The following is a 144,179-nucleotide window of genomic DNA, read 5'->3' on the forward strand; positions in this document are numbered from 1 at the left end:
TTTGAGATGTTTATAAATATCTTACTTGTCACCATGCGCTATATTTTTTGAGAAAAATGCAAAAATAGGCACAAAATTGGGCAGGGGTGTAGTACCCCCTTAACCATGTTAACGTTTACAACAACAAAATGGTTAACATCATTTGATGTAATTATGAGCAGCTAAGACCCTATATGGACCGTTATGTGTACACGAGAAAAAGACACTAGTCTCATGTGATAGGGTATAGGTGTTGACTTTGAAAATAGTGCCTTTTTACGGACCAAAATGGGTAAAAAATTACGCAATTTCAGAAAAATCAAAACAATGAAAGTGATAGGAGACATGTGCAAGTGTTATTTTGTTTATTTTTCATACACTGTCAGTAAGTTTATGGGTAAAATTTAACCAAAATGTGTAAAACAATCATCTAATTTGGGTAAAATAATATTCTCTAAACCGTTAAATAATGTGTATTAAAAAAAATCTATAAAAAATAACCTGATGGATAAAGCAACATATACTGCATTAAATGTGAGAGGTGTAAGAGATAAAACGAAAAGGCAAGCCGTTTTTAAATGGATAAGTAACCAAAAAGCAAACAACTGTTTCTTGTCCGAAACATATACCAACATATAGTTGATAATGTTAATACGGATTGCACCGGTTTCAGTTACCAATCTTATGGAATTAAATATGCTAAGGGCGCAAGTCGTGGCGTCTCTATCCTAGTGAAAAACAATATACCGTTCACATTAATTTCTATACAACATAATGAGTGAAGATGGAAGAAAACTAATGTTTAATTGTGACATAGGTGGTACTAAATTTTCACTGATTTCAATATATGCACCATAATGCACGGGGCACTAACATTGTATATTTGTGCGCTTTTCACACACTTGTTGGAGAAGTAATTTTGAAGCCAGTCGTGAGTTGCCACCCTCCCCAATCGGCTACGCTCAAACAGCTCTCATCCCACCCACCTTGACAACTAACGCCCACTGGTACGCCAGTGGGTTCTTGACTACATCTTGTTAATTATTAATATTTATTTATAATTATTTTACAAGAAACCAAATACTTAACAATTTCTTCAAAATTTAAATTGAATTTCAAAATTCAATATTCCCAGCAAAATGTTTCTTCGCGCCTCATCGATTCCAGTTAGAATCATACAAAGTAGGGTAATATGGTGTACCATCGTTGACATGTAATCAGCAATATGGTTTGCTTCTGTGATCACCATTATCAGTGAATCAGCGCAACTATAATAGATTCCGTATTACATTGTAGCGTCAATGGCAAACTGTTAAAGACATTGGACCTCGACCATTATCTGAAAAATGTAACGTAATTAAGTAGTATTGATCTTTCCTAACTGCATGGTGTGGAGTACAATTGATAATAATACCTGCATATAAATAATGGTTACTCCAAACGAATATGGAACGTGTTATAGTCGATTCTAATAATTATATTAATCGCTACACTGTTAAAACAGTTGTTGCTTACAGTATGAAAGTAGCGAATGTTATAAGTTACAAAACGTCACATTTCAACGTTTGAAGGGGTGGGTGTAATATAGTCCTAACCCTCCCCCTTTTTTCGGTGCACTTTCAGTTGTGTAACTCTTTAAGCAAAACTTGCTAGTTCCACCATAGGTGAACATCACTATGTACTTTTTACACCACTATTTCAGTTGTGTGATTCTTGTACTTTGTTAAACCACTTTTTACAGTGTATCGATTAATTAAAATTTGAAAAATGACGGTGATCACAGGAGCGATACTTATTCCATAGCAACTAATGCATGTTGATGTCACCATGGTTACCTACAAACGATGGCTTAATTAGACGCCATATTGGCGTATGTCATATGTCATATTCATTTGGGTTTCAACTGCGATTGCGATAAGTGAGTGGGAAAATTGTTGCTGAACCAAGAACGGACCATGCATTGCGGAAATATATTGCCACGGAGTGGCCATCACGTTTGAGGCGGATGTAGCCCATCGTGGAATAAACGTTTTTGCTTTAAAACAGAAGGTCTTAGCAGGTCCAAAACAGAACCAAAACGACCACTATAAGAAAAGCCATACGCACGATGCTGGACAATTGACATTTGGTGAACATTGTTTTACACCATTTTACTTTAAACATAATGTGTACCCTGTAGCATGACCAAAACAGACGCCAAAGCAGATATTAATCAAATCCATACGTCAGGGGTTTGGCTGAGGGGGGGGGTCTCCTGGTAAAGTTGCACAATTTAGGAAAAAATGAAGGCCAAATTAGGTGCACTATTTTTACACTACTTTGGTATAACTAAAACAGAATAATATTTCTAAAAAACATACGCAGATTTACCGGTGGTGGATGCTCCTCTGATAAAAGAAGCATGAAAGCTTCCTGAAGCGTCACATGCAGAACTTTGTTGGTTTCTCCCAGCTTTTATGTGTACACAGATAAGGGTGGATCAGGCCCGGGGATCAGGATGGTGATAAACTAAATTTAGGTAATCATTAACACTTCAACAAGTTGGCTTACATGCGGTTCCTAAGCCTGTAAGTGAAAACGGGAAGATTCTACACAGAAACAATAATATTATTATATATTTTTTGAGGAGACAAAAGCATATATTGGTGGCGTCGTAATATTTGTATTAAACAATGTCTGGGGTGGCGTAAGTGCTAAGGGTTGTGTTCGTGACCGTATTACAATATTTTTATATTGATGATGTGATCGAGTTAAATCAGCTTTCAAGTTCATTACTTAAAGGTATTTTAGAGCTTTCTTCCTTCTTTCAATCTGTCTCTTTTTTATTCTTTCTTTTTCATTAATGAGGAAATAAAGCAAAACTAATCGAAGTTTATTTTCTTTCTTAGTTTCTTTCTTTCTTTCTTTTCCAGAATTTCAACAATTCCAAGATTTTGATGCAGCACTGGCTTCAGACCCAAACATTCAACTCTGACAACCTTTCTCGGGGTGTCCTTATTTTTCAAAACATATTGATGTTTGTGCCGTGTTTTTAGGCCTCAAAAAGGCGTTTGATAGGTCCGTCCGGCGGTAGAGCAGCCTGGGGGCACTTCAATATGAAATGGATATAGGTGTAGGGCTGGCACTTTCGCACTAAGGGCATTCAGTGAGAGCAAAATGTAAAAAATATGGGGTCATTGGGTGAGAGGATGATTTTTGGCATTCGGTGAGAGCAAAATGTAAAAAATATGGGGTCATTGGGTGAGAACATGACTTTTTTTTAAACGGAATCTTTGGGTGAGCGCCGAAAAAGCGCCAGAGAAACCTCGAAAATTGAGTATCTAGTTCTAAATGGCTTCAAATTTCCTTGTTTTTTTTTTTTTTTTTTTTTTCAAAATGAGTAGCAAAATCCATGATAAATGAAAGTTGCTGTTCAAATTGGATTTGTAAGGGTCTTTGGGTGACAGATCAAATGTGTCCATCCATATCAAAACGATGCACTTGTCGGCTGCTACATGTGTCTCGTTTCACATAATAGCTAGGAATAAATACCAGACTCATCTCATGTGGAAGTCACTTCAAATTATCCCCAAGTGACATGGTTATGGAATGTTCTCTGTATTAATAAGCCATGTGACTTGGGAATGATTTGAAGTGAACTCCACTTGAGATGAGTCTGGTATTTATTCCTAGCTATTATGTGAAATTTTATCAATTTTGGATTTAAAAAAGCAAGCAAATTTATCAGCAAGTTCGGCAGCAGATTCATGGATTGGAAGACATTTACCAGATCTGTTTAGAAGGCCGTTAACTGTACTGAAAAGATCTTTACTATTCGCATTGGTCAGTTTGGAATTGAAGAACTTTGTTTTAGACTGCAAAATAAGATCACTGACATGGTGCTCACAACCAGACTTGCGCCATTTGCGCTCTGATCTCCTGCGCACCCGCTTAGCTTTCCTTATTTCTTCATTGTACCAGGGAAGCCTAGAGCGAGCAGCAACAAGTTTTGTTGAAAGAGGAGCATATTTATCAAGCAGGTTAGTACATATTTCGGAAAAACTAGATACAATATTATTAACATTATCAGAGTGAGGTAATTTTGAAAGACTACTGGCAAGATCACCAGCAAACACTTGATTGTCAAAATCACGGAAATTACGCAAGGTACGGTAAGTTTTGGGAAGATCAGGTTTGATATAATCAAGCTTACACGTAACAATAAAGTGGTCAGACATTGGAGGAATTTTAACATCCCAATCAACAATAATATTGACGTCATTGACTCTAGATATTATAAGATCTAATGTGTTACCCAGCTTGTGGGTAGGTTTGGTCATATGTTGATTAAAACCATCAGTACAGAGATAATTCATAAATTTACAAACCTTTGTGTAGATTATTGCGATAGTGAGTGGAAAAATTGAAATAAAACCTTAAATAAAACTCTGGCAACTGAGTGCCGCGAATTTTCTTGCTGAGCCAAGATTGGACCATGAAATGCGGAAATATATTGCTGCGTAGTGGCCAACAGGTTGCGTTTGCTCGACGCGCTGAATTTTAGGGGATGTTATTAAATATATCATTAAATATAAACGCTTTTGCTTTCAACAAAAGGTTTAGCATGTCCAAAACAGAAACAAAACGACAACTATAATAAAAGCCAAACGGCGTTGGAGTTGGACAATTTAGGAAACTGAAGGCCCAATTGAAGACATTTGGTGAACATTTATTTTTGCTTTAAACATAATGTGTAGTAGCATGACCAAAACAGAAGCCAAAGCAGACATTTTTTTTAAATCCATACGCCAGGGGTTGGCTAAGGGGGTGCTCCCTGGTAAGTTGCACAATTTAGGAAAAGGCGCAATTAGGTGCACTATTTTACACTACTTTGCTATACTGAAGAAAATAATTGGTGTCACAGCGACACCTTCTAGGAGTCAACTGTAAATGACACTGACAAAGGTGTTGTTTTGACTTTAAACTTGGTGTAATCGACAATAATGATATGTTATACTTTACGGTGACACCGTAAGTGTCCGACCAACACCTTTCGGTGATCATAGTGACTAACGCCAAAACCGGTATAAGATTAATTGAAATGACTCATAGGGTGTCAAAAAGTGGCGGGAAAAGCGCACAGTATTTTGAGGTGTCAAAGTATTCTGACACCAGTTTGAGCGTCTGACAACATATTAACGCAAGCGCCTTTGCACAAGCAGAAGTGTCTCGACATTCTTGTCGCCATTTTGTCCATGCTATCGAGCCCGGTAAGTACCAAACTGATACACTTCCAGACATTTGTGATAATAATCATGATAACATTAGCGTAACTTATGTAAGCTTTGATTACTTTTGCGTCGACTGAATAAAGAAGTAAATTACAAGTTCACTGTCAGAGACTTGGAATTTTGTGGATTTTGAACTGCTGTGTTGGTAAGCTTACTCACTGGTTGAATGATTAATGAAAAAAAAAATCATGAAATGATGCAATGGATGTATCGGGTGATTTTGGATTAGTTATCGTATATCATGATTATTATCAAAAAATGTCCTGAAATCTTGCAGTTACGTACATACAGACTCGACAGCATGGACACAATTTCCCAAGATAAGCCCCAATTAGGGTGTAAATATATCTCAATATGACACATTATAGAGCCAATTTAACACCCTGTTTTGGGTGTAATGACCTTTTTTGAAAACGGGTCCCCAGGTGGCCACCCTAGGTGTCAAAATGAACATGTCAATTTCTTACACCCATATAAAAGAGTCAATTTGACACATTTAGGTGGCCACCTGAGGACCCATTTTTTGACACTAGTTTTGGTGTGAAAATGACACCAAATATTTTTCAGTGTATAAAATATCGTTACGGTAGTTAGCATGACCAAAACAGAATAATATATTTAGAAACCTACACAGGAGTTATCTGAGGGAGTGGTCCTCTTACTCCTCTGACGAAAGAAGCATGAAACGTCACCTGTCAGAACGTTTTTGGTTTTTCCCAGCTTTCCAATGTACACATAAGGCTCACAGACGACGATGGTGGTAAACAACGTAATTAACACTTCAATTTTTAAGTTGGCTTACACGCAGAGGGAGGGTGGCGACACACATCAATGAAGGATGGAGACTGTTGGATGATGAGGCCAAAAAGTTAAAAAAAGGTTTGTTTGTCCATAGAGGCTTATGAAACAGTTGGGTCGGTAGGTCGGACTTTTTTTTTTACAGATATTGCACTTGAAACTGACAATTTGAAGACTGGTAAATAAGTCAAAACACACAGCACTTTACTGGTTTAAGGTGGCTGTGTACTCTCAGACATGCATGTAGTAAAAGTGCAATAACTTTGTAATTATTCGCGCAAGACATATAAAAGTATACATTTTATAAAGGCAAGACATCAATAAATCTTAATATAAATACAGATTTGGGGTAAAAACAACAATTATGAAGAAAATCACAAAAAGTGAGTTTTTGGCAATATTTGTTAGGTACATCATAACAAAAAACACTCTTTCCAAAATATTTTATTTTTTTTTAGCTCAATCTTGAGGCTCCATTCCAAAAACGTTTTTTTTATTTTTTTGATATTGGTCTTAGTTTTTGAGATATTGACCATATAAGGCATCAAAATGACTTTTTAAAATTCACAAACGCCTATTTGCACAAAATGATGCCTAAAATCGGAAATAGACCAAAATATAAAAAAATGAGAAAACCGTTTCTTGAGTCGATCATGCTTTTTACGATGATCATATTTGCTTACCTATTGATGCTGTATTTATTGAGTTATCGTGTACCTAAATCGTCATTTTACCGAGAAAATGAACATTGAAATAATGGCCGTTGAAGTTTAAAGTGGTCACATTTTGCCCTTTCATCGAATCTCACAGGAGAATGCGGCAGTTTTCGTTTTTCTACCTTATATTACGTGAACATCGGGTAAATCCAAAGCCCGTTGAGAAGTTTGAACGAAATCCATTCATAACTTGATATTCAAATCGAGGAGAGAACTTGAAAAACCCACATTTTATCAGCTAAAACGGAGCCATTTGACCACTTGAAATTAGTGTTTCCAAAGGAAGCGCCACGCATGCAGATAAGCGTCGCGTATGCGTAGCGTATCTGTGCGTTAACAAATTGCGCGATACGCAGCGCGATGCGTTGTTGCGCGAGTGTACCTCGCTGATACAACAAAGATTTTCTCTCTTTTAAAATTGCAAACACGAATGAAATAGTGAAATAAAATCCATAAAATAGCGCAGTTGGAGTTTATAAATCTGGATTTTCTTTCCTTGTATTTATAAAAAACATAACTAAGTAACAAATATCAAAAAATCTCAATTTTGTTGAATTTTCAGTGTAGTAATTGTAGTCCTTGCCCCTACAATAATACATCTTACTTGTCACCAATGTGCTAAAAGTTTTGAGAACAATGCAAAAACCGTCACAAAATTGACCAGGGGTTGCCGTGAGTTGTTGAATTTTCAGTGTAGTAGTTGTAGTCCTTGCCCCTACAATAATACATCTTTAATACTTGTCACCAATGTGCTAAAAGTTTTGAGAACAATGCAAAAACAGGCCAGGGGTGTAGTACCCCCGTAAGGTCTTAAAAGACCAGAGTTTGGTCCAATTATATAGCTGTAAACATCTCAAAAACAAACTAACCCCCTTAAATAATGGTCATTATTCAAATATGGGTGATATTACTGATTACAAATCCTTGGAAGCAGAATTTATTTCTGCACATTTTGAAACCTAATTTGTAGCAATTGTCTAAATATTGACGTCACAGCGTACATTTAAATGAATGTAACCCAAGATTTGAAAGTTGCAGTAAATTCTATTGATTTGTATTCAGTATAATGGAAGGAAATCTATGTAATGGTATCTGAGTGTTTTTGTCTTGTTGTAAGTACCGGTGTTTATTGTTTTATGAGCTATCGTATCAAGGTGTCACAATGCGCAGAAATAAATTCTGCTTCCCACGCATTTTACAGATTTGTAATACAATAGCCCGTTTTTGAACAATGACAATCAAACTTAACCAAAATTACTACACTGAAAATTCAACAACTCACGGCAAGTAGTTATTGATTTATTGATCAAATATTGGTTTTCCCTCATTAACAGAAATGTTCTTAACATGTTTTTTACAAAACGTTTTAATACCATTTAAATGTCGGGTTATATAAAGGTAATGAATACATTTTAAAAACGTTATTGAAAATATTTTGGGCAAACATTTTTGCAAAATATTTTTCAACCCCAAAATAACATTCTGTTCAGAATGATTTGTACGAAGTTTTCAAAATGTTTTTGGAATGTTATTAAAACGTTTTTATACCATTTATATAACCCGACATTTAAATGTTTTCTGTAAAACATTTGTATTTGCTGTGCTGTAAATTACCAACAAATGTTTTAAATGTTATGAAAACGTTTTATACCATTATTGTACCCTTTATATAACTCGACATTTAAATGTTTTCTGACAACCTTTTATAATCTTTTGCGAATGATGTCGAAAACTTTTGTGTTTGCTGGGGTGTAGTACCCCTTAAAAGAAAAAAAGAGTGGTCCATTGTGACCGTTATTCAACTGTCTGATATTTCTTGACAATTAATGATTTCCGTTTTCCCAATTTTCTTTTTGTCACATTTATTTATTTATTTATTTATTTATTTATTTATTTATTTATTTATTTATTTATTTATTTATTTATTTATTTATTTATTTATTTATTTATTTAATTATTTTTATTTATTGATTGGTTTATTGATTGATTGATTGATTGCACTCACTGGCATATTATATTGCACATACGATACATAATAAGCACGGTCTGGTCCATGGGGGGGGGGGGGCAAAGGCGGCAAATTTGAAACTGAGAAAAAGGCAAAAATATGGAGTAAAAAACCATTAATTACATCGGAAAATACACATCACAAAACCTCATAACTTTAGAACCAGATATGATAGACCTTTGGTGTTTTCAGTATATGATAGCCTAATGTTACTACAGGGTAATAATTATAGTAACTCAATTTTCAAAAATGCCTCCTTTGGCCCCATGGAGTAGATTGTGTCACCATTAAACTTTTTTTAAATATCATAAAAGGAACAAATTTTGTTTTAAAGTCCAGTGAATGGATGTAACGAACAGGTACTATGCACCTCTCAGACCGCCCCACCAAATCCAAAAAGACGGGAAGAGAAAAATAAATCAGATGTGGAAAAATGCAGGTTAAAGCCATATTATAACATTTGCTGAAGAGAATGCCCTCAAAAAATTTTTAAATTCTGGTTTTTACACGATTGTAATGTACTTTAGTCAATAAAGATACTCTGGAAAAATCAAGACTTTAGGTGCTGTAGTTTTGTCAAAATCCGAGATTTTGAATAAAACGATGGAACCGGCGTTTTATTATTATGATGGAAATATTAGTCGAACACGTATGCACAGTACGAACACGGCGTTCGGGATACACATACACAAACACCCGAGGATCGTACCGTATTACAACCGCGGGAGTAACATGCATGGGCGCTAGTAGTAAATTCCAATTTTCTATGCTTTACCTCACTTGTTCGGCTCAAAATTAAAAGGGGACATATCTGACAGTAAAAGCTAACATTTTATGCAAAATAAATACTTATCTATTTTTACAGGAATGTTATAATATGGCTTTAAGTTAAAATTGCCTGCAATTTAAACAATTACAAATGTCATTGTTCCATTATATAGTTTGATCAGCTCGTAATCAGCAAGCCTTATAACATCGCGGATTAATATCAATATATTTTATTTCAAGATTTGTCCTGTGACATCTCCCCAGAAGTATCACGAATTATTATTTCTGGTCCTATACTTTGTCTATTTCATTTAACACGGTCAACATAGACCAGACAGGTCAACTATATTACTCTTAACTTAGGTCTACTTTTCGACGTAGTGATAAAAGCCTAAAAAATCCCGCCGATTACGAACTGATCAAACTAAAGTGGCGTAAATGGTTGGTTAAATTTCAGCCATTGTTTAAGAGTTAAAAGCACCAACGATTTGTTTTAATTCACTGTACTTGGGACTGGTGGGGGAAAAGACACACGACAGAGATGTAAGCCACGCAAAAACTCCTTTGAAATGCATGAAAAGGCACCAACGTTAATATGGAATGATTGCCATTTGAAGTTCATAAACCTTTGAATAGGATGGATTACTTTCATATAAAAGTTTGATTTACCTATAACACTATTGAATACAATGCTCAAATAATCAGCAACTGGTCACGTCACCTGGCAACAACCTAAAGTTTGCACCCCTACTGTATCTTGAATAACAAAGCGAACATTTTTTATTGATGCCTCTACCCACTCTGGCACCGAACCCATTTTACTCTCCATTCCAGAAAAATACAGCATTAATATTTTGGGATTAAAATATATTATCATGTTTAGCCAAACGAAACATAGCTAAATCCTAATCCTTTAGTTAGTTCTAACTAACAATAAAACTCACATTTTAATATGTTGGTCAGTTTTTAAAAAATAAGGGCCAAAAAACATGCGTTTTTAGGGTGTTATTCGTATGCTGCGACAATCAAGCCCAAAGACTTGTATTGAAACTAATTTCAGGTTATGCATTCAAATTTGTGCAAAACACGTTTTCTAATACCTTTAATAACCATTCATCAAAATTAACATCAAATATGAAAAAATTATGAGCAAATTCATGGCCTATACTTCAAAATTTGAAAGCTTTATAGGCAAGTGCCATTTTTTAATTTAATGACCGAAATTGTAAAATGTCAAGCCAAAATGCATTTTTTTTCTCATTTCCCCTCAAATTGCATAATATTAAAATTAGACTTTTATTGCCAGTTAGAACTAAAAGATAAAAATTTAGCTATATTTCATTTGGCAAAACAAGGTAATATTTGTAATCCGAAAAAAAATGTGCTGCATTTTTCTGGAATTGGGGAGTAAGTTATTGCACACTAAATCATCATCATCAGTGTTCCCAAATCCAAAATCCGTTGGACCACAACAGAGAACTAGAGCAACTGGAACCATCCCTATGTCGAAGTCACACACAAAAGAAACAAGAAACGCAATGGTTATCGTCTACAAACACAGCAATACCATGTTTTGCCATTTTGCATTTTGGCCCAATGCCAATAACGGTGCAAGTTCCTTTAATGTCCGATGTCCTTTTTGACAGAAGAGCTATTTTGAAGGCAAGTAGTCTCCGAATCTGGATAATACCAATGCATGGATTATGTTAAGTGGTATAACTCTGACCCACAAAAACCAGATACTGACCACATTCGTTACCATAACATACTCCGCCCTCAGCACACACATATTCATCGTCCACAGAAGTTGTTTAAATCAATGAAAGCACTTAACTTTTTTGTAGCGTACACGCCTATTGGGATATTCATGTTCAAATCCATACACCACCTACGGAAGACATGACCTTAATCTCCCACTCAAGGGGTGTATATTTCCAATGGAATCATTCATTCAGGTAACCCCATTTGAAATTCACACTCCCTGTGTGGACGATTAAGATCATGTCTTCCATAGAGGGTGTATGGATTTTAACTGGAATAGCACATTACGGTAGTTCCTTATACTTAAAGGGGCAGTGAGAGATTTCGCAGGAAAATTGAATGAGAACATTTCACTTTATATTGATAAAAGGGATCCAGAGAAACCTACCGCAGTGGTAATTTCAAGAAAAAAACAGTAAATAGTAAAATAAACGACATTTTATGAGCGTTTAGTTTAGCGTGCCTAGATCTTGAGTTTTGCACTCGCGTTGCATTATGGGATTGAGCCAAGGCAATTCGGTAACGATTTGACAGCTGTGGTGACAACTCGCGATACGTAAACAATTGACCGTCGATCGGGCACATGGACATGTGTACAAACTATGTAAACAGCAAATTACGCCGTACTAATTATATTCATTTTCTTTTGAAAAGATAAATGATTTCATGTCAATATATCCCGGCAATATATTGTCCACTATCGTGTTTAATTTCCCACTATAAAATTCAAATAAGAACAGCTTATACATGAAGATCCATGCACGTACATGTAAAGGAAGTATTCCAGTAAGCTTAAATAATAATAATAATAATAATAATAAACCATGCTTATATAGCGCTTTACACCAAAGTCCCTAAGCGCTTAACACAAATTATACATAGACAAAAACATAACAAATAAACATTAGTATGCAATTTTAAATAAATAAGTTTTCAGAGATGTTTTAAACTGATTAACAGTCTGAGAGTTTTTAACATGTAATGGTAAACTGTTCCAAAGTTCAGAGGCAGCAATAGAAAATGAGCGATGACCATACTGAGTAGAAAATGATGAGCTAGTTAGACGAAATTGTGTTGACGATCGAAGACTACGTGGAGGCGTGTAATGCTGTATGAGTTCTTGAAGATAGACAGGTGCAAGACCATTAATACATTTATAAGTGAGGAGGAGAACTTTGTATATAATGCGGTATTTCACAGGTAGCCAATGTAAATCATGAAGGATTGGAGTAATGTGATCACGTTTCTTAGTAAGCGAAATTAATCTGGCAGCCGAGTTTTGAATTCGTTGGAGTTTGGAGATCTGTGAGTCTGGTAAACCGTAAAGAAGACTATTGCATTGGTCAAGGCGACATGTAATAAAAGCGTGAACAAGCATTTCAGTACAATTTTATCAAGATATTTTCTGATCTGGCCAATTTTATACAGAGCAAAAGATGCTGAGCGACAAATGTTATTAACAAAAGAATCCATTCTCAGATCATTCTGGACAATTACACCAAGATTGCGAGCATTATTTACAGGTTGGATAAATGAGTCACAAATTTGAACAGGTGGTAAAGGTGAATTATGTCTAAAACGAGATGTGATATGGATTACTTCCGTTTTGTCCTCATTTAGTTTTAAATCGTTCATGTTTGACCAGGTTTTAATGTCGTTTATACATCTTTCAAGCTTTGGAAGAAGATATGAACGTTCACATTCATCAAGCACAATATATATTTGAGTGTCATCGGCATAAATCATTTTACTGAAGCCATGAGCATTAATAACATCCTCCAGAGGGGCTGTGTACATGGTAAATGATAGTGGTCCAATCACAGATCCTTGTGGAACACCCTCCTTTGGCACATGAGCTTTAGAAATAGTGTTATTGATAGAAACAAATTGTGAGCGGTTTTTGAAGTATGATGAAAACCAGTTTAATACAGATCCAGTAATACCATATCTCTGGGTTAGGCGGTCAATAAAAATATCATGGTTGATAGTGTCAAATGCAGCAGAGTAATCAAGAAGTATTAAAACAGCTTCCTTTCCTTTGTCTACTGCCAACAACAAGTCATTATATACACGAAGTAGCGCTGTCTCAATACTGTGATCAGATCTATAGGCCGACTGCATTTTACCGCGAAGATTTTGTGAAGTGAGATACTTATGTATTTGTGAAGAACATGCACGTTCAATAGTTTTAGCGAGAAATTTGAGATTGGCCACAGGACGATAATTTTTCAGAGTTTCACAGTCTAAGCTTGGTTTTTGATGAGTGGTGTGATGAGTGCAGATTTTAAAACATCAGGAAATTTACCTTGCTGGAATGATAAGTTGATGATTTTTGTGATGATAGGAACAAGCTCATTTATACATTTTTTAAGGAGCCATGTTGGTATTGGATCCAGCGTGCATGAAGAAGATGGTGATTTCATGATGATATCCTTTACCGATTCCTCAGACACCATGGCTAATTCAGAAAGTGTTTTATGTATACAATTTCCCTCAGTGCATGACGATTACGTGTAATCAGTGGCAGACCCAGGATTTTTTTCGGGAGGGGGACTTGGGGGAAGTGAATTTCAGGGGGGATCAACCAATTTTTGTAGCAAAAATGGGGGGGCAAGAGAAATACCCCTTGCCCCCCCCAGTCCCAAATTTACAAAAAGTCAGCATCAATAAAATTTCGACCCCCTTATTTCGACAACAATTTTATGACCCAAACACCCCCTCCCCACCACCACAGTCCACCACCAATACACCTTAACCCCGGCAGGCTAAAATTGTATTGAAATCTGTCTTTTTGAATAACATAAATACACTATCTGTGGACATCTTGTGACTTCCTACATTTTGGTCATCAAAAATTTTATGACCCCTTATTTTTCTTTGTCCGGAAATTTATGACCACCCCCCGTATATTTCGGACCCCTTCCGAAGAAAGTGACAGCTCCCTAATGCGGGGTCATACGATATCAGAAAACCCTAGAGAAAATCCAATCAGGATCATAGTAACACATTGACCCTTTATGCAAACCACAGATACTGTATTCAAACCCACATCCTAACCCTAACCAATAAACACAATCAAAAGCCAGAAGTGTAAACTAAGTCAGAATTTTGTTTCAACTTATACAAATTGCATTTGCGGGTTAAACAATTTCACAAAGCACAAACACCTAGAAACACAAGTGCATACCCACACACAAAAGTATCCATAAATCACTTGCAAATATAATTTTCTAAAATTCTGACATGCTTTTTACAATATTCTGACTTTTGCTTTTTACATTTACGCTTCAACCACTTGTGATATCAAGTGACTTGAAATGACTTGACTTGCCCTGAATTGTTGGTGACTTGTTATAACTGGGGTCTGGGGTGGACTCAACATTCATACTGGTATTCAGTGCTTGGGTAAGCTTTTTGAACTCAAAAATGTCATCAGGGTGCTGCCAGTTCTTAGGAGGGGTCCCAAATAAGTGGAGGATCATGATAGGTTTGGCATAGGCTACTAAAGGGGTCAAATTGTTTTCCACTAAATGTGTGGAACATGGAGGGTTTTTTCTTACAATTGAAATTGAAAAATGAAAAAGATTGTAAATGAGGTATCATCATGGCTCTCCAACCTATCCAATGCTTAAAAACCTTGTTTACTTTCAAATTTCAGGGACAGGGTTCGGTCCCTTCTAACTGACAGTGCCCATATAACTTTATATTTGCTGATATGGATAAGGGGGGTGTGGTCATAAATATTATCAACTTCACTTTAGATACATGTAGGTGACAAAAAACAATGCAATCTGGTCACTGATAGCCCCCCCCATTCCTTTCCAAAGAAAATAGCCCCACAGGCCCTTCACTGCATGCACACTATAATATCCCCATATTATATAGCCAGTCAGTCAATGCCTACAACTACATGTAAGACACAGGGCATGTGTATGCCAAAAATAATTTCTCTCTTGGACCACTCACAGAGTGAATGGGCCATGTACTGTATGAACACTATGTGTTGATGATCCAGGATCAAACCACTGGTACAGCTACAAACATATAAGAACATGGAAAGTGGACACAGTATTGAAGAAATTGAAGTCTTTTATGGAAATAAATTTAATTACTCTTTTATTTTATTCTGCTCCTTTTCTTTTAATATATAACATTGTAAATTACAATAATTATACAAAAACACCTCACTTTTCCCAGAACATGGGTATAGTATTATAGTATAGTATAGTATAGTATAGTATAGTATACAAATATTAACTGTCTATGAGTGTGATGGTCGAAATATAATCACGAGGTGAAAGATGGATTGTTCCATTCCACGAGCCGGAACGGCTAGTGGAATGGAACAATACATCTTTCACCGAGTGATTATATTTCAACCATTACACGAATTTAAGACAGTTAATATTTGTTTTATATCACTCATGCATAAATTATATTACTAAAATACTATTTAAGGTAGGAAATACATTTTTTCATCAACATAACACCATGTTTTGCCGTGATATACTTCACATTTTGGGGTCCTCCCCACAATTAAATCCAAGAGTCAGCGCACGGGTTGGCGCAGGTGCACTACAGCGGAGCACTATGATAGTAAAGACTATCACACGGAGAGGGTGATGGTAAAAATGATAAATGGTAATCAACCAATGAACTGTCTAGAATTTATGTATGAGTGGTATAATATAGTATAGTATAGTATAGTATAGTATAGTATAGTATAGTATAGTATAGTATAGTATAGTATAGTAAAGTCCCATGTTTGAGTAAAGTTCCACCCCTAGTTTTTTGACAAATTCCACAAATTGTCCAAAAATTGGATTTTATTTTTGGATTTGGAGTGTCCCTGGACCAAAGAGCTAAATGCTAGGATCAGCCATGGTGGACTTTTCGAAATATTAAAAAAGGTACATTTTGTGTTTTCAATATGCAAAGTTATAATTGGCACTTCAAAATGCATTGGATTTGTATCCATTTTGAAATATGTCAATAGACTAATGACATGAATAGGCCTACAAATAATAACTAATGTTAAACTTTTCATAATTTAAAACTTTATGCTTATGAACACTGCTCACGGGTTCCCGCCCAAGATTACATTACCCGGGCAGGAAATTCCCTGCCCAGGTACCCGAAATTTCAACAAAAAATTATTTTTCCAGTATTGGAGTGTGTCCCTGGACCTAGAGCTAAATGCTGGGATCATTCATGGTTGTTGTGGTTTTTTTTATGCAAAGTGATATTTATGTTCATATTATACCGGTACTCGATTTCAATATATATATACAAATTCAATGCATTTTGAAATCATTAAGGGGGTACTACACCCCTGTGGTAAATTTGTGACTATTTTTGCTTTTTCTCAAAAATTTATAACACACTGGTAAAAAAAGTTATGTATAATATAGGGGCAATGAATCCAGTTCCTACACTGGAATTTCAGTGACACAAGACAAGCGGTTCGTTATTTAGGATAAGAAATGAGGTACCGCTGGGATGTACCTCGTATCCGATCATATATACTGAACCACTTGTCTTGAGTCAATTAAATTTCAGTGTAGTAATTGGATTCCTTGCCCTAATAATATACATAACTTTTGTTACCAGTGTGTTATTATTTTTGAAAAAATGCAAAAATGATCACAATTTACCACAGGGGTGTAGTATCTTAATAGAGTATGAACAATGGAACATGAATACAAATTATCAATTTGTATATTAAAAACATAAACCTTTTTTTTTTGTAAGTCGACCATGAATGATCCTAGCATTTATAAAAAATAGCTCTACGTGTAGGTCCAAAGAAAACCGAAAAAGGAATAAAATATTTGTTAAAAAATTTTGGGTACCATATTACCAGCCCGAAAAATGAGTCGGGGTACCCGGGCACAAATTTATTACCTGAAAATCCATGGCTTAAGGTGGTACTACACCCCTAGATAAATTTGTGACTATTTTTCTCAAAAAATAATAACACACTGACACTGGTAACAACATTTATGTACATTATAGGGGCAAGGAATCCAGTTACTACACTGGAATAATTATTTCAGTGACTCTAGACAAACGGTACGTTATTTATGATAAGAAAAGAGGTACCGCTAGAATGTACCTAATTTCTTAATGTAAATGAACCACTTGTCTTGAATCACTGAAATTTCAATGAAGTAATTGGATTCCTTGCCCCTATGATATAGGCCCTACATAACTTTTGTTACCAATGCATAGCTATTTTTTGATACCAATGCATAGCTATTTTTTGAGAAAAATGCAAAATTAGTCACAAAATTTATCAGGGGTGTGTAGTACCACCTTAATGAACACCATTTACTACTTGTTGTATGTAGTACATGATCAACTACATAACAATACGATGACATTTCATCAACTTTGAATGTCAGTCAAAGGTCTCATATCAGGTGTCACATCCCGGGGTCACATCGCAAAAAGAGCTATCGATCATGCGATGGCATTTCTTCTTGAATTGAGTCCCTGCTGGCATGGCTGGCAGCTGCCATCAAGTCATTTCCAGTTTATCGCCATCCCATGCCATGGAAGCTAGAGTTAGACTCGAGTAAATCATTCTCGAATGCTCCGTTGATTTTCCATGATGTTCCCCCCTTTTCATGTTTTTATCATGTACATTTGCACCCCATTCATGCATTTGCTCCTATTTGCCCAGCATGTGAAGTAATGCTTTGATCACTACTAATTCATGTGCAATACCGGTAGTTATAGCACTGACTAGTCTAGTATTGATGTACTTCACCATTAGACTCATCAGAATGTTTATCGCGTCCTCACTTACACAGGATCGGCTACATACATACATGGTACTAGTAGTTGATGTTGCAAATAATGAAATTGCAATGCATATTGAACATGCATCCAGTTGCTGAACAGAGAGAAGAAGTGCATGCTGTCGAATTCTGCACTCGTGCGTAGGTACCGGTATATTCGTCTCAGACTGAACACAGTACATACATCGTTTTCCAACTTCAGTTGGTTCCTGAGGATGACTAAACTGAAGCGCAAGCAAACTGACCCTTGAAGCTAAAGAAACGAATAGTTACATATCGTCCTGGGTGTATCGCACCATGTACAACAACACTGTTTCACTTGCTCGCCAAATCATCATCATGCATCTGCCAACATCAACATCAACAACGTAACGTAAATGTTATGGCTCATTCCCATGATGCAATGCACGCATTAACAAAAATCAACGGGAATTTTATGTATAGATCTATACTTTTATTAGAAAATCATGAAATTTTACCCGAAAGACGCCGAATTTCGCTTAACTATTTCAGATTAAGATTTGTATATGTATAACCATTACGTATATGTAAAAAACCAGACTTTGAGCTAGTTTGACCGAAATTGAGGGCGTTCTGTGCGCGATATCTCTCAATGCCCCTTTAACATCATAGTCCAAAATCCAACTTTGCATAGGATCGTGTTGATGAAAAGCAGCTACAAAGGACATCATTCCTGATCGTATATCGGTCACTATAGGGGGCAAGGTTGAGAACACCACATTCACTTGATCAACTATCACAACCTCTACTTGATAATGCTTATAACGGCAGTCACGTGATGTCTCTATAACCAACCCAAAATGCGTTCTGCGTTCATATATGAACAAACAATCATTTAACCGCGTTGAAGTAACTCTGAGCAAGAAATCCAATCCAAGAAATCTCCAACAATTCATTTAGCCAGCTCTCTATTATGTTGTACCAATGTATTTGAATAGGAATAATTCTTCTTTTAATGCAAAATAAGTTACTTGTCGCAAGTGGTAAGAGTTTCCGCAGATAAATATTTTTTCCGTATGTAGATATTTTTGAAATTACGTTTTGATGATATTGTGAAGAAATTAAGATTGCATAATATCCAATAAATTTGCTTTACACACATTTCTATCGAAATTGCAGCCAAGAATAATATTCAAATTCAAAATGACTAACATGAATAACGAGGTCCCCGCCTGGGGTCAGGGGTGAGGCTCGAGGTTACACTCACATTGATACGCATTGGTCACGTGTCCAGAAAATTTTTCCGTGAAAATTTACCCATTAATGTTGACTGATTTGACGCCATATTAGGAGCGAATCTAGGAGAAGACCGCGTGTTTTTTTCTAAATCTGGGAAGAAGGGGTCAGGAAATTGGGTCTCTGATATCTCTACTGTGACCCCACCCTCCATTGGAAATGAAAGAATCACAATTTTTCTAGAATGTAAATTAAGCGGTGATAAAAATGGACGATTTTCGTGAAAATGTGCTTAGCTTGGAAATCATAAATTTACCAACTTCTGCATATAAAAATATGGATACATGTACGTAACTAATTTCTCCTATGAATACTTACTAGATAATATGTACAAATTTATGTGATTTTTGGGTAAAATTAGGCCTTTTTGTTTTTTATAGACTGGTCAGCAGTCTGGATTGTTTCAAATAATATTATGGATGAGCACAAATTAAAGTATTGTGCTTTTACTTTTATAATAATAGAGACACCGTATTTCATTTTTACATATTTCCTAATAATTATGTTCGTTTTCCAAAAATGATTTTTTTTAATACAAAGCAGTTCAAGGGGAAGAAGATGTTAGCAAGTTTTACCCATATGATGTCTGTCGTATCTCTGATGTGACATCACCCTCCCATGTCAATGAAACAATTACGGTGTTTTTAGAATGTAAAAATACTATGACGTACACGGGCGGTCAATAAGTTCGTAGAACAAGGTACTTGAAAAAGTACTAGCCACATTATCTCATTCTTGAACATGGTCATTGGATACCTTAATGCACCCGTCGCAATTTTTCTTGAAACCTCCTATATCAACAAAATGGAAGTCTTAAGATTGCCCCATGAGCCACTCTTCAGTGAATGCTCACTAGCATTGGAACCTGGTGTTATGAAGGCCTAAAATTCTACAATAAGTTTCACTAAATGGAGCTTGTGCCTGGACCACAATATGGTTGTTTTAGTTAACTGCCCCCCCTGTCGTGACTGACAACATTCAAAGTGCTTTATAAAATGAAGATTTGATTGCGATATCCACCAAAAGTCTAATTCTTACCTACAAATACTGAAATGTTACTTACGAATACAGCATAATACATGACATGTGTAATGAAGTGTCCCTACCAATGGAAATTAATTGTCAAAAACTTTAAGCGGTACCCCCGGACAATATTAGTACCAATATACGGATTCATTCAACACTTATTTATTATGTAAATTTGCTGTTTAACTACTTGTATATCAAAATGAAGTGTTCAAAATCTTGCTAAAAGCATCAAAAAATGTTTGATCTAAGGTAACAGCACTTATTAATTTGGACGTACCATCTGAAAGAGATCTAAAAACTACCATTTTATTCATTCATTATCATAATAGCAAAATTTGAACCTCTAAACTCAATATAGAAATTGTTTTAAAAATCGCTCATGTTACCTACGAATACCCGGGTTTCTTCACCTATCATTTTATAAAGCATTAGGTGTATTCGTATAATTCCTAATATTCCTGAAAACAGATATCCCACTTGTTCTTATACAATATGTACATTTATTCATACTCATTTGATAAATAAAATACAGAAACTGACCTAAACTTACTTCATTTTCAAAAAAAAACTAGCATACATTGACTGAGATCATATTGATCGCGTTATAAAAATAAAAACAAATATTTTCTGGTTGATCTAGCATTTTCCTGACACCCCGTGGTCTACATTACACGAAAAAAGTATTAATGGGAATATTCCATTTGTTTTAGGTTGATTAATATTGCGATAGTGAAAGCATCCTAGTGGTATTCGTAGGTAACATTGGGTTTTGATGTCACATTTACTATCACACGTCCTGGATTTATTTTTCAAGATTAGTGATGGCACTTTTGGTTCCTATAAGGCCAACATGCCATCAATCAATGGGCAAAAGGAAACAATTGTGGAGACATTTTTATTTTGGACTTTTATTTTTGGCCAGTGGACACTTTTGGTTGGATTCAACCATATAACTATGTTTGATGAGAAGTACGTATTCAGTTCACCACACACGGGTGAATGGGATATAGGCCTATCCTCTAACCTTTTCTAATGGTGAGATAAAAAAAATGGCAGCGAGAACAATTCCGGTAAAGTTCACACATAGGCGCCGATCATCACCATAAATATATTGTAACCAAGGTTGGTGACACGTTTATACTACAACATATCACTCATTTATTATTGAGAGAGACACGGACTTAAAAGAAAATACCCGGCCTCTTTTAACATCACATCTCATCACCATTATTTGCTGTTAGAAAATTACCACAGTTCTTACCTTTTCTCCCACTGAGCTGTTATTTTTCATTATTTGTCGCCTATTTATTGTTATATAATAATAATCATCAATGAATTTCTCGATATTTTATGATTTATGATATATTTATTTATAGCCAAACTATGTATATAAAACACAGCCAAACTATGTGTATAACCCCCCCCGGTCTTCCTATGACGCTACGCCACTGACTGTAATGCTAATGTATTGCATATGCTAAGGAAGCCTGATTTTATTTTGGAAATAGCTGAGTAGAAGGGTTTTCAGTGATATATTTTTGTGTAAAAGCTGAAACATCCAATGTATAAAAGAATTATGAATATTAACTGCACATCATATATTCGTGATACTCAATCGTGGTACAGTTGATGTCGTTTAGGAGACAGAGTATTTTATTTTCAATTTATATACGCCACAATATTTGTATGAATTTAGAAAAAAATTAAGACAAAAAAATGATGAAAAGCTATGTACAAATTACATTAGAACCCGCAAAAGATTACTGTTTCGTTTTCATGGTAGTCTAACCTAAGACTAACCTAATTTTCTGAAATAAACTTGTGGGTCTAATGTTTTTTTTTATATATAAATGGTAATACCAAGAACGTCTATACAAGAAATATGATAGGCTCATTATATTGACCTGTATAGCACGTGCAGCCCGGGCGTGCATCGAACCCAGCGAAGTCAAAATCGATATAGTAGAGAGCTTGCGAAATGGAGTTACTTTAACTTTAACTTTAACGTCTAGAGGATTATAGAGGATTATGTATTCAAAACCACTCTGCCATTAAAGCCGCTTGAAGTTAAAGTTAACGCCAGAATCTATAGTGTGCCGTAAATTATGATGAAAATACGTCATAATTAAAACAATGGTTTGCATATTTCCTCATAGACTACATAATTACCACTTATGTATTATCTAGTTAATAGACCAATTATTGGAAATCTAATTTGGTTTGGGTAAAAAGCATGCCACATGATGCTAAAAATTACTGATTGAATTAGATCAAAATAAATTTTGTTCCAAACGTCACACTTGATATATACATTTGTGTGTGCTCATGACGTACGCCAAATCAGCTTGCGGAACCAAGTTTTTGGCTTGACTTCAACGCTAAGGGGATTAAGTTCAGTAAAATGGACTGATTTTACGGGACCCAGCAGTGTAGTGAACTTCTGCGAATTGCAGCTACTGTGAACATTTTTTTACAACGTTGCGTGTCTTATAATACACCTCTATATAACCAAATGTTTGTACTGTTCAGGTATTTTATTTAATTATTATTTTATTCATTTAGGCCTACATTATGTAGGCCTACCCCAATTCAGCAGAAAGCTGGTCTAACATGTGCCACGCTATTATACGCATATTATAGGCCTATGGGTATTGTATGTCAACCAAATTATTCATTGTGAAAAGAGGAGGCCTATTTGTTACAAAAAATAAGAATGTCAGAAAAGGAGCATCCAGAAATATGTTGGTTGAAATTCAAAATTCTGGGAGTTTTTAAAGAACAAAATGAGGATCATTCGGGGAGATATATTTAATTCGATCAGAATGCAAAGAGGAGTCCTTGCCCTCCTAAAAGAAAACTCCTGGCAACGCCACTGGGGAGTGGGAAAGTGAGGATAGATGAATAGATGGAGGGAGGGATGATATGGAGAGGTGGTGATGGTGGGGGGGGCTAGGAAGAGCAAACCGATACACTGGGCTTGTGTCCTGATGGAAATATAAAATTGACAAAGCTGACGTTTACTGGAATAATAATTGAGCTTTTATTATAATAATCCGGGACAATAATACAGGCATATCACAAGAATATTTAATTGAAACATGTTTAGAAGTATAATATTAGCGTATAGCTCATAACATAGGCCTAATTCCCATTGCATTGGTCATCGCCAAGAGATGTAATCCATGTTTATTCAAACCATGGAAGTAAGAGACATGGAAGCTGGTCGATCCAACACCTATTGAATTATTTACGTAACATTCTATAGCGGGTCCGTATCAAGGTATTGTGATAACAATGTAATCAGCGTGTCTTTAATGTGGATCATACTTGCCGCCTTTATTGCCAGTTCGTTTTGTTACAGGTTTATTATTATGAGCAAAAATCGTGTTTTTTCTTGATTATGTTTCAAGTATGTTGTTTATATTCGGAAAAAAGTGACAGGGATGTTAGATGTGTAATCCATAATTACAGAAATCCAATCAAAATATCGAGTTCAACCCTTTACTTACAGATTTTCTTAAATTTCAAAATAATTGGAAATCATGCATTTACTTCTAAACCGCTAATTAGCCGTAAAATTTGATATGCGCACTTGGCACATGCGTTACATTATAAAATGAATCCCGCATCTATTTGTGTGCCGGGGCTGCCCGAAATTGCTGTTGACCAGAATGTTCCAGGGTCGGGTATTATTTTTACATTCTGCGTAAAATAAATTGTATTTCATTTCATCTTCTGTTTTAAAACTGCTATCTGAGAGTCTTAGCATATATGGTCAATTCCAGCCAAAGCGGGACAAAATTCTCTCTGGGGGCCATTTTAAAAATGTTTTCCTTTTCAATTCTAGACTTATCAAATGAGACGATTATATCTAGTGAATCATCAGGTGGAAGTGCCATCGGATTGAAAAATAACTTTTCTTGCTAGACCAAATTAAGTGTTAAATGCGCATATATGCATGTTACCCACGAATTCAAGCCTTTTTCACCTGTTGTACGCCATAAAATTTCACTTTCTTTAATATCTTTCAATATTTTATGTGTGACTCATATACACTAGAAATCGGTGAAGACTTTGAACGTAAAATAGAATTTTATTACATATATCTACAAAGAAATATTTTGGTTATTACAAATGTTAACAAAGAACCAGGTGTACAGTTAAGATTATGTCAATTCTTCGAACTCTTTCCAAAGTGGCTGTCATTTAACATTACTGTATTATTTTGAAAGATTAGAATAAATGCTTCATAGAAATATAAAGTTAGATTTTGTATCTCGTCGCAGGATGAGGATCTCGGATGGATTCGTGGGTAACAGCGTCTGAAAAATAGCAATTCCTATTAATTTTTTTTAAGAAAAATATAATTACTTTTCCGTATGTCAATAATTCAGGCTGCAATGGCACTAAAATGAATTTTAATCAAAATACAAACTACGTGGAATATTTAGAATTGATCATTATGGCATTTTGGGTATAAAAATTTGGAGAATAATGAAGTTGCCAAATTCAAATAGACAGAGCAAACAATTTTATATTATTATTTTAGTAAAATCATTCCATATTTTCATGCAGCAATATTCTATTAACTCGTGTTTGACAGTTCCTGTGAACTAAAACACTATCAATACATTGTTAACTATAATTTAAGTAGGGATTCGTGGGTAACCAAAATGTTCGTGGGTAACACATATTTGAAGGAATGTATTGGTAAACGGCAAAATAGAAAATATTACAGAAGGTTGGAAACCATCATGCGGTTATTCCTCCATTGTGTTTCAATGATTCCCGTTTCTCTAACCAATTGCATTTACCCAAAAAATGGTAATTTAGGATAATCAATCAAAACTTCATGATACAGCTTCAGTATACCTTCAAGAGGACGCTATTAAACAGGACTGTTTTGGAACCTATTTCGCATGTTTTCAAAATGTTAAGATGCATAAGAAACATATAATTTACAAGTAAATCCTTGGATTCGTGGGTAACGCCGAATTCGTGGGTAAAGCTATAAGTACTATAGTACCGTTTGGGGTTTGCGTTTCTTAGGTGCATAAACTGTAAGTACTGTAAAAATTATCGCATACCCATGGCTTGAATATGTGCTGATTTAAACTTAAAATAAACAATCTCCTTGTTTTTCAAGGTCAGCATCTATTCGGGATTCGTGGGTATCAAAAGTTTAAACCGTCGTAGATTCTTTTTTAAAGCGGTGAACGTATTTGTACGATTTACAATTTTAAGCGCTTGTCAAACTAAATTCAGTGTCCAAAGTCATTAAATGTTAATTTAAGTTATGGCAATTATATTTGCTGGACTCGTGGGTAACAGTTGATACGTGAGTAACGTCAAATTTGATTTTATGGAATTTTATGGGTAAAATGTATTTGCATAAAATAATCACTTGGACCTCAGAATTATAGAACAAAACTTCGTTTCATGATATAGTCATTTATGGCATATTCACTTAACATTTTTCAGAACGATCATTTTATTTTTGATACGCGGGTAACAAAATTATTAGCCAAATTGACTTAATGGCCTCTAGAGTCCACAAACTTTGGTGGAATTCAATCGTTTTACATATGATGAGAGATCATGCAAACGTCTTTCTAACGGTAATAATTTCATTTTGATTGAAGGACATTCAATGACATATATGGTGCTTTATCTTTGAATTCGTGGGTAACGCCAATTCATTTAAGCCAGCATAACTTGTCCCCTGGTATGACTTGCTAGTAAAGGCCTATATGCTCAAAGAGACCACATTGGACGTGACATGATATCAATAACGTGATTTCCTTTATTAATGACATTTTAAAGTGGAAAGTTAACATAGAGAGAATTTTGTCCCGCTTTCGCTGGAATTGACCATATATACATTTAATCGGTAGGTTTTCACATAATTACATACCTTTAATAAAATTGTATAAATTAAACTGATAGCATTCTGATCATTACGTAGGGATTTTATAAAATCTGTTTGTGTTCATAAAACTAGTCATGTACTGCGGTAATATAACACAGCCCATTGTCAGGACTTAGTACACGACTTCGTACTGCTATTGATTTTTAAGCGGGAACTTTGATTTTAGACATGGTACACGTTGACCATGCGTTGACTCAATTGTTCCCCTTCCACCCGTCCTTCTTTTGTCCAGTATCGCGGCAAGTATGATACTCACTTTGATGTAGTATTTGACCAGCTTCCATGTCTCTTACTTCCATGTTCAAACTAAGCGCCTATTGTAATAAGTGTTACCAGCAAACCACTTCAGCAAACAAAAGGGAGAAATTTGATGCAGTCGCTTTTACATACCCTTCTTTTGATCACCCATTGATACACTTCCCCTAGTTTAAACAACAAGACGCTGTTGGTACAGAAACCAATCTGACGTTCGCGTTGAAGTGAAGTTGAGCAAGAAATCGAATCGATATTTTTGAAGTTGCCGTTAAAGTTCCAGTAACTTCATTCCGCAAGCTCTCTAATCAGTACCACACCACTCCACGCCATACATAAATTCTGCCAGTCACATTTCCCCAATATGAATTTTTTTTAAAGTAAAATTTTAATTTTAATTTTACTTCATTAAAGTTTGGCGGAGGCGGGGTTCGAACTCACGGCGGCGGACTGCTTTGGACACACTATGAATCCAACGCCTTAGACCACTCGTCCACTTGTCTTGTTGGAGTTCATTTGAAACTTATTTGAAGATATAATCGCAACTTCAACATAGGCCTACCACGTGACAAGCAAAGGCAGAAAACGTACCATATTTTGGAATTTTATTTCAAATAAAAACATTTATGTGTATTATTAGCGCTCAATTGTTGTTAACTGCGTGTTTTATACAAAAAATCCAACGATAAGCATGATAACTGGGCGTCTATATGGACAATACATTATATCGATTTTGACACGTGCTTGTGTCTCAGTACATTTCCATGGTCAGTAAAATACTATAGAGAAAAACCTACCATTTTCTTGTATACACGTTCGATGTTTTGATCAAGTATGTGAATATTCGACATTAGACCCACAATTTTTTTTTCAGGAAATAAAAGATTAGATTACCATAAAAACGAAACAGTAATCTTTTGCCGGGTCTAATGTTATTTATACATAGATTTTTAAACGTTTTTTCTATCCTTATTCTTGCTCAATTAAAAAAATATTTTGGCGTATATAAAATTGAAATAAAATTCTATGCCTCATAAACGGCATCAAATGTGCCACAATTGGGTATCACGAATCATTATATATGATGTGCAGTTAATATTAATATTTTCTTTTATACAGAGGATGCTTCAGTTTTGACAGGAAAACTATTTTCTTGAAAACCCTCTCACTCGGTTATTTTAAAAAGGTAACCACGCTTCCCTAGAATGTGCAATAAATTAGCATTAAAATTTTGCTTATTCTAACAGCAAGCGTTTCTAGAATGTATTATGGCGAAATGTGGTGTAAATCAGTACGACGGCAACTTCGTGACCTCTTTTGTTCGATAGAAATTTTTTACGGGTTGGTGAACACGGGTTACGTAACTAAATGTTGAAAATTTGGCCGGCAAACATGTTTTAGCGAAATAGCTCCAGAAATGGGAGACACGAGTCGTTTTTTTTTAAATTGCGTACCATGATCACGGATAAGATACCAAACATTTGTGCAAAGAACAAAAAACGAGTAAAAGTTGAATAATATTGAAAATAAAGAAGCTTGAACATGTCCAAAGTGGCCGGGAAAATGAGAAAAATTGCATGTCACGATCACAAAATGGTTATATCTACAACAGTGATTAAACGCCGGTGGTATGCTTTTCTCTAATGATAGATATTAACTAACGTTAGCTTGTATTAAATTTTCAGCGAAAATGATTGGTGGAATAATCGAGTCGTAGGTTGGAAAGTTACTCTCAAAACAGCCTCGTGTCGCAATCTTGCGTGACCCGTTAGTGACAAGTGTCACTATAGTAAAATAACAGCCGGCCTTGTCATTATATCGAATAATAATCGTCAGAATCGTCCAGTTGACTCCAGTGATATTTATTTATTCAAGCAAAATACTGCATTGACTTACAAAATATTGAAGTCAATATAAAAAGTAATATCACCTCATTTGACTGAACTTAAAAGCAGTTTTAAAAATATTATTGTTGATCGAGTCCCTGAATGAGAAATAAGATTGCAAAAGATACGAGTATGGTACAGCAGGTTGTGATGGTCTAGTGGTTGACGCCGTGGTTTGAAGTGCGAGCGGTTGAAGGTTCGAATCCTACAGCATTTCGCTTTTTTTCTCTCTTGTTCTGTTAGGCCTATGGTGTATGTGTGTAGGCCCGTCAGTATTATGATCATTTGAAAATATTTATATGCAACACGCTTGCAATGTTTTTCTTTATGTGTAGGCCTACATATTAAAAAATGAGATAGCGTCAGCCATAATTTACGAATTTCAAACCTGATATTTTGGAATAATATTATTTGTAATTTTTACACCGTTCTTACACCCTACCCAGACATACACATAATTGGAATCAGCGTTTCGTTATCTAGAGTAACTTTAATTATCTTCAATAGAACACCATACGGCGGTCAAGATAAAAAAAAATGCTTTCTATCATTTTACCTCATTATTTCTGCTTCAAATGATCAGAAACCCTTCCTGAAAGTGTTTACTAATATCATAAATATTTAAAAAAAAAAAAAAACCGCTATGGTAGGCTTCGAACTTCCAACCTCACGCACTTCAGGCACGGCCGTAGCCACTAGACCATCACAACCTGCTACCTTATTCTCGTACCTTTTGCAATGTTATTTCTAATTCAGTGTCTCGTTCAACAATAATCTTTTATAAACTGTTTGTAAGTTCAGTCAAATGGCTTGAAATTCCGTTTTATATTGACTTCGATATTTTGTAAGACAGGGCAGTATTTTGTATGAATAAATAAATATCACTGTAGTCAACTGGACGATCCTGACAATTATTAATCGATTATGGACAAGGCCGGCTGTTAATTTTCCTGCTGACACTGGTCACTAATGGTCACGCACGATTGCGAGGAGAAGCCGTTTTGAAAGCAACTTTCCAACCTACGACTCGATTATTCCACCAATCATTTTCGCTGAAAATTTAATACAAGCTCAAGTTAGTTAATATCTATCATTACAGAAAAGCATACAACCGGCGTTGGCTCATAGTTGCAGATACAGGGTGTCCCAGAAAAAATTACCGAGCGAATAAAATTGAACGTAAGTCGAGAAATACACATTAGAAATAAAAAATTAAAAATGTAGCGCAAAGCTTAGTTTATTATGCATCACATACGAAAATTTTATTTGACTCGGTTGACTGGTTGTGAAGAAATGAACGATTACATAATGCGTGCATCAATTCAGTTCATTCCAAGTTTGATCATTAGGCGATTTGTTCATACTCGCTCACCGCTTTGTGTATCTCATTAAATTTAGATGAATAACAGTTTGTCCGAGAAATTTTCTGCAATTGGAAGCTTCCCAACCTTAATTCTTTGTTGCGCAAGTATGTTATATTTTAACTTTCCAAAGAACATTTGAGTCAAGAATAACAATGATCAAGTGCTTACAGCTTTACGTGTGATTTTTGACACCATGCAACATTAAAGTTTTAAAAGATTTAAACTTTGCATTACAATTTCTTGGAAATATCCCAAAAACATTAATGTGTGTGAGAAATTTTTAAAGCCAGCTGGAATTCTTTATGCATATTTGTTTCAACATTAACGAAAAAATATATTTACAAGACAGTACCGAGTATCATCTTACATGCAAGCTTTCATTTTCAATATCGTGCAGGTTTTCAAATTTGAACAAAACCTCATTAAATGTTTTGCAAGAAAAAGATTGTTTGAAGAAAAGAACGAAAAGGATTTCACAGAACAAAATATGAAGCCCATTGACAGTTAACTAGTATCGTGTGCATTGTGTTGAACGATCTTTCTTTCAAACTTGGAATGAAGTGAATTGATGCATGCGTTATGTAATCGCTCATTTCTTCGCGATCAGTCAACCGATTCCAGTAAAATTGGCGTATAAGATGCAGAATTAGATGAGCTACACGCTGATGTTTAGATTTGTGGATTCTGATGTTTATTTCTCGACTTACGTCCAAATTCATTCGCCCGGTAATTTTTTCTGGGACACCCTGTATAACCATTTTGGTGATCGTGACATGCATTTTTTCTCATTTTTTAGGCTACTTCGGTAACAATAAACATTTATTTTCTCCACAATAATTGGACTTCTACACGTTACTGTTTGCCGTATACTCATGTTTCATATCTTATCTATGGGCTCAATATGGAAATGAAGGGAGAAACGACTCGTGTATTCCATTTTTTTGATGTTTTCTGAAAAACTGTATTTGCCACCTGATTTTCAACATTACGTTACGTAACAGCAGAGGTCACGCCGGTAAAAATTACCGAAAGTGAGCTAAGTTGCTGTCGTACTGTAATGTATTGTGCATGTATAGAGGCCCATGTATTGTCGTATTTCTGAATGTAGAAACACGCAATTATCACCAATTTAGCGTGATAATACACATTAATGTATTTAAGTTGATACAATTCCAAAATATGGTCGTTTTCTGCTGTTGCTTGTCATGATAATGTTAATTCTATACCCGGTATGTTGGAGGTGCGATACGTTCAAACTTTAAGATGGATACTAATAAGTTAGGTGGCGGACTGGTCTCGGGCGTTGGAAGTATACTGTAGCAATGATAGCAGCTAGCTGCGGCGTGAGTTCGAGGCCCACATCTGCCAATCTAATTTTTTTTTAAATTTCATACATGTAATAGGGGTTCAGAGTAGGGATACCACAGACACAATATTAGTTCAATTTGCTGACCTCCTTCTTCCCGGGTCCGCATGGTCTTCTCCAAGGCAAATCAAAATGTGCCTGGAACTTTAGCTTCATTGAAATAGGTATTAGTATAGTAGCGTTTTATTTATGCACGAGGTGTGACTGGAGTTGGATCAGATAGCCTATAATATACGGGATTATTATTAAACCAAGATCTCAAACGTCTAATACTGTATTTTACTCGGTGAAAAATGACTAATTAGAAAATCCATTTTCCTTAACTATTGCATGTTTGTCTGTAAACTACCTCATTAGTCGGGCTCTCATTCACGCGCGGATGGGAAAAAGTGTTCACTTTATGTTTGATACGGTTTCTAGACTGAAATGTTGCGTAGAACATGCTCCCGTAGTCCACTTTAATTAAAAATGTGCCCAAAGTGCTTTTTCCGGGGGTGCCCCTACAATGGGGGTCAAAATTACTAAAAATGTATTCTAAGACCAATTCTGGTGATTTTGGTGTCTAAATATATGTTTATGGACATGAGAAAGTCATTTAGACAGTTTACGAAATCCAAAATGGCTTCCTTATGTTCCAAAATTCAAAATGGCGGCCAAAATGGTGAATTTTAGCCAAACTTATTTGAACGGCTTTATCAGGCCGATGGTGGTGATTTGAGTGTCTATGAACATGACTGTGGACATGAAAAAGTTATTTACATAGTTTATCAAAATCCAAAATGGCTGCCTTATACAAAAAAAATCAAAATGGCCGCCAAAATGCCGAAAATTATTCTGATTTGAACGGCACTCTCGGCCCGATGGTCGTAATTTGGCTGTAGGTATATGTTTGTGGACATGAAACAGTCATTTATATTGCTTATAAAAATCCAAAATGGCTGCCCTATGCCCAAAAATTCAAAATGGCGGTCAAAATGTCGAATATTAGTCTATATCATTTGAACGGCATTCTCAGGCCGCTGGTGGTGATTTTGTTGTCCAGTTATATGTTTGGGGACATGACAAAGTCATTCAGCTAGTTTACAAAATCCAAAAATGTTGCCCTATGGTTCAAAATTCCAAATGGCGGCTAAAATAGTGAATTTTAGTAAAAATTACTTGAAAGATATTCTTAGGCTGATGGTAGCGATATTGGTGTCTAGGCATATGTTTGTGACATATAGGCCCCTATAGTGTACATGACCAAGTCATTTAGATAGTTGATGAAATCTAGAATGGCTGCCCTATGCTAAAAAATCAAATGGTGGCCAAAATTGCAAATTTTATATTGATTTTATCTAATTATCATATAGACACCCCAGCTCTTGGGACTTAAATTATGTTTTAAATCTAAAGTCGCCGTGTTACAATATAATCACTTATAAATGGAACATAGATGCCCAAAATATTCAAAATGGCGTCATTAAACTAAATGTTAATACTAACTAACACTATAAGGATCACATTTATGATTTAAAAAGGTAGTCCAAAGACCATTGAAAATGTTGTATATCCCGTAAAATGTATACTAGTTCTATCTCTAAACCTGGGCACTTGAAGACCTTGGGTGTGCTCCAATTATGACGTCATAGCGATATTATGACTGAGGAATGTGGACCTTTTTGGAATCACTGGAAAGAGTATACCTATAGCTATACTTTGGTACCAAATATAACGGCATATGACGTTTGTAATTGAAAATTAGGGGGGGAGGGGGTTGCAACACCCCACCCCTTTGTAATCCGTGTTACAAAATATGGCTCAGTTATAGTTGTAGGGTTAAACTTACACACGTTTCCACTTTTGATCTGTTATGAGTGAAATTAATGTGCTAAAAGTGGCAACTATTGTTTATCATCTATCCTTGTTCAATGGATACTCGCCTTTATCAGAAGGATATCAGGTCTTGGTCAATATTATTACCAAACAAGCGAATGTGATGGCTTTCTTACAGCTTCTAACAAATCCAGCTTTCGCAGTTACCTACTGACTCCAAGGAGCAGTCGCTATATACCATCATGGTGATAGCGGCATGAGAAAGAAACGCCTAAAAGTTCACTCCATAGCAAAGGCTCCTTGACCATGCAGAAAATCCACGAAATGTCATATCCTGCGAGTAATATTCGTCGCAAATGGCATTGTTAACTGCTTTTATGATTTGTATAAACAGACATATCCTCTCAACTACGGCTGGTTGCTTGAAAACGGCATCCCTGGACTCATTTTAACTCATAACAAATCAAAAGTGGAAACATGTGTACGTTTAACACTAGAACTGGGAACCTGGGAACCAAGGGAGAACAGTGCCAGTGCATTGATTGGTCACCCCAGGTTAAATAAATGCCCCTAATTTTCAATTATATTTGGTACCAATGTATATATAGCTATGGGTCTTTGTCTATCCAGTGATATCAGAAAAAGGGGTACAAACATTCCCCACATAATATCGCTATGACGTCATAATGTGAGCACATCCTTGCAAAATTGAATATAAGAATGCACAACCCACCCAAGTCCATACTTTGGCCAAATTGAGTTAAGCATGGAAAATTGTTGCTTATACATAGGCCTATCATGTGTATAAAAGTTGAACCCAAATCAACCCTCTACGTGGGTCTATTATCATGTGAAATCCAAAATGGCCTATACCCGGCATGTATGATACACATTTGTTTTTTAGTGTTCTCAAAATCACTTTCGATGGACTTGGGTGGGTTTTGTATTCATGTATTCAATTCTGGTTATTTACAAAAGTATAGGCAAAATTGATCTTCTTCCAAAAATTCTACGAACATGCGATTTTCACCGAATTGTCTCATAAATATAAAGGAAAATGACTATTTCAACCTAACTAACAAGTGAAAAGTCAATATATCTTGGAATAATTTTACAAGAGTGAAATGAAACTGTATTTACTGTAAACCTATGGTGGGCTTCCCCCCCCTCTATGATCAATCATCTTTGATGGTCGGACATACCCAGGGTAAGGTGCTGGGGTAAAAATTGTATCACTTAAAAGAGCGTACATGATGGATCTACGATTAGTTTAAGTCGTTTGGGCGTGAAGACGCGTGCTTTTTTTATGGCGGATGGAAAACCTTAGGGGTGGTACAACCTCCTACGTAGTTCTAGGTTTAATCACTTTCCTTAATTGCGTTATAATGATTATTATGTTTCTTATTATGGCCGATCTTCAAATACCCCAGTTTGAAGATAGAAATCGCTTACCTTTTACTGGATATACAACAGTTGGCCACCTTTTTAAATCATAATAGATCAATGGACATCAAATGTTATTATTTGGTTAATGGCGCCATTTTGAATAATTTGGGCATCTATGTACCAATTACAAGTGATTATATTGTGACACGGCGACCTTAGAATTAAAACAAAAATTAAGTCCCAAGAGCTGGGGTGTCTATATGATAATTATGTGAAATCAATATAAAATTTGCAATTTTGACCACCACTTGAATTTTTTAGCATAGGGCAGCCATTTAAGATTTCATCATCTAAATGACTTGGTCATGTACACTATAGGGGCCTATATGTCAGAAACATATACCTAGACACCAATATCGCTACCATCGGCCTAAGAATATCTTTCAAGTAATTTTACTAAAATTCACTATTTTAGCCGCCATTTTGAATTCTGGACCATAGGGCAACTTTTTGGATTTTGTAAACTAGCTGAATGACTTTGTCATGTCCCCTAATATATAACTGGACACCAAAATCACCACCATCGGCCTGAGAATGGCGTTCAAATGATATAGACTAATATTCGACATTTTGACCGCCATTTTGAATTTTTATAAGCAACATAAATGACTGTTTCATGTCCGCAAACATATACCTACACCCAAATCACGACCATCGGGCCGAGAGCCCCGTTCAAATAAGTTAGAATAATTTTCGGCATTTTGGCGGCCATTTTGAATTTTTTTTGTATAAGGCAGCCATTTTGGATTTTGATAAACTATGTAAATAACTTTTTCATGTCCACATACATATTCATAGACAAGCCGGTCAAATAAGTTTGGCTAAAATTCACGATTTTGGCCGCCATTTTGAATTTTGGAACATAAGGAAGCCATTTTGGATTTCGTAAACTGTCTAAATGACTTTCTCATGTCCATAAACATATATTTAAACACCAAAATCACCACCATTGGCCTTAGAATACATTTTTAGTAATTTTGACCCCATTGTAGGGGCACCCCCCGGAAAAAGCACTTTGGGCACATTTTTAATTAAAGTGGACTACGGGAGCGTGTTCTACGCATAATTTCAGTCTAGAAACCGTATCAAACATAAAGTGAACACTATTTCCCATCCGCGCGTGAATGAGAGCCCGACTACATAACTCAACCCTACAAAAAGTGTTGAAATTCATAGTATTATGATATAAAATAAAATACTTAACCAATTTATTTAAGTTTGTTTGTGGCACACCACAGGCAGTTCCCAATAAAATATAAACTACCTTTGACAATACCAGGTAACTATGCTATCGTACAAATAATTATAAATTACAGCGGTATCGGCGTACAGTTGCTATGTCATTAACCATAGCAACGAATTGGTTATCGCTTCGCTTCAGATCACCGACTTATCGGTTCTAAAAGATTAATAACTGCCGTTATAACAGTGCTGTTTAATATTTTGTATATGAAACTAGCGCAATGCTTTGTTCTGTCTAAAGTTGAGAGTGCCGTCAGTGCGTTTACGCGGTTCGAAAACTGCCGCTGCGACATCCAACATTCAGACAATTCACCAGTGACAATCGCCTGTGTTATGATCAAGTAGCTGTTGTGCTAATCTCGTGCGTTTTATATGCATAGTTTGGCTATAAATTAATATATCATAATCATAAACTATCGAGAAATTCATTGATGATTATTATTATATAACAATAAATAGGCGACAAATAATGAAAAATAACAGCTCAGTGGGAGAAAAGGTAAGAACTGTGGTAATTTTCTAACAGCAAATAATGGTGATGAGATGTGATGTTAAAAGAGGCCGTGTCTCTCTCAATAATAAATGAGTGATATGTTGTAGTAACGTGTCGCCCGTCCCTGCCAATCGAAACAAAAATCAAGCTGTTTCAGACAACGTGTGTTACTGTCTTTCTGTACGGGTGCGAGTCATGGGTAATTACCAAGGACATGGAAAACAAGATCAATGCATTTGCAACATCTTGCTACGGTCATGTTAAACATCAAGCGTGTGGATCGGATTCCAAACGAAACCATCTACAACCTGACCAACACCACTCCACTGGTTGCCAGAGTCAAGATTCATCAACTCAAATTTCTCGGCCATATACTGCGTCTTGAAGATGGCGAGCCTGTGAAAGAATATGCGCTTTATATTCCACCACATGGGAAGAGGAAACCGGGACGGCCGCGCACACTGTACTTACAATATGTCCAGCACCTCCTGGGAGATACTGAAGGGATGCTGCAGCCAAACAAAATTGTTTTGCTTGCCCAAGATCGCATTAGTTGGGGAAAGCTTGTAGTCGCCTGCTCCGCAGCCGACTGATGATGATGATGATGAACGTGTCACCAACCTTGGTTACAAAATGTGTGTACTTTACCGGAATTCAGTATCGAAGTTACGTAATGTTACTATGTCAACGGGATCACGCGCTTGAGTTATGAACCACGATCGAAACAATCACCACACAAAGTATATGGCACTTGAAGGCATATCAAAATAGCGTGATCCGGTAACCAAGAGAATTACGTAACCACTTCGATGCTGAATTGTTCTCGCTGCCATTTTTTTTTATCTCACCATTAGAAAAGGTTAGAGGATAGGCCTATATCCCATTCACCCGTGTGTGGTGAACTGAATACGTACTTCTCATCAAACATAGTTATATGGTTGAATCCAACCAAAAGTGTCCACGGGCCAAAAATAAAAGTCCAAAATAAAAATGTCTAAAAATTGGAGGAAACTGAATGTGACAATTCTATTTTTAGTCTTAAAATGCTTAAAATGTTTTCATATGGTGACATTGTTTTAGATTTTTCTAAACAGAATCATGTGAAGTCTGCAGAAGTGTTTCTAAATACAAAACAATTCATATTTAGCTCTCTTAGTAAAATACAAAACAGAAATACTGAATACAAGACTACCTTGTGATAAACCATGATGAACAAAATTACAATATAAATGTAGGTCCATTATGTAGGCCTATTGTGTATGCATTTTTAATTATATCATTATATTGTTTTTATATATTAATAAAAAGTATGCCTAAAAGCCCTCAATGTTGTGAGTATTAGTTGGCTACTGTGATAATAGCTGATAACTAACATAAATCACAAGAGTTTATAAAGGAGTAAGTTAATAATTTCTAATAAATTGGATCACAGTTTACATTCACAAATAATTAATCTAGAAACACTACACTGCAAGTGCCCAAGAATTTTAGCCATAGGATGTAGTTCTAGTAGGCCTAGCTAGTAGCGGGGGCAGATATGGTCTTTTATGATCTTCAATTTCATGCTATACTGCGTGAACTGCAACTGCCTTATAAATACTGAAGTATTCACTAAATCAAACCAGGAGTTTATTCAATTACAATCGCAAAACGATTGTACTGTTTTTGGACAGTTCTTCTTTCTTTCTTCTGTCAAACTTGTAATGAGCCATCGTAGCCATATGCTATAGGCCAATGTAACCATATTTGGTCACAAGGACCAATGGGTGGGGCACAAATGTTACATGACCAACTCGGGGTCAAAGGTCATCCAAAGCTCATTATGGCCAAAATGTGATTTTCACTCAAAATGCTTCTTCTTCCACAAATTACATAACACAATGACGTCACGTGAATACCTGCATCGGCTTTAGCTAATGTCTAAAAGTTGAACAAAGAATTGAGGTCAAAGGTCATTAAGGGGTAAAATCTTATAATTGCATTATCTCAACATCCGTAAGGGGTATGGGGCTCAAACTCGGTGACAACAAATCTCATGACCAGGGAACATTTTACAGGGTCAGGGCAAAGGTCATGCAGAGGTCAAATTTTAAAAATGCATTTTCTGTACATCTGTAAGGGGTACGGGACTCAAACTCTGTGACAACAAACTTAATGACTAGGGGACTATTTTGGAACACTTTGCAGGGGTAAGGTCAAAGGTTATCTATATCTGGGGTCAAATCTTATCATTTCTTTTTCTGGACATCTGTAAGGGGTATGGGGCAACAGTGACAACAAACCTCATGACCAGAGGAACATTTTGCACGGGTCAGGTCAAAGGTCATGCAGGAAACTGAATATATTTAATAAGAAAGAGTGAACAGTTTAAGGGCTGGGGTATGAACGTTTGGACAGTATTTATTTTGGGACATTAGAGCACATCAGACATATCGAATTGCATTCTGAATGCGAAGAATGTCATTCTGATATCAAATAATTTTGATTTTTTGAAATTCGCAATTTAATACACATTTTATGGCAAATCATTAAAAAATGATATTTTTGATATTTAACAGTTACTGTACTTGAAGTAAACGTTATAAATCTGATGATTTATACTTAAAGTGTATGTAGGTGGGATGAAAAGCCGATGATCAATTGAAAATTTTGACCTTTCGTATTGAAGATATGGATTTTTTTTCCCAAAACACCAAAGCAAATTAAGTCTTTTGGGAAAAAAATCCGTATCTTCCATATGAAAGGTCAAAATTTTCAATTGACCGTCGGCTGTTCCTCCCAGCTGCATACACTTTAAGAATATATCATTCGATTTATATAATTTACTTCGAGGACTGTTATATCAAAAATGTGAAAAATATCAAATTTTTATAATTTGTCATAAAATTTGTATGATATTGTGATTTTAAAAATGAAAATTATTTGATATCAGAAAGACATGCTTCGTATTCAGAATGCAATTCGATAGGTCTGAGGTGCTCTCATGTCCCACAAAAATACTGTCGAAACGCAATAAACGCTCATTTTGGATCCCTTAACCAACCCAAAGTGTTACAATTAAACATGACAACAAATAAACACAAATCCCGACCGGCACACAACCCAACTTGAAAAAAAAGCAAGGGAATGTGCCGGCATGGGAATCGAACCCACGACCTTCCGAACTCTAGACGGACGCCTTATCCATTAGGCTACCAGCTCCCACTGATAAACGGTGGTTAAAGCCGGGTCTAATGTTATAGCAGTCATGGTATACAATACACACACACACAAGTATTACGCAAGTACGCATGTGCAAGAAATCATCATTGATGCTTAATCGTTTCCCCAGTATAATTATAAGTAAAGTAGGTAATGGGGATACGCATCCTGCACAACAACAAATAAACACAATGGGGAACGATTGCTCGCTACAAGAGGAAACTGAATATATTTAATAAGAAAGAGTAAACAGTTTAACCAACCTAAAGTGTTACAATTAAACATGACAACAAATAAACACAAATCCCGACCGGCACACAACCCAACTTGAAAAAAAAAGCAAGGGAATGTGCCGGCATGGGAATCGAACCCACGACCTTCCGAACTCTAGACGGACGCCTTATCCATTAGGCTACCAGCTCCCACTGATAAACGGTGGTTAAAGCTGGGTCTAATGTTATAGCAGTCATTGTATACAATACACACACACAAGTATTACGCAAGTACGCATGTGCAGGAGATCATTATTGATGCTTAATCGTTTCCCCAGTATAATTATAAGTAAAGTAGGTAATGGGGATACGCATCAATAATGACTGATGACTCAATATTTTTATGCATTTATCATGTTTAATCTTGTTACATTTAATGTTCGTGGTTTGCGAAACCAGAAAAAACGCAAGACCATTTTGCACTGGTTGAACACCAAACAATGCGATGTCTGTTTTCTACAGGAAGTCTATTGCTGTCAAAATGATATTGATACCTGGGAAAAAGAATACAATGAGTACCTTGTATACTGCCCCCCATGACAAAAGGAAGTATGGGACAAGAGAGACTTTTTGAGTTATAAGGCAAAATGTGTTTTTGTGACAGCCTTCGAAAGTGTTGGGATGTTTACCAAAAGTGTTATATTAGTTTTATAGATAATTATATGCATAATTAGAAACATTTGGATTTTGTATAAGTTTCATCACATTTTGCGTAAAATGTCCCATACTTCCTTTTGTGGTGGTTTTTTCTGGTTGCACATCACACATTGACCACAGCATAAGGAAGTACATATACAATTTTAAGTTTTTTCAAGGGAAGTTTTAATTAAAGTTATGCTGAAATTTTTAAATGTTGCTTATAACTTGCTTTATACATACAATGCATAAATTATGACCACATTTTAAAACTTCTTGACATGAAATGTAAATTTGTAAGAGTTTCGTTCTTGTTTCACGCCATATGTTGAATGCACTAAGAAATAGAAATAGAGTTCATGTTTCCTTATTCCTTAAATTTATGACAGAAATGTTGAATATATTCTTGACAGTGTAAACATATATAGCAAGATACCAATAACACTAATATTACAAGTGAAATATATTTCACCAGTTACCATGGTAACAAGTAATGTTTACAAAACATCCAAATTATTTGGCCATACAACGTGTTATGTAGTTATTTAAAAATTCTAACAGGCCATTTATAACAAACTTTGTATCACATGATAAATATGGAAACAAGTCAAGTAAAAATGTGTATGCCGACTAATAATTTTGGGTGCTAATGTTTCCATAGCAACCATATGAGACAGACTTATGATTATCAGGAAACATTCCAAGGAATTCAAAACAGTTTGTCAATTTCAGTAGGTTCATTGTAACTTAGTTCCTTGCGTTATATTACTGAAAATAAAATAGTGAACATTCTCAGTCATCCAGTCGTTAAAATCACAAAGTTTTGAATTAAATCAAATACTGGAACTTACATTTTTTGCAACTTGCTACGTTGCGTCTGAAACCATCAGACTTCATCAGGCAACTGACCCGCTGGGCTGGTCATGTGACACTTTGAGACGGCTATGGCTGTAAGGCCCATTGTGAGTAGCATCGGATCTGTAACGTATAATCTCGCAAAGTACGCGGCTAAAATCTTAGGCCCCCTTGTTGGACAATCTCCGCACCACATCAAAAACACTCAAGAGTTTGTTAACCGAATTAAGGATATCACTTTAAGCGAAGGCGAAACAATAACATCGTATGACGTTACCGCTTTGTTCATATGTATTCCACCAGACTTTGCGCTGAAAGTTGTAAAGGAGTGTTTGAACAATGATACCACCTTGAGTGAACGGACAAACCTGAATGTTGATCAAATCGTGGAACTCGTAAGCATCTGTTTGAATACTACCTATTTCTCATACCAAGGCAAATTTTACAAACAACAACATGGAGTTGCGATGGGATCCCCCGTTAGCCCGATAGTTGTTAACCTGTGTATGGAAAGTTTCGAGCAGCAAGCCTTGCAATCATACCCGGGTGTTAAGCCTAGACTCTGGTTACGTTTTGTCGATGATACCTTCGTGAGCATTGAGCGCACCGAATTAGAAGGTTTCTTTCAACACATCAATAAACTAGACGACAACATCAAATTTACTCAGGAAAGTTGTAAAGACGACACGCTAGCTTTCTTAGACTGCCTGATTAGTGTGAAGAACGATGGTTCGCTAACTTCAAATGTTTACAGAAAACCCACGCACACTGATCATTACTTACAATTTGGATCACATCACCCATTGATACACAAGTTGGGAGTAATAAGAACTTTACAATACAGAGCTGATACCATCATAAGCGAGAACGAACTTATCCCAGAGGAGAAAGACCACATCAAAGAATCGCTGAAGAACTGCGGTTATCCGAACTGGGCTTTTCTAAAAGCCAACAAGAGCAGGAAAGACCAAAAACAGCCTGATGGTGGTGGTCAACCCAACAATGCTCGCGTCACAATCCCATATATAGCTGGACTGTCAGAACGTGTAAAGAAACACCTCAAAGCTTTTGGGATTTCCTCGTCGTTTAAGCCAAATAACACCCTTCGTGGCAAGCTCGTTCAAGTAAAGGACAAACAATCAAAAGAAAAACGCTCAAACTTAGTGTATGGATTAGTGTGCGGTGACGCTGACTGTTCTGCTGCCTATGTTGGCGAAACAAAACAAGCCTTGAAAGCTAGACTCAATCAACATAGGAGGCCCAGTTCAAACGAGGCCCAGAACTCCGCCGTGTACCTTCACCTTAAAGACACTGGTCATAATATTGACACCGAGGACGCAGTGATTCTCGATAAGGAGGAACAGTGGCATAGGAGAGGCATCAAGGAAGCCATCTGGGAGAGAGTAGAGCAGCCGTCACTTAACAAGAAAGGGGGACTGAGACACAACTTATCTCACGCATGGACCGGGCCATCAAGACGATCCCTAGCCGTCTCAAAGTGTCACATGACCAGCCCAGCGGGTCAGTTGCCTGATGAAGTCTGATGGTTTCAGACGCAACGTAGCAAGTTGCAAAAAATGTAAGTTCCAGTATTTGATTTAATTCAAAACTTTATAACTGAAAATAGAAAACAAAGGAAATGATGACTTGGGGTAATAGAAGATTGAAATTTTAATATTACATTAATATTGTCACTTGTGCACTTGACAAATGTACAATGTAATTGGAAACCAAAATGACAGAACTTGCACAATTGACAGGTATTTACTGAAAATTGAAATGTTAAAACTTGACAAGCAAAATAAAATATTAAAATTTTAAGAAACGTTGTACACTTGACAAATAAAATAAAAATGTTAAAACTATATTACACTTGTGCACTTGAAAAGTAAAATCAAAATGTTGAAATCATATTTCTTGTACACTTGACAAGTAAAATCAAAATATTAAAATCATGACACTTGTACACTTGACAAGTAAAATCAAAATATTAAAATCATATCCCTTGTACACTTGACAAGTAAAATCAAAATATTAAAATCATATCCCTTGTACACTTGACAAGTAAAATCAAAATATTAAAATCATATCCCTTGTACACTTGACAAGTAAAATCAAAATATTAAAATCATATCCCTTGTACACTTGACAAGTAAAATCAAAATATTAAAATCATATCCCTTGTACACTTGACAAGTAAAATCAAAATATTAAAATCATATCCCTGACCCTTGTACACTTGACAAATAAATAAAAATTTTAAAATCATGTCACTTGTACACTTGACAAGTAGAATCAATGTTAAAATCATGTCACTTGTACACTTGGCAAGCAAAAATGTTAATGTCATGTCCCTTGTACACTTGTCAAGTAAAATCACATTGTTAAAATCATGCCATTTGTACGATACACTTGACAAGTAAAATCAAAATGTTAACCACTTAAAAACTTATAAACTAAATAAATAGTGTTTCTAATTGTTAAGAATGACCTTACTGATGGTCAATTAAGTCCAGAGAATCATTGTCAGTAGCCAAACGCTCCCAGAATGCATGTCGGTTGACAGGCATGTAGCGACAAAGCTTTGTTAATATGTCATTCTTCTTGATTTCTGGTACACCACGCTGTTTGGCAAGACGTGGGAAAGGGACAAATTTGCTTCCACGCATGATTTTCTCAGCTGTCTTCTTTTTCAAGAAAGCTCCCGACTGATAATTGTCGTCATCCATTGAGAACTTCCAATGAAGGTCTGAAGATCCTTTCTGGAACTTGACTTCCTACACCTCACACAACAAGGGTTTGTTGGTGAAATTACCACTGCTCACTCCGTTTTCATACACAATGAAGTCGGCTACTTCCATGGGGGCAGCAAGTCCTTTGGCATTGATGACGGCCTGAAAATCTTCAGCATCATATATCTGCTTCTGGCCTTTCATTCCTTTCTCCACCTGGGCATGAAAAGAATCTGCCGACATAAAAGTATGTCCCTTCTCCAAGTATCGAAATACTACCTCATCTGGACCTCCATCTTTATTAACTTCTGCTACCATGGCAGTATATAGAGTCCAGTTCTTGTTCTGTGCGCCACAATTGTCCATGTAAAAAATGAACTTCTTTCTGTCACGCAATTTGGTGTGGTTGATGTATTTCATAAAAGTGCTGGCTACATCCTCAGAGTTGCGGCCAGACATGGCCTCTGTCCATACAACTCCGATCACAGGAACTGTAGAAGACTGCTTTCCACCAAGTGGTGCAAATGTCATGTGGAATTGCACAAGCCTACGGGTAAACACACATGTTTTAACACCAGGCATGCGGGGCAACATGATTATTTTCTGCATGTCCACAGAGCATACAGCTTCATCTGCATCCTTATTTCTTTTTGCATCTGCTTCATACCAGGATCTTGCAACTCCTCCTCGCTCCTTGCGCTTTGCCCAGCCTTTACATACTGTGCATTGGGCGTCATCTTCATTGTGCTCGGCATTCTCTTTGTGGAGATCATGTTCCATACATGTCTCACATTCCTCCTCTCCCAGTTTAGCAAAACTGATGTTCATGGAGTCTAGAACCATTCTGTAACTTTCTTGACAACATACCTTCGGATGTTTTTCATTAAAATCCTCGTACATGTTGCACTGCTTTAACTCAGATGGCAGATATCTGCGAAGAGGTGCATGTTCTCGCCTGTAATGGCTTACAGCAGGGTGGTACGATAAAATATGTGCTCTAATAAGTTCCTTGGCCTCATCACTTAATTTGTGTGCAGGTGCATGCTTTCCTCTTCTATCCTTTGGGGTTGTAATGTCACTTGGTGATGTAGTGCCCATTGTAACTGTAATAACCTTGTCATTTTTGTAGCCCAAGGTACGAAGAAAAAATGTCTTGCATACTATAGCGTCACATCCATCTTCTGTTGGAAGGTTGTATATGCGTGTGATCTTCCTTTTACCTCCGCTGTCCCCTCTTTTGTTTAATCTTGCTGGGTCCTGAGTATTTACCTTGGAAAATATCCACGCTCTCCTGGATGAGTATTCTTCTTTCCAAAATTGTTCATGAATGTCACTTCTTCTTTCTTCAGGTATTTTTTCAATACATTTCTTTTGGCAAGAACATGGTGGTAGTAGTGGATACTTCAGCTTGTTTCTCTCCATTTTTTCCTGTGATGACCTTGCTGGTAGAGATGCCAGTGAGGCAGGATTAACCTCATGTGGAGAAGAATCATCTTCTGCAGCGGTGTCGCCATTTGGTGGAGTTGCTAACAAATCAGGATTAACTTCATGTAGAGAAAAATCATCTTCTGCAGCGGTGTCGCCATTTGGTGGAGTTGCTGCAGGTGAGCTAGGATCAACATCAATTTGTGAAGTATTATCTGCTCTGTTGTCTACATTTGTTGTCGGAGAGTCAGGATCAACATCAGCGTGTGAAGTGTCATCTTGGATGTTGCTGTTTGGTGGAGGTTCTAGTAAGCCAGAATTAGTGTCAAGTGGAGAGTCATTTGTAGTATTGTTACTGTTAGATGCACTTCCTGCTGGGGCTTTGGTGCTTTCTTGATTTATATCATCATCTGAATCCATCTCCATAGGAATCTCATCAGCTTCTGCAGGATTTTGATTATTACTGGAAAAAAAAAAGAAAGAAAAAAAAAAGCTTTGGTCAGAACCTCGCTGTATAACTGTTATTTGCTTTATGTCCATATAATTATTGCAATAAAAACATGTTTTTGCACATCCTTTATATTATGGCCATAGGTGTACAAATGTATGTACATGTAGATACTCCTCCACGCACAAACACTTTCTCACTCCTCTTCTGACAACACCATTTTCTTAAATTGTCTAGTTTTTCTCACAAAGTCATTGTTAAACACGAACAACACTAAGTTATGTTTGAAATAATAATATTTCCAATTTGATTTTCTTTGTCACACAATTTTGAAATCCAATCCAATTCATAGAAGATTTAAGACTTTTTTAAATTTTGTTGATCAAGTATCTACCATGTCAAACCAGAATCTACATACATGTAGATTGTAGGCCTACATTAAGAAATAAAAAAAGAGTACCCGGTACTTCAAGATACTCTTGCGTTGCTTTTATTTTTGTGTGCAAGTTAAAATAACTTGTTTAGATTTATGGTATGCTAATAAACTTCTCATTATATATTAGCCTAGTTATTTTAAACATAATAATTTGTAAAAAAATTGTAGACTTACCACGTCAAGTCCTGTGAAAGATGATGTGATGAGTCTGGCAACGGTTCCATTGTTGGCATGTTTTCTTTACCCGAAAACAGTCTGCGTCTGTTTAAAAACAAAATCACACAATAAAACCCATTTGTATTCAAATAGATTCCACTTTCTAAAATATTATGGACTAAAATCATTGAAGGTCCTGCCCAATCCAGAATTTATTTGTCATGTTAAGGTGCGTAATGGTAACCAGCACATATTACGCGTTGTGCCGTTGAACGCGTATACACGTTTATCGCGTAATACTCGCATTGGGAGTGATCGAGGCTTGGTTGATACTTGAACTAAAAATGTAGAACTGGACTGTTAAAATTACAATATTGCTATTCGTCAAATTTATAATTTTCTTTTCAGTTTGTTGTTTGTTTAGGAAAAAGCTAGATCTAGATTAAGATATTTATTAAAATGTTCTTTACCTCGGCATATCAGGTTTTATGCAATGTCGTCGAACTTTCAAAGTTGAACTTTTGGCAGGTGGTTTGGGATAGTCTTGCTCACATTGGTTTTCCGTCTCTGCTTCAGTTTGTGCAGGACATTGCTCCTCATCTCCATTGTCACCGGTGTTGGCATTTTTTATGGTACCACTTCACATGAAAAAGATGGAAAAATAAATACATTATTTCATGTTTATTTTATAGACCTACATCCGGGCATGACAAAGTCAAGATAGTAAGAACAAAACCTGTAGGCACTAATGATTTTAATAAGTTAAAACTACAATTACAATTCTTTGGCTTAGTCTAATACTTTTAACTTTTAAATCTTTTTTATTTAAAAAAAACTTTTGATAATACTTAATTCAAATTAAAAACCATAGGGTATATAATTTTAGAATAAGACTGATGATCATGATCATGAAATTAGTATTTAATACTTTACTGTACTCTATCTGTTATAAATTAAAATTGCATGTAAAACATTGAACAAAGTGCATTCATCATTTACTTTAAAAACAAACCATACATGTTAAAATATAAATAAGTAATAAGAGCTCAAACATTTTCAGTTAATGAAATTTATTCCGATACACATTGTGCATGATCAATCAAATTCACCTTTTACTTCGGCAATTCATTGAGATAAGATATTTAAGATTAATCCAGTATGCATTTGACTATGTAGAATTTAGAAATGAAATATCATTTATAAATAAAATAAATAAACTTGTACTCACGATATCAAGAGTGACTTGAAAATATTTCTGAAGGAAACACCCCCTTGCTCTGCCATCCTTTGCAGTGGACTTGTAAACAATTCAAAATAGAGTTTGCATCAGAAAATAGATGCAAAAGAAACCAAATATATAAAATATGAAATATTAATAATACTATATCCCAACTCTGCTTCCTTCTGTGGTGGTTTTTTGTGTGCAGATGAGTAACCTGCTTCCTCTTTTCAAGCACTTAGAATGCAAGTAAGTGTGCAAAACCAATCACCCATGTCCTTGTCAGACTCATTGATTGGCTGGCTGAAGTGGGTGTGTCTCCTTGTCCCATGCTCCATTTTGTGGTGGTTTTATCTGTGGAAAGTGGACATGCTTCCTTTTTGATATGCTAATTACTTTCTAATTAGGCCATTGTGGAAGTTCTATCCAAGTTTACATTGTGTAACATGTCTATGCCAACCATTTAAGCTAAAAAAGTCACTTTTGAAAAAAGTGTCCCATACTTCCTTTTGTCATGGGGGGCAGCATATTATTAAAACAATGTGGATGATTATGAGTTAAATGATATTTGGAGGCTAAGGAATGGTGATAAAAAAAAAAAGATTCACCTGGACACAAAAATCTCCTCCAGTTAAATGCACACTTGACTATTGGTTTATTCCTAATGCTATTGAGCACACAGTGAGAAAAATTGATATCATATCTGCACCTAGATCAGACCATTTAGCTGTATTTTTAACTATTTGTCACAATGATATTGTGAAACGTAATGGTTATTGGAAACTGAACAATACATGGTTACAAAATGCTGATTACGACCATGGCATTAAAAAGTTATTGATGAATTTTTTGTTGAGTATGGTGATGTATTGTCCCCTAAACATTTCTGGGACTTATGTAAAACTAAAATCCGGTGTTTTACAATTGATTTTGCAAAAGGCTCACAAAAGCAGAGGATGAGTGCGCTAAAGCAAATTGAATGTAAACTACAAAAGCTTTATGAAAATTGCATCAATCGATCAGACGGATGATGAGAACCTGAAATTGCAGTATAATGCTTGTAAACTGGAGTATGAAGTTATGTACAGTCATTTTATGAAAGGGTTACAAATAAGATCTAAAGAGAAATGATTGAAGAAGGTGAGAAATGTACTAAATATTTTCTGACTTTGGAGATAAAAAATGCTTCTAAGAAGTCAATCAACAAACTTAAGTGTAGTAATGGTGTGATGACAACTGATCAATCTGTTATTTTAAATGAAGAGGTTGTCTATTTTTCTGATTTGTTTAAGGGAGGTGTAATGAGCGTGAACCTGGTTTGGATGCAGAGGGAGTGTGCCTGTAACAGACACAGCCACCAGAAAAGGACCAGCTCAGATCGCGCGCCAAATAAGTTTGCAGTCCAGAAATTTCATTTTTTCTCAGCCTTGCAAAAAAATAGGCAGAGGCGGAATCGAACCGGGACCTCGGTGTTGTAAAACCTACTGCGTTACCACTGAGCCAACTGACAATCAGCTATGAGAAGTTTGATAGTAATCCTTGATATTGCTGAATAGAATAAATCAATACTGATAGGTCTATTTATCTAATGTACGATGCTATTCAAATTGGCCTATAAACTAGGAATATAATGTGAAATGACTATCAATCTATCAATCAATCAAGTTGTCAATAATAAACCGACGTAGGCCTATCATGGAATATTACTAACTAGGCCTACTAACTAATATACCAAACAAATAAAATAAATAAATAAGTCAGTAAATAAATAAATAGGCATAGGCCTAAATAAATAAATAAATACATAATGCAGAATGCAGTTAGTATTTTAGTTGCAAAATTCCAAACATTCTATTCACACATTCTATTATAATTTTCTGCTATACACGCAAAGGACCTGTGCCTTTAATATGTCCGCGCCTAATCAATAATGAGTCTTTCACCATGCTCACACACCATGTTAAACTATTGTATCCCTGCAAGTATTAATCTACTGACCAAGTCCTAACAATGAAATGGATGCTATAACGTACCCAATCAAGCGAACATATCAAGGTCATATCAGGGCGTTATACAAAAGAATGGTCAAAGGTCAACGTTTCCAAAGAAGTATAGTAATAGATGTAGACACAAGCTTTCGTGCGGGAAACATAAACACATAGTCGTCAGTCGTGGGGTTTTTATGAGATTTGATACGGCGCTGAAGTCTATTGGCTGTCCCAAAATCAGTACCAGACCCGGTTTCCAGACGGCAATGTGTGTGTTGTTACAAGGAATGCAAACTCATTTTATCAATGAGTGAACCACATAGAGGAATACGACATCTATCGTGAGCCAATCTGCATTCTGTTGCCTGCAAAAGCCGACGATCAGGTAAAAATTCTAAAAGCAGCGTGACTAGATATTTGCGTTAATTTCATGATACGTGTAAAACGCATTGAAAACGCCAAATTGCAGTCATAAAATATATAATATTAGTAAATCACCCAATCGAATGTTGACGTAGGTATGTGGAAAAGAACTGCAATAACAATAACAAACTATGTGCCCAAAGAGTTGTCTTTGGCATGTCGCTTTTTTTGAAATATCACCAAAATATCAAATTTTGGAAAAACGCCCCAAAATTTAAAACAAACACGAACCTTCCAAAATAAATATATATTAGCACTCGGCGGCCCAGTCACTACCTGCCGCTGTGATTTGGGGTAACTCATTGCTTCCCCTCTCCAGATACCGGTACTTCAAGGTCGCTCATACCCCAGCCCTTAAAAGCAAAGTTGATGTGTCTGAAATAGAATTGGATGAGTTTTTTCGAGATACAATTTTTCTACTCTGACTAATGAACAGAGTGAAAGCTGTGAGGGTATCTTGACAGCAGAAGAATGTGTAGGCGCGCTCAATTCTATGGCAAAAAATAAAAGCCCTGGCTATGATGGTCTCACGGTAGAGTTCTACGTCAGCTACCAACAGGAAGCAACAGACGTCTAAGGTCAAAGCTGGTCATTCAATTTGAGAAAGTGCTGTGATACAGCACGAAACGTCATTGAGGTATGTTAACATCGCCTATTTTACTGGATTTGTTTTAGAACAATGTAAATAATTTTCAATGGACAATCCTGATGAATCTATTTGCGGAAACTCTTTCATGATTGACTTTTCACCCTTTTTTAAAACTTGGCCCCATTTATGAAAGTTTCTTAGATGTATATACAAAGTCATCTATACTTGAAGACCTGAGCGCAAGAAGACCGTAAGTCCACTTGGCCCCTCAACATGTATACACTAAAGTTGCGCATAGTTTCATATAGTTTGGTAATGTTTTATACATGTTCAGGGGCCAAAACAAATCTTTCACAACCTTTCATGATGTTTTCACCCTGGAACATGTATTAAACATTATAAAACCCTAAGAAACTATACGTAACCTTAGTGTATACATGTTGAGGGGCCAAGTGGACGCAAGATGTTAGTGTCCCTAAGTGTAATGGACCAAATTGCTCTGTTAATGAGGGTGATGCAACTTGCCGATGTTTTATATGTGAAAAAGAATTTCACCTAACATGTATAGGCCTCTCAAGGAGGCCATCTAAAACCAGCAATTGGTGTTGCAAAGGCTGCTCCTATCTTCCTGCTGTCATCAGAAAACTATGTCACACTCTAAATGCTCTAACGTCGACACATGATCTCTTGCAGTCTGAACAAAACAAACTTAAAAAGTCACATGAAGCCATACAGAAACAAAATGAACAACTCCGTAGTGAGCTAGAGGCCTTAAAACGTCACCGTGTTTCAAACACCGCCGACGAACTTGCTTCCAATAATACTGATCAGGTTGCTCATGATGACAAGGCTTCACCAGAACCGTCCGCCTGCTTCATGGTTGGAGACTCAATACTCAGAGACTTCAAGGACAGTTCTTTTGAAAATACTCATGTGAAGCCAATCAGTGGAGCTACTGTGTCAGATATTTTCAAGGAACTAGATGGCCGTTCAGATCTTAACACGTATGGCGATATCCTCATCCATGCAGGAACCAACGATATTTCCAAGAACAATTGATGAGAGTTTATCCTCAATGGAAGCCATAATAACATTGATTATGGTAAAAGCTCCGACAGCAAAAATCTATATTTCTGCTGTTTGTCCACGCACAAAAGGCCAAGTTCAGCATTAAGTGGAGACGCTTAATGAGGCGTTCAAGGATCTTTCAACACGCTTGGATTGTAATTTCATCGACTCTGGACTCCACATGACATACAGGAATGGCAGCGTTGATGAGTCACAATTTGTCGACGGGCTTCATCTTAGTGAGCGCGGACTTGATACGCTATCAAACTTTTTCGCCGATGCTGTCGAAGGTCTGATAAAATCTGATGGACAATGGCGCCATGTATCAAATAAAAAAACAAATACGAAATCGAAGAAACGTGTTTTATTACAAAACAACCCAGATGCGGAATCCTGCACTAAATCGCGTAGTTCTCAAGATCATCAAGAGTCACACAGACAATATACAGAACAAACCGCAGAAAATATTCTCATAGAAATAAACATTACTCGCCAACGCACAACTCACATACGCGTGGAAAACATGATGCGAATCGGGATTCACGACACACCGGCACTCATTCGCAGCGTCGTGACGCGTCAAGTTATGCGGGTTGTTTTAACTGTGGCCTCAAAAACCATAATCAAAACACGTGTAGATTCAACAAACGTGTACGCTGCCACGCATGTGACCGCCTAGGACACAAGGAACGTTATTGTCAAAATAAGGTTTGAAAAGTAGGCCACGATAAGTGTGCCGACAAGATAATTTCTGATAATGACACACAAAATGTTACGAATGGTTATGATGATAATATACGAGGGGGTATCAAAAAGTTTTAGAAATCGCCCAGAAGTGAAAGAGCTATATCAATGAAATTTTGTCAGTGCAATTACTGGTCCTTATGTACACTATGGTCCAAAAATGGTATCATAGGTATGTTTACTTTGAGGCATGCATACGTATAACCATACATACGTATTATGTGTTTTGGTTTAAGAAGGAGCAAAAACATTGTTAAAATCCTCATCGTCAAATGATATTATCCGCTTTATGTACAGATAAGGGCATATAGAATCTATGCAAAACGACGTCACTCAAGACAGCGTCATCATTGAAATAAAATTCTCCATAAGGTACCACGGGGCAATTCGCATGATAATTCAATGAAACAGAGGATAGTAATGAATGGTTGTGAAATCAATCTAAAGACCTGTCTCTCTGCTATCTTAAACTATCTTAGAACTGTCCTCAAACATGGCTGCCATTTTGTTAATTTTTTGCCAATTGTTATACCGTTTCGGTTGGTATTGCATACACTCGGTCATTTCAAATGTTTAGTTTTAGTTTTGGTTTTGGTTTTTTTTTGTCACGTGGTTTCCTATTATTAGGCATGTCACAGTGGCTGCACAATACTTCTGCCACACTGTGCATGCAAGCATAACAGTAAATTGAAAAGCGCGCGCATGAAAGTTGTTCGATTTTGGCAAACATCCATGCCGAAAAATTAATTTCCTCATATGTGCTATTTATCACAATTGTTTGAATTTTTGATATATGGTGTGTGAAACCTTTCTGTGACTACCATCGGGTTTTTAAAAAATAAATATTGCTTCGTTTAAGAGCTACTACCTATTTTTATGGATTGTTGAAGATCCTCATAAATCAATAAATATAGGCCTTTTGAAAAATCAAGATCTACCACCATTTAGCTGAAATACTAATCTTTCTAAGCATGTAAATTATTTCCGTCGACAACGAATGGCACACTTGAGGAAAACGATTTGAAATAAAACATTTTTTAAGTGAGTTTAAAGGGAGTAATATTCCAAACCACAATAGCTCTAAGCCATTGTGTGTGTCCAAGGCCACACCATTTTTGTATACGCGGTATAATACAGGGGCTGTTCCGTTTACCGTTTCTCTTCCCATGTTAATCCAGATATTAAAATGTTAATTTAAAGTCTCATTGCAAATGAATTTTTTATTTTACTTTTCGGATTTGGCTTTGAGCAATGGTGACACATACCATATTTACAGAAAAAATAAAAATTCTATTCCAGACACCGTCAAAATGCCAAAGTTTGTTTTTTTGTATTATATTAAAGTAATTAACTGCAGATTCTTTACTTAACATCATAACAGGTTCATACTTGACAAATTCATGATGAATGAAAAGACTTTCATTAAACATCGAAAAAAACCAAAATTACTCATGCCTAATTTACATAATAATATCATGAATACATAATTAGCTGTAATAAGCTAATTTGCATAATTGATTACTTTTTGTGTATTTTTTGTTATCAATTGAAAGAACTTTGTATACATATGTTTGTGAAAAAACCGCACCCTGATATCATGTACGGTTTTCTTTTGGCATCAATTTTGCATATTAATTAGCTGAACTTAGTCATTTTTTCAACTTTTATTTGTCTGCAGATTGGCCGGAATTGCTAAAATAGTATATTTGGTTAATTTATTATAATTATTCAATGATAGATTTTTAATTTTGTTTTCTTTGACGAAGTTAAAAAGATAGGCAATTAACCTGTGATACTTAAATTAACGTTGCTTTTTCAAGCAAGTGTCCAAATAAACCTTCAAAATCTCGAAATGTGCCAATTTTGTCATTATAGCAATTTGTGGCAGATTTTCATTCCATTTATGAGCATCTTAAAATTGACACTACGTCACAATGCATTGACCGATTTCAATTCGGTTTTTTGATTTTTGATGCTTTAATAAAGGTCATTCATGTAGAAACATTAAATAACATGTTTCTGCTGCCCTTATTTTTGAGGTGATATACCTACTATTATCCTGCCGAACCACTTGACTCACAAGATATCGAATTCTTTGTTTCTACCTTTTGTTAAAAACTGAACATTTGTATCATGTAGGTTCGGTTTTCGTTTCAGTTTCTTATAAGTGGTGGTAAGAAGAAAATTATTTGGTTTAATTAGTTGATCTAAGTATACAAAAGAAATGTTAAAATTTCTCCATGCATCGTTTATGTTTCATAAAAACAAACAGAGCCCCATCCCACCCCGTCCTTCAATATACACGCATGATTTCGAGGCCTAGAACTCGGAGTGTAATATGCCACCTTCGACAGAGAGCATCAACTGTCGTCCGCGGGGATATATTTCTGATATCAATCATGATAATAATTATGTTAGCAAAATAGGCTATTGCATACTTCTGGTTATATACCCTAAGCTAAGGCCCCTTTTTACGTTTTGAAAGGTGTTCTGAGAAAAAGAAATTGCACATTATATATACGGTTTCGTAACACACAGTAGCAACCCAATTGATTAACTATATTACATTACTATTATATCACTACAAACTGCAGCAACATGCAACATTTGTAATTTACACTAATTGTATCTAAAAGCACGGGCGTTATGTTGATGATGCCATTTTCGACTTCAAGTTTCGGGGTACTGAGCAACTCCTTTTTTCATCGAAACAAAATATGCTCGCACACACCCTAAGTTAAGTACCTTTATGCCGCCACACCTTCATCGTTGTGCACTTGCTCATTATATACACCAGGCAAAAAATCAGTACCGATCCGATAATCAGTTCAGCCCAAGCTAGGAATGCTTGCAAAATTTCCATGAGAAAATACCCCTGCCAAATACCAATTCTTTGCCAGGAGCTTTCTAATTTAAAAAAGATACAATATTTTAGCGATGACGCACATATCGGTTAAAAAAATAATTGGTGATAAACGTGCGCTTCAGCTAGGCATGACTTAATTATCAGCACAGTTCAACAATTATTCCGCTGCCATTAGGATATCATAATCAGTATAAATAATCACTTTAGGCAAAAGTCGAATAAAGCTCGCTTCGACTCAGATCATTAAAACATTAATTTACTACAACGTACGAATTTAATTTATAGCTGAACCATGGCAACAGGTTACCATGGTAAACTTGCTTTACTATTTTTCTTGATTGCATACAGAATGACATCAACAAATTCATATAAGTGCGATCAGTTAGAAATTGTACATTAATACTAATGGGGCAATAACGGTGATCACAGAAGCGAAGACGAATACCATAGCAACTAATGTATACCAGCATAGATACCAGTCAAAGGTGACTTAATTGCACGCTGTAGGAACAGCATCTTGTATTCATTTATAATTCCATAAGGATGCCTTTGATGTACAACAACGATCTTAACAATATCATTGGAATATTTTGAATGTTTGAAGCATAACACTGTGAATTTGTGAAGAAGTTGGTAAGTAATATGTTTCTTTAAATGTAAAATATGTAAATGTAAATATATTCCGCGTTAGATTTCAAGATGGAAGGGATTTAAGGGGGGTACTACACCCCTGTGGTAAATTTGTGACTATTTTTGCATTTTTCTCAAAAAAATAATAACACACTGGTAACAAAAGTTTGGTATATTATTGGGGCAAGGAATCCAATTACTACACTGAAATGTCAGTGTCTCAAGAAAAGCGGTTCAGTATATATGATAGGAAACGAGGTACATCCTAGCGGTACCTTATTTCTTATCATAAATAACAAACCACTTGTCTTGAGTCACTGAAATTCCAGTGTAGTAATTGGATTCCTTGCCCCTATAACATACATAACTTTTGTTACCACTGTGTTATTAGTTTTTGAGAAAAATGCAAAAATAGACACTAATTTATCGAGGGGTGTAGTACCCCCTTAAAGTCTTCACGCCGGTGACGTAGACATGTTTTCGGAATAATGATGCACTAGGATCCACAACGTGCTCATCTATCAGGGGCAGAGTTCTTAAACCCCAATACATTTGTACATTCTTTGAATGGCCGTTGAATAGTTGGGTACAAAAACTCATACTCTGCAAGTTGAGGTCAAATGTTGTACTATGATTAAGTAGTCGAGGTTATTGGGCTATGCCATTGGGATGAGGCTATTGTGGTCCATAGTGATGGTGGGTATTAACCTTGAGCTTGCTTATTTATTTCTGGAGGTTTTCCCGAACCACTACAAATTTCCATGTCCTCCTATCTTGCATCGCCGTTCCCAGGTCAGATGCTTCTAGTCCAGTGTCCTGCTTGAGTACATCTACATAATATAAAGGGTGGTCACCCGGGTTTCTTAGTCCATATTTGGGTGTCAACCCAGCAAACACAAACACATTTTAAAAACGTTTTAAATAAGTTATATGTTGGCTTTTGGTTTAGGTAAAAACGTTTTAATAACATTAAAATGTCAGGTTATATAAAGGTCATGAAAACGTTTTAATACGTTTTGTATGAAGTCACACCACAACAGTAATTTTAAAATGTTTTCAAAATGTTTTTGTAAACTATTTGTGCAAACATTTTTTGCCCAATATTTTGTCAACACTTAAATAACATGATGTTAAAATATTTACACCCAGCAAACACAGAAATGTTCATAAAATGTATTTTACAAAATGTTTTGATAACATTTAAATATCGGGTTATATAAAGGTCAAAAAACGTTTTAACATGTTTTGTATGAAAACACACTACAACAATATTTTTTAAATGTTTTCAAAATGTTAAAATATTTGCACCCAGCAAACACAGAAATGTTTTTAAAATGTTTTTTTTTTTCAGAACCTTTTAATACCATTTAAATGTCGGGTTATATAAAGGTCATGAAAACGTTCTTAAAACGTTATTGTAAATATTTTGAGCAAACATTGTTCACAAAATATTTTTTCAATCCAAAAATAACATTCTGTTTAGAATGTTTTGCATCAAGTTTTCAAAAATGTTTTTGGAATGTTATAAAAACGTTTTTATACCCTTAATATAACCCGACATTAAAACGTTTTCTGTAAAACATTTTGTATTTGCTATCCAGTAGATTATCAAAAATGTTTTTTAATGTTATGAAAACGTTTTATACCCTTAATATACCCTTTATAAAACCCGACTTTTAAACGTTTTCTGACAGCCTTTTTATAACCTTTTGCGAATGATGTCGAAAACGTTTTGTGTTTGCTAGGAAGGTTATCAGGTTGGCGACAGGTTGACAATTACTCCTGAAGCAGTGTCCAGCGAAGCGTGTCCTCCTTTCTCTGATCTTCTCTGAGAGTCTTGGAAGATCTCCATACAGCTCTTTGTTGCTTATGTGCTGCTTCCAATGGAAGTTGTACACTGCCCTAAGCATCAGAGTGTAACAGCTGTTCAGATAATTTTGGAGTTATGGTCCAGGCTTCGCATCCTTATGTTAACACATACTCCACTGTTGCACTGAAACCCCGCAGTTTTAATTTCTTTGGTATGGTAGAGCAGACTTCCAGGCTTACTTAGGCTGTTAAATGCTCTCCAAGCCGCTGCCTTACGTATTTTGACATCATGCTCTGTGCTAGCTATCCATGCTCCGAAATATTTGAAGTCTTGCACTTCATTTGCGGCTTTGTGCCGTTATTTTGCTGATGTTAGCCTGCTGATCTTGGATAAAAGACATGCACTTTGTATTGGTGCATTCATCCTTAAGCCGACTCTTCCGATTGATGTTTCGACCCTTTGCAGCAGTTCATGAGCTTGTTTAATTTCTTCTGACATGAGATCGATGTCATCCGCGAAGTCCAGGTCGGTTACCACTTCTGGCCCATCTCGTCTGCTCTTTCTCCTTTCTAGATGGAATCCATGTGCTTCTTCCTTTCATCTATAGCCATTCTCAAAGCATAGTCGAGCACTATCACAAACAGATTGGGGGCAAGATTGTAGAACTCCGGCTAGGATGTCAAACAGCTCATTGTCTCAATCAGGGAGATCACCTTGGCTCTGGTTTTCGTATATGTCCTTTCAATAGCATCCACAATATGTTTTGGTATCCCATTGGCTATGAGCATCTTTAGTATCTTGCCTCGGTAAATACTATCGAAATATCTTTTTAGCCTTCACTCCTTCTATTATCCTTCTAAGAACCAGTATGTGCCTGACAGTTGTTCTTCCCACTCTGAAACCATTCTGGTTGTTTCTCAAAAGTCTATCAACTTCGGTTTTGGCTACTAATCTGTGATGGGCTCTATTATACCGGGGGAACTTCCAAGTAGATCTTTGAAATGATGATACCAGTTGTTAACCCTTTTGAAAGTGATATAGTTCGCTAATGATGGATTTTTCCCAACGTTCTAACACGCTTCACCGTGGGTTATATATCATACTTTTGTCAAAATTTCGGTTTTGATTGACCATTTTTAAATTCCGACTACGAATTTTGTCAAAATCAACTCGCGAATGTACCCATGGTTAGATAATTTTGTAAGCCACAATAGAAATATCGATACGTTCTGCTGGTTATATTAGAAATGAAGTACTGAGTTAGACATTTTGGCAGTCGCAAGTGAAAAAAGGTGAAATCAAAACGGATATTCTGACAAAACTATAATATATAGACCCACACGATGTGGCTCACAGAGGTGGGAAATATCTTTCTATAGCAAACTATATTAGTTTGAAACGCTTTAAAATGAATTCCGAAAAAAGCTCGCAGACGAACTTAAGGCCTATAAAAATCAAATCAAAAATCTTACACTAGAAGACACAATTTCATGCCTAATTTTAACACAAGGATTTTTTTAAATGTATATCCAAGCACTTTTAACTGACATTTCTGAACGAACAAAAAATATTGCTTTATATTTGACCGAGAAAATTAAATGCATAGCAAAAAGGTGTATCTCTAAATGTGCTGATTTCAACACTATCGATCGACGTTTAGCGCGACTGTGCATAAGAAAAGAAACCGGTGACTAAAGTTCTGCCTGTTATATTGACTTCAATATTTTGTAAGAAAAGGTAGTGTTTTGCATTAATAAATAAACATCACTAGACGATTATTAATCGATATATGGATAGGGCCTGCTGCTAATTGTAGTTTATTTTCCCGGTGACATTGGTTACAAATGGTCACGCATGATCACGATACGAAGCCTCTTTGAAAGTAACTTTTCAACCTACGACTCGGTTGTTACGTGAATACTTTTCGCTGAAAATTGAATACAAGCTGAGTCAGTTAATGTTTATCATGACAGGAAAGCGCTTTGCCCGCGTTTGCTCACAGTTGTGGATATAACCAAATGAGTGATCGTGACATGCATTTTTTTCTTCATTTTTTAAGCTACTTCACGCACCAAAAGCATATTTTTTGTCTGCAATAATTCAACTTTTAAACGCTATTGCTTACTTTATACTCATGTTTCATATCGTATCTATGGGCTCAACACGGGAATTAAGCGAGAAATGACAAGGTAGTGTTTTGCTTTGATAAATAAACATCACTAGACGATTATTAATCGATATATTGAGAGGGCCTGCTGCTAATTTTAGCTAATTTTCCTGGTGACATTGGTCCCCAATGGTCACGCATGATTACGACACGAAGCCTCTTTGAAAGCATCTTTTCAACCTACGACCCGATTGTTACATGAATAATTTTCGCTGAAAATTGAATACAAGCTGCAGTTAGTTATGTAATGTCTATCTTGACAGGAAAGCGTTTTGCTCGCGTTTGCTTACAGTTGTAGATATAACCATTTGAGTGATCGTGACATGCCTTTTTTTTTCATTTTTTAAGCTACTTCGGGCACCAAAAACACAATTTTTTCCTGCAATAATTCAACTTTTAAACGCTATTACTTACTTTATATTCATGTTTCATAATTATCTTATCTATGGACCCAATACGGGAATTAAGCGAGAAATGACTCGCGTATTCCACTTTCTCTATCTGTTATGGAAATGTTATAATATGACTTTAAAGTGCCCTCCGAACATGCCGAAGCACTAAGCAAGTACAACGAACGAAGTGACTTACTCAAGGACACAAATGGCCAGCCGAGCTACGCCCCTGTCTCTGCCTACTTTGAGAAACTTGGTGCCAGTTTGAACAGAAACAGGTGTTTATTTTATTTTCAACAAAATATTACGTTTTCAGTAAGATACAACGTTTTAACAATATCTTCCCTGACGTTACAGGCCCATCATTTTGTACCAGTAATCAAACAATTAATATTACAGGGTGAGTCAAAAAAGTGCAATAGAGAAAAGAATCCATTTTTATTTAAGAACCGAGTTGAACTTTTTAGGCTTTAAAACATTTTATATATGGTATATCCATCAGTGACCTTGTGTGAAAAAAAGTAAGGAATTAGCATTTACCGTTTTGTTTTTATGACACATTTTATAGCGCTACCCAATTTTAATGTTTGTCCAAGAGACATCTAAAATTTGAATGTCAGCCCACTCTATGTTAGGTAAATTTGGAACAACTGCCATTTTCTTAACCTCGCTGGCATTAAAATAAAATGGAGCACCCAAAGTGTTATTGCCCTTGGTCTTGTTTAAGGAGAAGAAACATTATTTGTTGTTATTTTCATTTTACCTTTACTTTAAAGACGTTTATTCTCTATCAAAAAGACACAAATTTGTTGGCGGGTTTTTCAAATGTCAAAATGAAATGCGCGCAAATTGAAGTGGAGTTAATTTCAAAATATCCAAAAAGTTGGACATCGAGTGAGGTATGAAGGACTTAAAGTAATGTTAGAAAGTTTGTTTGAACAGAAAAAAAGAGAAGAAAATAATGCAAAAACAACCTTATTTAAGTTAAAGTCAGTTTCAGATCTGGTGTCTTTACCGTGCACTGTGTGCTCTCATTCAAAATACATGGTACCTCGTGGACAAATAACGAAATTGGGTATCGCAGCAAAAGGACTCATAAAAATTAAACGGTAGTCGCGATTCACTTTATATTTTCACAGAAGATGGCCATTGAGTGTAGCATTTATAGAAATTTTCAATATTGGGAAAGTTCGACTTGGTTCTTACATAAATATGGATTCTTTGCTCTATTGCAGTTTTTTTGACTCACCCTGTATAAAACATGTATAAGATATAGGCATACCGTTACATTCAAGAACAGGCAAACATCCTTACTGGTGCCCGGGTACTGGTGGCTCTAAGAAACATACAAATTATTATCTCATGGGCACATGAAGACACAACACTTCTTGATTATTTACTTGATTATTATAGGCCTTTAAAGTTATTATAACCTTTTGTATTACAAATGGGGACAGTTTCAAAAAGTGAGCAAAGGTGGTCGTGTTTTTTTTTTTTTTTTTTTAAGTTGTCAACGTTATTTCGGTGGAGTATCTCATCACTCCAACATCTCCGTTTATTAGATTGCCTCTCACTGTTGGGTGGCTTATACATGTCAAGTATTCTCACCTCATGGTTTAGCCATATTTACTAGAGCCTCAAACTGGTAATAGACATGAATGAAAGAATTATGTCACTTTACACAATGTTATATGACTCGTTCAATTCTCATCCGTGCATGCTGCCAAATCGAGGCTCTACCTTCAAACTTGATGACCATGTAAGAAGTAGTAGTTATAAAAGGAGAGTTCCAGGACAAGTGCCCTTGACTAACGGGAAATCCCTGTCAGAAGCACCTAGCTCATTTTACCTCGACTAACGGGAAATCCCTGTCAGAAGCACCCAGCTCATTTACCTCGACTAACGGGAAATCCCTGTCAGAATCACCTTTACTCAGGAGCCCCGCTTAACACCCCATTTGCGGAAAAACGTGCTCCTGTCAGAAGCACCTTTACTCAGGAGCCCCGCTTAACACCCCATTTGTGAAAAACGTGCTCGGCACTTTTCCTCGATCAAACGGGAAAATTCCGTCGGAAGCCGCCGCGCCGCTTAAAATGGTTTAAGAAAAAAATGGATTAAGAAAAAAATTCGTTTAAAAAAATTGAAACTTATAAGAAATGAACGAGAATCATTTGCGTCCGAGACGTTTTGGGTCCAACCCCCCTACGGTTCAAGATCTGCGGAAACGGGCGAGTGATGCCGGCCTTCGAGGTTATTCTGGCTTGCGGAAAGCGGAGTTGGTTCAATTTTTGCGAAATAACTACGCGATAGAGCGGGAGCCTGCGCAGGAGCTTTTTGACTTGGAGCAGGAGCCTTTTGACTACCCGATAGATTGGAGGCCTATTCACCCAGATCCAGAGCTTTTACGCCAAGAGCAGGAGCTTTTTGACTTGGATCAGGAGCCTATTGAGCACGCGATATATCAGAGTCTCCACCCAGCGCCGGAGCTTGTAAACCCAGAGCAGGAGTTTTTTGACTTACGCGATATTGAAGAATCGGAGTCCGCGCTAAGACGGTTTGCGATTCAGTACACGGTGCTGGGACTGCCTGGCTTTGCGCCGGAGACGTTTTTGCAAGAGGCTCGGGTACTAATTGTCCTTGGTGTCCTTGGAGAAAACCGCGGGATAAAAGCGAAGATGATTCTTCGCTGCTGGATGGTGAAGACCAGACTTGAGACTGGGCTAGAAGTCAGAAAGGAAGCCGTATTTCATTCTGAACAAACGATTATTCTAGAGGCCACCGACCTTGGCGAGGTCTACGATACCTGGTCGGCCAGAATTCTCGAGAACATTTCTACCTTTATAAACCTAGGAAGCGGGTGGATGTTTGAGTCGATTCAGAGCCTTGAGCTTCACACGGTGGAGTACGAGCCGTTGGGCGGCTCCTCGTACATCCCTCTCCCGGAGTTTTTAGCGAAAAAGACAGCGATCGTCAATCTCAAAAACGATGACGACGCGTGCTTCAAGTGGGCCGTCACAAGGGCGACGCACATGGTTGGCGTGCACCTGGAACGAATCGACAAGACCCTTCGAGAAAAAGCCGCCGAGCTGAATTGGGACGGCGTGACATTTCCGACTCCCCTTTCCGACATCGGCAAATTTGAGAGAAGGAATCCGACCATTTCGGTGAACGTGCACGGTTTTGACGGAAAGAAAGTTTACCCTCTTCGGATCAGCGATCTTGATTGCCAACGCGAGGTCGATTTGCTTCTCATTTCCGACGAAGAAAAGCAGCACTACTGCGTCGTGAAAAGTTTGAGCAGATTGCTGACAACTCAGGTGTCAAAGAAGAACGGAGCTCGCTACTTTTGCCGAAGGTGCTACGCGTCATACACGTCTAAGGAGCGACTGGCTGTGCACATCGATCTCTGCCGCTTGCACAAATCGGTGAGGATCGAGATGCCTGAAAAGGACTCCGTCCAGGAGTTCAAGAACCATTTCAGATCGCAAAATGTTCCCTTTGTCGTCTACGCCGACTTTGAGTCCTTCACGAAGCCCATTCACACCCGTCAGCCCGATCCCAACGGCAGCTACACGCAAAAGTACCAGAAGCACGAGCCTTCGGGATTTTGCTACTACATCAAATGCTTCGATGACTCGCTATACAAGCAAGACCCGGTGGTGTATACCAAACGATCGGAAGACGAGGACGTGGCTCAGATTTTTGTGGAGCGCCTCGAGGAAGACATCCGACGTATTTACCGACGGTTTAAATTCCCCAAAAATATGGTCTTCGGCCAGCGGGAACGAGCTATTTTCGCGGAGTCGAGCGATTGCCACATTTGCAAAAAGCTCCTGACCCCTCTAGACGAAGAAAACCGCGTCGTTCGAGATCATTGTCATTTTACGGGCAAGTTTCGAGGAGCGGCGCACAACAAGTGCAGCTTGCGGTATAGGAAGCCAAAATTCTTTCCCGTGATTTTCCACAACCTCGCCGGTTACGACGCGCACCTGTTCGTTAAAAATTTGGGCAAGACCGAAGGAAAGATCGACTGCATTCCAAACAACGAGGAAAAGTACATTTCCTTCACCAAGCAGATTGTCGTTGACTCCTTCGTTAACGAGAAGGGGAAAGAAGTCGAGGTCAAGCGCGATCTTCGATTCATCGACAGCTTCAAGTTCATGGCAAGTGGATTGGGTAAGCTTGTGGAAAATCTGGTAGGTCAAGATGATGCCATAAAAACTCTCGTTGGTGGTAAATTTGACACAGTCAAAGAGTACAAAGAAGCATACCAAAAGAGGACAGGTGAGAGTCTCAAGCATCAACATTATTGTCATTTGTTGAAAAAGAATAACTGTAAAAATCTTCAGAGATTTTATGCTAAGCAAATTGACTTGCTTTTGAGAAAAGGTGTTTACCCATACGATCACGCCGACTCTTTGAAAAAATTGGAGGAAACCCGTCTTCCGCCGAAGGCAGCTTTCTACTCCAGGCTCAACGAAGAGAGCATTTCCGACGAAGATTACGAGCACGCTCAAAAGGTGTGGGAAGGCTTCGAAATGAAAACCTTTCGAGAGTACCACGACCTGTATCTTGAGTCGGATGTTCTCCTGCTGGCGGACGTATTCGAAAGTTTTCGAGAAGTTTGCCAGAAAAATTACGAGCTGGACCCGGCCTGGTACTTCACGGCGCCTGGACTCGCCTACGACGCCATGTTAAAAAAGACTGGCGCGCGGCTCGAGCTCTTGCACGACGTCGACTCGATGCAAATGATCGAGAAGGGGATCAGAGGAGGCGTCTCGATGATAAGCACCCGGCATTCCGAGGCGAACAACAAGTACATGGGCCCTGATTTTGACCCTACGAAGCCCTCAAAATTTATTCAGTACCTCGACGCCAACAATCTCTACGGGCACGCGATGAGCCAGCCTCTGCCGACGGGTGGATTCAAGTGGATGAGCGTCAACGAGCTGCGAGATTGGCGACTCTGGCCTTGCATCGTTGAGGTTGACCTGGTGTATCCGAAGGAACTTCATGACCTCCACAGCGACTACCCGCTCGCGCCGGAAAGACTCGTCATCGACAAGGTTGAAAAGCTCGTTCCGAATCTGCGGGGCAAAAAAAAGTACGTGATTCACTACGCGGCTTTGAAGCAGTATTTGAGCTTGGGACTTCGACTCGAGAAAATTCATCGCGGGATTCGGTTCGAGGAAAGCGCGTTTATGAAGGAGTACATCGACCTGAACACTCGACTTCGCAAGGAAGCCGCGAACGAGTTTGAGAAGGACTTTTTCAAGCTCATGAACAACTCCGTGTTCGGCAAGACGATGGAAAACATTCGGAATAGAGTCGACATTCACTTGGTGAATTCGAGAAAGAAAGCTAAAAAGCTCGCGGCAAAGCCAAACTTTGAGCGGGTCACTATGTTTGACGAAAACTTGATAGCCATTCACATGAAGAGGACCAAGCTGCTTTTCGACAAACCGATCTATCTGGGCATGGCTATCCTCGACATTTCCAAAACGACGATGTACAATTTTCACTACAAGTACGTCAAGCCAATGTACGGCGACAGGGCTAAGCTTTTACTCACAGATACCGATAGTTTGGCGTACGAAATCCGAACCGAAGATTTGTACCGAGACATCGCCCTGGATCTTGACGCTCGATTCGATACTTCGAATTACTCGGCCGACCATCCGTCCGGGATTCGAACCGGCGTAAACAAAAAAGTGCTAGGCAAGTTCAAGGACGAGGCCGGCGGCAAGCAGATCGCGGAGTTTGTCGGTCTTAGAGCGAAGCTCTATGCCTATAGGATGCATGAGGGCTTGGAAGAGAAACGTTGCAAGGGCGTGAAGAAGGCCGTCGTCAAAAAGAAAATTACTTTCGACGATTACAAAAATTGCCTTCTCAGCGGCGAGCCTCAGACGAGAAGAATGAACGTGATTCGAAGTTACAAACATGAAGTTTACACCGAAGAGGTCAACAAGATCGCGCTCTCTGCAAATGATGACAAGAGAATCGTCTTGCAGGATAAAATCCATACCTTGGCGCACGGTCATTACAAAACTGAATCCGGAGGCAGCTGAGTGTCATCGGGCACGATCATCAATTCTTGCCGAACAAACGCTCTTTTTGGCGCGCCTTCGGATAGGTAGTACAGGACAGGGTCGCCGGGAGTTTCGACAACGCTGTCGATCCCGTCCTCTCCCGGTCTGTACAGATACCTCACCGCTACGTTAGATGGAAGCCGAACTTCATTTTTCCAACGCTGCGGCGCCGAGTGCGAGGCCTCGACTTTTTTTTCTCGATCGCGTCCGACGGTTTCATTCCGATGAGGCGCGTTTCTTCGTTGTTCACCGCTCGGATAACTTCCGGCAGCCTAGCTACCCACTCTGTGCTCCTCGCGTTTCCGCCTCTAGCTTCTATCAAGATTTCCTGGGAATATTGGTGACCGAACAATCTTTCGGCCAAAGTTCGATTGAATCTTTCCACGATGGCCTGAGCCCTATGCTGACCGGGCTCTCCTCTTCGCACGCTGACGTTATGCTTTTTCGCGAGTTCGTTTACTTTTCCCATGAACTCCTTCCCTGGATCGACTTGCAAAAGGGTCGGCCATCGCAGCGGGCCTCTCGCGTAAATTTTTTCGAAAGCCTTGTCAACCTCCCCCGAATCTTTCGAGCTCAGCGGCTCAGCCTCTTTGTACCTGCTCGCAACGTCCACCACGGTCAGAGCGTACTTGTAAAGCTTGCGTCCTTTGCCCGGCCGGTCGTGAGGCAAAAAAAGTAGGTCGGCCTGGTGAACCTCGTTGGGAGTGCTCACGCGGAATTTTGCCCGAGGGATGTACTTCGGAGGCGGGAGGTAGATCTGCCAGATGGTCTGCTTTTTCAAAAAGTCCGCGGCTTTTTCTTTCGACGTCCCAGCTTCTTTCGCCAACTTGTCTATCGCTGAGACGCCTTTCCAGTATCCTCTTGGACTGTAGTAAATTTTTGAAAGTTCGCCTTCCATTTTCTTTATTTTCACGCGAGTTCGCGAAATTTTTCTAGCAGTCCAAATTTCTCGACGTATTCTTCCAGCGCGTTTATATCTCGCCGATCGACCGAGTTTTCCAGAAGAAAATCGAGCGTTTTCTTCAAAATCTGAATTTCTTCCGTTTTTCCCGGGAGGATCCAAGGTGGCCTCAAGCACAGTCTCATTTTGTACCGATCCTTGTACCACGCGGCAAAGCACAGCAGCAAGGCGTGCGCCTGAGCTCTTACCTTCTTTCCGTTGTACCCGCTCGCGGCAACGAACAGGTTTCCGAGACTCGTCCCGTTCCACGCGAAAAAGTCGCTCACGGACGTATCTTCCAGCTGTTCGAAGATTTCGTCGTCGGCTAGCTCAAAATAAATTGAATCGCCCATTTCGCCGGTTTATTTACAATAAACAAACATGATCGTCGCATTTTGGGTATGCGCCGCGTGTCTCCTGGACACCTCAGAAAGAAGGATCAGGATGGAAGCCAGGCGCATAGCCGAAGCGCTGGAAAAGTACAACCTAGCCCGCGAAAAAAAAAAAAATTTGGTTTATGAATTTGCGAAATAGAGCAAAAATAAAAGCGGAAACATGAATTTTGAAAAATTCGAAAAACTGCGCGAGGAGCAGAAATCGAGCATCTTGAAATGGCGCGACTTGGAACAAGGCAAAATTGTCGAAATCAAGGGGTTCAAATACATCGCAACAAGGTTCGACGACTCAGAGTGCGTAATTGAGCTCACGGATGGCCGCGAATTTTGGGCGACGTCTACGCTGCAAAAAGATCTTAAAAAAGGAAGGGGAAAATTTCGGCACTCGCGTTGCTATATGGTGTCAAACGGCCTCGTTGAGTCAAAAAAAAATGCGGGGCAAACGTATTACTCGGTCGACACCCGAGGAAGAATCCGAAAAAAAATCTAGAGCTTACTTCGGGTCCGATGAAGAAGAAGACTGGGATGCCTGAGAAACCAAGTTTTTGCGGGTGCGCTTGCGAAATTTGCGAGAAGAGAAAAACCAGAGCCAAAAAACAGAGCTGGCACCTCTTTAAGAGTCCAACCTGGAATGGAATTCGACGTTTGTTTGAAGAACTGTAAACAAAAAGCCCCTCGAGTGTCGAGGGAATTTTTTTGGACGTAAAAAATACTATCATGTGCAAGGGCTGCGTTTGCGGGAGTCGAAATGATTGCTCGCTTTGCCACAAATTGCAAATTGCGACCCTTCGTTTTGCGATGTTGAAGATAGAGGGGGCGCCTTTGGAAAAATTTTACAAACTCGCGTACGATATTTTAAGCGCAGAAACATTTTACAGGATCGCTTACAGGTTCACGAGCGACTACGAGATTCTAGAACGCTACTACAAACTTGAGTACGACACTGCGATTGCACAAAAATACCACCGGCTTCTGTACGCTCCTCCGAGCCCATCAAAAGTAAAGACTGCGGTAGCTCGAGCATTGTTGATGACAAAAATACATGCTTGGACTGTGGTGTTATTAAATCGGAATTATATTTTGTGAGTGAGTCAAATGTTGGAGCGAGGTCATGTCCACGACCACGGCAAAAAAAAAATTAGTGGGGGTACCCACAAGCGCAAAAAAAAATTCTGGTGATTCGGAAAAAAGAATCGCCAGAATTTTGCACCAGTTGTGGGTTGCTGGACTTCACACAAAGTTATAAACGAGAACTCCAGTCGCGACCATACCCACTCCGATCAAGGCCAGTTCTCCATTTTTGATAGACTCAGTCTGCTCCTCATCGAGATAATCGTATAAATGCGGCTCGGGTGGTAGGGGATCCAAGAGTGTCCCAGTGAGATTGTAATATTGATGCATCGCATCCTCGACGTCCCTAAAAGTTTTTTCCGCGTGGCCCTGCAGTTTTAGCTGCTGGTTGATATAGTCGATCCTCTGAGAACGAGAGCGATCACTTTCGAGCTTCTCAGAGGCGAGATCATGCCTTTTTTTTCCCTTAGAGTCTGAGAGCTTGCTGAAAAAATAGTTCGATCCACTGAAGGCGAGGGCATTTACGGCTGCCCCGCCAACAAGAGAAAATAGAGCTGCCATTTCTTTATTTAACTCCCGATGATATTTTCTGGTAATATTCCTTTACTGACTAAAAAGTCTCTTGAGTAGGTCGCCAACCCGACTGAGAGGGTGAGCTTTCCAATATCCTCCGCGTCGAGCTGCCCAAGATTCGCGGGTTTGAATTTGAAGAATTTCTTCGCGGCATAGCAGTTTACTGCCATGAGTGCGCTTATCGTCAGCGCGTGATAGGCGCTGTTGACGAGCATGTTAACGTTTGGATTTTCGCTTGCCATTTTATTACTATGCAAATTCATCGAAATATTTTTCTTTTTTTGAAGCGGGTGGCGCTGGTGCTTGGGGGTGGAGACCACTGCCGTTGATACTTGGGGGGTGGACCCCCATGACAAATTTTTCGTGCTTGCCCAGTACGCTACGACCCCCAAAAGAATAGCCCCTCCTCCGACAACGATAATTGGCCAGCTAGATTGTGATTGCTGCGCTTGTGGAGCTGCCTGCGCTGCCTCCTTGAGTTGTGAGAGGGACGCTTGTTGTTCTTCAAAGGCTTTCAATTTTGCCCTTTTTTCTTTGTTTATCTTCGCCAGTTTTTTTCCGGCGGCAACCTTTTTTGGGTCTTTAACCCGCGCGCTAGGAGCCGTAACGATTTTTGGCTCTTTAGGCTGCGCGTGAGTAGCCGTAACGATTTTTGACTCTTCGGTGGGCCCTGCGCCAGCAACGATTTTTGACTCTTCGAGTTTTTTTTCTTCCATTTATATATAGCATTAAATTGTTCAGCACGTCTTCAGCACGTCTTCAGCACGTCTTCAGCACGTCTTCCAGCACTTGCTTAACAACTTTGCTTTAATCGATCTCATCTACTCCGACTTCAGTATTAGCTCCAGCAGCTGAAGGTTCTTCAGGTACGACCGGGTTTTTCTGGATGTGGTTGCCCGTCAGCAACATAGCCTCGAGCGGGCCTAGCATGTGTCCAAAACGGTGGTACATTCCGCACGTCCACTTTGACAGAGCTATGTATATGAACGGTCCTTCATTCAACGAGACTTCCAGGGCATCGGGGTCGGTAATTACCAAGCTTTTTGGAAGCAGCAATCCTACAAGTTTTGTGTACGCCACAACGACGTGCCTTTTCATCGACTTTGTGACCAGCCCTCCCATGCGGGTCTCGTACCTCGCGTAAAGTTTCCGAAGCTCATTTTGATCAAGACGCTCGATTTCATCGGACGTTATATTTTTTCCGAGGAATTCTTGGCTTTTTCCCGCTACAGCTATTCCAACCAAGCGCTCTCGCAAATCTTCACCCCCTTCTTCCGGTTTGGTATCGCTGACTGCGATCGCGTCAGCAACAATTTTATCGATATCCGTCATACTTTTTATTTATACTATTTATTCTAGCCACCGGTAGCTAGTCGGCTGTTCCGTTACGAGAATCAGTTTGGAATGCTTGTGCTCGGCTAATTTTTTTTTCATCTGTTTTTTTTCTCCCGCGGTTGTTATGACGTCATTTTCACGTAGGGCGTCCTCAAAACTGTCTCGATCTTTGCAGAAAAAAAGAGCGGTCTATTTTGTCTGCTCGCGAAGGTCGGTCAAAATCGAATTGTACTTTTGGGTTAGCACCCAGACCGATCAGTTGAAGTGTCTTCCGGAAAAAGCCAACTCCGAGAGCATCTGCCTTTTTTTCGTCATGGATTTGTTGGCGCTGCAATCGTCGACCAAAAAAAGAACCTGTCCCTCTTGGGACATTTTTCCAAAAACTTCGAAAAACGTTTTTAACGCGTCGTTCATTGGATCGTCCGAGTTAGGAAACCAGTCAAGAGGATCGATGAGAAAAATTTGCTCGTTTTGAATCCACTTCCGGGATAGGTACGCTTTGTTATTCTTCCAGGTTGGACAGACTATGACGATGTACTCGAAGAACCCTAGGTAGGCTGTGTCGAGGAGATCGAGAACGAACTCCGACTTTCCGCATCCAGTTGCTCCGCACACGATTGCGGAATGTGCGTGCTTTGGGTAGCTCATTCGGCATCCCTCTCCATCTCGATTTGGATGCTTTGGCTGACTCACTCGACCTTTCTACCGGACCCATGCAGGGAATCATCATCGCTCGAGCGCATGTCGATCCAGAGCCCGTATTTTGTGGTGAGGTACTCGGAAAGGGTCACGTCCGACAGCTCGGCTTCCTTGATGAAGTGCGGGGTCGTGCGATGCTTCCCGTCGGCAAAATGCTTTTGAATTTCTTCGAAGTGTTGATGAGGAAGCATCCCACTAGCGAAGATTTGATTCGGGACTCCGTCAATCATCGCGGAAACTTTTTGCTCTTCGGATTGTAAAATTTCTCCGAGCCCCGAGCGTAACTCGCTCCACCGTCGCCAGGATCCTCGAAAAGAATGAGTATGCCCTTCATGGATAGGGCACGCGGGGCCATGTTGATATTCCAAATGGTGTCCGATTTGTTCAGGCTTTCCTTGCTGTGTCTAACGACTCTGTCGTACACGATGTTGCTTTTTCCGTTGTACCGGTTTCTTATCACCGTGGTCAGCTCGGAAGAGCTCACTACCTCGAACTCCAGATGGAGTTGCTCACCGAATACGAAGCATCCGTGTCGGTGCTCGCGACAACCCGTCCGTAGCGATTGAATGTGAGCTCGTAGGAGAGTCGGTCTTTCAATTCATACTGGAAAAAGGGGTTGGGCGAGGAGAGCATTTCGAAGTCAAGAGGGATGAAGAACATATTGCCCAGAGCGGTTCCGATCGCGACGTCGGGGGCGTTTGCCCCCTTGTCCCCCGCGTTGATTCTGATTTTTCGCACGGCCTCCGATTGGATGCCTTGGTAAGCCGCATTCTCCCGCTCCTTGGAAGTTTTCCAGAGGTCCTGGTAGCACAGGAAGATATCCGCGTCGTTCAGACTGAAGACGCTTTGTCCCTCGAGCTTCACTTCTATCTTGCTCACGATCGCTCTTCCGAGGTTATTTACGATCTTCCTGTTCTCGTCCGCGTTTCCACCGGTCGAAGACAGGTCCACCTTGAAAGAGAGCTTGCTGGTCCCGGGCACGATAACATCGTTGCTTCCGAGATTAGGGAATCGCACGGTGAGAAGTTCGTTCTCGTCGATCTCGCTGGGAACGTGCGTTGTTCGAATCGTTCTCCGATTTCCTTTGGCGCCTCGCGTTTCGCGAAGCTGGCGATGCGGGTCGAGTTTATATCCGAAGTTTGTAGCCATCTTTATTTTTATAACGCTCTTTCAATAAAAAAAATAAAGCAAAGATCATGGAATTTGGTAATGAAGCGTTCGACGACTATGCTGATGATGATGAAGAAGCCCCATTACTCCCAGATAAACAAGAAGCCAGTTTTGCTGGCAGTTCGCTAGATCAAAGCAATATCCAAGTGCCTGATTCTTCAACTCCAGGATCATCAACCGACCTTGAAGCACGATTGAGAGCACTAAGAGACGAGGGACGTATCGATTACATACCAGAACCTCCCACTTTAAATTTGCTGGTTGATCCTCACGAAAGTAAGCTCCTAAAAAATCGCTTTTTGGAATACTTGCAAAATGAGGGCGCAACACTTTCCAACCCGTCGAATCTATTTCAAAATGTTGAAACAAAGCTTCGCGCAGCTGTTGAACAAAGCGTTACTACAGGAGGTAGAACCAAACGACGGTATGTAATATATTTGGTCTACGAAGGTAAAGATATCAGATTAACAGCAGAGGTAGGACAAAACAGATTTTTAGCTCTCAGTGGAATAGAAAAACAAATTAGAGATGCCGGTATCGACGATGCGCCTCAGGTTATAAGAGATGTGTTCAATATTACTAATTACAGGGGAAATGGAAAGTTTAGGTCAATATCACCTGAGACCGAAGCTGCTGCTTTAAACGTCTCTCGTGGAGCGCAGGCTGAGATTAGTAATATGGACAATGGAGAACGGATAGAATTACAAAAGGTGTCTGAAAGCATCGATCAATTGTTATTAACAATTGCACACCCAGATCCAGAGTATTTACGCCAAGAGCAGGAGCTTTTTGACTTGGATCAGGAGCCTATCGAGTACGCGATAAATCGGAGTCTTGTTCACCCAGCGCCGGAGCTCTTACACCCAGAGCATGAGTTTGAAGCAGAAGCTGAGACTTCATTTACTGAACCGCAACCTATCGAACATGACTTCACTCCGAGAACAGTGCGAAACCTTCAAAGAGCGCATAAATCCATTAACACGATTGAACGACAAATTAACATAGCAACGGCAAAAATTACAACCAACAACGAGTTAATAGAAGAGAGAAAACGAGAGAGAGATAACCCAGAAACTGATCAAGAAACAATAGAACGATTAAACGAAGAAATCGGGAATTTTGAAGAGGAAAACAAAGCTCAGCAAGAACTTTTGAACGATCTGAAACCGGCGCTTAGAAATCAACTCGTGGCGATTCGAGAAACAATTCACAAAGTACTGTATGAAAACAAAACGGTCGGTGAAAAACTCAGAATTTTATTCACGGAGCAAGGTGTCACCATTGCATCTTTGCTTACAGCCATTGGCATGACAATTGCAGCTGTTGTTGAAGGAATACTTTTAGCAACAAGATCAGCCGTCACTCCAGCGCCAAAACCAGACCCCGGTCCAAGGCCAAAACCAGACCCCGGTCCAAAACCCAAGCCTGACCCAGGTCCACCTCCAAAGCCAAAAACTTTGACGGATTGGTTGAAGGCTCAGCTGCAAAAAATCGCGAATCTTCTCGCAAAACTCGGAGACAAAGCTTTGGCCGCGCTTCCGGCAATTATTGGAGCTGTGGTCAATTTTGTGCTCAAATCTGTTTCATCCGTGGCTGGATTTCTTGCCGAGCATCTTTGGGTATTCGCCCTTGCCGTTAGTGGAATTTTGTACACTTCTGCGAAGGAAATTTACGACAAAAAAAAATAAACCCGCAGCAATCTGCCGCGGGTTTTATTTTTAAAGAGACTCAAAAAATTGCTCCTACTTTAACCACCAAAATTTTGCCGCGATAAAAGCCATCCACACAAAAGTGAACACGAGCTCGACTCCCGCATTGTGCGCGGCTTTTTCTCTCTCTTTTTCGAGCCTCTCCCTTTCACTCGCAGCTATTTCAGCATTGTACGCGGCTTTTTCTCTCTCTTTTGTGAGCTCTTCTTTGAGTTTTTTTTCGCTCACATATAGTTCATCACTGCATTTGAAGGGTTTCCCCTTGATTGTTTTTTCAACAGCCATTTATATTAACGAAAATATGCGATGGCTGTTATAATTAACGTCGCTACCAAAGTCAATGAAAGTTTTTTCTCGTCGTGCGTTAGTGCCGGGTCTGCACCCCCATACCCCAGGGCTATGTCCTCAACATGCGGCTCTGTATTATCTGGTGGTTCTTCTTCCTGTAGCGGGTCGGGTTGAAAGTCGTCCGGCTCGGATTGCAGGCTTTTAGTCACACTTTGTTGGTCATTTACTTCCGAGTTATATCCAAGGGACATATCGTCCGACGCGATCTGAATAAAATTGTTGTAGCCGTTCAACGTTCCAATTTCGAGCTCCATGTTGCTCGGAAGCATGTACAATCCATGTCCAATGACGAAGTCGAGCTTGCTCCTAGCGTACAGGAGATTTTCTTGATACCGCTCGATCGAATCGGGAAGGTCTACCACCGAATTGATAGCGTCTTCGACGTTCGCCAAAAATTGCTTTTGAGCGTCAAATGCACTCCCATACCCAAGAATGCTCGTTTTTGTTTGGGATTGAGCTCCGAGGATAGCCCAAACCAATGTTCGAACGCTGTCGTTAATTCTTATAACACCAGCCCTGGTGAATCCACTCGATCGATCCAGAACGAAAGATCCTATCGCGGCCATGGCATCACCCTTTCGAATAGACACGTCGGTTATGTCAGGATCGTGATCGAACATTTGGTCCATCCAGATCGGGTAAGTAGCGTCCCTGCTGTTGCCTAAAAAGTTGATGTGCCCGGGGACGGAGATCTCAAACTTTTCTGTATCGGGGTTTTCGGCAATTTCGACCTTGTCGGTGGTTTTCAAACTAAAATCTTTGTGGTACGTCCGGGTGAATTTTGCCGTGCCCATTCCGTTCCAACGGTCAAACTTTTGCCTCCAGTTGGCTCTAGTGGATATCCCGAATTCGGCGCAGATTCTTTCGTAGGCATTTTTGTCTATGCCGTTCTGAAGAGGATTCCACGAATCTTTAGTGGGCAAGGGGCAGCTCATTTCGGACAAAATTCGCCTAATCTGGTAGTACGCGTGAAAACGCCATACGGATCTGACAAAAGGATCCCGGTGGGTAAGATGCTCCTTTGATACTCCGCATCCGCTTGTGGCCGCCCAAACGGCGAAGTTTAACTGCATTTGCCAGAAAACCATCTGATCCGCGAGCCAATTTTCATAGTGCTCTGGGTCCTCGATTCTCGGAAGTTTGTAGTCGCTCCAGACGTTCGGAAATCTCGCGACGAAGCTCGATTTTTTATTGACCCTGATTTTTTGGTTTACTAGACTCCATCCATGGGTAGGCTCGAATACTCCTCCGGTTCGCGGTTGAAAATCTGGATTGTAATCCATTTATTGTAAAATAAAGAGTTTTGTGACAATTACCGGCACCGGCAAAGGAAAACCTCTCCGCCTGTCGCAAAGCATAGGCAACAACGGCGAGAACTTGAAAATTGGAATCAAAAGGATCTCGGGTCGAGTAGGGTGGTTCAACGTCGAAGAGGAACTAGAGTGGAGGTACGCTCAAGAAGGGCAGGGGCCTTCGGGGGCGTTAAAAATAAGCCCGGGGCTGTATAATTTTGACCTGCTCGCGAAAGAATTCACGAGCCAGATCGACGGTTTCGAATTCGAAGTCGACAAACGCGATGGGAAACTCAACATGACAATCCCCGAGCAGTATCAGATTTGGTTTCCAGGCCGCGTTCGAGAAATGTTCGGATTGGACGACGAAGGGTGGCTAGCGGCTGGTGAATACACGGGAGATCGAGCGATCGAATTTTTACCTCGAAGAATTCTCGTGTACCTGAATCAGCTGTCAACCACGGGCAATCTCGTAAACAACGACGACGTTCTGCAGGAGGCCAGGTTCTTGGGTCCATAGATCTCTCAAACGCCGCGTTCGGAGAATACTTCGTTTCGACCTACGAGAAGCCGAGTTTCAAAAACTGCAAAACGGAACCATCCACGAGCTAGACTTCGACTTCAAAGTAGAATGGAAAAATTCTTCGAGAAAGCTCGATAATCACGATCAACCGCTGGATTTGGAATTTGAAATCCGATAAAATAAAAGAAAAAATGTCTATCTGGGGACCAATAATCGAAACAAAATCGACGTCAATAGCTGGCGAAGATGTGGATCTTTCCGCGTACGTCAAAAAAACTGGAGCGCGAATGACCGGAAGGATTAACATGGGAGGAAAAAAAATAACGGGCCTAATGAATCCAACCGAGCCGCAAGATGCAGCTACTATGGGGTCCGTAACCAGCCTAACCTCATGGTTAAACGACAGAAAAGTTTCGAAGGATGGCGACTCGATGACCGGCGAACTCGCTATGAGCGGCAATAGAGTCACGGGTCTCGAACTCCCACGGACAACGAGGACGCTGTGACGAAAGAGTACGTAGACCAGCAAATTGGACACGAGCACGATACCAGCTTGCATGTTTTGGGGAGATTCATGGTATGGATGAACGAAGACGGAACGCACTATGTTTCCATCCGAGCCAAGAAAAACATCGACTTGGAGAGAGACAAGTTGATCGAAATTAAAAACGGAATGAACAACACTTTCAACGCCAAACCTAATCAAGTCGGCATCACTGCCGGGTTTACGAATTTGCCGAATCCCGGAAAAGATTTGGCTCCCATGCGACTCACTAAACCTTTAGAAATTAACCTCCACAACGGTCCTATCACCCAACCTTGGAACCTTTCTTTTTCAGTAAAACCAGAAGTCGCTCCAACTAGCAGTTGTTCTTTGCTGCTTCAGGATCTTACTGATGCAGTGAATGTCGGAGCTATAGTATTTTTTCTGACGATTACCTGGACCAATAACTCAGTATCGTTTGTCGTGTCAAAACCAGGGAACCAAGTCGTATTTTCTACATCCGCTCAAACAGACACAACGATCATGCATCATATCTCGATCGAGTACGTTGAAAATAAGCTTTGTTTTTGGATCAACGGGGTATCAAAAGACGTCTACAGAACTGACGCTTTGGGAAGTCTCTATTACATCAGTATAAATTTTGAGCAACTGGGAATATTGAGCTTCTACGAAAAAAATTTAACCAAGCAAGAAATCATACAGCATTTCGTTGAACACCACGTGTCAAATTTTACGGAGCACGAAGTTTTGCTGGACTGAGAATTTTATTAACGTGATATAAATAAAATAAGCATGAAGAAACCTAGCGCGCCGCAACTTTATCCCGATCTTCCTCAGGGAAGCGAAGACTCAGGAGTCGAATTCCGACTGAAAAATATCGAAGAGATTCGAAAATTCTTGGACAACGAGGTCAGCGAGAGGGAAAAGCTGCGAAGAAAATACAAGGCAGCGTTGAACGTGCTCTATGGCGCGGCTCAAGTTTCGGGGCTCATCGCGGTCGGATCTGGAACGGGGGCAGTCGGGACGCTGGCTACCGGGGTCGGCGCGATCGTAAGCATTCCCCTCGGTGGAATCGCCATCGCCGGGGGCCTAGTCAGCGCGGCAGGCGTAGCTCTTGGAAAGGCTACCATGAACAAATTGGAGAAACACGAAAGTATAAAACGAACGGGAGAATCCAGTTTGAACACGGTGAATGATCTGGTGTCCAAAGCCCTCGAAGACGGACGGGTCAGCAACGAAGACTTCCACCACATTCGGCGGGAGTTGGAAAACTACAGAGGTCATAAGGCCGGGATCAAACACCGAGCTCGCGCCGATCTGATCGAGATGACGTCCGACAGAGAAAGAGAAATTCGCGCGGAAGCCGAAAAGATCGGCATGGAGCGCGGAAAAAAAGAAATGCTGACGTCCTTGAGCAACAACATGGGGTCGTGGGCTTCGGAGGCGGCCACCAGGGGGTAAAAAAATTGGAATTTAATTTTACCGTGTGGAAATAAAAGGTATGGCGAATAAAAATCAAAACCCCGACGAAGAGCCAAAAATGCAAAACCTAGACGAAGATCTGGCCACGCTGGAAGTCAGAATGGAATTAAATGAGGAAGAAATTAGAAGGAATGAGCGAAAAATTGATAATCTTACTTGGTACTTTGGAATGGTCATTGGCGCAGTGTGTACCACAGTGGCTAGCTGCGAGTACCAAAAACGATTTTAACCTTTGAATACTAACGGCGACTCGAGTCGCAGTTAGTTAAAAGTTTGCAAAACAGTTTTTAAGATATAAATTTTTCTATATTCTAAAAATGCCATTTATTTCTTCAGTTAGCGATTTGATCAATTTTTCTCCAGAAGAAAACCCTAGTTGGAGAAAGAGTGAATTTCCAAGTATCAAAGATGCCATTCGAGAGATTCTTAAGTGCAAAAAGATGAGTAATTGCGAGGTTCCGAAAGACTTTCTCTTGACAGTATTTGTTTATCATTGTCTAGACGAAGAATATCATGGATTTCAAAACCTATCGCAAACGCGAGAGTTTCTATCGAACCCTGACCCCGATGACACCTCCTTACAAGAAAAAGAAACGCTCAACCTACACGAAGCCTGCCAAAATTTAAAAAGTTTGAAAAATGATAGCAATTTTGGGTTTCTAGAAGAAAACTTGATTAGACAGACCAACAAAATTGTGAGAAAAAATCTTCCGTTAGAATTTGGCGAAACAAAGCCCGGAGAGTATAGTCAAGCTCGGAGGTTTACAACGTTTATGGGTCAGAGATACGAGTATCGCATGCCTGAAGATATGGAAATGGCGGCAATCAACATTGTTGATAGATTCAATAGTTTGTTTATTCAAAGCAGGGAAGATCCTGACGAGGAAAAAAGATTGTTGAATACCTTCAAAGCTTGTGCATATTTCGTAGCCGAAATGCTCGAACTACATCCTTTTTCGGATGGAAATGGAAGAACCGTAAGGCTGATGGCAAGCTACATACTTTCTTCATTTTCACCATTTCTGACTCCGCTTTACAACATTTTTAGCGAATCCAGCAAGGATGATTTTACAAGGGCCGTGATTTTAGGAAGAAGTGAATCACCAGCTCTATTGACTACCATGATGATTGAATGCAATCTTTTCTTCTGGAGACAACTCGTAAAGCAACAAAACCCGCCTAGTATGGAAAGGGTTAAAGTGTATTTTGCAAGCCCGTGAGTAATAAAAAAATCCTATGAATCGCCATAGGATTTTTTTATGTTCAAAATTTGTTGGAAATTAACCAACTTGAGAAATGAGTCAGAACCCCTTTTCCTAACTACTACTCAAGAACAAAGAAACAGGAAGTGCCTTATTTCCCGCCACACAAACCCACGCTATGATGTGAAGCTTTGTTTGATTTCATTCATGAATACACCAGCGAGTAAAGCGCAACTGACAGAGAACCGGGACTTGACAAAATACTTGGAAATATATTTCACATATAATGGATCAAGCAGAATTTAATATGGAGGTAGATCCCGAAGCATGGGATATTGATACACCAGAAGTAAGTGAATATGAAAATGAAAATTCTTTTCAATGGGATCAGAAAAGGCTGAACATTTTAGTTGATCACAATATTTATGCAGCTGAATTACAACTCTATACTGGTAGGCTTTTAACGGATGGTCCGTTCGTGGACATGCCAATTCCTAAAAAGCCCAAAGGAAATCTAAAAAATCTGTTTGGAGCAAAACCAATCAAAAAGATTTCTCTGAATGGTAAAGAGCTCCATGATTACATGAAAAGTCGGTTAGTCGATTTCAACTATCCAGCGGTGACATGGGATTTTACTAGTTTAGACAAAACAAAGGATAGTTTGGTACGGGGCTATACCGCGCTTCAAAATCATGAAGCAAAATTGTTTGGTGCTAGATTAGAATATGGCAAATTCTTACAACGGGCATTTGATCTTGTGAGCATTGCCAAAAATAAACAGCAGCTTCCTGCTGATATGACGTGGAATTCATGGCTTTCTGACAATGTTGGTATATCCACATCATACGACAAAGAGCTTCGCAGTCTTGCTAGAGATTTTGCGAAGTATCATCGTCTCAAATATTTGGGTGTGAGCCTATCGTGGTTCAAACAAAATCGTAAAAACATCGGGCTACTTTTTGTCGAGTTGCCTGATATAGCAGCGTTCTGGAGTGTAGATTCTATTGATCATAGCATTTCAGAATAAGAGAATCTATCGTGATTCAACTTTTTGCCGAAGTCTCTAATATGTGAATTTTTTTCTTGTGTTAGTTAAGACCCGACTAACTCTACCATAGCTGGTCTCAAGTCCAGTTGAAAAAAATGTGGAGAGGTCGTGTCTTAAATACATATATTACTACATGCAAGCACTGCGGGAACAAAGCACAATTCACAGCCACAGTAGTAGCTACCAAAAGGTCAGCAGCAGTACACAACAAACAAAGCAGCTAGCAGTAGACTATCAAAAACAACTCTAAGCTAACGGAGCGGATATATTTCGAAATTTTGCAGCCAGTACAAGTACGTTGTTTATAATTTAAACACAGTTCTATTGATCTTCCATTTGTGTTTCATTAGCACTGCTTTTATCTTTTAGACACGTATATTTATCTACAAGATTCTCAACCGACTGTTGTAAAGGTAAGATATTAATTACAAAAAAATTTAATTTTTGAGTCTCATAACCATTGCATCGGCTACAACTAGAATTAGCTAGCAGCCGATGCAGTGGCTGTCAAAGGTTACATGTCTGCACCGGAAGTAGCAGCCAATGCATTGGCTATCAAAATCTACTTGTGTGTATTGGAAGTAGCAGCCGATGCAGTGGCTGTCAAAGGTTACATGTCTGCACCGGAAGTAGCAGCCAATGCATTGGCTATCAAAAATCTACTTGTGTGTATTGGAAGTAGCAGCCGATGCAGTGGCTGTCAAAGGTTACATGTCTACACCGGAAGTAGCAGCCAATGCATTGGCTATCAAAAATCTACTTGTGTGTATTGGAAGTAGCAATCGATGCAGTGGCTGTCAAAGGTTACATGTCTGCAACGGAAGTAGCAGCCAATGCATTGGCTATCAAAAATCTACTTGTGTGTATTGGAAGTAGCAGCCGATGCAGTGGCTGTCAAAGGTTACATGTCTGCACTGGAAGTAGCAGCCAATGCATTGGCTATCAAAAATCTACTTGTGTGTATTGGAAGTAGCAGCCGATGCAGTGGCTGTCAAAGGTTACATGTCTACACCGGAAGTGGCAGCCACTACATTGGTTGTGAACACGATTCTGTTGCAAGGGTCTATGGAAACGATATCACCATTTTTTTCGTGTATTTTTCTTTTGATTGACACAAAAAAATTTTTGTTCTCCTGGTAATATTTGCGGAAATATTCCTTCGAACAGTGCTGTTTCGTAGCCAGACCCAACTCGTGACAAAACTTAAATCCGTGCTTGGATTGTAAAGACGAAGCGGCGTAAAATTTCTCTCTCTTCTTTTGGGTCAATGGAATCCATGTTTCGTCAAAGTACACGAACAATCGGTGGCCTTCGGTTTTTGACTCGAGAAAAATTTCTTTCGTGATCTCGTGAAATTTTTTGAATTCCTCGATTCTTTCCTGGAGCGCTTTTTCTTCCCGCGTCACTTTTTTAAGACTATGTCCTTGATCCATTTTTTATTTTTTATAATTTAAAAAAATCCTAAGTCAATTTTTTTTTCGCGGGCTGCCGCAAGGGCTTCCGACGGAAACTGCTGGGGCTTCTGACGAAATTTTCCGTTTGATCGGGGAAAAGTGTCGAGCACGTTTTTCGCAAATGATGTGTTAAGCGGGGCTCCTGAGTAAAGGTGCTTCTGACAGGGATTTCCCGTTAGTCGAGGTAAATGAGCTGGGTGCTTCTGACAGGGATTTCCCGTTAGTCGAGGTAAAATGAGCTAGGTGCTTCTGACAGGGATTTCCCGTTAGTCAAGGGCACTTGTCCTGGAACTCTCCTTTTATAACTACTGAAGTGAATACCATGCTTTCTAAAGCGGGCACACGAGAGGTGTGCAAACATGGCAAACGGTACGCCGTTAATTGCCTTTAAGAACTCCAAAGTTAATTTGAAAAATGAAACATAAACATGAAAAGTAATCTTTAGCGCGATTCTATTGAATTTTATATAGATGCGTAAAAATGCGTATATAAAATAAATAAAATGCGCTGCTTTCATAACTAAAACAATTGTTTCGCGATAATAATGCACAGTTAATATTCATATACCTATATTGTATTTCTTTTAAACTTAGAATGAAGTCAGTTGCACCAAGGTACTTCGTATATCATCATGGTAGAACAAGAGCATGTGGTATTACTCACCCTCTCTCGCGAAGAGACCACCAATCTTAAAGATGGCGTGAACTTCATCACAAAATCAGATAACGAGAAGTATGTGGTATTCAAGAACCCAGACGATGGGGAAGTCAAGGCAAGTCGGAACAAGTGTAAACATCAAGGAGGCACATTTATTAAAGATATCGAAGAAGAGCCAGAAAGCTGGTGAGTTGAAAGCTTTTAGTTGCATGGTCGAATATTTTGTAGTACTAATACTAATAATAGTAATAAATCTAATGTGTGACAAGATACATACAGGCTGTTTCTAAAAGAAGTAAACTAATGTCCAAATGAATCGTTACTCGTTGTATAAAATCGGGTAAGAGATATGTTGGGCGCGATTACAACAATTTCGAACATATTGGTCTCTTTTGTCAGTTTTTCGCAATTTCTCAAACTTTTTTTCCTGCAATTTGGCAGGCACAAAGTTAGATACACTTTAAAATTATGATGGCAAATCTTTTTGATTTCAATCAGGATCTGGGGTCAATTACCTCCTTTTTTTGCAAAATCATGGGGTTTTTTTTCGTTTAAATTTAGAACAAAAAATAACCACATTCAATTTCCAAAAAATGAAACTGAAAATATTTCTTTTTGGGTGGGTGCGGCGTGCCGCACCCACCCTGTATTCTCTGACTATTGAACTACTTTTTCACATGCCGCAGTGTTGAGAAAATATTCGTGCCGGTTATATCCCAAACACCCACAGAGGTGATAGTTTACGGCGAGTTTTGTAATTATTACTTGATTTTGATATGTAAGTAATACGATAAAGTCGTCATAGGCAGTAATGTGTTTGTATTAAAAGAAATAACAAAAATAATTATTTAAGTAATAGAAATACTATTTGGAAATTGCAGCAAGATTTGCAGATGTTTTTATTTGAACAGTACCAGTTCACCAGTTTTGCTAGTTTTCCTAATCTTTGGGCTAAATTAATAGCATCGTGAAGGTCATATATATCATTTTATACTGACAGCTTCAGCATGTAGGCCTATACTCTGGTTGCTCTACCAAAAAGGAATTACTATCAAACCCACAGTAATTTATCCAATACCCCTGCTGATGCCCAATTATAGAGCTATCAAAATGGTGTAAAAATATCCCATAATACCATTATTACATAACAATTTTCTATCTTTTGGCTTGTCTACTGTGGTTTATCATTGGGGTGCCCTAGTCTAGCCTGGAGTGAATTTGGCTGAAGGGGATAATTACATTTGTACTAGTAATTGATCCTGGATAAACATCCCTTTTTCATAGAGCAAGAGGACTATACTTAAATACAGCTTGTATGTGCATTGTGTTCAGTGTGTACATAGGCTATTTACTTTTCAAATCTTGTGACAAATAGTGCTTGTATAAGGTATTATAGACAAATTATTGCATGTGCACCAGTAGAAATATGAATGAATATTTTATTCCCTGCATTATTTTTGTTGGGACAAAATAATGATATAGTTTGACGCTTTGAAATACAGTTATGTTAATCATAATAAAGTTACAAAGTTAAAAAATAATATCGAAATATTGTAAAATCAAACATTTCCTCTCATAAGTTGCAATACAACATATTGAGGAAATTGATATGACAGATTTTTAAACTTTGATATGGAAAGATACCCCAGCCCTGTTGTCTCACCAGAGAAGATGAGCAGAAGTCTTTCTATCTGATGATAAAAAAAAAACTCTAGGTATGATTACGAAAATGTTTTAAATAACTATTATCTACAAAAGTTTTATAACCATGTTTTATATAAAATGTTAACATAAAACGTCTTGTGTTATGATGTGAAGGGTTAATATAAAAACAGGGAAAATCTGTTCCAACTGACCAGCAGAGAACAAAGGATAAGCAATAGATCAAATTAAAATCAGGGAAAATATGGCACAACCTCCAATGGGGGAATAATAAACGTATAAAGTTAAAAACTCTTTTAACTTTGTTTTATACGTTTTGTGTTATTCCCCTATTGGAAATCGATGTTGTGTCATATTTCCCTGTTTTTAATTGTGAACTTGACTTACTCATTCTTTCATTTCTCTTGACAATTTTTCATTTGCCCACCCTATTCCTTTTAAAGGAATTTTTATTAATATAACTTTTTAGATATGTGTCCCAACAACATACATTCATAATTGGGTAGCAATCACATGTATGGTTGCTGAGTAAAGTTGCGTGCAAGGTCAACAATGACGCGAAACGAATCATCTGGCAGAAAAAGGCATTTTAAGTTTAGAAACACTGAATATGTTAATTAGGTAGCCATTTTGTATTTTGAATTTTAAAAATATGTTTCTTTGACATATAACATTTATACTGGTACATGCATATGCAACACCAATATAATAATATATAAGGTGTCAAAATGTGCAGAAATAAATTCCTCGTCCAACACATTTTACAGATTTGTACAATCGGCCGTTTTTTAATAATGGCCATTATTTAAGGGGGGTTGAGATGTTTAAATGATATAGGGATGGTTATTCTGTAAGGGTAATAAATGATATATAAAGCCAGAAGAAAGCTTCTATTTTTTCATTACCCCTGTATGGGGGTGAGTTGGCGTAGCGTTTCTAATATCTTCAGACAATGAGACAACTTTACGTGCATTTAGTTTCCTATCCATATACGCTCTCGCGTGTTTTCTCCAGTCCGGTTTCCTCCTGTATCTAAAACGGGACTTTGTTACCTTGACAGCTTGTCTCCATAAAAAAACAATATATTGGGAAAATGACACAAATGGTTCGAGTAACTGATAAGTACCCAACCCAATTGCCTCCGTAAGAAGACGTGGAAAAAGTGATAGCCACCATATCCTGTGGTATTACTATTCAACCTAGAATTTAGAGACGGGCTGCTTTTATGGTACATTTGTTAGGTCTCAATGTAAGACATAATGTGAAACAAACCCGACCAACCACCGTTAATTAATGCTCTTTTCCACAATCATTTTACCTGTTGCATGCACTAGCGTTATGAAATGTACTAAACATGGATGGAAACTAGATGCCAAAACCATGAGATATGTTAACCCACCTGACAGTTTTATCCAAGAACAGCTAGGTAAGTAAAACAGAGAAATTTGATTTAAAGATTAACCTTAACCATAGTAAATTTAACAGAATCTTACATGACAAAACCACTGCGTATACATGCATCCCACGTGATGGAAAGAGGATAATGCCCTAAGTCATTATATACGCACTGCTTCGTTGTCCGTACCAGCGAAACACCCGTGGTTACTGATCGACGATGTACTGCTTGAAACACGAGGGCCCCGAGGGGTCGAAGTCAGGGGTACTGAGCAACTCCTTTTTTCATCGAAACAAAATATGCTCGCACACACCCTAAGTTAAGTACCTTTTGCCGCCACACCTTCATCGTTGTGCACTTGCTCATTATATACACCAGGCACAAAAAGAAACTCGTCAGTTATAGTTATCCTTGCTGTTCAACAACCTGATAATTTTGGATTATTCTGAAATATACATTTTATTATTTGGATTTGCTTTCTCATTTGACACCATGTTCGTGCATATCGAACAAGAATTGACCAATATACGCGCCTCCAAGCCCTCAAACCCCAAAATCAAAAGTTGCAATTTTAACGATTCAATTGTGCTTGTTACTGTATGTGCTTTATTGATTGGCCCGTGGTGCTTGTGTGCAATACAACGACGTGTTCCCAATCGTTGAAATTGCAACTTTTGATTTTGGGGTTTGACGGTTTAGAGGCGCATATCTTGGTCAATTCGTGCTCGATATGCACGAACAGGGTGTCAAATGAGAAAGCAAAGCCCAATTAACAAAATGTATATTTCAGATTAATCCAAAATGATCAGGTTGTTGAACAGCAAGGATGACTATAACTGGCAGGTTTCTTTTTGTGCCTGGTGTATATCGCCTAGTAGTTTTTGGTCAGCAAAATGAACATTAATCTCAGATTATTTGCCGTAAAGTTCGACAAAAAAACATGCCATCAGAACACTTCACTTTAGATTCCAGACCTACACTCCATGGGGCATCGAATACATGTGCAATTTATATTGGTGTCCATTATCTGCAATTCTTTCCTCTTTGACCTGCTCCTGTACCTACAATTTGTATTCATTGTTCACATAAACAAAAATAAACCCCTTTTAAGAATCAAACACTGAATTGCTGTATATAAGTGGTCTTTTCTGATATTTTTTTTTCTTTTTGCACGTTTTTTACTTTGCAATATTTTGCTTTTTTTTCTCATCATATAGTGGCGGAGATAGACGATCAGGAACGGCTAAGTCTAGTTGAATTGCGTCCACCTCAACCCTGGCAATACAATTCACGCGTACCTCAACCTCTTGAAGAAGGTGAAGTTAAGGTGCGTGCTTTATATATAATATACAGTAAGCCAAAAAATTAAGGTACCAGTTGTGTTCACCTCCTGTATATCCTAAACAAAGACAGATATGTCATATTGGATCCTGCAGCCAATAGCTGCATCTTTTAGCTCGAATTTAAGACCTCATTCGTTGAAATTGTTCAAGAAACAAAACCCAAGGAAGATACCAATGTAAAAGTTGCAGTTTGCTGCATTAAATGCCCTATTGATTTGTACACAAAGCGTTCGTGAACAAGAGAACTAGCGCCGCGTTTTCATTGATTAACACGTTTAAACTAGCGTCGTGGTTTCAACGATTAGAACACAAAAGTGCAGCTTTTGATTTCGTTTCTTCATTAGGTTTTAGATCACCGTTTCTTTAATTATCAACCAATTGCAACAAATAAGGTCTTAAATCCGAGCTAAAGAGTACAGGTATTGGCTGCTCAATTATTCTGCCATACTGTGCATGCAAGCATAACGGTAATGAAAAGCGCGCGCATCAAAGTTGTTCAATTTTGGCACACATCCATGTCGAAAATTAATTTCCTCATATGTGCTCCCAGTTGTTTGAATTTTTAATATATGGTGTGTGAAACCTTTCTTTGACTACCATCGGGTTTTCAAAAAATATATGTTGCTTCGTTTAAGAGCTACTACCTGTTTTTATGGATTGTTGAAGATCCCTCATAAATCAATAAATATAGACTTTTTTAAATAAAAAAAACCTACCACCATTTAGCTGAAATAATAATCTTTCTTAGCATGTAAATTATTTCCGTCGACAACGAATGGCACACTTGAGGAAAACGAGTTGAAATATAATATTATCAAAGTGAATTTAGGGAGTAATATTACAAACCACAATAGCTCTAGGCCATTGTGCGTGTCCAAGGCCACGCCATTTTTGTATACACTGTAGAGTGGAATGGCGGTTCCTTTTACCGTTTGCCCTCCCATGTTAATCCAGATAACAAAATGTTAATTTAAAGTCTCATTGCAAATGAATTTTTTTATTTACTTTCCGCATTTGGCTTTGAGCAATGGTGACACATACCATGTTTACAGAAAAATTAAAATTCTATTCCAAAATGTCAAACTTTGCATTTTTTGTATTATATTAAAGTAAACAACTGCAGTTTCTTTATTCAACATCATAAAAGGTTCATACTTGACAAATCTATGATGAATGAAAAGACTTTCATTAAATATTGAAAAAACCCAAAATTACTCATGCCTAATTTACATAATAATATCATGAATACATAATTAGCTGTAATTAGCTCATTTGCAGAAGTAATTACTTTTTGTGTATTTTTTTGTCAATTGAAAGAACTTTGTATACATATGTTTGCAAAAAAACCGCACCCTGATACCATGTACGGTTTTCTATTGGCATCAATGTTGCATATTAATTAGCTGAACTTAATACTTTTTTCATCTTTAATTTGTCTGCAGATTGGCCGAAATTGCTAAAATTTGGTTAATTTATTATAAGTATTTAATGATAGATTTTTAACTTTTGTTTTCTTTGACGAAGTCAAAAAAAGATAGGCATTTATCCTGTGGTACTTGAATTAACGCTGCTTTTTCAAGCAAGCGTCAAAATAAACATTAAAAAAAAGTGTGCCAATTTTGTGATTATAGCCATTTGTGGCAGATTTCCATTCCATTTATGAGCATCCTAAAATTGACACTACATCACAATGCATTGACCGATTTTAATTCCGTTTTTTGATTTTTGATGCTTTAATGAAGCTTATTCATGTAGAAACATTAAATAACGTGTTTTTGCTGCGCTTATTTTTGAGGTGATATGCCTACTAATGGGTTCACAAGTTCTAAATTTCTCAATATATTAAAATTTGTTTAATTAAACATAGGAAAGAGCAAGGTACAGTATACAGGGGGACAAAAACAGCAAATGTAGGCATAAGAAATAGGCAGTTCGATTGTTCGATAGCCAAAAATTACCAGGTCCAAGGCTCACAGAATTGCTAAACCTGCAAAAACAGCAAGGAGGCCTACACCTACAGTATGAAAGCCACATCTGAGTTGACACATCAAACATGTACATGTGGGTCCAGTAGTGAATGCAAGTAAGATCGATAGGGCTAATAGATACACTGGCATGTTAATCTTTAACATTTAAGCCAAATGGTTGGGTTGCTTAAGTTTAGAGATCAAGTGGAATGCTCACCTTTGGAATGCTCTACCTGGTTCAATTATCTCTAACCAGAATCGGCTGAGCTTCAAACGGGAGGTTAACAACTATCTTGGCGCCAACTCATCAGCGCTATCATACCGATAGCAGCTGTTAATGCCTTGCATAGTTTAGACATAAAAAAAGACTTTCTCAAGTTTCTTTGGCATGTAAGTGTCAGTCTTTGGGGATTAGTCAATACACATGACATTAAAGTGATTAGCAGAATGTCCTGGGAGGTTGGAAGGTTTTGCTACTGGTGTATTTCTGTTAAGGCGAGCATCAGCATAATGCTCCTCAGTCTGGTTTCCAAGCTACGACCTAGGAGCTCCTTACTACTACTATCTTTTAAAATATGATTAAGAGCCAGTCTCCTTTATTATGTACCCAAATCAGGGGGTTGTGATACAAAAAAAATAGAATTTTCTCTAAATAATAATTTTGGTACATATTAACACCAACAACAGTCATGTAAAATATGAGCGTGCACAGCGCCCTCGTTCAGCTTTAAAAAATTCTTGAAATTTCAGCCTCTCTGAGGCTTACTTGCAAATGGTAAACTTTGGAGGTGCGTAACATCATGCGCCATCATTATCCCAACCTGCATTTGGCATTTTTTGTACCAAATGGTTACATTACAAAAACCAAGAAAAAATGTTGGGATCTTGATGGCGCACAAAATCAGCAAATCCAATGATTTGATGAAAAGCGCCCTTGTGCAAACTTCAAAATAGGATCGACCGCTTATACATTTCCCCTAATGCTTTCTGAAATCAATCTAAAGATATTGTCCATAATGCAAAAATTTAAAAAGGTGTGTGTGGCCTTATTTGTTGTACACATCTAGACCAATTTATAGCATCACAGGTTTTTTTTTATGCTCCCGGGTCACCAAACGAGTTTAATACCATGTACTGATAATAAAATAACCACAATTTCAAAACGGAACCATATTGGGGGTAAATTTGTTTTTTAATAGATATAATCCTACACGTTATGACACCACATTGAATCCAATGTGACCTCAAGAAGTAAAGTTACAAGCAATTGAATAGACAAAGGTCCCGTTTTAAAAGTGACAAACTGGTCTATACAAGGCGCAAAATATCCCATCCAGCGCAACAAAGCAGTTTCGTTAATGAAGCTTTATTTCATCATCATCAGTCGGCTGCAACTAGTGCGATCTTGGGCAAGCGAAACAATTTTGTTTGGCTGCAGCATCCCTTCAGTATCTCCCAGGAGGTGCTGGACATACTGTAAGTACAGTGTGCGCGGCCGTCCCTGTTTCCTCTTCCCATGTGGTGGAATATAAAGCGCATATTCTTTCACAGGCTCGCCATCTTCAAGACGCAGTATATGGCCGAGAAATTTGAGTTGATGAATCTTGACTCTGGCAACCAGTGGAGTGGTGTTGGTCAGGTTGTAGATGGTTTCATTTGGAATCCGATCCACACGCTTGATGTTTAACATGACTCTGTAGCAAGATGTTGCAAATGCATTGATCTTGTTTTCCATGTCCTTGGTAATTACCCATGACTCGCACCCGTACAGAAAGACTGTAACACACGTTGTCTGAAACAGCTTGATGTTTGTTTCGATTGGCAGGGATGGGCTTCTCCAAAGGCGTTCCAGTTTCCAGAAAGCTGCCCAGGCTAGTGCTTTTCTTCTTTTTAGGTCTCCAACACTAGAGCCCATCTTGGAACCCAAATACTTGAAGTCTGTGACATGGTTGATGGTACTACCATAGACTTCAAGTGCTGGTTGGGCGTTACAGTTTGCAGTCATATATTCTGTCTTAAAGCAGTTCTTCTTTCAATTTTTACTCCTCAGTACCACTCTCAATCCAGATGTTTAAACCGTGGAGTTTTGAATAGGCCAGACTGTCACTTTTAAAACCGGACCTTCGTCCAATAAAATGCTTGTAACTTTGCTTCTTGAAGTCACATTGGCTTTAATAGGGTATCATAATGTGCCGGATTAGAATTTACCAAAATATGGTTTAGTTTTAAAATAGGCATGATCAAATAGGCCTTTTCAATCGTGAAGTTTGAAGCTGCATTTGATATGTGCATTATTGTAATGCGCTTTGAGATTTTATATTGTAATGCGCTATATAAGAAATAAATAAAAAATATTATTAGTAGTAGTAGTAAATGAAATAAATTTCACATAATTCTTTATTTGCCTTTTAAAGTTCACCTACTTAACACATGCGTGCATGGAGATCAACTTCAATGGTACCATCATGTTCACAGATCCTTGGTTGACTGGTCCAGCTTTTGCCAGAGGGTGGTGGCTCCTTCATGAACCTCCTGCAGATTGGTTAGACAGGCTTGAGAAGGCAGATTTCATCTATATTAGCCACTTACATTCAGACCATCTGAGGTGAGTTTTTTATAGGTTGTGACCATCGGAAATACCCGAACAGTTTGAATTGAAGGAGAGGGAAGTAAAGTTAATTTCGGTGGATTCCTTTGATCTCCACAGTTCTGGAACCAAGGTGCGGCAATGTCCAAGATCCTCTCTACACACGGGGAACCCCTGGTCCACCATAGTCCTGTATACTATGTTTTCACTATCCTAGCTGCTATACTAGTGGTTTGCAAATGGTCTTCTAAGTTGACCGTAAGCTCCTCTCTCGGAGATCACTTGAGCAAGCTACCCGGTCCACTTGGCAGTCAGATAACACACTATGTTAGTGCAGCAAAAATCACCAGTTCGTTGATGGAGATTTTTCTGTCTGTATCTTCTTTAAGTCTACGAAATAGTCAAGCACTATTGGGTTTCACTACCGCCTTTGCCTTCTCTCAAACACACAAGAACTCGAACCGGTATATTACTTTACATTATTACCGGTAATGGTAATTTTTGCACAATGGTAATAGTTTCACAGAGTTACCTGCTATTATAGCTCTACACTGTTGTCAAAATCATTTATATAATTTGTTACTCTTCTAGAATACTTATCCACTAATTATAACATATTACATCATTTAACTAAATATACCTCATTCGCCCATTACCTCAACGCAAGCCAATCTGAACCATACGCATAATTATGTAGATCTTCTTAGGTATGTTTCTGCAATAGCGCCACCACTTAATATACCAGAAACGTCCATGTAGCTTTAAATGTATAGCTTGTTTACTTTACTCATTAGCATTTTCCATTGAATTTCTAGAATAATCCTGTACAAACCAATGGACAGAAATATCAGAACAAGTGAAACTAATGTCTGATGACAAAATATTTAACTTTTAATTAATATTATGGACTTTTTTTTGGGGGGGGGCACGTCTCTATTAATAACCTCATGAATATGCGTGATTTGCTTAATTCAATTTGAACTACAAGGACACAAACGCACGTTCTTGAAAACGTACAATGATACAGAAATACTCGCTATGTACAATCACTAGTGGAAATTGTAAAATGAGAATTCTTTCAAAGCGATGAGAATTGGACAAAACTATGAGAATTGAAATTTTCTCATCCAAATGAATGAGAAATACTAATTCACCTGTCAACAACCTGTCACAGATGGTCGTTTCACACTGAAATTAATGTGAACTTCAATTTTCTCATAAGGAATTATTATGATTACTTTGTTTTGATGCAAAACACCTACATTGCGTTATTTGTGTCCAAATAGGTGAATGTAAAATCTAAGGAAGCCATAACCAGTATCTTGAGACTTTGCTAATTTTAATTTATAATCTCACGGATTTCATTATTGATCATAATTTTTAAAAACAAATTTAAATCGATAAACTGCGCCGTCGTAGGTGTCATCTGAGATTTTAAAAAGGGATAAAGAACACAATTTTAAAAAAAAAAAAAATCGGCGACAATTGGACTCGAACTCTAGACCTCGTGTTCGCAAGGCATTAACGAAACCACAACACTGCAGTAGGGCCGTTGTCAGTCGTGCAGAGTTATTTATAATAAGAATAAAAGGTTGATGGCCAAACGGTCGACACAAACAGTGTTAAAAGAAATTAATGTAATTTTCTTTATTTGAATTGTGTCCACCATGAGGAAAGTGCACGAATCAAAATTCCAAGTTTATTTTCTTAACCCTAAATACATTGCCAACAAATATATTCGTAGTAAACCGATACAATTATGTCCATTTGAGACGTTTCAGTTCAGTTTTGTACTCCGCCACGGGCCATATGTACATTGAATAACTTAATATACATTACAAATCGATTAAATGTTCATAGAGTTCCTCGTGGTGCAGCGTTAGAGGATCTGACTGGTAAACTACATGTATAGGCTTTATTGAGGGTCATGGGTTCGAATCTTCTGTAGTGCTGTTTATTTATTATTGTTACTTTTCCTCTTCTCTTCTATAAGATATGTTTCAAACTCTTTTTTATCTCAACTTATTTATTCACTTTATACAACTGCATTATTGTCATATATTTAAACCAAAGATCTATGAGTAGATTGGAAGGTGAGCGGGTCTTTTGGTGAATCTCAATTCTTTCTTTCTTTCTTTCTTTCTTTCTTTCTTTCTTTCTTTCTTTCTTTCTTTTTGTTTCTTTTTTCTTCACATTGCCAATTTACACTTCTTCTGTATTGCATAATTATTAAAATGTCTTTATATGAAATATTAAATGAATAAATCTTGATTGATTGATTTCTATTTCCATGTATCAATGCTTGGGTTTTCTTCAACATGTTCAATTTTGGTGGGTTTTTTTTATATATATTATTATAGAAATGCATAGGCCTAATAACTGCATATATGCATATTTCGCAACCTCGCTTCAATAAAACCGTCCATATGAAGTTCGCCATAGGATATTTTATTTGTATAATTTTCAGGCTATTTTGAATCCCCTCCCTCCCCCACCAACCAATGTTGGAGCAAACGATAATTATGATGTAGCACATTAAAAAAAATGTGGTGTTTGGTATACAACATTGAATAAGGGGGCAGGGGGGGGGAAGTCATTGAACCGTGGATGTGTCACAGCAAATTTGCACTTGATAGTAGCTATATACAAGATACAGAACGTCAGGATGACGGTTGAAACTTAAATTTCCTCATTTAAAACAATGTGACAGGTGGTTGCCCGGGGTGGTTGACACGCTAATTAGTATTTCTCATTCATTTGGATGAGAAAATATCAATTCTCATACTTTTGTCCAATTCTCATCGTTTTGAATGAATTCTCATTACAATTTTTTTTACTAGTGAATGACATCGTTGTGTGATGTGTTCCCCTTTCGAACGATTTACACGAGAGCTAGTCCCTGTATTTTGACATTGTATGATTGCACTAGTGTGATTGGTCGCTTGCGGTATTTCTTTAAGCGGTTATAAAGTGTAAATTGTATTATATTTTCAAATTTAGAGAAAGGAAATATCATGCAGACGGAATTAAAAAGATGAAAATTACCGATTATGAATAAGGCTATTGACTTTGCATCAGTTATTTATATGGGCCCCTCTGGCTATACGTTGGTTCCAAAGCAAAATTTTTTCACAATACCCTTAAAACAACTGATGTACAGTCATTATCCTCTAATCACCTAATCAGCTTAGTTTGCTTGATCTTGTAATCATCCACAGTTATCCAACCCTTGAGTTGCTTACCAAGAGAAATCCAAATATCCCCATCTATGTTGGCGACACCGCCATGCCAGTTTTTGTCAAGCTGAAGGACAGCGGCGTGATACTCAACAATATCAATGTCCTGAGATTTGGATTATGGCATGAAGTAAGTTAATCAAGACAACAATAAACAAACTAGTACCATCCATGGTAAATTGAACATTTGCATTATTTCAAATTATATCGGCTGACAGATTTAACAAATGATTATTTTGTGAGAGTATCAAGATAGTTTACAAGTTCTTTTGAACACCACCGGAATTGTTTGTATGCTCCCCTGGAATATTGAGGTGGTGGGTCTTTGGGAGCTGACGGCGTACCGATAAAAGGGGGTCTTTTGGAGCTGCGAACAAGTAAAATGGGGACTTTTGGAGCTGCGAACAGTCCAAATCAAGGGTCTTTCTTAGCTTTCAGAGCTGAGCATACCCGCATGGTCATTTGTGTTGAGTGTGCCCCCCCGGATTTGAACAAAGATCATAATGTAAACACTATGCAAAGTTACAGTATCATTACCCATTATTGAAGCAAGGGAGTTTTAAAGGAAGGTACAAAGTAAGGATGTTTTACATTATACTTAAAAGGTACTACAATATGAAATGTGTTAATTCTTATTATTATTATTATTATTATTATTATTATTATTATTATTATTATTATTATTATTATTATTATTATTATTATTATTATATCAGATAAATGAAGACTTACGCTTTATGATAATGATGGATGGTGTACATCCGGATATGGACACATGCCTATTGGTTGACTACAAAGGTAAAGTGGTATCAAGTCAAGAGATTCAGTAGGCCAAAACCAACAAAAATATTGTCAGACACCGCTCGTATCCTAAGTTATCTTCGAGTCACTTCCGGTCACATTTGGCGGAGGCGACATATTTAACGTTTAGCCATTCAATTATTTTATTGACTTTTCACCCGCGTAAGTTGGGGGGAGGGGCGATTTTTGGCGGCCCATTCAGAAATTTTACCCCCTCATAATTATTGCACATCCCCTTAAAATAAACACCATCTGAGAAGTAACATATTGTAAGGATTAGCGCAGGTATTACCTTAGTGCATCAACATTGTGTTACATGAAAACTCTTGACCACATAACCTTTATTATAGATATGGGTTGAAATGAACAAGAAAATAAAAAAACAACAATTCGAATGTTAACATCATTTATATTTGTCTACCTACAGGTCATCTGATACTTAACACAGTTGACTGTACCAATCCTAATGGTGGTCGATTACCACATGGAGTAGATATTATGCTGAGTGACTTTGCCGGCGGTGCCTCGGGGTTCCCCATGACTTTCTCTGGAGGAAAGTACACAGGTAATTCATGACACCAGCTGGTCAAATGTTTTTTTTATTTTGAGATAGCTAGCAAGTATTGTATGACGGGATGCGATTTTGCATTCACCGTCAGGTAACCACCATCGGTGTGTGATAGTGCAGGGTGTATCAAAATGACTGGTACCCATAATATTATATTCTAGTGATTATGGACAAATTACTACCACAACCAAACGCTGTTGGTGTTTTTGGGCAGGGCTGAGTTAAATAACCCATTGGTGCCATTCAACTTATCAGGCAAAACCTACAAGGGCTAGGCTTTAAAACATATATTGACTAATGACCAGAACCAGATATTTCCAACCAGAGACGGGCCGAATGTCCCAGCCATAGTTATATGGTAAAGTTGCTATTAATCTTTTCCCGTAACAGAGACATGGAAGAAACAGTTCATCAAACGAGAGAGGAACAAGTTACTATACTACAAGACCCAAGTGATTCGAGATGTAGCACCCAGAGTCTACTGTCCATTTGCAGGATATTTTGTAGAGGCTCATCCATCAGACAAGTAAAGTATAGCATTTATTTATGAAGATTGTCAAAATAATGTTTCCCATCATGTATATCAGGAAATTGCATTAAAGAGCGGTTAGGGAAGAAGTTATGAGTTTTTATAATTTAAAATGTTAGAAAAGGTTGCCATAAACCTTTAAATACTGGATATATATTAGGGTACATATTGTTTAATAACATACAAATTTTGTTAAAGTTGCTGCTAAAATACAAACATACAAAATTGTGTGTGTGTGTTTTTTGTTTTATTGTATTTATTGTTTTACTCTTTCATAGGTATATTAAGACCACAAACACGAAGAATGACCCAGCAGCCTTGAATCAAATGATCTCCAAATATTCACCAGAAATCAGGACATGGACACCGCAACCAGGAGCAGTGCTAGATTTACAGAAAGTCATACAAGGAGACGAGTAAGGCTTGCCTCATCAAAATCATTTTAGACCTCAAATGTGTCGTAAAGCAATGTTGTCTGTAAAACACCCATATTTCATTAAAGAGGGTCTGTTAACAACATAAATTTTGACAACAAAGGTATCATATTTAGTAAGCAGATAATGTAAAACACGGTAAATCATACTGCACTGCTTGGGACCACATTGGATTGAATATAGGCACATGATATAACATTATCAATACCTTCTCCCATGCATGTATAGAAGAGGATAAAAAAGTCAGAAGAGATAGTTCTGATCCCGTAAAATCCTGTTGTTTTAACATAGCCCCTCCCAATCCCAGCGCAATTTTTGGAAGCTTTTTTTTTTTTTGGTGTTTATTCCAAATAATGTATAATACATAGACATCATAATAGTAGAGCACTGTTGAAATTGCAATCGGTTAAGGTGGTACTACACCCAATTTTGTGCCTATTTTGGCACTTTTCTAAAACATTATAGCGCATTGGTGACAAGTAAGATATAGGGGCAAGGACTACAAGTACTGCACTGCAAATTTTATTTCAGCACAGACAACAGATGTGGAGTTACAGTCAAAACTGAGAGAAAACCAATATTTGATCAATAAATCACTAACTACTTGTCTTGAGTCACTGGAATTCCAGTGTAGTAATTGGATTCATTGCCTCTATAATACACAGAGCTTTTGTTACCAGTGTTTTATAAGTTTTTGAGATAAATGCAAAAATAGTCACAAATTTACCAAGGGTTTTAATTAGTACCACCTTAAGGATACGTATTGAGTATTAAAAATATCATATTCTCTTTTTTGCCGCGCACCTCGTCAAATTACCTCAATCCCTTCCGCTCCTTCCAATTTAAATCCTTCTTAAAACTTAACCCCCCCCCCTCTGGACCCCCCCCCCCCCTAAACCCTCTTTATTTGATTGTTACGATTTCTGTTGCGCTTATGAATAGCAATTCTTGCTCAGGTTAGGTGTAAAGATGATGAGACACGTGTGTAGTGATGCAATGATAGCTTAGTACTATGTTTACTAAATAAGTTCATGATGAATTCAAAAGATTACATTTTTAAGTGTTTTTTTACAGGGTAGCATGCATCACCCAGCAAACACAAAAATGTTCTACAAACATTACAAGCGTAATGCAAAACAAGCAAAACCTATTGGTTTTTATTCAAATCGTTTTGCTAACATTTAAATTTTGGTTTATACGAAGGTCATGAAAAGGGTTTAGATGAAAAAAAACAACAAATAAAAAAAAAAACACTACACTAACATTCAACAAATTTGCCAACGTGTTATTGTAAACTTTGTTTGGCAAACATTTTGACAAAATGTTTTGCAACCTTTAAATAGCATTTTGTTATAAGGCTTTGTATTCTTAAAGTTTTCAAAAACGTTTTGAAACATTATTGAAACGTTTTACACCCTTTATACCGTAAAACCCCGTCTACAAGCATATAGTGTGCTTCTGATGAAAGCTACATTAATCCAGTCGCCATTATGGAGTTTGAGCAAATAAATTACGGATCCAAGCATATACAAACAAGTATTATTTTAAGACCGATCTATTGTATTGGTATATTAACGCTTGCTTCGAGTTAATTAAGCTTTTATAGTTAGTTTTAAAAATAAAGTTTGCTATTATGTAATTCGTTATATGAGTAAGTGATTGTCTTCCACAGAAGGAGTGTGAGTTTCAAATAGAATAGACAATAGACAACTTCCATGTGAAATACTCACCCAAGTTGTGGACGGTTTGAAGCCATATACATGATGGGATTCATTTGAAAAACATACTTCCTGTGTAGAAGACTTTTAAGTTAAAACTCTTCACAAGTTAAAACTATTCACAAGTTAAAACTCTTCACAAGTTAATGCTCTGCATGCTAGCCATGCCCTTCATCAACGGAAAAAGTTCAAGTTTTGAAATATTTTCTCAAACTATCAAGAGCTATCTTAAGAACTGCTGAATCAATACTAGGCTTGTTTGTACTCATTTTAATGCATTTTTCATGCTGATTCCAAATATGGTCATGAAAATTTACATTTCTGAAATTTTTGAATTTCTAAATTTTTTTTGAAACTTGTCGTCTGCAGTCGACACCCGCGTGAAGAGAGTTTAGTTAAAACTCTTCACAAGGTTATGGCAGGTGTCATAACAGTATATCTACAAAAATAGCCCATTACACCAATAATTGGTTGTCATTATAAGGCTTTTTTTGTTTTTGTTTTTTTTACAGATATTTCATCACCCCACCTCCACCTGGTACCAAGGTTTTCAAAGAAAGGTAAGTTAATCTATAATTTGGGCAACGAGCAGTGCCTGGCCCTTTTAACATCTCCTTCATCAGCCAGAGGATGATAGTACTACCCACCACACCACTGGGTTTACTGTGCAGCAGTGGAGCAGTGTGAGTAACATGACACCACTGTTTTGCTACGCTGCATAGAAGTGCATGGTTAAATTTGAATTTGTACAATTATATTTACATAAAAACGCCGTGAAGATGCTGGTCGATTAGGTGTGAATTATCCTTTAAACACACATCACTTTTGTTCTGAAATCGACCAAGTAATAATGACACACGCACAATTCTAAAACAACATCTTTTGCACAGAGTTCAATGGGATTTGAAAAGTAAAGTGGCAGTTGAAACTCTAGTGATAACACTTTTGCAGCGCCTCAAGGAAGAACAGATGATTAATTATGTTTTCAACTGATTGAGTGTCCCTGGTTAAAGAAGAAATAAAACAAACAAACAAAAGTGCATGATGGGGCTTCCTTAAATCATCATCTGTTTATCAGCCTTATTTCATTTTCGTCTTCAGGGGCCCATAAAACATCGTCCACACTGTCCACCCGCTTGCTACGCCCCCGCATCATAATACTAATCACAGAGTGTCCGTCCGTCCGTCCGTCCGTCCGCTATCGCGTTCGCGCGGTGCGATAGCGCGATCGTGCGGTGCGATATCGCATGCTCGCGGTGTGTTATCTCGGAGTATCAACGGGAGTGTGCGCTGAGTGCCGCATCGCGCATCGAAAAGCATTACAGTGTGACTATCAGGTGCATCTCATCGGACCAACAGGCCTATACTATTTTCAAGACATGATTAACAAAAAAACCATCAGTTAATATAACCCGTTTGCGTTCACATTTCTCCCGATTGAATTGACGGCCTACATCAAAACACTAGGTACTAGAATTTCGGGGTATTTTTGGGTCCTCCAATGTGGTAGCAGGGCAGGGCTTGAAAGAGGCGAACGGTGGGTTTTCAGATTATGGGTACCAAAGTAAGCGTCTGTGTCTTAATCATTGATAGGCCTATCACGAGAACCGCCCAACCCGAGAACCGCGAAATCTAGTGTTACATATTTCCATGTGTGTCGATTCCTCTTCAAGCTTATATTTGTGTTTGTTGTCTTTAATTTTGTTTTCCTCAATTAGTTGGAATTTTGAGAAGTATCTTGATGAAATCAACAGCACAGTCGATGAAGAGATCTTCGCCTACCCAGAATGGATCTCGGTCTACTACAATTGGTGTGGTTTCCACAGTTACAATCTTGTCATTAGGGTAAGTTCCATCACAAAGCATCTGCGTAATTTAAGCGGGAGTGACCTGCTTTTAATGAGGTAGAACAACTGAGTACCGACTCCACCTTGCTAACATGTCGCCCATGGAGGGCAAACTTATAAACGGATAATAGAGACCTTAAGAAATGAAGTTAGAAACCATCCTGCCATTAAAGCCGCTTGAAGTTAAAGTTAACGCGAGAATCTATAGTGTGCCGTAAATTATGATGAAATTACGTCATAATTTAGAACACTAGTTTGCCTATTTCCTCCTAGACTACATAATTACCACTTATGTATTATCTAGTTAATAGACCAATTATTGGAAATCTAATTTGGTTTGGGTAAAAACATGCCACATGTTGCTGAAAATTACTGATTGAATTAGATCAAAATATTTTTTGTTCCAAACGTCACACTTGGTATATGCTTTTGTGTGTGCTCATGACGTACACCAAATCAGCTTGCGGAACCAAGTTTTGGCTTCGACTTCAACGCCAAGAGGATTAAGTTCCCGTAAAATGGCCTGATTTCAACTTTTCATTTTGGGGTTTGAGAGTTTGGAGGCGCATATCTTGGTCAATTCTTGCTCAATGTTCACGAACAGGGTGTCAAATGAGAAAGAAAAGTCCAATGAACAAAATGTATATTTCAGAATAATCCAAAATTATCAAGTTATTGAACAGCAAGGATGAATATTAATGACGAGTTTCTTTTTGTGAGTGGTGTAGGTTTATTCATGTGCGCTCCTGCCTTGAACCCTATCAGCGATTACCTAAATCTGAAAACAAAGTCATCAAATATTTGAATTTTATAAAGAGGATTGTTGTGCTAACATACGCTGCAAGCGGGAAGACCGAACACAGCAACAAAGGGTATAAGATTACATTGTGGTCAACGTTTTGGGTAGTTTGTCACGACGGACACTTGTAGCCAGTGGCGGCGCCAGGAATTTTTTTCGGGGGGGGGGGCCATGGGGGGCAAATGAATTTCAGGGGGGCAAAATCAACAAAGTTTGCGCAAAATTACCGTAAAAAGTGGAAATTTTCGTAATTTTGGGTTTTTTCTGGGGGGGCAACAGGGGGGAAAGAGTTCTGACTGGGGGCCATTTGCCCCCCCATGCCCCCCGTGGCGCCGCCACTGCTTGTAGCTGTGTGCAATTAAAATGAGGTTCATAATAATCAACCAATAATTTGTACATATAGAAAATACCTACTGACAATATTCTATTGACTTATCCTTCACTTCTAAGCCACTGATACGCATTTGAATCTTTAATGATTTCGCTGGGATCACTGACAGAGCCTTTTAATTGATTTTCTTTTGTCAGATGATAGAGACAGATGATAACTTTGATGCAATCGAAGGTGGATATGATTTCTTGGTGGATTTTGAAGGCACAACACCAATATACCCAACGGAAAGACCTGCAAGAGTACACAACTACTTGGAGGTATGTATCAAAGCTGATAAGGAACACTTTCTGGATACTTTTTCATAAAAGTAGCATTTTTTTTTAAGTATATCATATATCTTTTTAATTATAATTTATATATTGCCTGCACGTTTTCTGGAAATATCCGGGCATCCGGAACCTCCCATAGCAGAAAGAAAAGTTTCCCGGTGACCACCCGATGACCATTCGGTAGTCATCAGAAACCTTTCGGGTACCTTTTCCAGAGTTATCCGAAAGTGCCCGCTAGCGGATACCTTGCGGATACCTAATTAAGTTATCCAAAAGTTTTCGGGTAGCATCCGGAAGTCTCCCAAAAACTCAAATATTTCAAATGAGTTACCCAGAAGGTTCCCAGAAACATAGATTCTTTGCAGGAGTTACCCGGTGGTTATCCGCTTTTAATTTGACCTTGAAAATAGCATAAAGCATCTTAAGAATGCATTGTGGGTGGGTATATGGTCAAAGGTCACTGAATGAATTCAAAATGGAGCAGCTAGCTGTTGGCAGTTGGAATATATTTGTGCAGAATATACAAGTTATTTGTGGTCCAAAATGTATGGATTTATTATGTAGGACATTACAAGATGTTTACTAATTAATCTGGACCATGCTGTAGGAATTATAAAGCATTGAATGCTTGATTTCATATGATAATACAGGTAAGAAAATTTGTATGAAATGATTTGTATATTGATGCAGACTTTATACATGTACCTATATGACACATTTGAATGTTTTAGTTTATATGTTTTCCAGTAAATCATACATGATTTTGACAGTTAATTAATGTCAATTAAATTACTAATCATCAGCTAATGTGTCAATTAACATGATATAAGCTTTATGTTAAACTATTTGTTGTAAATAAATTATAATATTTGATATAAAAATTATAAGATGTGTCATCACATTTAGGTACTGTAATACATGTATATAATCATAACAATTTGGTTGTACATTAATTAAGGTATGCACCTCATAAAGGTGCGAACCAAATTACATCAGAAGAATATTTTTGTACAATAACTACAATTACATTGTACACTTTCAAGTTTCTTATTGCAAGATAGCACTTTATAAGCTCAACTGCCATGCCTACAGAGTTGTATTTCTCCAAAACTACAATTCAAATAATAAGCTTACTAACTGTCTAATAAATTTGTGCATACTCATGAATTTGTATTTCTGCATTCCCCAAAAGGTCAACAGGAAGTCTCCAAAAAGGTCATCAGGTATATTAATTTGTCACCAAAAGTTATCCGCTAGGTCCCCGAAAAGTTATCGGGTAGTTATCCGCTAGTTCCCCAAAAAAGTCACTGGGTAGTTACCCGCTAGTTTCCCAAAAAAGTCATCGGGTAGTCATCCGGTACCTATTACCTGAAAGGTATCCACTATGGTTTCCCGAAAATTTATCGGGTAGTCACCCGCTACCTATCTAATTTGCATGTGAAATTTGCCGGTGTCTACCCGGTGACTATCGGGAAGTTATCCGGAAAGGTCTATTTTTTTTTATATGGGTTTGGCCAAAATACGGAAATGTCATTGTTGTGTTCATAAACAGGACAAAATACAGTTTTAAGAGACGGCGTTATAAGCCTATTTGCCGGGCAAGCGTCCCTTATAAATGTTCGATGCAGTGTCATTGTCCCTATGCAGCAGAAAAACTGCGACACACTACGTACAAGCTCCCTCACTGTAACCTTTGTTAAATTGACACGTGTATTCTTTCCATAAGACTTTATAACGCAATGTCAATCCAGAGATCAAATAACGACATTGGTATCATTGTTTTGGGGGCGTTTTTTTTTTTCTTTCTTTTTTTTTTGGTAGATGAAAAATCGAATAGGAGTTCACAGGCAAACTGTCCTACATGGAATGTTCTGGGATAACTTGTACATTGGTTTCAACAACCGCATCTCCAGAAAACCTGATACATTTCACTATCGGTAGGTGTATTTATAGTGATGTACTTCTGTACTACAAGTACTAACATGAACAAACATAACACTGACGGTGAGCATGCTGACAGCGATCAGCCAACTTGATAATAAAATAATAAACGTTTTCAACGTTTTCTTTCTGATTAATGGGGTATGGATGATTGTAAATATGTCCAAAAGTGGGTAAACTTTGACGTAACATGGGTGGTTGTTTGCGTTTTTACGTGCAACGCGTTAATGCCAAAAACATGCACTACATATGTACAAACCCTAGAACCTCTCAAACTCAAATCTTGTCTTCTTTAAAGAATGCTTTGGAAGGAGTACATTCAGTACACTCAACCAAACCCTTACTAAGCAAACTAATCTATTTAAGCCATTTTGACCAGTTTAAACAAATGTGTGCTCTTTGTTGCCTAGTTTACATTAACTGCAATTGATGGTAACATAGTGTTTATCATTTCCCATTGATTTCCAATCAGATTCTGGAATCATATGCAAATCTTGTTACCACGTGACCCACCTGATTGGAAGAAGTTCCTTGAAGAGAAAAAGAGTACGGAAGCACCCAGGAAAGATGTGTGGAAGCCTGACCCAGCACTTATACAAGGTAGGAAAATCTCGTTATGCATCTTCACACCATCAGATTCCCAGAAACAATTCCAAAGGTCCAAACCTCTTCAGATTGCATCCAAAAGAGGTCCCATACGAAAAGCAATGCTTCATCATTTTTTTAATGGCTACCCTGTATAAAGATGTCATAAATAAATATTAAAAGTTAATTTCGTGTTGTACATTCACCTGCAGGTAAATCAATTACAGCCAACACTAGCAGTGACTCCATCCATACTACAGACTCATCATCATTCCCAAGCCATTCCTCAGCTTCATCTGTAATGCACAACCTTAAATGGATCGTCCCAGCTGTTGGTGCTGCTGCTCTAGCCATTGGACTTGCAATATGGATACTGGAGTAACTATTTAATTAAGTTAAAAGCCTTGCAGTTCCCATGGAAGTCATAACCTTAATCTTCCACACGGGTATTGTGAATTTTGAAATGGTTACCCGAATAAGTGACCCCATTTGAAACATTTACCCATATGTGTGAGATTAAGGAATTTACGATTTAGCTATTGAAATCTAGGCCTATCAGTGGCGTAACTGGGGGGGGGGGGGTCACATTTGGGTTAAAAGGCTAGTTATCATTGAATTGGGGCATTTTTTGTACCCATATGTGACATGATCAAGGGGAATGAGTCGGATGTCGCTAATATAGTTTTTTAGATATTGGCAAAAACAGTGTTCAAATTGATAAATTGCTCATAAATCGGTAACCAAATGTCCGATTTTGATGGGATTTGCATCAAAATGTAGCATTTGTAAACTGCTAGAAAATGATGCAAAACAATTCTAATTGAAAATTGCCGACAACTGACTCATTCCCTTTGATCATGTCACATATGTGACACAGGCAGTGTTACCCATATAACATAACTAGAAGTCCTGATTCCCCCAGTCTAGCCTCTTTTGATAGGTCCATTTTGAAAAAGGAAAAAAAATACGCAAACGTAAATTGTTCAACCTGTCCAGTGTAAACAAATAAAGAGCCTTAAGCATCGTACACCGAAACATGGAAATATTCAAACATTACACACTAGGGCACAGGTTCAAATTAATGATGATTAATCGTTATTCTTAATATATCAATATACAAGGGAACGAAGAACCAAGCATATGTTTGATTAGCTAATTTACAGGTATGATACAGAAGAGGAGATGAATAATATTAAAAGTGAAATTAATACGTAGTCGTAATTTGTAAAAACAAACCAATTTAAACTTTATAATACGTTACTGAATAGCTACGATGTGACCTTGAGGACGTCAAAGTCCTCGACCGTGAAGCACGGTGGTACGAACGGGGATTAACAGAAGCCATCTGGGTACGAGCAGAACAACCATCCCCAATCGTGGTGGGGGATTCAGAAACAACCTCTCACACGCCTGGGACAGAACAATCAGAACTCTACCTCGCCAAATGACGTCACAAGGTACCGTCATCGGGACTCAAGGTGTTTAACATCACAACCCAGCTAGTTAGGGGTCAGTGGTACTGACCACAATTAAACCTGATATCACCCTAAGTGACGTTTTCGATGTGCCTTTTCAGGTGCTTAGTTAGATTATATGCATATGGAAAAGAATCTAAAAGATGCATTTACATCAACCAAAGTTGTATATGACCTTTTATCACAATGACTTCTTCCGGTGGCTTGCGCAAAATCGAAATTACCCCTAGAACTACTTTGGTCACACTTGCTGGTCTTGGTATGTCATGCTTATGGGTCATGTGCGTATGTATAAATACGTATTTATAAATATAGGCGAAGCATACTGTTTGCGAAGTTAGATTGATCAATCAATGACCAATCATTTTTCATTCAGTCAGCCCTACACATAAAATAATCCGATGAACAATATTATATGGTATCTACTTCAAGCTTAATTTTATTCTAACATTGTTTTTATGCACCTATGTTTTGATTGGATAGTAATCACTCCTCTTTTCGCCAAACTGCAAGAGTAGTTTCTAGAATACTGTTAAAATAAGAAAACATGTAATGCTAATCTATTGCACATTCTAGGGAAGCCTGGTTGCTTTTGAAAGGAAATACTTTTTGTGTAAAAACTGAAGCATCCTATGTATAAAAGAATATATGAATATTAAATGTACATCATATATAACGATTCGTGATACCCAAGCGTGCTATACTTTATGTAGGTTTAGGAGGCAGAGAATTTAATTTTAATTTTATATACCCCAAAATATTTTTTAATTGAGCGAGAATGACGACAGAAATTTTTTTGAAAATTATATGTAAAAATTACATTAGACCCCGCCAAAGATTATTGTTTCGTTTTTATGGTAATCTAATCTTTTATTTTCTGAAATAAACTTTGGGGTCTAATGTGGATATTTTATAGAATTTTATCGTATTTATGTATGTAGAACACGCTATTATGAACAGTTAAGCGTTATATAATACACATTAATGTTTTTAAGTAGATACAATTCCAAAATATGGTACGTTTTCTGTCTTTGCTTGTCAAGTGGTATGAAGTTGTGATTATATGTTCAAATAAGTCTCGCGATGGCCAACAAGTCAGGTAGCCGAGCGGTCTAAGGCGCTGGAAGTAGACCAATGCTGTATCCACAATAGCGGCGCGGCGTGGGTTCGAGCCCCACCTTTGCTCAGCTTAATTTACTTCCTTTTTCAAATTTCATATTAGGGGGGAAAATGCGTATGAGGGAAATGTGGCTGGAAGAATTTATGTATGGATATTAATGCGGTCATTGACCTTTATTCATTCGGCGTCGGTTTTGATTGTTCTCCATCGTGTCCGACAAGTAAAAATGTTGTTATCTAAATGTTTATATTCATATCTTTTGCAGTATTTAATAAATGAAAAGTCACTTAAGAACACTTGTTCAGATTGTTATTTGTGCCTTCTATACCAATGCAGTTACGGGAAATAAAAATACCCGTGATTGGTAAACAATCCAGACGAGTTAAATATGCAAACTTATCTAAGTAGAATAATTCTGATCAACACCCCCCTACATAATACAACATGACTTAACAATAGTAACCTAAGCCTTATTTCTCGATCAATATTTTAGGTGACATGTCTTTGGACAAAACGACAATGTTTTACATTATTATCTTCCTCCACATTATGTTAAATATAAGATGACCACCATCAGTACTATGATTATGATAGTCATAAGCCTACGAGGCATGGTGATTTCAATAATAATCCATCATTAAGCTTAATTCTCAAATTGTTGCGCCCATAATTATGTTCGGGTAACCTAACTGACCCAGCAAACACAAAACGTTTTCAAAACGTTTAAAACGGGTTATATTTTGGGTTTTGGTTTTGGTTAAAACATTAACTGTCGGGTTATGTGATGGCTATGAAAACGTTTTGTATCAAAAACACTCTATAACTACATTTTTAAAATGTCAAAATGTTTTTATAATAATATATTTTACAAACATTTATTGCCAAATATATATACACCAAGTTTTCAAAAATGTTTTGAATTTTATAAAAACATTTTATACCCTTTATATAACACGATATTTAAACGCTTTATGGCAACCTTTTCTAACCTTTTGTGAGTAATGTCGAAAACGTTTTGTGTTTCCTGAAACGGTAAATGTAATTTCAAAGCGGTTTCAGTGCCACGACTTTTCATACAAGCAAGTTTAGCGATAGTTTGTAGTGTTGGTTGATTTAAGCATCAAGCAGGAATAAAATGCCGATTATCCGTTTTAAATCATACTCTACTCGAAAGTGGAATAAGCATATTTAACAACACTTTATTAGAACCTGAAAAACAACACACATTTCAACACACATTTAGGGACTTAGTCATTTTTCTTGAAAAATTCCAACACACGCGTATTATAGTGTGCATGCATAAGGTATTTTTACCCCACTTTTTGGGACTTAGAAACTTTTTGAAAAAATGTCAACACTACTGCAAGTTGGTAATAACCCAGCAAACACAAAAACGTCTTTAAAGCGTTTTAAATAAGTTATATTTTGGGTTTTGGTTTAGGTTAAAACGTTTTAATAACATTAAAATGTCGGGTTATATAAAGGTCATGAAATCGTTTTAAAACGTTTTGTATGAAAACACACTACAACAATATTTTAAAATGTTTTCGAAATGTCATTGTAAACAATTTTTGCAAACATTTTTGGCCACATATTTTGTCAACACTTAAATAACATTATGTTAAAATATTTGCACCCAGCAAACACAGAAATGTTCTTAAAATGTTTTTTACAAAACGTTTTAATAACATTTAAATATCGGGTTATACAAAGGTCGTGAAAACATGTTAAACATGTTATTGTAAATATTTTGGGCAAACATTTTTTGTAAAATAGTTTTTCAACCCCAAGATAACATTCTGTTTAAATGATTTGTACCAAGTTTTCAAAAATGTTTTTGGAATGTTATTAAAACGTTTTATACCCTTTATATAACCCGACATTTAAATGTTTTCTGTAAAACATTTGTGTTTGCTGTGCAGTAAATTACCAACAAATGTTATTTAATTTTATGAAAACGTTTTATACCCTTAATGTACCCTTTATATAACCCGACATTTAAACGTTTTCTGACAACATTTTATAACCTTTTGCGAATGATGTCGAAAACGTTATGTGTTTGCTGGGAAGCAATGCATTAAGTAACCCACTTTGTATCCGATTTTTTTATTCCACCCTGTGTAACTTGAAGGTCACCCTGTATAATGAGTTGAAATCTGGTAAAAATCTGGTACATTTAAATTGCCTATGCCTTTAGCTTTCCAAAAATGTATAATTTTGCTAGATTAGGGTTGATAATTGTGGAGATAATCTAATTAGAAACTCGATTGGTACACTGATTAGCAGAATAACATATATAAAGTATGAATATTACGTAAAATATTTAATAAATCACGGAAAATCGTGTTTTGGCGCCATATCGCAATAACATAAATTTGTCCCATCCTTCTTTTGTCATGGAGGGGCAGTATCCACGGGATGGCAATGGGGCACCTTTGTTTCATAACCACTAAGGTATAGGATATTTTTTGTTTTAGCTATAGCCCCCTAACTATTTAATTATATTTGCACTTGCTCAAGTAGCATTTTGTGCAAATTGTATTACTCAATTTGTTGCTGTTCTTTTTTATGAGTATTTAAGTGCCTAAAACGGCCTAAAATGGGGGCCTTTCCAGCCTTGTCTAATATTAATCTCCATGTAAAATAAAAATGTTCATAAAAAAGAAAGAAAGAAAGAAAGAAAGAAGAAAGAAAGAAAGAAAGAAAGAAAGAAAGAAAGAAAGAAAGAAAGAAAGAAAGAAAGAAAGAAAGAAAGAAAGAAAGAAAGAAAGAAAGAAAGAAAGAAAGAAAGAAAGAAAGAAAGAAAGAAAGAAAGAAAGAAAGAAGGTGTTGTGGAGATGTTGGAGGGATGTATGGTAGCAGAGTGTGCGCGGGTACACTCTTATTTCGCCAATTAAAAAAGTCTTAAACAATCTTAATCAATCTTAAACTCGTGTTAGTTACGTGGTCCTCTCGTCGAAATATTGGTTAAGGGCCCTTAATTTTCTTGTTGTTTAAGGCTCAAATCAATAGTTGGTTAAAACTTTTAACCAATAAATGCATATAGCACTTTAACCAGCTTCAAGTTTAAGTGCTTAACCAATTAGGTTGTTTAAGGTCTTTTAATCAATATTTGCTTAATAACTCTAAACAGATAATGATTTATATGTTCTATTTTATCTAAGGATTGTTTAAGAAATACAACTGCTTAATCAATGGTTGTATTGGATTTAATTATGATTGGGACTTTCTTTCTTTCTTTCTTTTTAAATTTTATACTGAAACATAAATCATGATAGATTTGAAGTCATCAGATCTTGGTCAACTGTGAGATTCGTTCAAAAATACAATTTCATGCATAAAGTTGTTTTTTTTTTATCACTTCAACCCGCTATGTATCCGGGCTATGTATCCGGGCAATGTATCCGAGTAAAAAATTAAAATCTAGTAAGCCTTTCTCTCTCGCATGCATTACGATACAATGCTAAAATACAATACATCAATGCTAATAAATTCACACACTCGATACGGTATCCAGCATACCGATACTTCAATGCATCTCGTCTACATTGTAAGCTATTGTGCGTATGCCCAAAACTGAACATCGCGGTACACACATTGGTGATATACATGTACCGTGCACGTAGAACAGTACAGTACAGTATCGCTAGAATGTCAATCCCAATGACGTTGTTAAATCTAGCAAATGAACGCATCAATATCCATCCTTTATGTCTCAACAATGTCTATGCATAACTTATCAAACGAATCTCGAGTTTGGTGCAACCTGATTGACTCAAACCTACCTATTTGAACGAAGTTTCAGATAAGCAGCACGACCAGCATTCACTCGTGGCCGCCATTTGCTTTTGTCATTTTAAACAATAATTGGTTAAAATTCCGTGGCGCGAGATGTATCGTTAAACAGGTAAAGTACAATTCCACTAAACATTACACAGTTTAACGCCTTTTAACGTAACAAAAATAACCACCTTTATACGCTCGAGTTTAACAGTCTTTTAACATACGTTAAACTTTGCAGATTAAGCGCAAAATCACGCCTTTGAACATTAATTGTTTAAAAATCTTAAACTTTTCTTCTTGGCGACTGTTAACTGCCGGAACAAGAGCGTATCTCTATCAGTCAGTTATAATGCTATTTTCTTACCCGGATGAAGTCATATAACACGGGATGGCAAAATGGTTCAGTTTTGGGTGACGAATCCCAGCGTCCAGTTTTCACTTCTTACATATAAATCATGGGGAATCGTGGACTAAAATGAGAGCGAGCTCTGTGGGGCATATTCTTGTTATAAGAAAGAAAGAGAGACGTGGGAGGGATGTTTGGTGGTGGTGTGTGTGGTGGTATCTATCAGTGCTCGTGGTATTTCTTACCTGGATGATGTCATAATACTGCGGATGTCAAATTGGTTCACTTTCGGTTGACAAACATACGAAGTCCAGCGTTCAGTTTTTTCTTCTAATAAATTGGAAGAATCTTGGATTACAATACGAGTGAGCTCTGTCAGTGGGGTATATATAGATGTTGGGCTATATAAACTATTATAAGTGATACAAAACATTACATAACATTCACCGTATTGCTGCAAAATATTCCAACAAAATGTTCTTTAAATGTTCAATTGTATCTAGGGAAATTACAGTATAGGCTAATTATTAACGCGAGGCTGAAGTCGAATAAAGCTCGCTTCGACTCGGGTCATTGAACACATTAAATTATAACAATATATTAATTATGTATAGTATAAACTCCAGTCCAACCATGGTAACAGGTTGCCATGGTACATTTGCTTTAACTATCTTATATCGATTACAGAAAGAACAGCATCAATATATTATCATAAATACTTTCAATAATTAGAAATAATATATTCTCAGTTCCTTGACGACCGTGACGATTAGTGGCGATTTTACCAAATTGTTAATTAAACCGTTGTGGATACTTTTATATTATTCTACGGTAAATTCGTTTAAATTATTTTTTTCATCTTATACCGTAAATCAAGTAATGTTTAGAAATGGAGTATTAGCAAGGTTAAACTTTCAAACATATTATAGATATCTATACAGAAAAAAAAACATCAAAAAGTTGGAATTAAATAGCGATTTACTTTGTTTTGTCTCTTTCGTTTGGCTCAATATTAAAAGGGAGCACAAAATGTCAGTGAATACTACATTATGTGAAACAAAATCATCTCTTAATATGGAAAAACACAGTATAATTTTCTTTCAAATATTGCTGGTTTTCACATTTCGATTTAGAGTCGAACAAATGAGGTAAAATATACACAGTATAGTTAAGGGACCTGGAATGAGCGTTTTGAGCGTTTCGACAGCATTTTTTGTGGGACATGAGAGCACATCAGACATATCGAATTGCATTCTGAATACGAAGAATGTCTTTCTGATATCAAATAACTTTCATTTTATGAAATTCACGATATACTACAAATTTTATGACAAATTATTTGTCACATTTTGGAGATATAACAGTCCTCGAAGTAAATTTTATAAATTTAATGATATAGTCTTAAAGTGTATGTAGCTGGGAGGAAAAGCCGACAATCAATTGAAAATTTTGACCTTTCATATTGAAGATATGGATTTTTTTTCCCCAAAAGACCTATTTTTTTGGGTGTTTTGGGAAAAAAATCCATATCTTCAATACGAAAGGTCAAAATTTTCAATTGATCGTCGGCTTTTCATCCCACCTACATACACTTTAGGTAGAAATCATCAGATTTATAAAGTTTACTTCGAGTACTGTTAAATATCAAAAATATCAATTTTAATGATTTGCCATAAAATGTATTACATTGCGAATTTCAAAAATCAAAATTATTCGATATCAGAAGGCCATTCTTCGTATTCAGAATGCAATTCGATATGTCTGATGTGCTCTAATGTCCCACAATAAATACTGTCCAAACGTTCATACCCCTTCCCTTAAAGCATTTGAGGCTTAGTTTTCACAGGGTAATATAAGTACATCATGAGGTATCAAAATCATGCTGTTGTGGCGACGTGTACGCACTCGCTTGTAAAGACTTGAGATTTTAGTATGTCGGAGTACATGTAGATTAAACAGGCTTTAAAAGTGATATGCCTAGTTCCATAGCAATTTGCAAAATTACATCCATTGGGGTCAAAGGTCATTGGGTCAAAGGTCATTGGGGTCAAAGTTCATGCAGGTATTACTTCCGGTATGTAACAAAATACCCTAGGAAGTCGCACTATAATAGCGCATGACCAAAGTTGCACAGAAATATTTACATGAATATTGTATAATTTTTGGTTAACGAATGATTTCACATAAGTGTAATATACTTAATAATAATAATACTACAAACTTCTGTTCATACATATATATTATAATGAATTATACCAATATGCTGACCTTTTGAATTCGCACGAGTCTGTTTTTTTTTAATCACTTTTTTGTTCTTATAATGGGGGTTATATCGCCCTCAACGGCCACTCTCTCCATAGGGCTACATGTAAAGACCAGTTATAGAAAAATGACTCTAAAATAAAATGGACTCGTTCATTTTTCCTCAAATTTTGCATATGATGTAGATTTAACATCTGGAATGTAATGCAAGTGGTGTCGTTGCTGCTCATATTTTCGAATCTTATTATTTTCCAATCATAGTTTTTGACCATCAAATTTCTAGATTTTATGGCCAAATGGACAATTGTCCACCTCACTTAATGGACATCTTGCCATAAAATCTAGAAATTTGATGGTAAAAAATTAGGATTGGAAAATAATATTATTCGAAAATATATAATAACGTGTTTACTTCTAAATTAATTTATAAAATGTCGGCCCCATTCCAAGGTTACCATAGTAACTAATGTATGCCACCATATCTACCATAGCTACCAGTCAAAGATGGCTTAATTGCACGCCATAGGAACGATATCTTATATTCATTTATAATTTCATAAGCATGCATTTCATGTGCAACGAGGAATTTAACTTCTTGGAATATTTTGAATTTTTGAAACATAGCACTGTGAATTTGTGAAGAAATTGGTAAGTATTTTGTTTCTTTAAATGTAAACGTATCACATATATCAAATGAAAAGATGGGAGGGAATTAAAGTGGCGTAGCCATGTTTCGAAAAAAGAATGGTGGGTATTAACCTTGTGAATGCATCAAAAAACAGCATGATTTCACCTAAGATTGTTCTTGTCAAGTATGTCACGTCAGTGGCACCTCCTACACTTCAGCGTGCCAACCAAATGTACGAACTACTTTGCTGGGACAAATGCACTCGCAACGCGGAAAATGTGTAATTTCAATGCTTTAAAAATTGGTGAAATTAAACGTGCACTGAAGAAGCCCAGATGGAAGACAATGCACGCGTTTGTTTTAAAACACACCAGGTCATGTTATTGTGTTGCTAAATGAATTAACCAACAACTAACTTTGAATTTGACTAATAATACTCTTATATTGCTGTTTGAATTTGCACCGTAAACTTTAATCCTCTGGATCTCCTACTGTTAATGACAATGATCAGCTCCTTGAGCATGGTTGAGTGTGTCCCACATTTAACGGGTTTGGCAATAATTTTAAATCGACTTTCGAAAAGTTTTTTGATACGTTCATTGATTTCTCAAAAAGTAAAAATCGCAGTTTAACAAATAACGGTTCAAATGAAAGCCATTATTGAGGGCTAATTCTTGTATCACTATGAAAGGCATGACACCAATATAAACATTTGTCTCGGTGACCCAAGTTCATGGTCATTTCCGCCCACGCACTTTTTTACAGATGGCCTGGAATTTCATATTTCGGTTTCAGCGATTGCCCGAAAAAAGGTGGTATGTTTTTGAAAAGCGTTTCCGCTTGGAATGTAGATAGGTATTGTTGCTATTACTCTTCGCGATTTTAACTTATGCATTCTTTAGCCGACAATTTTCAATGCATTTTACATAATAGAAATGTCGCTTGCATAAATACCGATATTTTTAACAGTATCGTTTTTGTTAACCAAAATACCATCCACATTAATTCCCAAGACTTTGATGAAAACATAGACACCAAATCGGACTGCAGGTGATGAACAGATTTTAAACTAGAATCAAAAGAACCAGCGTAGGCCCTCTCAAAATGTACTTTGTTAATATATGGCGTTGTGATAAATTTATTTTATTAGTTCTTATTTTGCCTGGGGAAACCCCATCAGTGCAAGCACTGTTTTTCAGGGGTGCCCAGGGGTCAAACAAAATACATCAAAATCTTTTAAAAACACATACATTAAAATTAAATATGAAATACATCAAAATCTTTTAAAAACACATACATTAACATTAAATATGAAATACAGATAATAAGAATTGCACATGTATACAATATACTTTATAAAAACATTATGTAAAAATACATTTAATTACTCATGCCAGCTGCGATTACATTAGATGCACATAATTATAGTGAAGAAGCATTTTAAATATCAAAATTGCACGAAGAAAAGTAATGAACTAAAAATGGTGTTATGAATACAAAATATGCTTGAATGCTCCGAGACTCTGGAAAGGGATTTTTTGCTATTTGAGGTAATTCATTAAAAGACACCACCCCTCTTGAAATAAATTTGCGTTTGTCAGAATTATTTTTGCATGAAGGGGGACCAGATTTCCCTGAGAGCATGCTCTCGTCATGTGGTTATAGGTTTTATGAACATGATTAAAATATTGCACAGGTTGGAAGGAAGACTGCATGTAAGACTTTTGAAAACCATGACATTCAAATGAATGGAGCGACGATCATGAAGCTTTTGCCACCCAAGGGTGCGAAGCAAAACGTTGGTAGGATACCTACGAGGAAGACCGAGAATTATCTTACCAGCTGCATTTTGAAGTTTGTCAATTTTGGAAAGATAAGTCTTGCATGCATTTCCCCATACTACGTCACAATAGTCGAAATGAGGGACAATAAGTGATTTAAAAAGCAAATTCAGTGTGTGTTGCGGGAGGATATTGCGAACACGCCTAAGCAAACCGATACGTTTGTTTATTTTAGAGACCAATTTATCGGTGTTAACACTCCAAGTGAGAGAGGGGTCTAACCAAATGCCAAGATATTTAAAACAATTGACATTTTCGATGGGGTCGTTTCTGATATAAACATTGAGAGACTCTTCGGTCCTGCCTAATTTGTGTTGAGTTGCAAACAACATGGATTTGGTTTTTTTGACATTCAAAGTGAGTTAGTTATTCTGCAATCTGTATCATCAGCATATAAATAGACCTTGGAATCAGTACTCTTAAGGTGGTTAGAGAGGTCATTTATATACATTGTAAAAAGCAGGGGCCAAGGATTGACCCCTGAGGGACGCCAAAATTTATGGGAGCCTTGGTAGAGTAATGATCTCCCACTTTGGTTATTTGGAAACGATTATTTAAATACGATGAGAACCAGTCAAGTTCTACGCCTTGCATTCCTACACTCTGAAGCTTTTCAACAAGAACATTATGATCATGGATCGTGTCGAAGGCCTTTTTAAGGTCCAGAAAGACTGCACCTGTAAAATGACCTGAGCTCATATTATCAAGCAAATAATCAGAGACGTTAACAAGACACGTTTGTGTGGAATGCTTTGGCCTAAATCCCGACTGGTTCGAAGACAAAATATTATTACTATCAACAAAGTTGTATAATTGGGTGTAAACAATCTTTTCAAAAATGTTCATGCAGGCAGGTATAACAGATACTGGTCTATAATTGCTAGTATCAAGGGGATCCCCCTCCTTGAAGATCGGTGAAACACGACTTACTTTCCATGCAGAGGGAACAATACCGGTTGCCAGACTTAGGTTCATGATATAAGCCAGTGGTTTATCCAGATATTCATAACCAACCTTGAGGAGTTTTGGGGCTGATGTTATCAAGGCCAGTGGCCTTACCACCATCAAGGTTTCTGAGAAGTTTATAAACATCCTCCTCAGTTATTCTGAAAAAAACAGAACTCTCTAGCTTCCGATGATGCACCTATGCATGGATGATCCTCAAGCACTGTGTCAGCCTGGATGGCTTCAGCGAGCTCCTTGCCTATGTTGGAAAAAAAGCTGTTAAACTCATTGGCAATTATCTCACCATCATTAGCTTAAAGGTTTATGTTGAGAAGCAGGAATCACTGTCTTAATGGTATTCCATAGTTTACGAGAATATGTACCAGCTTCCCTAATTGAGGTCTCAAAATATTCCCTCTTTAGCTTGGTAGCTAAATTGTTGACCTTATTTCGTATTGCTTTATAAGCTGCCCAATCATTCTCAAAAAATTACTGCTTTTTCCTTGTTTTTTTTTATAACAAGGAAAAGGTTTACTTACCTCAAACTTCTCACGTATTGTTGTCTCGATGTCCGTTGCTGGTTGGTATTATTCCGATTAAGCGATTTTCATGATTTAGGCCTACTTAGCCTACATTTGACCTAATATTTGTCCACACAATGTATGATATATTCCAAAAATGGCGCTGCATTCGGTGTCACATTAACGACAAGGTTATACTAACATGTGTGAGACTTTCTGACACTATATTCACGGTTTTTCTACTAGCTATTCAAACCTATACAAATTTGGCTGGTTTGCGATGTTCAATACCATTTTCACCCTGATGTGGCAGTGACGTCACGTCAGTACTGTACAAATTTTATTAGGTGCAGCCTCATTCGCTAGAGTTTGATCAAAGCTCTGGTGTACATACGCACGCGCTTAAAGACGCCGCATAGATGCGCGAGCGAAACAGCCGTTTCCACGCGTTGACGTCACTGCCACATCGGGGGAAAATGGTATAGGTAATAGATGACTATGAAACCTCAAACTCGCCCCTTGATAAAGGTTGGCAATTGAAGCAGGCCTCAGTTTAGCGAACTTTGCCTAGTTTAATGCGATGCGAGTGCAAGCGCCGCTCGGACTGTGAAGGTTTCTGGATACCATGATGCAGTCATGTCTACAGTAGAATTCATCTCGACCTTTGCAGGACTTAAACCCCATTAAAAGCTATTAAACCAAGATAACACTCATTGAAGCAGCTCAACTGATTAAATCAGATCTTCTCTGGTTGTGCACAAGTGTCTGTTTTCAATGTGCGACATCGCAATAAAGCTGGTATTATAGCTTCAGTTGGGTAACCGATTATAAAGGAAACGAAAGGAAACAATGGTATGTGTACCTTTGTTCACGAAATGAGACAACGACCTGCTTTTTGTTAACCAGCATTCTTCAAAATGAGCAACATAATGATTGTTGACTTAACACGGTTTGGAAATAATTTCTTCATATTTTTGGTGTTATCTGTCGTTTACATATCCTTCCTAAAACACAAAAGTGAGACCCTCTCCAAACATCTAAATTAGCTAAAAATTTAGGACATGTTACAAAACTATATTTTCTAGAACCTATTTAGAATAGTTAAAATGTAGCTTGTACCGTTTTTTGTGGCATCCTTCAGAAGTGAGCGGTCCGATACCAATATTTTCGGTCAAATCTCCATTCAATTAACACGGGGAGTTGGCTAGCTATGCCTTGCCCTCACTCATATTTTACAAAAGTGCGACTATTTCTGAACATCTAACCTAGCTGTAATTTTAGGTCATGTTAGAGAAATATATTTGCTAGAAGTTTGGAGAATAGCTAAAATATTGGCTGGTTATTTTTCACATAGTGATGTTAACTAGGCAAGTGCCCATTCTTCCAACGTACATCATTTGTAGAGGTCACGCGTCAATGGTGAGAGCACTGTGTATTGTGTATAGGAAAACGGACAGTAACTGCAGTATGCCGAATATGGGCTTAGATTAGGCCTTTATCATGTCCTCTAGGCCATATAATATATTTTTGGAAAGGAAAGTCTAATCTCGGAGCCTATTCAATTGAGAAGGGACTGGATTTTGTCATAATAATATAAAAATTAATACTTGTCGCCCATAACAAGAAAGAATGCCTCGCGATTTTTTTGATATCCAGTCATAGTATTTTAATTGATTAAACTGAACATGAAGCTATATTTTTACTAGCTTCATGCACTAATTTGCAGACCCGCTTGGCCTTCTACATTTAGTGAGTAGCACATTAGATTGTGTTTACAAGAAATAACAAGCGCTGCCTCCTCGAAATTTCTTATGCCAGCAGCTTTGATGATTAAATATTATCTACAACCCCGCACCTGTGTTCAAGGCCTTTCTTTTATCTATTGACCTCAACAGAAAGGATTAGAATGATTAGAATGTCGTCCCTGACCCGTTTCCACACATTAATAATGAGGCGGTAAGGGAACGTGCTACCGTTATACTTCAGCGAGTACGTATGGCCAATACACAATTCAATGGCCTTATTGTGATCTGGCGGGCGTTTTAAAAGCACGGTCCCTGACCGCGTGGGCATATATCCGGGCAAGGAACAATACGCCGTAGAAGTGACGTAGTTAATCGGATTAACTACCATAGCAATAGATGAATACAATTTTGACTATACCGCCCTGCACTACAACGTTCACGCGGTACCAATGCATTGAACCATAGATGTCAAAGAAAGGCTGATCACTCGCACCTGTAAGATAAGTATCTTTGAAAAGAGCGGTATTGTATTCAATCTATGTTTGCTGACATACACAGGTGATTAGTGCAATCTGCTTGTAGTGCAGGGCGGTCTATTCAAAAATTGTATTCATCTATTGCTATGGTAGTTAATCCGATTATGACGTCACTTCTACGGCGTATAGAGACCAATTGCCTGGCAATGACGTCACATGTAATCCCAGTCTATAGTGTGATCAGAACATTATAGGCTGGTGGTCACTTATAGTACGATTAGTACGAAAAGTCCAATGCGATTATTAATGTATTTTCTAAAATTTAAAGAACCACTTTTTAGCGGGAATTTTTGTAAGTTACACAGCTGAAGTTGTGAAAGGGTTGAAAGACTACAATATTACGGCAGAAACAAGAATTTCTTTGTTTGGTCGTTATTCCTATCATGCCTATAGGCTCATCCCTTAAAGGGTGTTTTTTTTTTACCTTTTCAGTCAGTTTCGTAAGCAGCGCTCGAAATAAGGCGCGTCCTTGCATCAAATACCCGTGAAAGTAGGCGCGGACCTGCAAATTTCCTACGGTACGGGACCACGTGACCCGTAAAAATTGAACCAAGCAAAGAGCAGAAAATCCTAGTTTTGTTGTTGCACTGGAAAATCTGATTCACATAATACGTACAGCTCCCTGAGTACACTTTCATTTTAGTTTCCCATCAAGTTTTCAACCGTGTTCGCCGTAGCTAAGTCTCTCTCTCTCTCTTGAAAGGCAAGGGTCCGTGGTCGGACTCTTGAAATTTCAAAGGCAAGGGTCATAGGGCCTGCACTTTGGCTCGTTTTTTTTTTTTTTTTTGGTCCAATAATCACAAGATGACTGACATGTGGTAACAAAGGAAGCAGTCACTGCAATTTGATTATGTCCCATATGATTGGCCATTCAAGACACCCCTGTGAATATACTATAGCGGCCTTTTCAAAATATAATACCTGTTTGCTTGACTGCATTGACAATACCCGGGAACAATACACACAGTATATGCATTGGACAAACTTTTTACAATAAGCATGATAAGTGATGATGTGACCTCCAGATTTATACATCGTTCGTCTCGCACACTGACGACATTTGATTGAATGGACTGCGCCGTGATTACGGTGAAGGACACCGGTTCAAATCCTTTGTTTGGAGCCAATCGATAAAAGCATGCAGGGCCTCTATACCCTATACCCATGTACAGTTTATCCCTTACATAACCTATGTCTTGAATACGCTGGCAAAGTTATGTAATAATCGGATTAATACTATATAGCAGTAGGTAAAAACAAGTTTTGAATAATCCGCGCTACAAAGTCCCATTCAGTGATCCCAGCGAAAGTAGAAAAAAAAAATCAAATTGTTACGTGTATAAATTTTTTAATGAAAAACAAATGGCAAAAAAAACAAAACAGGAAAACGACAGTATTGACGAAGTTGAAGCCCCATTCAAATACATGTAGCTAATTTATATACTGTCAGTACCGGTATATAAATTACAGACTCACGTAAATGCATTATTTTTTTATCTTAGACACACGGCTTTCGGCTGAACCACTACACTAGCAAGCTATGTTAGCACATCTATGACAATGACGAAACGTACAAAATCAGCCATAGGCCTTTTATGACCTTTGACATTCTTTTGTGGCGAGTGACATGGTCTTTCAATTCACGCCGAGTGTCCTTGACAGGTTCGACTATGCTTCAGTGGTCATGAAAGAATTCAAAAGATAACCTCTGCCCCAATAATCCCAGGCAATTATCTGAAACTGCTCCTCGGATCATAAGAACTCAGTCCTCAAATGATAGTCATAATAATGTCCAAAATATAAAAATTATAAAAATCATTGAAGACTGAGTTCCGCAGTCTAGTATCCAAAATCTGAATTTTGATGATTTTTACGATCGTCGGGATGAAAAAAAAATCAAAAAAATCACTGAATGGGCCTTTAGTTCCCTACTCTCCTTACCCTGGCAATATAAATCAAAGAAAAATAAATAAAACAAGAAAAGACAAAAAAAAAGACAAAGAAAACGCATTCTGAATACGAAGAATGTCTTTCTGATATCAAATAAATTTCATTGTTTGGAATTCACGATATAATACAAATTTTATGACAAATTATTAAAATTTGATATTTTTCACATTTTTGATATATAACAGTCCTCGAAGTAAATATCATAAATCTAATGATATATTCTTAAACAGTCCCTGGCATACCATACATGTATAGGCCTATGTATAGTACATTAGTCTGCTTTATCTGTTTTGTGCTGTTTAAGCAAATTTAAACATAATTTCCATAAAATGTAAGCTTTTACTGTCAGATATGTCCCCTTTTAATTTTGAGCAGAACAAGTGAGGTAAAGCAAAGAAAATTGGAATTTACTACTACTAGCGCCAATGAATGTTATACGATTGTAAAGCGGTACGATCCTCTGGGTGTGTGTGGGGGGGTGCGTATGTGTGTCCTGCACGCGTATTTTTCTGCAACTATAACGGTATGCAATACGATACCGGTATGTTATAAGAATCAAACTTACAAGAAAGATGGCTCTTGTCAAATCCTACAATTCTGTCAGAGAAAATATGCATATTTGCATTAATTTTTTTATTAATTGACATAATTGATTAATTAATACATATTTTATTTAATGATTTACCATAATTCCAAACATGTCAAACAATATGTCAAATTAAAGCTAATGAAATGCTTTATAAATTGGTAAGAGCACATTTTGCAAAATGCATTTAGTATTTTAGTTACATGATTCCAAACATTCTATTCCAATTTTTTGCTACACACGCATAGGAGCTGTACTTTTAGAATCCGCGCCTAATCAGTAATAATAGTCTTTCACTCCATTGTCAAAGTACTGTGCTCCCTGTAGCATTATAGTGACCAGGTCGCGATATTTTTTTTCCTAGTCAACATTTGCATCACATAATACATTTACATGATATAGGCCTATATGAGGCTGGATTGAGCTGTGTTCAGTTTTATACGGCGGATTTATTGCCATAATTATTACCTCTTACTTAAGGGCTGGGGTATGAACGTTTGGACAGTATTTATTTTGGGACATTAGAGCACATCAGACATATCGAATTGCATTCTGAATACGAAGAATGTCCTTCTGATATCAAATAATTTTGATTTTTTGAAATTCGCAATTTAATACACATTTTATGGCAAATCATTAAAAATTGATATTTTGATATTTAACAGTACTCGAAGTAAACTTTACAAATCTGATGATTTATACTTAAAGTGTATGTAGGTGGGATGAAAAGCCGACGATCAATTGAACATTTTGACCTTTCGTATTGGAGATATGGATTTTTTTTCCCAAAACACCAAAAAAAAAAAGGTCTTTTGGGGAAAAAATCCATATCTTCAATATGAAAGGTCAAAATTTTAATTGACCGTCGGCTTTTCCTCCCAGCTACATACACTTTAAGAATATATCATTTGATATTTGATATTTGATATTTATCCCTTAAGGGATCTAAAATGAGCGTTTATGGCGTTTCGACAGTATTTTTTGTGGGACATGAGAGCATCTCAGACGTATCGAATTGCATTCTGAATACGAAGCATGTCTTTCTGATATCAAATATTTTTCATTTTTTGAAAATCTCGATATAATACAAATTTTATGACAAAATATAAAAAATTGATATTTTTCAAATTTTTGATATATAACAGTCCTCGAAGTAAATTTCATAAATCTAATGATATATTCTTAAAGTGTATGTAGCTGGGAGGAAAAGTCGACGATCAATTGAAAATTTTGACCTTTCATATTGAAGATATGGATTTTTTCCCAAAAAGACCTAATTTTTTTTGGTGTTTTGGGAAAAAATCCGTATCTTCAATACGAAAGGTCAAAATTTTCAATTGATCGTCGGCTTTTCATCCCACCTACATACACATTAAGTATAAATCATCAGATTTATAAAGTTTACTTCGAGTACTGTAAAATATCAAAAATATCAATTTTTAATGATTTGCCATAAAATGTGTATTACGTTGCGAATTTCAAAAATCAAAATTATTTGATATCAGAAGGACATTCTTCGTATTCAGAATGCAATTCGATAGGTCTGATGTGCTCTCATGTCCCCAATAAATACTGTCCAAACGTTCATACCCCAGCCCTTAACAAAAGAAAAACAAATTTATTCCAATTAAAATTCTACCAGGGTTCGAACCCACAACCTTTTATTTAACAGTCGAGATCGAATACCACTACGCTGTGAGTGCTTCTGCCAGAAATGCGTTTGTTCATCATACTTATTGATTACGGAATAAATCGCAAACACACGATATATATATATTACTTGTCTATTAGTAATAAATACGTATATAATCTCCAATCAATAATGAACCTTGCCTCCGACTATGCGGTTACTATGCAAATGTTGACTAGTAAATTAATATAGGCGACCAGGTCCTAGAGTGTGATGTGTTTGTAGCAGATGACAGTGCTCATTCAAGCCTGTCAAGGTCAGTTAGTAGCCACTTGCTGAATGGATGGCCATTATCAGCTATCAAAAAGATGCCTTGTACAGCTGCCAATCACAGTAGAGGTTTGATAACATTTTGTTAAAAACCCAAATGTGATATAAGGACAAAGCTGTGCATGTTGGTACTTAATTGTTTGGATTCTTATGTTGAAATTCCCTTGTATTAGTATTTTTTATGTGTAGTGTATATTGTTCATAAATTATATAGCTTTTAAATTTTGGGCATTTTGCTCTGTTGCACTGTACCATTATGGAATTTGAGCAAATCAATTACCGACACAAGCAGGTATACAGTGTATTATTTTATTTTTATTTCGTATCTCAGGAGCACAGCTCACTTGGTAAGGCGTCAGAATTTGGTACACGAGCGCTTCGAACTTTAAATCGGAAGGTGGTGAGTTCGAGCCTCATCACGGTCACATTAATTTTATAAACCAAATATTGTTCGAACTTTTCATATTTGTTTTTCTTTTATTGTTTCTTTTTCTTTGTCTTTTTTTTTCTCTTGTTTTATTTAATTTTTTCTTTATTTTTCTTTGATTCATATTGCCAGGGTAAGGAGTGGAGGGAACTAACGGCCCATTCAGTGATTTTTTCATCTGGCCGATCGTAAAAATCACCAAAATTCAGATTTTTGTACAATGATATAGTCAGTAATAATCTTTTGATCATTATGACTATCATCATCCGAAGAGCAGTTTCAGACCATTGCTTGGGATTGTTGGGGCAGAGGTTATCTTTTGAATTCTTTCATGACCGCTGAAGCAAATTCAAACCTGTCAAGGACACTCGGCGTGAATTGAACTGATTTAATTTATATACTGACAGTATATATAAATTAGCTACATGTAGGCCTATTTGAATGGGGCTTCAACTTCGTCGATACTGCCGTTTTCTTGGGTTTTTGCCATTTTTTCATTAAAAAATTTATAAAAGTAACAATTTGATTTTTTTTTTCACTTTCGCTGGGATCACTGAATGGGGCTTTGCAACGCGATATATTCAAAACTTGTATTCACCTACTGTTATAGCATTAATCCGATTATTACACAACTTCGCCAGCGTATTCAAGACATCCAATGCAAATAATCACATAGAGCGTGTTTATAGTGGTGTACGGTATTTATACGGTATCATTATACGCATATGGGATTAGAATGGAATGTGACTTATCCGTTATCTCGGCTGTTTATAGTGGCAATCAATAGCGCTATTCTGAATCCGAGGTGGTTGAACTCAGCGTGTTCGAGGTCACCGCAATGCAATGTGGGAGACACAAATATGGTGCCAGTTTCAAATAGTTTGCCGTCGAAACGATACCGACCATTTATAAAAACATTATTGCTACAGTGCCGTACCATATCTGTAGGTGATGTGTTATTACAGTGACAAATTTGAGCTCGGAGAGTTATATTACCCTGCTCAACTTCCTTGAATAACGGTATCGTTAATCCCTGTCTGTTTATAGTGGCCGTATACGGAAAGAATATACTGCAATATCCATCGATATCGAAGGATATCAGTTCCGTATAATATGTGCGGCAAATAGCGCTATTGGTCTGTTTATAGTGGCGACCAATACCGTATAAGATGTACTTATACGCTAAATACCGGATAATCTGGCTCACTATAAACACGCTCCTAGATTATGACGTTCATACCGTAAATATGGCGGAGTACTCAAATTCATTCAACAAAAGCATGATTACAAGCTATTGCAATCTACCGCGACAGCTCGTCTCACACACATAACAAATGCACTTATTGCACTATAGGATCAAATAGGTTGACGACAACGTTTGATTGAATGCACTGCATTGCGCCATGATTACGGTGAAGGACACCGGTTCAAATCCTTTGTATGGAGCTAATCAATAATTTCACCCACATCCTCTATTATTGCCCAATTATTGCCCGGGATGATTGCACACTCCCTCATTTCAAATATATAGTTTTGGTTTCTCTATTGTTCAGAAACCAAAAATCAAGGGATTAAAATGTGGAGATGAACTGGTATGCAATCATAACACTATTGTGCTGGGAGGACACAAGAGGGTATATATAATCAAAAGTATAATGGCCTATAACCATACGTATATAATAGCCTATTGTGCTAACATTTTCATTATCGATATTTAACAACGCGGGCGATTTTTGATGCTCTCTTGCCGTAGGTGGCACACTTCCATGACACCATAAAATAAGTTATGCATAGACATCGTTGGGATGGATATATACGATTCCTAGGCCTACATGTAGAAATCATGTGCATATATTGAGGGGTGGGGGGGTGTTTTGTTTATTTGTCTGAAATATAAACGATGCATGATGATGTAGATGATTTGATTATGAATTAGATTATTCCCGGAAAGCACAACCCATACCTCTTACCTATGTTCCTCCGCCACCTATATATAACCTCCTCCCTCCCCCTCCCCACACTCGATATCGACTCTTCCCTATTATTCCACTCCACTCTTAAGCCCCCCTCTCCCCCTCCTTCCCTTCCCACTTCCAATGCTCTCCCCCCTCTGTTTCTCTTTCTCCCTTACCCTTACCCCCCCCCCTCCCACACACACACACAAACTCTTTCCCTGGCTATCTCTTTCTCTCTCTCTCTCCCTTCTCCAATAAATAAATTGAATAAAAGTCAGTTTAAACCAGCTTTCTATGATATTGATCTTCCGTCATGCGACATGCACATAAATAGAGATTTGTATAATAGTGTTTATACCACTGAAGTCATAATCTGTCAAGTGTCTATTGTCATGTCTGTGGAAATATTTCGATGGTCTATATATTTTCACAGTGAAATCAGCTTAGGCTAATTTCGTAGTCTCTTGTCAATGCTTTCAAACTAAATCAATGCTTTCAAATGTAGACTGCTTTGTTCGACTTCTCTGCTCGTGAATATTGCACTGCGAAATTTAAACATTTCTTTTGTATACTTAGATCAGGTAACTCGAAAATCCTGTAATTTTATTTGTCACACCACTTATAAGAAACTGAAACCAAAAGCGAAACTACCTGCCACAAATGTTTAGTTTTAAACAAAAGGTAGAAACAATGAGTTCGATATCTTGTGATTCAAGCGGTTAGGCAGGACAATAGGAAACCTAGTGGCCAAAACCAAAACCAAAACTAAAACTATATATTTGAAATGAGGCACTGTAAAAGAGCTATTGTTATAATGTTTGATGAAATCGTGTTTAACTATTTGCTTAAGAAAGGCACAATACAGATAAAGCAGACAGATTTACTACATGTGGTACATGTATATACATATAGGGAATGTGTTCGAGTATTACCTAATTATAATAGGGGCGTATCCAAAAATGAATTCACACCCCTTTCAAATGTCGAGCCAAAGTGCAGGCCCTATGGTCCGGAGGACCCTTGGATTTTTGTTCTTATTTCCTACTGTTCGTAAGTCTATTGGTGCAGAAACGAAAACGCAAGGTATTTTAAAATGGACTTAAAAGTGAGTTGATCTGTAACTTGAATTCATTTTAGCTACGCAGATACGTGAAAAAATTGTGGGTTTTTACGTACAAGCATGACATTTGGCACAGTTGTACACCATGACATAGGGAATATTTTTAAAAGTGGAGACATTGCGAACAATTCTAGGTCGCATGTTACAAAATGGCCGCCAAAATCCACTTTCGACAAAGGATATTAATTATTATTTATATCAGGCTTTTGAGCGATACAACAAAACTGTATATTGTACAATATTTGCAAAATACCCGGATGCAATACAATGTGTTTATAATATTGTATGCGTATCTCGTACGCGTCGCGCGTTACCATGGTGACAGGACCAACACGCGTCATGATACAACAGTACAACAATACAGACATCGTAACGGCTCACAGGAGATTTCGTAGGCCTACTGTATAAACAAGTAAAATCACAAACTTTGAAATTCGCCGCGATTCTGGATGATGATAACCTTAGGAAGTATAATCCACATGATCTAGGCCTACAAATAGGCCTACATATTGGTTAAAGCTGGTGGCTAGGTAAGCTTAAATTTTCATTTTACCGCATAGCAAAAAACTGATATAAATAATAATAATAATAATACTATTGAATGGCTTATTTTCGTGCGATACAATAATATATTGCACTCGATCGTGCAATAGGCCTATATTCTTGTATCACACTCAAAGCCATTCAATATTATATAAATATTTACTATATTGCTATTACAATATAATTTGAGGCAACAATTCATAAAATGACAACCATATAAAGAGGATAGTAAGAAAGTATCTTAAATTGCAGAAAATTGTATTTTATTTGGTGTAATAGGTGAAAAATGCTGCATGTGACGGCCATTTGAAAATAAAAAGGCCTATGTGGCAGCCATTTTGTTTGAAATGGCCAGGTTTGTTGATGCGTAACTCCAGAAAAGGGAGACACCTTTTCCCAGTGTCGAGGAGCTTAAACTACCTTTTGCCAGCATTTTGGCACTTGTGCCAACTCTTTCCATCTATGCTGGATTTTCTCCAAATGGGTACTTACACATTGTCCCATTTTGGATGCTCCTGCCTACTCTATTTTTTCATCTTTCAACCTGTTTACTACCTTCTCTACCTTAATTCGCAACACAGCTGGTTAGGAAAGGTGAGCCAATTTAGAAGGCTTGGCAGCTTGTTTTTTGTCTGGTGTTGTTTTTGGATTGGAGCTTTCGTCCTAGGTTTTGTAGAGGATGGGGGTTCTTATTCCACATACTAGGGTAAAGGCGCTGAATTCCATTACTGATGGGCACATAACCCATTTCACACTGGCGGTACAGGATACAGATCCCTAGTGTGAAGGTGACGGCGCAACCTCACGCGGACATCAGGAAATCGACGATGCTGTCAAATTAAATCCGGACTGTGGACTAAAAGGTTGTCCACAGACGGACATCATCGTCCATTTCCTTTTGTCGGGTAAAAGCTAGAGTGGGTGCCAGCTTGTGTTGTGACTTTTACTTCTTCTTTTCATCTTTTCTTTCTTGCTGTCCCAATCATAGTGTTTTGTGTAGGAATGTGGATTCTCAGGGGGCGCTGAGACCCACTGTCAGTATAACAGCAAGAGCTGACTTCAAGAACTCCTCTCTTCCAACTCCTCTCTTCCAACTCGGAGCTCATCCAGCCTCCACCATGTTACCTCGTCATTGTGGTATGAGTAGGCAGAAGGAAGGGACACTTTTGTAGGGTGAACCTTCTTTAACCCATGCAGCTATGGGTAAATAGCGAATACTAGCTATAGTTTAAATAGTTGTCAATGGTCAACAGCATTTATGTATGTGTTGCGCCGGAGGAATCAACGGTATGGTCCATGATGCAGTCATGTCTACAGTAGAATTCACCTCGACCTTTGCAGGACTTAAACCCCATTAAAAGCTATTAAACCAAGATAACACTCATTGAAACAGCTCAACTGATTAAATCGGATCTTCTCTGGCTGTGCACATGTGTCTGTTTTATATGTGCGATATAGCAATGAGCTGCTATAATACAGCTTCAGTTGGGTAACCGATTATAAAGGAAACGCAAGGAAACAATGGTAGTGGACCTTTGTTCACGAAATGAGACAATGGCCTGCTTTTTGTTAACCAGCATTCTTGAAAATGAGCAACATAATGATTGTTGACTTAACACGGTTTGGAAATAATTTCTTCATATTTTTGGTGTTATCTGTCGTTTACATATCCTTCCTAAAACACAAAAGTGCGACCCTTTGTCAATCACCTACAGTACCCAATTTCGGCATACTATATAAAAAACTCATCATGATGATTGCCAGAGAATAGTTTAAATGTAGCTTGTACCGTTTTATTGTGGCATCCTTCAGAAGTGAGCGGTCCGATACCAATATTTTCGGTCAAATCTCCATTCAATTAACACGGGGAGTTGGCTAGCTATGCCTTGCCCTCACTCATATTTTACAAAAGTGCGACTATTTCTGAACATTTAACCTAGCTGTAATTTTAGGTCATGTTAGAGAAATATATTTGCTAGAAGTTTGGAGAATAAGTTAAATATTGGCTGGTTATTTTTCACACAGTGATGTTAACTAGGGAAGTGCCCATTCTTCCAACATACATCATTTGTAGAGGTCACGCGTCAATGGTGAGATCACTGTGTATTTTGTATAGGAAAACGGACAGTAACTGCAGTATGCAACGGCAAAACACAATTACACAAAGCACACATCTGGCATCCAGGGTTTGTGTCAAGAGGAGGCTAGTACTGTAAGAACTCAGGAATGGCGCTCTCTGTTGGTACGGAAGGACCTGGCCACCCATCGTACTACTTGGCCTCGAATGTAAACATGAGAGTACGAAATCAAAAGAAAACGAGGGTATCGGAAGGTGCGACCCGCAGGCCGGAAGATACGTCAATGGCTACTGGGGAAGAGAGAGATGCTTCCCAGAGTACACCTGTTGGTGATGACAGATCAGGATTAAAGCCTGCTACTGGAATTCCTGTTCTTGACGGTCCCAGGAAGGAACGGAACAGCACCCCTTTAAGGAAGCCAATAAATATTGCTACATGGAATGTACGCAATATGTCAGGAGGAAAGATTGAAGTTGTGGGGAAAGAATATTAAGATCCTAGGAGTAACAGAGTTGTGGTGGCTTGGACAAGGGAGGTTCACTACAGATGATGGAAGTATGTTTATCTATTCTGGAAAAGATACTGGAAGGAAACGAGTGGGTGTCATAATAGAAAGAACCACAGCAAGTGTGTTTTGGGATATGTGACGTGTCATGTCAAAAGGAGACACTTTTGGGCAGGATGGAGAAATAGCCAAAATCTGCCTGGGTGATTTTTTGAGAATTTGGGTTTGTTGCAAATTTGTGATGTTATTAATGTTTATTAAAATATTTGCCTGATAGTTTCAGACCGGAATATAACTGGTATCTTGTATTTTTTGAGACATTTGTCAAGGTAATTCCTACTCTCAACATTGTCAATAATATTTTTAAATGCCGATATGTCAATTTCCAATTTGTTAATACTATAACTTACGAACTCAATATCTTCGCTTAGGAATGTCCGATTTCATTGGGGGGAAAACGGTGTTGTGGAGCAAAATATCTCTATTATTTAAGATGTAAAAACCTCAAAATTGATAACCTGCCCAAAAGTGTCTCCTTTTGACATGACATGTCACATATAATCCAATAAATGAGAGAGTGATGACTGCAAGACTGCAAGAACATCCTTTAAATATTTCTATCATACAAGTTTATGCACCAACATCAGATGCATCAGAGAGTGAGATGACGAGTTATGGATAGTATACCTAGAAGAGACTTACTCATCGTACAGGGGGATTGGAATGCTAAGATTGGCAAAATGAAGGAGAAAACTGGGTATAGGCCAATATGGATTTGGGATCAGAAATGAACGTGGAGACAGAGTGGAGGAATTTTGTGAAGCTAATTACCTAGTCATTGGGAACACGTTATTTCAGCATCATCCACGGAGACTGTGGACTTGGATGAGCCCAGGAGATAGAACAAGAAACCAGATTGATTATATCATGGTCAGGAAAAGGTGGAGAACATCACTCCAAAATGTCAGGACACGACCAGGCGCTGACTGTGGTAGTGGCCATCAGCTACTTGTAGCCAAAGTGACACAAAACTGAAAGCTAAGAGAGACAATGCATCACCTACCAGGTATGATGTTGACAACATTCCCACTCAATATTCAGTAGATGTGAATAACAGGTTTGACGAGTTACTAAAAGTTAATGAAGAGGAGCAGACCCCAATTGAATTGTGGGAAGACATGAAAGAAGCAGTCCAGAGCACAGCAAAGAAGCACATCCCCAGAAAGAAGAAACGGAAACAGCCCTGGATCTCTCAGCAGACCTTAAACCTAGCTGATGACAGGAAGAGAGCAAAGGCAGATGGAGGAAAGGAAGAATGGGCACGCTTAAAGAGGTCTCCAAAAGTGTTAAGGAGGACAAAAGAAACTACATCGAAAGGAAGTGTGTGGAAATGGAAATATGTAAGGGTGACTCAAAAATAGCTTTTGATATTGCCAAAGAACTTACTAAGAAGTGGACCCCCAGGATGGATGTTATAAATGATGAGAAAGGTAACACTCTTACCGAAAGTGAAGACATCAAAAGGCGATGGGTTCAGTATAGTTCCCAGCTGTTTGAGGCACAATATGACAAGGGGTATGTACAGTCTGAAACGAGTGAGGAAGAACCTCCACCATTGAGATCTGAAGTTGAGCTTGCCATGGAACAAATGAAAAATGCTAAGTCACCTGGCATTGATAATGTAGCTTCTGAGTTGTGGAAGGCAACTGGTAAAGAAGGGATATACCTAATGTGGCGTCTTTGTGGTATCATCTGGAAAAAGAAGGGCAGGGCAGTATTTATTCCACTGCCAAAGAAGGGAAATTTGAAAGAGTGTTCCAATCACCGGAACATCAGCCTGATTTGTCATGCAAGTAAAGTGCTTCTAAAGATCATCATCAAGAGAATGAAGAACAAAATGGAGCAAGAAATATCTGATGAGCAGGCAGGATTTCGTGAAGGAAGGGGGACTAGGGACCAAATCGTCAATATCAGGAATGTGATTGAGAAATGCAGAGAGCATAGACCTCCTCTTTACATGTGCTTCATAGATTACAGTAAAGCTTTTGACTGTGTTAGCCACCCTCAGATGTGGGAAACTATGAAAAAGATGGGTTTCCCAAGTCATCTTGTGGATCTGATCAGCTGCTTATATGAAGACCAAGAATCGGCAGTCAGAATAAGTAGTGGGGACACAGATTGGTTCAAGATTGGAAGAGGCTTACGACAGGGCTGTGTGCTATCACCAAACCTATTTAACATCTACTCTGAAGACATAATGAGAACAACTTTGGAAGGGTTTGAAGGTGGAGTTTGAAGTGGTTTGAAGTTTGGCAGTACAAGAATTACTAACCTGAGGTACGCCGATGATACCGCCCTTATTTGTAGCAGCAGAGTAGAGCTGATTGATCTTTTTCCATTGCCACTTATGGATGCGAGTCTTAGGCTATGACCAAGAATGATAGGAAAAGAGTAGATGCTTTTGAGATGTGGTGTTACAGGATGCTTCTACGAGTGACATGGAAGGACAGGAGAACAAATTCCTGGATCCTCGACAAGCACCAGAAGCGGCATAATGGAGAGAGCTGAAGTACTTTGGCCATATTGTCAGGAAACATGGAGGTGTAGAAAAACAAATTTTGCAAGGGGCTATGGAAGGCAAACGAGGAAGAGGACGTCCACCAACATCTTGGACTAATGACGTGAATATGGTTTCTAACCAAGGAATGCAAGGTGCAACGCACTTGGCATCATTTCGAGTGAGATGGAGTACTCTTGTGAAGACCACAGGAGCGCTACACAGCGCCACCTGACCAGAGAGAACTCCAGTTTGTTTGTTATCTTCTTTTTCACCTCTCATGCCTCTGTACCTTTCACTCTTGCATTTCCCCTTGCATGCCTTTTTATTTCCCTCTTATCTACAACTTAATTATACCTCTCCCAGTTGCAGTACATGTGGTAATATTATCTCTGCCTGTCCAAATTTTGCTTGCGGTTTTAACCCATACCCCTTTCTATTGGATACCTCAGATAAACGGATGCGCGCTCGGGAGAGGGTTGGAAAACAAGAGCAATTTACTTGTGGTATCTAAAGTGTTTTGGAGCAAGAGGCTGATGGTCACTTCTATACTCCTAATACACTGTGACTTTGATTTCAAAACATAACTTGCCACCATCTGGAGTGAAACATTCTGGAAATGCTTAAGATCACTTGAAGAGTTGATGAGAGCAATCAAACTGGTGATCTCATGAAGACGTATTGTCGCAAATAGATAATTGGATTAATTTTACAAAAATGTATTTTTTTTTATGTTGGATGTGCCATCACCCTCTGCTTTTACTTCTACTGATTTGTTCTGCTGCCCTCTGTCTTTATCTGAAACTTTCTGACCTTTTACCTTTCATCTCCTTTCAATTTCATCTTTTTGTTGAACACCTGTTTTTACTTTATTGTTCACTCTTGCTTCACTTCACTGCTTCTCTCACTCTGTGATTGGTGCATCTTGCATTTTTTGTATTGTCTCTTTTGTTTGCCTGTGTATTGATTTGGAAAGGATTATTTTGTTTAGGAGTTTGATGCATGTTTCTTTTTAGTTGGGAGTATGTGAGCTGATGACTGAACGAGATGGATATACATGGGAGTGTGAGGCCAAATTTTTTCCTGCAGGACTTTTGTGTGTAAAGGGATGTATGCAAGCTGATGAATGTGAGTAATGTTGGCATCCTAAAACAAAGCTAATTTTTATACTGTAAACCCTTCCTTGACCGGAGATTGCATAAAAATAATTTGGGGTATTTATTTAATCTTTTTCTTAGGTTAGTTGTAAGTAATTTTAGGATGACGGAATTTAATTAGTGTAGAATACTTTGCCAATAATTTCAGGCCTTTGCAAAAATTGTTTTCTGATGATTTGAAGTTGAAGTTTTGGATATGGTTAATACGATTTTGAAATGATGTTTGGAGATATTTTGGTGTGCAATTTTGTTTTCTCGAGACATGAAATTTAGTTGCAAAAATCTTTTCGTTAATTACGAAAATTAATTAGGCCTATATATTTTTTTTTCTTCATAATTCATTTATATAAAAATTTGGTTGGCTGCAATTTCTGCATGTAAAGTTTTGTGCATCACCTTTAAAAAGGAGTCTTGAACTCCGGGTGATCCCCTTTCAGACTTGTTTTGCACGATAAGCTTGCTTGTAATTACAAATCTTATTTGTTTTTCTGAATGCATTTTTAGGAAGTTGACGTTTTTACCTTCCCTTTCAGGTAATTGGAACGTCACCGCTTCCTTTTCACAAAACCCACCCCTTGTCGTGCTTTTGTTTAATTGCCTTGTCCTTTAAGCCTACACTTGTAGGAAATCGGACTTGGTCTTGGTTTTTATTATCAATTTAGGCCTTTATTATTTATCACCTTGTCCTTTAAGCCTACACTTGTAGGAAATCGGACTTGGTCTTGGTTTTTATTATCAATTTAGGCCTTTATTATTTATCACCTTGTCCTTTAAGCCTACACTTGTAGGAAATTGGACTTGGTGATAACTTTCATAATTAATTTAGGCCTTTTATTATTTTGTGTCTCGATAAAAAAAAATGATCAGTGCATTTATGCTGAATTTATGCGCTGAATGATTCAGTGACACACGCTGAGTTTCGTTCAGTGATGCACACTGAAATTTTCGATACATGCTGAATAAAAATTCAGTAAAATACGCTGAATGTGTATTTAGCTTTTCAGCTTTTGTTGCTTATTCAGCTTTTGTTTATTTGTTTGCACGTTCGGTAGATACTGGTGGCTGGGCGCCTATCTGTATAAAAGAGCCCCGCCCGTTTCTTCCGACCGCGGATTGTGCCTGCACAAAAATTAGTTCAGTTGCAAATTTGGGGGGCTTTGGATTTGTAGATAGAACCCCGCCCATTTATTGCTTTATTGTGGTTTTGTGATTGGTTTATTGTGAAATATTAATGTGCAAAGGCCTGTACTTTATTTAAATTAATTTTGAAGCTTGTAGGTTAGGTTTCCGTCAGTAGATTAAGTTAGTAATTAATTTAGGATTTATTTAGTTAGTTTTGCTTTCTTTGGTCAAGTCGGGGTTTCATTAGTATTTTTGGCCCATTTCCTTTTTAAAATATATCTGATGCCAACATTATGTCTTTGTTTTCTAAATGTCTAAATGTTAAAAGTTCGCTAATATAAAACATTTGCAAATCAATAAAATAAAAATCATGAAATAAAAATATTAATTATGTGCAATATATGAGAAAAAAATGAACTTGATAATTAAATATTTTTGTTTGATATGCTATATTTTATTGTCTTTAATAGAACTTTATTGTGTTTCGGTTTGCTCTTTAATATCCAAATTTTCCCGCCGCTTCACCTTTTGTTTCTGTTCCTTTCGGCCACGCTACCCACGGCCAGGGAATTGTCCGACTTCGTCATAAGTCGGACTTTTATTCATTTTCCAAAACCCCTGGTCCGTGACAGTATGAGCAAACTAAATGTTTTATGATCATGATGATGGAAAACTCACTGCCTGGTGTAAAGTGCTAATTGATGTGAGATAGAGTTGCCTCCTATCCATACACTCTGATCAGCATTTCAGCAGGTCATGTACCATTTAGGTATAGATCATTATAATTCTCTCTTGGACCATTGCTGAGAGTTGAGCTTGACTTACCATGCTGTCAATATCCACCCAAAATACACTTGATGTAATTCCAGAACAAGGTTCGTTGCCGTCTTTTACTGGCCCATCGTTAGGCAAGCTGAGTATATGCCCTACAAATGTCAGTTAAGTCCTGGCTTTCTCAACAAGTGGTGCTGTCTGTAGCATATTGCAGATGGTAGTATTTGGTACTCTGTCTACTCCCTTGATGTTCAGCATAATACCCCTTACCAAAATTAAGCCATATTTAAGCAATATGCCTAGCAATATCATAAGGCTTGGAAGCCTTGTACCCGTATGCCTTATAAGCAATATTTAAGGCATAAAATCACCATAAGGCTTACTTAAGGAATATCTAATGGCTTACTTTCTGATACTTAGGCATATATTGCTTACACAAAGAAGTAATATGATTTTCTTATAGCGATATTATACTGTATGCCTTATAAGCAGTATAAGGCATAAAATCATCAAAATAAGGCTTACCTAAGGCATACTTAAGCAATATTTTTAGGCTTCGTGAAAGCAGTATTTAGTGTAAGCATTATTTGTAAGGCTTATTGTCAAAATTATGAGAGCAGCTGCAGGTAATTTTAACAATGTACTGCGCTATACTTATCGATGGCTTGTTCTGCATTACCAGTTCTAAGGATTATTGTAGTCTAAAACATGCTTAGCCCTAGTTGCCTAGTGTCTTGCCTTTTTGCCCAGAATATATAAGGCAATACTTGCTACATCTGCATCAATTAGGGCAATTGCTATCAGATATGAAACAGCCAGTGGAATGTTTGAGGTTCAACTTGAAATATATTTGGTATCAAAACTTGGTATAAAATGAACTAGTTAGAGGTATATTGTTACATATGGTACAAGTAAAAATGCTATTCAAGATTAGTATAGGGTCATGCCATATGCCATGCATTTTGCACTTGTCGCCCTCCACGTTGCGATCCAAAATTTTCACATTTTACGCCTTGTGAGCTTCAAATCAGCGTATCAACATATTTGCATTGTACTAGTGACGTAGTGTTATAGCTAGAGCACATCTCCCTGCCCAATCGATCGATAAAAAAGGCAATTCATTACAAAAGATAAATAATAACAATTTGGAAAAACAAATGTTCAAAAAAATTAAAAAAAAGTTTCAGTAAACATTAAAAAAAAATCTTTAAAAAAAAATTCAAAAAAGAAAATTTCAAATAAATAAATGAATAAAGCACGAGATGGACGTGGCTAATTAGCATATATGAATATGAATGAGCGATTGTAAATAAATTAAAATTTTTAATCGGGAAGTAGATTTTAGGGAAATGAATCAATGAGCATGTAAATGAGCGATTGAGCACTGAAATGAGTAAATGAGCGGCGAAACATTCATATTCTATTCAGTATCAACAAGTTGAAGTCTGCAACTATGAAAACGTGTTACTTATTATCATCAACTATGAATTACTTGTATTTCAAACCAATAAAACTTTAGTCTATATAAAGTAATACACTTTAATCGTCATTGTCATTCATTCATTCATTCATTCATTCATTCATTCATTCATTCATTCATTCATATTGCCATAAATGAAATCTCATAAGATTAAGGCGAGTCGGATGGTAGCAGCCATATCTTTTGCAGTTTTAGCCATTTAACTTAAAACCTGTAGTGTATTTTCTAATGTTGATCTCATAGGAAATCAGTCAAGGAAGCAAATGTGACGTGTCATGTCAAAAGGAGACACTTTTGGGCAGGATCGTAAATGGAGAAATAGCCAAAAATCTACCTGGTGGTAATTTGTTCACAATTTGGGTTTGTTGTGAATTTGTGATGTTATTAATGTTAAAAATATTGTCTGATAGTTTCAGACCGGAATATAACTGGCATATTGTATTTTTGAAACATTTTTCACGGTAATTCCTACTCTCAACATTGTCAATAATATTTTAAAAGGCCGATATCTCGATTTCCAATTTTATAATACCATAACTTACGAACTCAATATCTTCACTTAGGAATGTCCGATTTCATTGGGGGAAACGGCGTTGTGGAGCAACATATCTCTATATTTAAGATAATTATGTAAAAATCTCAAAATTGATAACCTGCCCAAAAGTGTCTCCTTTTGACATGACATGTCACAAATAATTTATATTTCCAAAGGTCTTGCTGTTCTTGAGTTAAGGTCAATAATATAATCAATACGAAAGTATTGCTTAAAGGAACAGGTCTATTACAAAAACAACATCATATCATTGGCAAGCTAATATTATGAGGACAATGAAAATGACTCCTTTTTTTGATAAAATAAAACGATTAAAATTGATATTCCGCAAAACCAACTTAAGCGGTGGGCCATTCAAACTTTCTGAGTACGTACCACTTTTTGGGGCCATATTTTTAAGCTTATCCCACTTTCAGAAATACTAGATTACAAGTGCTTTTCAGTTCTGACGAACACTTGTTGGTATTTAACTGCAGTAAATATCAACTTCAAACCTCAATAAATTTGATAATACCAGAATAATGTTGCTCCAAATCAGAAATTTTACCCCCACAAAACTCAAATTCAGTGTCCTTAAATCCGCCATTTTAGGCTAATTCAATTCATTATAAACGCCAAAATGTAAACTCACTGAAAGCACAGTTTCTGACAAACGATTTTTTACATCATCTACCGACACGCCTCAATTAATATTTAGCACGTGCGGTTTATGCATACCACTTTGAATTTTGCGAAAAGAAATTCAATACTTAATGTCAAGTCTGTAGTAACCGCGCATCGCGTTCGCGTTTTGGCAAATAAACACGTTTGATTAAGTCTTACTCATCGCGTATATTTAAGAGGTTATGTATGTATTGTCCACTTTTTAGGCAAAACATACCACATTGGAGGCTTTTTTCGGATGTTTGCTCCCGCCCTCTTGCAGCACGTACACCACCCCTCTCCTACCCACAATTTGATGCTTTTGCCATTCCTAAGTATGGATGAAGCCAGGATGCGTACGCTCATATTTTATGCTGGCTTGGGCAATTTCCATGAGCCTGGATCCATCCAAAAAAGCGACAAACAAGTATAACATACACTTGTTTATGATTATATTATTTTGGTTGTAATTCTGATTGTTTTGACTCTTTCATTACAGCTCATCGGGTTAACTCTGAATACAATGGATCAAATTCGACATTCTGGTGCGAAGCGGTGGTTCTTTTTGGCTTTATGTTGCCTGGTCTCTCTGGTTTACTTCATATTTACATCATCGGTAAGAGTAAATACTACTAAATATATAATATATTATATAATGTATTAAAACGGAAATTAGGAAATGTTAAAAAAACTCTTTATTTCATCTGGAATGTTAATACGTAGAAGCTGTGATTTGAGATTCTCCTACATTCAATTACTAATAAACTGTCGATGTTTACTCAACTGTGTGACCTTATACCATTTAGAGTGGAGAGAACTGTTTAAATAAAAGTTAAGTGCGTATAGAAAATTACAAGAATTAAATATATTTTACATCAGAGCGATGTAATGTTTACCAAATTCTATGAATTTTTGGTTACTTTTGTTCAGTGAAATATCACTATAAATGTGAGTAAACGTCTACAATTTATGCAGTAGAAACTTGATCTGCTTTATAGTTTTGTACAACACATTTGCTGAGAATTAAGAACTCGATGAAGTGAAAATAGTTTTTAGCCTTCACTTTGGCATCCTGTTTTTGAAGATGGTGAATTAGTCATTGGATCATCCCATTTGCTTTCCATCAAAAAAGAAGTATAAAAAGCGTATGTAGAAAAATGCAACTTTCAATTGGCTGAACATTTCATAAATGTCTGTATTTCTCAGTAAATATGATAAAAGGGTAGCAACACAATCCCGCTCATTTGATGCATAACTAATCAGTCTGTGTCCAAAATTTAAAACAAGAGAAATGGTCGATTGGTTTTTGGATTATACCAAAATGTCTTTGGGGACTTACTTCTCGGGAAAAGTCAAAGACACGATGATCCAGGTGAAATGTCTGCCACGAGACCGCATCCTCTCCTTGTTTATATATAGTGTTCACCGCCATGATCATATTGTTGAACGGGCTGTTTATAGCTCGCGCCACAATATTTACACATTCCCCGTGTGACCTTGGGGTCATTGTAAATGTACGATAATGTTAGTTGGTATATAATTTGTGCGGTAACTGTGTCTCACTATAAACAGCAAGGGTATCGGTATATATACAAAAATTATCGTGTACGGTATACTCAAAATGCGGTATATTCACTATAAACACGCTGAGAGTTTGGTGTTGGATGCCTCGGAAGTCGCCATGGTGTATATTTTTCGAACAACAAGAAACAAACCCCATTATCATATAAATAGTACCCTGTTTAACATGCCTAGCTCGATTACTACCCACCAAACACAAATATATTACAGAAAACTGGAAATGTCGGGTTAAAGGGAAATGTGAGGGTCAAGGATATATAAGGTTGTAATAACATTCAAAAACATTTTGTTCAAAACTTGCTGCAAAACATTCTAACATAATAGACTTTTAAAGTACACACAATGTTTGGCAAATGATATTTTACTCTAGCATTTCGAATTTTGGTTTAAAATGTTGTATTATTTTTTTTCAGTATTACACGTTTTAAAAAAGAATTTTTATGATTTTTATATTATTAGACTTTATTTCAACACGGAAAGCCCAATTCAACAAAAGTTGTTCTTCCTTGGGGCCGTGCATATACAAACATACATGTACAAAATAACAAACTATTACAAAAGCTTATAATTATTATCTAGACTTACGCATACAAAAATGTATTACAAACTCAAAATTATTAATTGTCAAAAGCCAAAATGATACTTATGGTTACACACTTACCATGTTTACAGGCATGGCTTTATGATTTTTAAAGATTATTTTTGAAAGTATACAATGTTGGAGAATTTTGGATATTATTTTCTAGCTCATTGCAGCTTACAGCACCTCTATATGACAGACTGCGCTTTTTCAGTTCAGTTCAGTTCAGTTTTTATTTACCATATAAATTGAACATATAAATCGAAACAAACGCAATTAATGGAGGGATGACCAAAAAAGAGCACAAGGCTCGTACAAGTTTGGACACCCTAAAAAAATATTTATGAAAGAGCTAACTTAAATACTACGTGCAGAGACGAGAGACATTATAAAGCGACATAACTACAATGTGCAAAACGAGACAGGACAATACAGGTGAGACAGACTAGTATGTTGGCTGTGGCAATATAATCATGATAATAAATAATGGTATACGAGACACAATTCAAGAAAATATTGAATGTAAATCAACATGATCAAGATGTAAATCCCCAGGCAATCTGATTACAACTCATATTGTGATACAAGATAATCTTTGTACAGGTTACTAAAACATTTAACGGTGTTACAGTTACGAATATTGAGATCAATAACATTCCAACTTAATGGACCCTGTCTTTTAATTGTGTTATTTGCCAGATCTGTTCTGAAGTTGTGAGGTCTATACAGTTCAGCTGACCTGGTTCCATAAGAATGAAAGGTATTACTCTTCTTAAAATAATCAGTGAAAATATTTGGGAGTAAGCCACTTTTGAACTTATACATAAAGAGGGAAATTTGATATTTGTAAATATCAAAAACTGTAAGTGTATTTAATCTCTTAAACAAAGGTTGTGTGTGTGCAAGGTAATGTGAGTTGGTACATAAACGGACAATTTTCTTTTGTTTGAGATAAATAGATTGTAAATTGCAATTATTCTTGTCGGCCCAAATGATATTACAATATTGAATATGTGGTAAAACCAAACTAGAATAAAGAGAAAATAACGTTGGGCCAGAAAGTATGTGTTTAATACGATAAAGGATACCTGAATACTTCGAAACAATATTTGTAATATAAGTGTTATGTTGATTCCATGTCAGAGAATCATCAAGAATTATCCCGAGAAATTTTGTGTGAGAGACCCTTGAGATAGGTTTGTTTTCAATATTGATTGAAATAGTGTCAGGATACGTAATACGTGTGTTGTGTTTGTTTTTAAATAACATATATGTGGTCTTTTTAATATTAAGGGAAAGTTTGTTTACTTTGAGCCATGTGGAAATTTTTGTAAGTTCGATATTAGCTGAATGTATGAGGTGATGGAGATTTTTATGTGAAGCCAATAAATTAGTGTCATCAGCATAAATGACAAATGAGAAAAATTTACTTGAGAACACAATGTCATTTATATATAAAATGAATAATAAGGGGCCTAAGATCGAGCCCTGTGGAACTCCACAACTTGTATTCAAATGAATTGATTTACGATGATTAAAGTTAACGAACTGTGACCTATCAGTAAGGTAACTCCTGAACCAATCGAAGGCATTCCCACGAATACCGTAATGAGCGAGTTTCGAGAAAAGAATATCATGGTTAACCGTGTCGAATGCCTTCGAGAGGTCCAGGAAGATACCAAGGGCGTGATTTTTGTTATCGAGATCGTTAACAATTTTATTGTAGACTTCCATGATGGCCATAGATGTGGAACGGTTAGAACGAAAACCAAATTGGGAGTTATGAAGTAGATTAAATCGGGAAATAAAATTGTACAACCTCTTGTGGACCAGACGCTCAAGAACTTTTGAAAAAGCAGGAAGAACTGAAATTGGTCTATAATTGGAAGAATCGTGGCGATCACCATCTTTAAAAATGGGAACAACTTTAGCGATCTTGAGTTGGTGGGGAACAAAACCAGAAGACAGGGATAAATTTAAAATGTGGACAAGTGGGGTTGCGATTAAGGTGCTGACTGCTTTAATAACCTCGGGTTTGATTTCATCATGACCACAGCTTGCCCCAGGCTTCAGTGCCATACAAAGATTGACTACTTCATCGAAGTTGGTGGGTGAAAAAAGAGTGAGTTAACAGGAGAATGAGCATTAATTAAAATTCACGAAAATCAGTATTTGGTTGTTGAATTTTGCTAGCTAATTTAGATCCAATATTAACAAAATATGAATTGAAATGATCTGCAATATGCTGAGAATCCGAAGTTGAAACGTTATTGATGTTAAACATGGTTGGAAGATCAAGCCTATGTTGGCGACCTAAAATGGAATTTAAAATATTCCAAGTTCGTTTTGAGTTATTTTTACAATTCTCTAGTTTCTCAGCGTAGTAGTCTTTTTTGGAAGACCTAATGATAGAAGTCAGTCGATTGCGATAAACATGATAATTCGTTTTATTAGACTCTGTTGGATGACCGACATACTTTCTGTAAAGTTTTTCCTTTCGAACAATAGATTTAAGGACAGCTGTTGTAATCCACGGTTTGCGAGGAGTTCGACGACTACTGGAACTACTAGAGCGAGACGATTTCAAGGGAAAATGAATG

The 144,179-nt window shown here is 37.5% G+C and overlaps 3 protein-coding genes across 3 annotated transcripts; all 3 read left to right on the forward strand.

The window, feature by feature from the left end:
• The first annotated feature begins 41,235 nt into the window (after positions 1–41,235).
• On the forward strand, positions 41,236–42,789 carry LOC140162049 (uncharacterized). Its single transcript, XM_072185340.1, has 2 exons — positions 41,236–42,509; positions 42,774–42,789. The coding sequence occupies exons 1-2, from the start codon at positions 41,236–41,238 to the stop codon at positions 42,787–42,789; spliced, it is 1,290 nt and encodes a 429-aa protein (XP_072041441.1).
• A 12,998-nt stretch (positions 42,790–55,787) lies between these two features.
• Positions 55,788–107,660, forward strand: LOC140163182 (cytidine monophosphate-N-acetylneuraminic acid hydroxylase-like). Its single transcript, XM_072186567.1, has 16 exons — positions 55,788–55,873; positions 82,668–82,917; positions 85,728–85,819; positions 87,007–87,116; positions 91,514–91,704; positions 94,905–95,052; positions 95,639–95,720; positions 96,151–96,288; positions 96,682–96,817; positions 97,099–97,236; positions 99,485–99,532; positions 100,691–100,817; positions 102,147–102,269; positions 104,103–104,218; positions 104,695–104,822; positions 105,020–107,660. Exons 2-16 carry the CDS (start codon positions 82,706–82,708, stop codon positions 105,187–105,189), a joined length of 1,959 nt encoding a protein of 652 aa, XP_072042668.1. The 5' UTR covers positions 55,788–55,873; positions 82,668–82,705; the 3' UTR covers positions 105,190–107,660.
• On the forward strand, positions 62,396–66,307 carry LOC140162050 (uncharacterized). The gene has a single exon (XM_072185341.1). It carries the CDS (start codon positions 62,396–62,398, stop codon positions 66,305–66,307), a length of 3,912 nt encoding a protein of 1,303 aa, XP_072041442.1.
• Positions 107,661–144,179: the final 36,519 nt, after the last annotated feature.

The sequence above is a fragment of the Amphiura filiformis genome, chromosome 10 (genome assembly GCF_039555335.1).
Source record: "Amphiura filiformis chromosome 10, Afil_fr2py, whole genome shotgun sequence".
NCBI classification, from domain to species: domain Eukaryota; kingdom Metazoa; phylum Echinodermata; class Ophiuroidea; order Amphilepidida; family Amphiuridae; genus Amphiura; species Amphiura filiformis.

What these genes read in the sequence shown, in the direction of transcription:
- LOC140162050 (XM_072185341.1), top strand. Translation starts at nt 62,396, where the DNA reads ATGAACGAGAATCATTTGCGTCCGAGACGTTTTGGGTCCAACCCCCCT.
- LOC140162049 (XM_072185340.1), top strand. Translation starts at nt 41,236, where the DNA reads ATGGCTGTAAGGCCCATTGTGAGTAGCATCGGATCTGTAACGTATAAT.
- LOC140163182 (XM_072186567.1), top strand. Translation starts at nt 82,706, where the DNA reads ATGGTAGAACAAGAGCATGTGGTATTACTCACCCTCTCTCGCGAAGAG. An exon ending in AAAGTCATACAAGGAGACGA is followed by an intron (nt 97,237 to 99,484) that starts GTAAGGCTTGCC and finishes TTTTTTTTACAG; the next exon opens with ATATTTCATCACCCCACCTC. An exon ending in ACCAAGGTTTTCAAAGAAAG is followed by an intron (nt 99,533 to 100,690) that starts GTAAGTTAATCT and finishes TTCCTCAATTAG; the next exon opens with TTGGAATTTTGAGAAGTATC.